Source organism: Dermacentor albipictus, chromosome 3 (genome assembly GCF_038994185.2).
Source record: "Dermacentor albipictus isolate Rhodes 1998 colony chromosome 3, USDA_Dalb.pri_finalv2, whole genome shotgun sequence".
NCBI classification, from domain to species: Eukaryota; Metazoa; Arthropoda; class Arachnida; order Ixodida; family Ixodidae; genus Dermacentor; species Dermacentor albipictus.
Window position 1 is genome coordinate 1216827 of NC_091823.1, and position 144179 is coordinate 1361005.

The following is a 144179-nucleotide window of genomic DNA, read 5'->3' on the forward strand; positions in this document are numbered from 1 at the left end:
TACTGCACAAACAAGCCCCACACATACCTATGATACACAGACGACATATTCATAATATGGGGACATGGTCAAGACAGTCTGGATAAATGTGTAACATTTCTAAATTCTTTTCACCCAACAATAAAGTTCACATCAGTATCTTCAACGGAGCATATAAACTTTCTGGACACAACAATATAGTATTGTCACGTAGTAGTGAAGGTAAAGAACACAGTAGCAATACTGTGAATGACGAAACTTGTATTGGGCGAACCTATGCCCACAGAAACAGGCTAGACTTAAAGCATGATAGCAGCGAACACAGTCGGCCATCATCGAAATCTGATCAGTGGGTCAAGTGCATCGGCTTATACACATGAGCCATCAAACGTTCCAGAGTAATTGCTGGTGCCCACGTGTCTTCCAGGAATTTCTACACCATTCGCATCGCGCATACATGCAATCAGATTACACAAGGTTCGGTGACAAGAGACAGCAGATAAAACCATCGATAACATTCCAGAAACTTCCAATACATGCAGGCGCGCCCTGTGCTGAGCGATAACGTTTGTTGGGCAATGAAACACGGTCACTCAATAAACAAGTACACAAGATCAGTACAATGGGACACTAAAGACAACGCTTTATAGGAAACCTTTTGACAAACAACACTACCTAGAATTTATGAGCTACCATCCCAGACATTGCAAACAAGGCATCTTTACTTAAAGGCCAAGCCACATGGCTACGTCGCATTTGTGTTGAAAACCAAGACTACATAGATAGACGCATCACCTTAAAGAAACAGGAACAGGAATCAAACAGGAATCAAACAGGAACCAACCGAAACAGTGCCCTTCAAAAAACCTACACCGATGCAACCAAACTTAATCAAGCCCAGGTTCTCAAGCCAAGGTCCTCAAACCCCGCCCTAGGATCACAAGAACAACGCCTCTTTTTACTACTAAATTCTCAAATGCACTCCCAAACATCAACATTCTTATTAAATACTACCCAATTCTAACCAGCAACCAGAAACTTAATAAGATTTTTCCTGACCCACCCAGAGTAGCCTACAGACGCAACACTAATTTTAAGGATATTCTTGTACATGCCAAACTAAGGACAAATACGAAGTTAGCATCCAGTCCATGTGGTCACTTCAGGTGCTCTACATGCAAACATATTAAATCTGCTACCACAGTAAAAAGTATGGCATTGGATTACTCACACAAGGTAACTTCTGCACATCAAGCAATGCAGTCCACAATCTAGAATACCCGCCGTGGTTGCTTAGTGGCTATGGTGTTGGGCTGCTAAGCACGAGGTTGTGGTATTGAATCTCAGCCATGGCAGCCGCATTTCGATGGAGGCAAAATGCGAAATCACCCGTGTACTTGGATTTAGGTGCACGTTAAAGAACCTCAGGTATTCCAAATTTCCGGAGTTCCCCACTACGGTGTACTTCATAATCAGAAAGTGGTTTTGGCACGTAAAACTCCATAATTTAATTGTAAATTTTATATTGGGGTTTTGGCACTTAAAACTCCATAATTTTTTACTTCTTTTTTACTCTCTAGAATGTGCCACTTATAGCAAACATACGTGAGACTGGACAAAAAATTCATACAAGACTCAACAGTCATCGTGCACATACAAAATTCAATTTAGCTGCAAGCCACTTCCATGAACATGGTCATATATTAGACAAAGCAAGTCTCTATATACTACAAACAAATTTCTGTTCACCTTGTGAGAGAAAGTATACGGAATCATACCTAATGCGCAAGTTTAAATGCCTATATCCAATGGGAATTAATTTGGCACGTGGCAACTTAGAATCGCTAAAAGCTGTAACTTAAACCTGAAATCCTCATATCACCAACCAAGGCATTAAACACATTATGCCACCAGCTAACCTTAATCTTAACCTCACCTATTCCTCTGTTTCCAATTTTTCCCTGCCTCTCCCCTACCACTCAATTTAATATACTGTTCCATGTTTTTATGCGTATATCAACTGTACTACCCCTTTTCCCACATAAACCTGCCCCCTCCCGCTTTTACTCGTGTCACCCTCCCATTTGTTATTCTGGTAGTGGTTGCACCCCCATTTTTGTCCTCCTTTTTTTTTTTAAGCGAAAGCTTTACTAACTGCGTTGAGCAGAGTTTCACCGTCGCCAGCAATTTGACCGCAGTTGCGCCGTAGCTAGCCATGGCAACGCAACATGTAACTCACTGCGTCGAACTCCACTGCCACCGGCTTGGCGCATGCGCTCTCCGCATCTGGGTAGCCACCTGACCACGTGACTCGCCACGTGCCTGGATAAGAAGAGCACCGAGCTCACTTAGTCAGCGTGAGCTTGGCCGTGGATGAGAGCGAGGCTGGGCCGTCTTCTCTGAGCATTGCGTGGGAGCGGGAGGCTTTGAGCCATCGTCGCCAAGCGGCGGCTGACCACCCTGCTGATATTGCCCGGCGAGCTGCTTCACTGGAGAGGGTCCGGAATGCAACAGGCATCGTACTGACGAGATCAATGTAGTGACTGCATTTGCACCCTGTCTGTTTGTGCTTCGACGCTGCGCATATTCGCAGCGTCTCTTTGCCTGTCTAGCACTTGTGCTTTCCCTGTGGCACAACAGGCATCGCACCATAGAACGACGCATGTCTACCAAGCTTAATCACAGTCATGGCTAGCCGCCGACATAGGCACAGCCATCATACCTAGCTTAATGATGATTGTATACCTAGGCATAATAATTACAGCTATATCAAAGGTTAACCAAGTGAAACCAAGACTTAACCAGGCTAAACCAAGCTTTCGCTTTGCATATCCAGTGTTAGCTGAGCTAAGTCGCAGCCAAATTTTTTTCGTACTGGTCAGACGGCACTTTGTGTTTACCTAAATGTTCTGAGCTAAAATTTCGGGCAAGCATCACTTTCAAATATTCGGTCTATGATTTTGAAACTCCTTTATTCTGTGGCTACTTCTGACTGCGATTATTTTTTATTCTTGAATGTCAGTGAGCGTGTGCATTGCAGTGAATGAAACTAAAGCAACAATTATTGGGATAGATTTTGAAAAAAGTGAATTCATTACTCAAGATTATAGCCACTTTGACAAGACCGACCAGGGGCATCTTCAGTCTTGTCTTTACTTGCAAGCACATTGTTTGCTGTACTGTGTAAACCACCTAACAAGAGGAGCGGATTTTCACTTGAGTTGGACCATTATCCAAAGCAAGTCTTTTGGTTCTTTCATTGCATGCTGTTTCGAAAGGCAACTCGAGTGGTTAATAAATATTGTCGCAATTAGTATGCCTCTTCTGCAAGACGTACTTGCCAGGCACTTGCTAGCACAATTCCATTGTGGCCAGCAGTCCACATCTTTGCAAGGAAAAGGCAGAAGTTTTTCTTGCAGACGTAGTCTGTTGGTTGAATTATGGCTTTTTTTTACAGCTGCAGTATTTTTTTTTGTTTTGGGGGCACAAGAAATCTGCACTCGTTTATCACAGGAAGCGTAGCCACTGTTGCACTGGGCATAAAGCACTTCTTTCACATATATACATGTGAAGTCGTCACAGACATACAATGTTTTGATGGGCATACTAGTCTGGAAGCATGTGGTCGTTTTCATCACTTTCTCAATGAAGGAAAAGCAATACTTTATTCCTTGCACAACACTAGTTCTCTCACAAGAAAATGAGTTGCATTGTTGTTCAAATCAGTGCAAGGAGAGAGGGGAAAAAGAAAATGCTTGGATTGCATACTAGACCACAATGCAAGGCACCTAAGCAATGTTTAGAGTGCAGTCAATGTCACAAAAGAATATTCCAGTTAAGAGTCGCTAGGCGACATGGACGCAAAATCTGCGAACATTTGTAGGCTTGTGTCGAGACAGGTTGCCGCTGCTGAAATACTGGCTGGCAATGGAGGAAAAAAAAAATTGCAGACTCGTGAGCACCATGCTCTATAAGAGCTCACAAATAATCATTATGAGGACTGAAGTTCGTAACATACAATTTACAGCTAATTATTGGCATGCAGGCTTCTGCAGACTTCCATAGAAACCCCAGCGAAACCAAAGAACCGACAGGCTACCAAAACAGGTGCTGTCCCCTAGCGGCAACAAACATTTGACATTCTCTTCCCATTGCAGCGGCGCACCATTGGAACACCTTCCTTCGTACACGGTGATCTTGACACCATCAGCCATGATAAGGTCACACTGAGCTTTTCAGTATGGCCAGTGAAGCATCACAATGTGTCTGGTTCATGTTCAGTTTACGAAGCTATCTTAGAGGTGAGGGTGCCTTTGTGATGTTGCCTGATGCAACCGAAAGCAATGGTGAAGTTCCTCACTTGCACATATGGTTTATGTGAGGGGTTGGCTCCCTCGTGTCTGTTGTTATACAAAAGAAAGTCAGTAAAGGTTGATCAGCAAGACTTTATTTAGTCTCATTTTTCTTTGCACTACAGTGCCAAACATGCTCACAACAATGCTCCATAGTTGGTGAGGGTGAAACAGTGATATAGCTGCTAGGTGAATGACAAAAACTTTCTTACAGTGATAAAGTGAACAGCAATCACTGACAAAATTGCGTTGTGTTTGGCACAGTCATTCACCCGAGTGAATGTGAGGATGCCTAAAGGCAATTTTTGTTTCTTCCTGCAGAACACTCAAGTTTGCTGCGTTTTACTGACTTAGTTTTGTTTTAAATTAAATTGTACAGAGAATGTTACTTGGGCATCTCTAAGAACAGGTGTGGATTTTTCTTCAAACAGAGAAAGAAGCAGCAGGTAGCTTGACATGATTTGTTTAATGGGGCTGCATTGCTATCAAGAACTTGATTAAATTGGTTGACCTGAAAGCAATTTCACCGTGACAAGGTACAATGCAAAGTCTGCAAGGTATGTGAGCGTTTTGTGACCCACTTACATGATTACTTGATGCTGAATAACTATCCTTGCAATGTGATGGCCTCAAGGTTTGATAAGAGAAAAAATTCAGCCTTGTTGGTACAACATACTGAAAGTAACGTGCAAGGAAGCACGCAAAAGGTGAGAGTACATGGCACATGTGCTATGTAGTACTTCGACTGTCTGTGTGCTTTTTTTTTTGCACTTTACTTTCAGTATGTCAAGGTTTGATGTTTTACATGATGTGCAAGAAAATTCTCAATTTTTCTGAGTTTTGCTCTGCAACATGCAGCCAAATACACTGGCTTTTGTGCAAGCTATGCAACCAATAAATTCTGGCAATCACAGGTCAGCGTGTAAGTGAACACTTGCTTATACTTACTCGCCATTACTTCTTCCAGGCTTCACACTCGCGTTCATACTCGCATCCGCTCACGATCGCAGGCACTTACTCATGAAAACTGTTTTAGTGCACGAAAGATGAAAACAAAGAGAGTTAACAAGACAAGTCGCTTTCTCACAACTGAAAAATTTTATTGAAAGGAAACAAATACTATATGCATGCACAAAGAAAGGGGTGGGGGAAGCCACACATGTGTGTCAAGGAACATGGGTTAAAGCATTCAGAGACAGAACTTAAAAATTAAAGATGGTCTAACTATCAAGAAACTTAAATTCCTTATCGTGTAGAGATACCGAAGGATGGCTGACACAGACATCCCCTCTTTTCCTTATGGGGTAGGTTTCTGCCATTTCACGGGTTAGCTGGTTGTTGCTCTTGAAGATAATCTCAGTTTCTTTCAAAACAGGACAACAGCTGCAATCCCTACAGTGGGCGGCTAGATTTGATGCTCCAGATGACTTGACTGACGCCACCTGCTGTTGTTGCTCAGTGGCTATGGTGTTGGGCTGCTGAGCACGAGGTCGCAGGATTGGATCCCAGCCACGACGGCCACATTTCGATGGGGGCGAATTGCGAAAACACCTGTGTACTTTGATTTAGGTGCAAATTAAAGAACCCCAGGAAGTCGAAATTTCCGGAGTCCTCCACTACGGCATGTCTCGTAATAAGAAAGTGGTTTTGGCACATAAAACCCCATAATTCAATTTAAATTTTTAACTTGACTGATACCAAGTGTTCTCTTAAACACATGTTGACACAGCACCCTAACTGGCCTACGTGCAGGGTTTGTCCAGAAAGTAGTAGAACTAAATCTTAAAAAAAAAAAAAAAATGTTCCCCATTTTGACATATGGACTTAGTAGTTTTCAAAATATGCCCCTTCTGCATAAACACAGGGTTTCCAGCAACTCTGCCAATTACTGAAGGCTCCCTGGAACGCAGAAACTGGAATGCTCTTCAGCTCCCTCATCATGGCCTCTTGAATGGGCTGGACCAAGCTGTGGTGCCGTCTTTCATGATCCTTTTCAGGCGGGGGGAAGAGTCTGAAGGAGTGACATCTGGGCTGTGGGGTAGCTGGGGAAGCTGTGTGATGCCATGTTTGGTCACGAAGTCCATGACAGCAAAGGCGCACTGTCGAGATGGAGCCTCCATGATCCGGTGATTGTCGAGCAGATGCGGGCGACATTTTCTGAGTCATTTAAGTACATCCACATAGAACGCAGCACTCACAGTCTGACCAGGCGGTATAAACTCTGTGTGAACCACTCCTTTGCAGTCAAAAAAGATGATTAACATCAATTTCATTTTCAACTTGCTCATGCGGGATTTTTTCAGGTGAGGTGAGACTGGGGTGTGTCATTCAGAGCTTTGTCACTTTGTTGCAGGGGTCGTGTTGCAGGGGTCAAATAGGCACGACTCGTCTCTGGTGACAACATTGTCGAGAAAATTTAAATCGTCACGTACACAATCAATAAATTAAGAAGTTCTTCATAAATCACAAGATGTATTTGTTTTTGTTCATTGGTTAACACATTTGGCACCATTTTTGCACAAACTTTCGTCAATCCGAAGTTTTCAATCACAATTTCGTGCACAATAGTTTTTGGCAAGTTTAATTGTTCTGATATCACCCGCGCACTCAATCTGCGGTCAGAGTTCAAAAGATTTCACACTTGCATCAAATTTTCATCATTTTTTTTGCCGTTGAAGAGTGTCCTAACCATTGCTCATTTTAAACATGCCCTTTTGCCTACCGAAACAATTTGCGCCACTCAAAAAGCTTGATCGACCCATGGCATCACTCCCATAAGCAGTCTTGATTATGTCATGGGTCTCACTCGCAGTTTTACCCAGTTTGATGCAAAACTTCACAGTGTAATGCTGCTCTAACAAACGATTCATTGTGTAGATGACAAAGCACTTTGAAAGGGGTTCACCTTAAACTCGATCTACACTCCATCAAGGCTTGCAGATGACTGGCGACTGGTGTGCTCATAGCTAAGACCCCCCGCCATCCAACCAGTGCAGTAACATCCCCCTTTTTCACCACATTTTGGCGGGAAAAAAATCAATCCTACTACTTCCCGGATAAACCCTATATACCTTGGCGCAACTAAACGGGATCATATACACTATGCCTATTGCACAATCTACACTTTGTGGTGTGCTTAATGTTACATTGTGATGGCATCTTGCGAATATGCGAACAAATTGTCTGAAGTTTGTGTTTAGCTGAAAAAATAAACTCTACCTTGTAGCTAGTGCCTATGTTTTAATTCACGTGATGTTTTATGCTCACACATTCACACTCATGCCTACTCAGGCGCACACTGCCGCCAACTCATACTCGCATTCATACTCACACTTGCACGTACTCACATTCTCACTAAAGTCTACTCACACTCAAAGGTACTCACTCACATTCATACTCAAGTCCGTTCCCACTCATGCGTTTGAAAATAGTGTGAGTGAGTGCACTCATGAGTGCACCAACCTATGCTATCAGCTGTCCTCGCTGCACTCTATCACACTTGACACCCCTCACCTTCTTTTTCTTCTTTCTAGGCGAATGTGCACCGACGCGTGCGTGTGTGCATAGCCTGATGAGAGTGTGCATGCTTGCTCTTTTCAGTCGTATTTCATTTAATTTATTTATTTTCTGAAAGTGCCCCAAAACAGGTTTATGCCCTAGTATTGGTGCACTAAGAGGGTGAGCTAAGGGTGAGCTAGTATTGAGCTAAGAGGGTGAAAGATAGGGCAAGTGACCGGCTGTTGGGCTAGTTAATCACCCATTCTTATTATGACAACTTACCTCAAAGTAGCAGAAAAACACACACACACATACACTGCTGCCACGTGAGTATAAAGTGCAGTATTAAAAGTGCAAGGGTGTTCGCTCCATTTTCTGCCATATGAAAATGTGCTGTCTTTTTTTTTTTCACTTATAACTTAGTTCTGCTAACAGATTCATGTGTCTTTATGTGTTTTCATCCATGTGTATTTAAGTGTTTTCCACTATCTTCTGATGCATGGAAGCTTCGCTCTGCTGCTGAGTGGTGCAATCATCGCATGTTCAGGGCCTCTATCACTATAGTGTAATGCTATGGCTTTTTCCATGGTAGTGTGTATAAGCGTGACTGTACGAGGACGTACGAAGAAACAGACACACAGACACAGCACTTGCTACGTATTGGCTTTTTCACTCGCTTATATGTTTATAAACTGCGTAATGTTGGCGGCATTGGGCATAGGCAGTGCTACAACACTAATAACACTGACATTCATATTGAATGAATAGGCAATGGTCGAGAGAGCAACTGCTAAGAACAGTTACTAAATTTCGCGTTCATCCTGCTTATTTAGGCTTTGCAGGCATATAAGGCAAAGGAAACATCTAGCAACATTTCCATGCATTGCAGAAGCCATGTACTGTCACCCGTGGGATGGTTGTACAGCATCGTGCGAGGACTGGTAAAGTGAGTGAAAGCCGAACTATACACACACACGTGTGACAAGCATATATGTCATGTATGATAGCATTTCACAATATACATAGAGATGAAGGGAGGGCACTGCTTCAGTGCAATGTCTGCTTGACAGAATTTTCGGAGTGACACGGGAAATTGCGAAAGCCGGCCATTGACTCCTCCTAATCTGTGTTAGGACTGCTGTTCCCAACCAAGCCTCCCGGCAGTCCCTTTAAGCTGAGTGGGAAGGGCCCTGCAAACAGCATTACAAATGACAATAGAATGGTAAGCTCTAGCTATTAGTGGTCACCCACTTCGCGGTCTCTAAACTTTTTCTAAATCCGAAGTGAGGCCACTTTCGTTTAAAACATGTCAAGGGCACTCTTCTTATTGAGAAGGAAACAGTCTTAAAGACGTACATTGTCTTTTGCATCTTGCATTCTATGCCTGCCTATCAACTCAGAAAATAAGCCTGTCTAAAATTCTGCTCCTTCATATTCTTCGTTCCTTGCTCATATTCGCATCTTCTAAAAAACAGGTGCTCATTAAAATTTCCGCTTGCACCTACTCACACTCGATGATAGTCGCTCACGTTCATGCTTGTGTCTATGCGACACTCGGATATAGTTACTCATTCGCGTTCATAGGCCCACTCATCGACACTCTCGTTTATACACACGTCTGCTCACATTCACAGGTTCATACCATGTCTACTAACACTAATCGATACTCACTCACATTCACACTCATGTCCACACACACTCACCAGCACTGACATTTACGCTCGCGCTTACTCACATGCTCCGGTACTCACTCATGTTCACACTCATGCCTATTCACACTCACAGGTAGTCACTAACGTTCACATTCACACTCAAGTTCACACTCACATCCATTCACACACACCGGCACTCATTCATGTTAACACTCATGCCTATTCAGACTCACAGGTACTCATCCACGTTCGCACTCAAGCCTACTCACACCCACAGGTACTCACTGATGTTCATACTCACGTCCACTCTCATTCACCGGCACTCACTCACATTCACACCTTTGAAAGGAGTGCAAGTGAGTGTGCCAACCTAATGCTGGCAATATACTTTTGTAGTATGCACACATGTTTGTTAAGTAATGTGATTAGGCCCTCAACTTTGATAGCACGTGTTGGATAGGGCTGGTTTGTAATCATGCTAACTAGCCCATACTGTCATGGATTATTATTATGCTGTTGGATATGCAACATGATAGGTGCAAAATGGTACAGCCAGTAGCTCGCACTTCAGTGCAAGAAATGTCATAAAATTGCTGGTGTTCATTTGGTTAGTACACAAGAAGGCAGTATTTATGCTTTGTTGGTAGGGCTTTCTGCAAACATGTACATCCACTGTGGTTTGTACTAATCTTTGGCCACCCCCTCCTGTCCTGCACAAGCTTAAAGCTAGCCATATCAGTCATCCAAGCCATGTGTCACTCATGTGATCATACTACAGCAGAGCCATCGAGATGCATGTATGCATACAAAGATCTCATAGCAGCCTCTATAAAATGCACTCAACTCCTGCAACATGCACATCAAGGCAACTGCTGTAAATACACAATGTTGGACTAGTTGGTGTGGCATTCGGATAGGGAAACAGCGCGTAAGACGAGGACGTTCAATAACACATGCACTGACTAACAACACTGTCTTATTGCAACAAGGCAATATTTTTTATCCTTGATGATACGTTTGACACATGTGGGGGGCTCTCCTGGTTCTATATATTGCCTTGTTGCAATAAAGACAATGTTGTTAGTCAGCGCATGTGTTGCTGATCTTGCACTATCCTTGTCTTATGCGCTGTTTTCCTGTCCAGCTGTAAATATCGAGAACAGAGTGATACACACTCATTATTGCCACAGAATATCTTACAAAATAGAACTGTATCAGAAGCAGTTCTATTCTAGTATCATTGTTGCAGTACACAGAGAAATGTTTCACTTACTCTGCTTTTTAATTAATGATGCGTAATTGTAAGAACAATATGCCCAATATCATGAGAGTTCATCATGTGTGCAGCATGTTTATTGCAAGGGACGCAATTGGCACATCCTCAACAGAATGCTGCTGAAAAAGCTGGATTGGTGCAGAATATACAGATGGCAGTGTGGAGCTAAGGATAATACTACATACATAATGCAGAGATTTGTGCAAAAATCATGCTTTGTACAATGGGTAAAGTTGCAGGAGCTAGCAACAGTGGCTGATGTCCACATGAAAGCAACAATAACATTTGTGTTGCCATCATGATATCTACATGATGATCACTCATGCAGAATGACTGTTCTTGCAACGAAATGACTTCAAGGTTTGAAGCCACAGACAAAGTGAAGCCACAAAGCTGCCTCACTGTGCTGCAGCTTTGGGAAACAGTTCCACCAGCTTGGATCTCCAGAAGCAGTGGCAATATCTGTAATCTTTCACTTGAGCCTTGAACCAGCCAAAAGGGTAAAGCGTGAAAATGAGTGCCAGAACAGCCCTGTCCAGGGTCATCAGAGGGTAAAACCAGAGAATGACACTCAGTGCCACAAAGCTGGGATGCCTCATGTGTTGCAGCAAGTGCTCCAATTGCCATGACTTTGAGCTGGTGTACCTGCTGCTTTCTGCACTGTACCAAACCTACAAAGAAGAGAGACATGAGCTGGATGCAGTTGTACAAGAACAAAGGGGCTGGAGTGCATCAAAGTATCAAGTGCCAGAGTTTATGATTCAGAGCAAGTATCAATAACTAAGGTTCAAAAAGTGCTTTCACATTTCGAATGTGACTAGCATTGTTTGGGAACTTGATCCAGTTTGCAGTATGCTGTCTTTCACATGCCCAGTGAGCCAAGTTGTCTACTACTATAGCGTAGGCCACGAGGTTTGTGCTGCCTTGCAGAGTGGACAGCACAGGCCAATGGGTGCCTGAAGAGACAAATTTCTGCCGGCTGGCCCAGTAGACAACTTGGTTCCACAGGGCATGTACCTGAGCAGACCACTTGGACACTGCGTATGTGACATTGGTACGAGCCCATCCTTGGTCGATACCCTAGATTGGACGCACAAGGTGACACAAGGGGGTATGTAGCCTTAAATGACACTAAAGTGAAACACAGAATTAGACTAGATTAATAAAGTATTCTTAGAAAACCACTTTCATTGTTTTTGTGGTAGTAGGTAGATAATTAGAAGAGAAAATGACACTCATAGTAGCCTTTTTGTATTTCGTACCGAAACCACAAGGCCAGTATGTCAGTGTAACGTCACGAATTACGAAGTATTTTTTCATATTTTGGCCATTCTGGTTCAGTAAATGTTCATGGCACTTCCGAAATATAGACTGACTTTTTTCAGAATACAATGCAGTCCACATTTACCTGTAAAAAATATAACTAAGCTTGAGAATGACATCAAGCATCCTATCCTGCTTCCCGGTGATCGCCGCACCACTGAACTCGTCACAACATGCTTGTACCAGAGGCTTTTCCACACTTGAGTTGCAATGACCATTGCAGAACTCCAAGAGCGCTCCTGGCTGACGAAGGTGAAGCAGTGTGTGGAAAGAGTGATCAGGCGGTGTACTTGGTGCGCACACTTAAGGGTCAAGCCTGCGATGGCTCCAATTCCATCACTACCTGCGGACTGAGTGAACGTGTCCAAAACATTTGACATTGTTAGTGTGGATTTTATTGGGCCAGCATACCTGAAAAGTGAGCCTACACAGAAATCCTACATTGTGCTGTTCACTTGCAGTGTAGCTCGCGCTATTCACCTAGAGCTTGCCTTGCGTTCAATGGCCGATAGTTTTTTAGAGGCATTCTGGCGTTTTGTTGCACGTCGTGGATTTTCTGTGGTGATTTACTCTGACAATGTTCTGTGCTTTCAGTGTGCTTCTCGTGAACTTCGCACTGTATGTGACACTGTTCTTTCTTTTCACTCACTTTTCTTTTACATTTCTCTTTTAGCTCCCACATAATATATGTATGTGACACTGTTCGGGAAAGTGAGCTACTTGACCACTGGCGTGCGCTACCCTTTAGTTGTCCGCAAGAGCCTCTGCATTCAAGTACGATGTGCTATGCACGACAATCCAAATTCAGGCCATCTTGGCTCTGCAAGAACATTCTACCGTGCTCAAGAGCGCTTTTACTGGCCCAAGATGCGTCACAGGTGGGGAGCACATGCGCCCATCTTCCCCCGCGTCGTCGCGTCGAGAGCCGGCATAGACACGGGAGAGGCCAACGTTACTAGACTAGCTTCGGAGAGGCTCACTACGCCCTCTCCCGCTTCTCCCTCGCTCTCGCGACGCGCGCGCACCCTTCCTCCTCGACTCGCGGGCAGGTGACGGGCGAGGAGGACATTCCCTTCGCCCAGGTAAAAAGGTACAAAACAGTGCCACCGGGTGAGACCCCCCTCTCTCTGACGCCGGACCCCTAACCTGCCGGACTGGAGTACCTGCTGCAACCCGTGAGTGACCTCCTTTGCCTGACTATCCCGGGCAACGAGGCCAGCCTATTTATTACTATTACAGAGAGAACGTCCCTCTGCCAGTGTTCTTTATTGCTGGTAGCAATAAACCTTATTACAGTTGACACCGCTGGTTGCCTTATTCGTTCAAACCCGACGTAGCCTAGATTCCCGCGCTACAGGTTGGGGAGTAACACAAAGTGACTGCGTCGGGCTAGATCCAGAGCTTGCCTTCAGCCCTAGCCGCACACACAATACTGAGCGATATGTTGCCAGCTGCACCAAATGCCGGCGTTACAAACGATCCACAAACACACAGCATGGTCGACTTCAGCTAGTTTCGCCTTCCAGCACCCCTTTCAAACAAGTTGGTATAGAGCTGCTGGGCCCCTTCCCGCAATCTTGCAGTGGCGATCGTTGGATTATTGTATGTGTAGACCACCTGACCGGCTATTGTGAGATGACAGCTCTGCCATCAGCAACAGCAACAGAAGTTTCTCTTTTCTTGCTATATTGCATCATTCTCTGACATGGGCCTCCTTGCATTATAATCAGCGATTGTGGGAGACAATTTACCGCAGGCGTTGTCGAAGAGACCCTTCGTCTGTGTTCATCTAGCTTCCGTCATTCGACGCCATACTATCCACAAACTAATGGTCTGGTTGAACACACAAACAGAACGCTTGCCAATATGCTATCCATGTATGTCGATTCCGCACATAAGGACTGGGACAGTATCCTGCCTTTTGTCATCTATGCATTCAACACCGCAAGACATGAGACCACCGGTTACTCACCGTTTTTCCTTCTTTATGCTCGTCCGCCTGACTACACGCTTGACATCACGTTTCCTTACTTCACTCATGACAGTGGCTCTATTACCAAGATCCCCTGTCGAGCAGAAGTGCGACGCCTTGCTCGGTTGCGCACTCTGGCTTCACAGGACTGGTAAAAAATCTGCTACGACAGCCGTTGCCTACATGTATATTTAGATCCTGGTGACCTTGTGTAGCTCTGGATGCTTTTACGGAAGCACGGCTTGTGCCAGAAGTTCTTGGCCCCCTATGTTGGGTCCTATGTCAATGCCTCAGCATGCTTCACAAACAGGAGACACTTAGCCAAAACCAAAGTCACGCACGTTGCCTGCCCGAAGCCCTACAATCCATTAGCAACTGACTGACTTGCCTGGCAGGCTTTGTCTGCCAACGGGAAAATGTCACAAGCTCTCATAACAGGGGGCAGAAAGAGTGTGAATGACCATGGAGAAGGGGAATAGATAAGGAAGATGACGTTCAGCTGGTTGCCTATATATATATATATATATATATATATATATATATATATATCTTGCCAGGAGGCAGGAGTCGGCTACAAGCGTTCCTGACTTAGCTTGGCCTAACTTGACTCATCTAGTGTAAGTTATACCCTTGTCAAGCGGGCTAGTTAAGTGCACTTACGAAGAGTGGACTCGGTTTTAAGTGCACTCTCTCAAATCTAAACGTTGCAAGTGGAGTGTACTCAGAAAAAAGTGCACTTTGGTCGGAGTGCATTCACGGAACGCACTTTGCTGGTCGAGTGCATAGCCTCGCTGCCAGCGATTTCAACAATACAAAATGTAATGCATAGAAAAAGGACACAGAGGTTCATTCTAGCAGTTGAACAGCTTTTAACAAAATAATCAGAACTCGCTGATATTCTGTTCTAGCACGATCAAATGCCACCTTGTCACATCACACACCACCATATTGTTCTGAATTGGCTAGGCATTCATCTTGGCCGGCCTTGACTTGTAATGCTCTTACGATAAAAATATTTTCGTTTTTTGTTGAGTAAATATAGATTAAGATTGTTTTTTTTATATAATACAAATAAAGCAATCACTTTCTATAAAGTTTTTTATTTTAATCTACATTTTCAAAAAACATTATTTTCGTCTGTCGCCATTTTTTTTTTTTCGGGCGAGTGTGCGCTGTTTTACTGTTTAGCACTGTGTAACCTAAAGTGTCACTCAAGGTCCTGAAGTGCACTCCCAGTAAGTGCACTTGCCTGCTTGACAGAGGTATTAAGCTCAAGATTAGATATCTTTTGTACAGCTTAGATTAAATGTCTTGAATACTTCTGTTGTAAGACCTGATGGAGACATACAGGCTCTAGTATGCATTTTGAAAGTCGATCTCCAAGTGTTACAAGCAAAATTTGTGCGCATTGTTTTTACCATCGGCTTGAAACAATTCCTTCGACAACGCCATCAGTGGAATGATAATATCGATATGTTATCGTCATATGACAGCACTACGCAAAATATAATAATCAACCAGTGTACTTCAATGTTTATGCGCGAGACGACTTCGCAAGGCTCACTGTAAGTTATACAGTGACAGCGCGCATTCCAATTTCTGCCAATTCAAATCACCGCGTCAGCCCAAACTGAAAGCCGGGCCATAGTTTCGTGTGCCCTTGATGGCAGTACAACAAAAGCTTCCAATAAAAATATGAGCAATTACTGTGTAATTAAAAAAAGTGTTAATAAAAACATTTTTAATAAATTTTCACAGGCTAATATAACATAGCGTGGTGCAACAGTTGGTGCGCAATTGTGGCTTGGCCGCTTGCATGCATTGCCTCTTGCCTCCGCCTGGCTTCTGTGCTTTATAACAAGTTCAACAGGTCAGTTTCATGCACGCGTCGCATGATCGCGTTGTTTGTGTGTTTCTGTGTTGAAGGTGCAGCTTCATTTGAGTAAGCAATGAAAGTTATTACCTCTTTTGAAAGCTCTGTTGCACAGTTTTAACACCATGACCAATTTGGTTAGTTGTTTCACATTAATTACTGCATGTCAGTTACTCTTTTGAATTTCCTCACAGCATGTCCGATGTCACGGACACAACTTAATAAACTCATATAGTTGAGATTACATTTTAGTTGGTGTAGGATTGTTGAATGCTGTTAGCAATGATTGTCTGTGCTAAAATTGTTACATCGGGAACCACTTCTCACTGAGTTGCCGCATAGTTTCCTCATAAGATTGCCAACTTTTTAAGCTGGTGCTGTAATTATATAAACGTGAGCTATACCATTTTTTTTCACATATATTACTTCATTCACGGTCCTAGGACTGCATCACGATGGGAATAACATATCTGCGTCCCTCCAACTGATTGCATCGAGACGCAAGCACATGCATTTGATATACGTCCACTGCGTTCATCTTGTGATGGAGAATAAAAAGAAGGTCCACCTCCATTCCACCCTGTGAAAGTGGATGTACAGCGAAGCTGGTGTGGACATTAGGCAAGTGTCACCAGCCCAACTGACATTAAATGACGTTACACAAGCACCACCACCACCAAAAGAGATGTATATCATGCGCACATGCATGCATGTGGAAGTGCAGCATAAATCTTTATTCTCCTAGGCCATTCGCCAAGTGTAATTGCCTTATTGAGCTAACTTAATGTTTAAAAGTAAATTGCATCAGAAAATGTGTAAAGTACGGCTTACACTCAAGCTGCAGACGTAATAGCTTCAGATTGTAATACGAATATACAAGAAAACATAATTTTGTTACCCGGAAACTTAAGCCCTTTTCCAGCTGCAGTTTGAGGTCCATCCTCATTCATCCTTACTCTCGTAGGCCCTTTGCCTGGCACAAATGCGTTATTGAACTAATTTAATTTGTCAAAGTAAAGTGTGTCAGAAAATTCGTAAAGTATGACTTACACACAACCTATAGACATGAGAGTATCAAATTGTCATTCGAATATATGATAAAACATAATTCTGTTACGTGGAAACTCAAATAGAAACCCCCTTTTCCAGCTGGCGTTGTGGGACTGTTGTTGGACAATGTTTTCCGTAATGTTGATTATGGCCGCAGCACATGCTGTGCGATAGATGTAACTGGCAGATTCGCACCACGGATAAAACACACTGTGGGCACACGTTCATCCATGGAGGAAGGAAACGGTATGAAAAGCCCCAGTCAGCACGGACATCTTGGAGAAAGTGTGGCGGGAGTCACATGCTGTTTTTTGCAAAGCAGCACTGGGACTGGTGCCCCAAACCTCAACATTGCTATAGCAACTGCACTCCTGAAGCTCTCACTGTTGCTCTAGGCCTCTGAAAAGTGAGATAAGTTTCTTTGGCCCGTGCCTTTCCCACAGCCCATTCTGTTCATGAGACAAGCTGACTTTGAAGGGTAGTGTGCAAATTTGAAAGCTGTGTTTAAAGATGAGTGTGAGTGTCAGCCAGCAGCAGAGACACTCAAGCAATCATGGTGGTTGTCTTCATCATCTTCAACGGAAAAGCACAGGCGCATGTCTGCTTCACTAAAGCTGTTACAGTGGTTTCGTAGGCTTTTCTCTGATGCAGATCAGCAGCGCATACTTCCAGCAGCTTGTAGCAATGCAAGTTCAAAGCTTGCACCTATCTGCTCCGGCAAGCTGATAGGAGGCGCAAAGGGAGATGGCACACCAACATGACAGCCGCCTGGTTGAAGAATTGCAGTTTTCGAGCGGGTTAGAGGTCAGCATGTTGCCTTAAGCTTAGTGTTCAGTTAGTTTTTACACAGAAAATTGAACTACACTGATGTTACTAAGTGAGCATCATTTAGTATGCTTACATCTCAATAATATCAAATGTTGGTTCCATATAAGAATTTAGTGCATGGTATGGGATTAATATTTTATCTTCGGATTCTAAACCCTACATACATCAGTTTTGACAATGGCCAGATAGCTTCCAAGGACCATCTACGCATGCTGTTGTGACATCATACTTTACTGTGGTCATAGGGAAACTTGTATACATTTTGATGGATTACACTTTAGACACAATAAATTTTGGAAACCTCAAGTAAAGCATGACATGCAGTCATTGCAGTTGTAATTGATGTTCAGGGCCATTTGCTTGCAAGATGCAAAGTAAAAGAAAGCTATAATAACTGTCTACTTCCATGTAGCAAAAGAACATAGGAGATGCTTTGCTTGAACGTGGAGAGGCATTTTAAATTATAGAATGAGTTATACTAGTCTTATGGTACTATGCTGCCTGCATTTGTTTATGCCTGCACTCCTATATTTTTGGTCTCTGAATGATGGTGCTTGTTTGTGTTGTATTTGTTTTCTATGCCATTGTACAGTCTTGCGGAGACAGCCAGCAAAAAGCCAGGCATAAAACAAGCAGCTATGCATCATGAGTGCTAACTGAGGTCCTAAAATATCATAATTTCATAACTGTAATTCAGAACTAGCATGGCATCAGTCCTATAATGCTTGAAAGTGGTGTGTGCTTTACAGAAACTATACAGTTATGCACCCTTGACAGCTGTGAATGGGGGAAAGTCTCTTTTTGCATAGTGTCTTCACTATTATTTTTAATATGTAGAGATTATTTCTTAGTCATGCTTATGTCAGCTCTTTTTTAGTGGTTTTGCACGAAATGTGTCTGCTCTTTTTTATCATATTTTTTTACTGGCAAGATTCTTCAAGAGCCACGGGGCCTGCCACCAGCTGACACACGCCTTTCTTCCTCCTTTGCCCTGTTATGATGTGGGGTTAGTTTTTTTAGACATGCTATTCATAACATATGTATTCTAGTCAATCTATGCAAAGCAGCATTATATATATATATATATATATATATATATATATATATATATATATATATATATATATATCGTCACAATCAATGCAAGGTAAGCACATGTTCATAATTTGCTAGAATAAAATTTTGTATTTTGCTGTTCTTACTGCCCTTAAACATTGTTATAAAATGCTGACTATGGAAGAGGCATTTTGCGGTATATTTACAAGATGTCTTTTTCTTGTGCTAGCAGTATACCCAAATTTCTAAAGTGCCATTCACTTGCAAGGTGTAATAACGCTGTTGCGAGACTAACCATTTTTGAAGAATTTCATTTCAGTGCAGAAATGACATGGCTGCCATATGTATACATGTTTGCATGTCATACACAGGCTCTCAATGTTATACCTTCGCAGATTTCATTACAAACTGCAGAATCCATGCAGCCGCTTTTAATAACATATGCTTTTGCAAAAGCATGCATTCAGCACATGATACAGAACCTTTTCCAGATTAGTAGCTTTTGGTATGTTTCAATTTTGAAATTAAGGCCACTCATATTCAATACATGTACTTTTCCTAGAAATCACGAATCACACCACTGGTTCCAAGAAAAGCAGACCAGTACCAGCAATCTGCCTTAGTGCACAATTACATATGCATTAGTTAACCCTTCTTTTTTCAGTGCAGGTTGCATATTTTCTCGGGTAAGCAAAGTAAGCCTTCATATGTAAGTTCTACACATAGTCTAATAAACAGCTTGCCAAGACTTCCTCAAGGTGAATGTGAAGGGAGAATTAACTTGACTTCAGATATGCTTGCGGAGTTCTAGAATGAGGGATACACTTCAGCCTTACCTGTTTGATGCCAGCCAGTTCACCAAGGTCTGTGATGACGCAGCCAGTGTAGATGACAGCCCAGCAGACACCATGGGTAGCAGGAAGTGTCCTCCAAAGAGGAGAACCCTCCTCGATGGCCCACAGAGTGTGACTGTCTACTGGCAGCCACAGCAGAATCAGGAGCTAAAACAGTGTTGTTCTGTACACCCGGCTGTGGACCACCACCGACATTGTTACCTTTAGTGACAGGCAGCTGGCAAGCAAGTAAACACTTCTTGAGAGAACTCCACAGAGGCTTTCAAATGCTCTGCATACTTTTGGCCAGCAAAGAACACTGTGCTGGAAGCAGAACTGCAGCGCAAGGCCAATGTCCCACAGCATGCACATCAGGGGGCCTGCATCAATCAGGAAGGGGCCACAAATGCACTCAAGAGTGCAAGAAACTGTGCAGTGGCAAATACAAGCAATAGTAACGAATCTATGTTAATCTGATAGTCTCCGACTTGTTGCTATTTTTGCATAGAGGATACTCACAATACACAATCCCAGCTCGTGATCAGCTCACCAGGCGAATCTGCATGAATGCGAGAGTGCAGCATGCCTCTACTGCTGGCTGCGAACTACAGACGTGACCAGTGGTATAGCCAGGCATGTGTTTCAGAGTGGTTTGACGCCGACAACCACCACTCCTTCCCCTCCTTCATCCCGCTCTCTCTCTATATATAGTATGTGTGTGTTTGTGCATGTGTGTGTGTGGGGGGGGGGGGTTTGTACACCAAGCAAAGACAAACCCTTACCATTTCCTGGAGAAGAATGCTTTAACAATGAGAATGCACATTCTTGTGTTGCCAAAACAACATTGCTCAACTTCTCATAAAAGTTCTTCATAGCTAAGATATACAGCACTTCGCATCAGATTATGCTATTCTTAGAAATGATATTAAAAAACAAATTTTTTTTTACATAATGTGTGTCGATGAACTAGCTTTTACATGACTTGGCAAAACAAACAGTACTGAAAACGGGTTCGAACAAAACCAAGACAGTGCAGTGTCATGTGCCTTCTTGTTTGCCAATGTAACAGTGAAGATAACTGTTGTCTTCCAGCCAGATCTTCTAGTGAGTGGTACAGCCTTGGCTACACAAGGAAGAGGGCAGGCACTAGTTTGCAAGTCGCCCATCACTCAATCACACTTCTAGCATTGCGGGCATGCTATATTATTCTAGATTAAAAATACAGGATTGAAGCTTTGTACTACAATTTCGATAGTATCATATGATGCAAGTTTCACTCAATTTCGGTGACCCTCTGTCCAAATTGTTTGAAGAGATGTTTGGAAGTAAATTGCGATCATGGTATTGTAGTCATCACATGACGCATATTGTTATTTGAGAAGAAAGGGGGTAAACCGAGGGGCCCGATACTTAGTCATATCATAAGAAGCCAACAAACACTGGCACCAAGGACAACATAGGGGAAATTACTTGTGCCTAATAAATGAAATAAAGAAACGATAAATTAATAGAAATGAAAGTGGATGAAAAAACAACTTGCCGCAGGTGAGGAACGATCCCACAACCTTCGCATTGCGAAGGTGTGGGATCCTAGCAAGCCATTGCGAAGGCTTGCTAGGACGGGGCTCAGCGTGTCGAGCACTTGTAGCCCACTTCAAGCACATGAGGTGTCAACGCTTGTCAGTATAGCCCTGATAACATTCACGATGGATCACAGCACCGGAATCATTTGGCAGTCCACTGTTGAAGCCTCACCAACAGAAGCAGGCTTCGATGGGAGTATCAGGTGTGGAGGCTCTTTAGAAGACTGAGAGCTTGCGGGTGCCGGCAGCTCTTCCACGGGGGCAGCCTTTTCTGTCTGAGGCCTCCTTGTGCTCTTGGAAGTTCTGTTTGAAGATAATGGTGTTGGCGCAAGCGGTGCACAAACTCCGTCCTGTCTTGAGCGTTTCTGTTGATGACGACGTCGACGCTGGATCTTTTGTGAGGCTTCTCTATGGATTGAGTTATCCCTGACCATTTGCTTCAGAACTTCGAACTCTTTTCTGATTCTTGGGAATTCTTTAGATGTCACTTCATGGATGCCTTCACAGTTGCCACACCTAAAGTTTGTTGCACGGCAGACATCTACCGTGTGCGACTCCGCGCACCGGAGGCACATTGTGGGGTTCGCGCAGACGCCCTTAACATGCTCGATCCTGAAGCACTTGTGTCATTGAAGCGGCTTTGGGACAAACCGCCGTACATGTCGGAAATGACCGACCTTTACGTGCAAAGGGATGGAATCCGCCTTGAACACTGTCTTCACACAACGGCTGTTTCCAAGTTGGCATATGTGCACGATGACCACTCCTTCGTTTGCCGGTTTTATCATAATTGGCAGGTCTGAGTTTAAAATTGCCAAGTGAATATCGTAGATCACACCTGCAGTGCAGGCCCCATCCATAGGTATGACTGGTCATACTTTTATCTTGCCCAAATCTATTATGTGTCGTAGCGTCTCTAGCGTCATTCCATGGGTTGTGTCCAGAGCTAGAACATTCTTTCGTGTGTTCAGCCGGACTTCCTTGATTTCGTTTGGCGCCTTTCCCCCAAGAAAAGCAGAGAGAGCTTGCCTGTTCAATACTGGAAGGCTGACAGAAGAACCCAGTGACATGAAGAGGATGGGGTGCGGCCGGCGTTCACTTCCTGCCTGCATGGTTGACGTATTCGCTGGTGACGACGCCTTGATAAGCCTCCTTTTAGCCCTTCGGCTCCTCACTGACACGAAGCTGTTATCAGATGAGTCATTGCCTGTAATTGAGTAGACCTCTGTGTCTTTGCTGGTGCTGGACCAGGTGCCTTGTTTCCTTGAAGAACTCGTCCACGTAGAGCTATGGCCAGACAGGCCGGCAATAGGCTTTGCATATCATCGCCATGAGAGTAGAAGCCTCTCTTGAGCCTTCACTGGTGGTTGACTAGGTGCCTTGAGTCATAGAAGAGCTTGCGGTCGCAGACTTCTGGCCGCACGAGCCTGCGGAATGTTCCATGTCCATCGCCTCAAGCCAGGACGCGAAAAACGCTCCAGAGACAGATAAAAATTTGACGAAAACTGGCTAGCTAGGACAGATGCGTTCTAGCATAATGCCAAAGCTTGTCACACAGCAAAAGCAAGGGAAATGCATTAACACGCTTCGCAGGAATGAAAATGTGTGCCACACAAACAGTTGTGCTTCACTGATCCCAGCTGCTTCAAAAGCATGTGGCATGGCACGTCGTAGCGCCCATGTACATACATTATGTCAGCGCCATCACGGTTTTGACAATGCGCACTTGTAGTAGTTAACAGTACTGGAACCACTATGGCTGACGCACAAGACAAAATGCCTTGTTTTTCACCAAAGGAAATGAAGCAGGAGGAGTGCATGCGCAGCAGCATCGCGGAAAAAAGGTAGCTTTAGTACGCAGCCTTTTTTCTTTAATATATAGCAGTTTCTAAGTTGAACACCTACAAACATATGTTGAGTATTAGGAAACGTAGCATGTGAATCGACAAATAAACAATAAACATATAGTGTTAAAAATAAAATTAGTGCAGCAACATAATTAAAGTGTCCTTGCTGATGTATGATTGACAACGTTCACCCATATTTTATAGAATGGGTGAAAGAAAACACATGGGGAAGTGTTGCTGTTAAGTCTATTTATAAATTTCTGCCTACAAAATAAATTATCTTTATCAAATTAATGCATTTGGATACAATGGTCGGAACATTTTTGTGACCCCTTGAAAAGTGAACACTGTGTTATAAGTTGGCCTCGGTTGCATTGTTGTGTATTTAAATAGAGATGTGACATACTGAGCAGTCATTTCCATCGTCGGGCCACATTTATGCCTGAAGCAAAGAGAACCTGCGATTGAACCTGTGCCCCGGCACCAACGTAGGAATGAGCTTTCTTCCTGGCAGTTTGTGTAGGGATTTGTGCGTCACATAGACTTCGAGAGTGGTAGCATCTGTGCATGGGTTTTGGAGTCCACAACAGGCAAGAGAGAAATAAAAGAAAGAGAGAAGGCACCAGTAAAGTGTCTGGTTGGCTACTCTACACTGGGGAGAAGGGAAAAGGCGAATACAAAGAAGAGAAAAAAATTCAAGGGGCAATTAGTTATCCCGACATGGGGGATTGCGAAAGCGTTGTGACCACCGTGTGATGCTTAGACATTATGCCACAATGCAAGGTCGATGGTTCGACTCCCACCAAAGGTGGTGGATTCAAGTGACTTAATTAACTGTGCCTTAATTAACACCAGAGGTCGGGGGTCCGACTCCTGCCAAAGGTTGTGGGTTCAAGTGCCTTAATTAAATATCTTAGTTAATTGTACCTTCATTAACTTCACCTTAATTAACACAAAGGGCATCAGTTTAACTCTCACCAAAGGTCATAGGTTTGAGTGCCTTAATTAAATACATCTTAATTAATGTAATCTTGACACCAGATATTGTGGGTTCAAGTACCTCAATTAACTATTTTAATTAATTGTACCTTCATTAACTTCACCTTAATTAACACCAAAGGTCGTCAGTTCGACTCTCACCAAAGGTTGAGGGTTCATAGCCTTTTTTGTACCATCATGTGGTCACACCGCCAACGCCGGATTTTAAACCTTATGAGCCATTTAATGCTTTTGCATTAATAACATTTGTCAGTTCCACAGGAACTAATGCCCCAGTCTGGGCCTCCTGGTAGGCATATGTCTACCAGAACTTATTTTGCAATCAGAAACTTAAAAATAGACTTTAAAGCAACGCCTACTTCTGCATTTTCTTCTGCCCATTCTACAAACAACGGGTGGGTGATGTCAACTGGACATCAGCAGGGATACATTCACATTTCTCACTATCGCTTGGTCAAGAACATTTTGTTCCAAGATATAGAAAGAGAGAGGGATGCAGTGAATGTATGCACGTACATGGACCACAACAGGGATAATACTGTAGCGAGCAAGGACGACACTGTGTGCATCACAAACACGATGTTCTTCGGGTATATGTATATTGCCTGTTATCAGTTAGATCTACTTTTAATACGATAGCAGAGTCCTTTGACAATGTTTTTTTTTTTTGGTCATGAAACTCCTATGAAAGAGCTTACTGGGCCCCCCAAGGCATCTGCGGCATGGCCTAGCATTGTGGGCTTAGTTGTCTGCTAGGGCAGGGCTACATATTTCCTGCAGTGAACCATGACATGGCCCAGCATCGTTGACTTAGTCATCTGCCGGGGCAGGGCATGCATATTCCATGCAGTGAGTAGCACAAGCTTTCCTGCTGCAGTGTTGCAGGACAGAGCACAAGAAGAAGCGCACTCAAATGAACATCACTAAGTGCTTCAATTCTTTAAATGAGAAACTGTTACAACTGCACCACATGAGGTTTCTGTCCAATTACTATTAACAGTGACGAAATATATGCGCGCAGTGACTTGCTCTTTAACAAAGTTACCAAGGGCAGTGAATTTTTCCCTAACACACTACTGATACAATAGAAGAAAGGGAGTTAACCGAGGGGTTAATCCAAGGACTTCCCCTATGTTGTCAATGGTGTCAGTGTTTGTTGGCTTCTTATGATAATACTGATACAATAGTTACTCAATAAATTAATTTTAGGATGTCATGCAGATCAAACACACATCTTCAAGTCTATATGAAACTAATGCTATCGTGAAGCAGTTACTAAAATGCTACCTATCTGTTTATCTTCTGCACAGCATTTTTCCATGCAGCAATTAGCTCGAAAAGACGAGGAGATTCCCACTACGTGAACCACGCAACATCAGAATACACTGTTTCTGGGTCAGCCCAATGTACTATCGCACTAGGTATCTCCAGGATAGGGTGAATTTATTCACAGCAGGAAACCATCTGAGCAGACATCCCAAACCATGGGAAAGAAGGCCTAGGAAGCTTTGCTTTAATAAAGAAATTATGCTGTTGAAGGGGTACATCTGTTGAAGTGAGGGCATATTTAAATGCCATCTGTTGTTTCACTGCGTAATTCCATAGAGAGCAGAGCTGGCAAGCAGCACATACGTAAGGGAGACAAGATGGGGCTACATTTAAGCGAACGCGTTACTTGACTATTATGTGCATTATGACGTTAATGCCTGTTCATATTTCCATATTTTAACCTGAACACAGGAAAAACACGGACAGCACAGAATCCACATGTTAATCCAAGGACTTGCACCATGTACCTTTCTTTAGCTACCTTCTGGTCGTGGTCGGTACACTGCGAACAGACACGGTAGAGGGTAATACCGGTGTCACACGTACACTTCTGACGACGATCGGGGCAGACCTAGATTGCATTTCTTGATCGTGATCGACAATAGTCACTGCTACGTGGTCCAATGATCCGGATCAAGTTATTATCGTCTGCTTATCATCAGCAACTCTCAGAACTACATAATGTAGTGGCTACAAATTGAGGTTTGCAAAACATAGTTAAATTTGGACAATATTTCAATTTTACAGCTTACTATTGGTGGTAAAAATATTTTTAAACGTTTTTTATTGAGCTGCCTCCACTTCTTGTATTTAGCATTTTCAGAAGACTGCGCTAACGTCAGCTTGCGATGGCGACCAAGGGGCGGGATCGCGATTCTCGGTCACCCATATCCCGATCCCACAGGATCACGATCGCAAATGACCGTGTAGCAACATCCGATCCGGATCGGCCCCAATCGTGATCAGAAGTGTGCGTGCGACACCGGTACAGCAGGAACGTGGAGAATAGTAAAGAGTGAAGTAGGAAGAGCAGAGAAGGAGGAGGTGAGGGGAAGGCGCCCAACTGGTTGGCCATGGTTTTAACACCATGTGGTTGGTGCAGGCGCTGCTATGTCGGGTACATAGGAGGTGAGAGTTGAGAAGGGCGACGCTCAGGTGACATCCTTTCCACTTGAGAAAGGCAGCATGTTCACTAGAAAGCTATCACTTCCTCGATGGTTTATTCTCCCGGAACGTTATAATAATCTGCATTTAATAAGTGCCGGTTCAGATAAAAAATTATGAATGTTATTTGCATATGCACTTTGTTCTTGTTGCTGACAATGAATGTGTAACGAACGGCGCTGATAACTGAGCCGACAGGATAACTAGAAATGTTTCCCTGCAGCAGAACAATCAATGTAGCAATTACTTAAATTGCCATTGCTTTAATATATACACACACACACACACACACATATATATATATAATCTGTGCTGGAAATACGATAGAGAGCGTAGCCGTATGTATAACTTTCAAGACGCTTTTGTATGGAAGCGGCGCGACAATGCACTGTGGCAGGCAGTACTTCTTTTTAATGCCTCTCCGCTCGTTGCAAAACATGGAGCTTGATACACAGTAATTAGCCATTGAATTTCCTGTTCAATATTAGTCATAATGATGTGTTTTGATACGTACGAATGTTTTACTGGCGTTGCTATGTGACTCTCATGTTAACGATTGCGTTAACACAATTTTCGTGAAGGAATCGGGGAATGCGTTGCTAAAGTTAGGAATTATCACCAAAATTATCTGAACCCGGTGGCAACGCTTTGGGATACGCGCAAGCGCTGGTGCGCTCTCCCTAACTCGTCAGGCGTCCACGGTGACGCGTATTCGCAGTGGCGTGCACTTTGCACTCCAACTTATTTACTGCTGCATTCCTCGTCGTCGAACGTTCTTTGTCCACTACATCGGACACGCGGCGTGCATTGTTAATCTACTGAGAACGCGCGCGCTACTCCTTGTCTCTGGCACTCCCGTGCATTTAGAGCCCTATGGCTTTCTTTCTCTTTTTTTTTTTTGCGCTCCAATTACACGTTACGTTCATTCTTCGCGTATGGATAATTTAGGGTGGCACGTGTATTAAAACGAGCATTACAATGTGCCCCGGCCAGCAAAATGCAACATAATATACTCACTGTGAGACATTTGGATCGCGGCACTGCGAGAACTGCCGTAACTCCAAGACAGAAAACTTGCAAGGTCGGCAGCAGTGTAAACAACGAAAACGAAAACGAATATTGATGCAGCGACGCTCACGACACGCCGAATAGCCATGGCCCTCGTTTTGCTTACTTTTATTTTACACATGCACGACAAATACCCGCGGCAACGGGTCCAGTTTCGTGCGGCCACAATCAGTAGAGGGATATGTCGAGTACACCATAGAATAGAGAAGTGTACTGTACACTCTTGTTCGAGTACACCATAGAGTTTCCTACAATTTTTGTAGGAAACTCTATGGAGTACACAGTTCGACGTTTTTGCACGAGACGTTCATTTGAGGGATCGCCAGTCGTTTGTGCGCAGGCGCGAGTAAGAGTAGGGAGAGAAAGAGAAAATTTGGGGGTTTTTTTTTTATAGTTTCTTAGCGCGTGTTGTAGGCGTCTGTCCCTAGGCGTCCCGGCATTGCGGGCTCTGCGGAGTGGGGTCGAGTACAGTGAACTAGATTCTAGTTCAGACTGTAGGGTCGAGTTACGAGCACATCCTAATTGGATTTCTCCGCTCTTTGTGCGCATGCGCGAGGAGCAGTAGTTGTGAGAGAAACGTGGGGACTTTCGGTAGATTTCTCTTCGCGTAGGTACTTCGCAGGCACGGACTCGCGCCTGTCGTCTGCTACAGTTCGGGCGTTGTCCGGGCGCTTTCTGCGGTGTTTTCGTTTGTTCGTCCTCGTTCACTCTGCTTGTATACTTATGGTGGTCGTCTCAAATATATTTTTACGACGTCTTCCTTTGCGAACATTCATTCAAAGAGCTAATTTCTTAGACAACAATGCAGCTCTCGAAGGCAACGCTACAGTGCCAGCCGAAATGACGCAGACCAGCCCATGGCGGGTTTTTCATACGCGGATAGACAATCGCAAAAGCATAGCCTATAGGAATCCAGTTATGATACCATACCTGCCGCGGTGCAACAAGTATGTCACAAAGCTGGCTATATATGACTTCTACAGCAGTTACGAAGATTTTATTCCGCTAAAACAGGTTTGCTCACGACGATCGAGTAGTTCATGGTATCCCAGATGAAAATGTTTTTACTTCCAGCTGGATTATGGAACTGGAAATTTCACCCAGCTGGATACTTTTCTAGCTGGGAAGGCAGCTGGAAAAAATCCAGCTGGGTGAAATTTCCGGTTCCATAATCCAGCTGGAATATGTCCCAACTGGAAGGCCTTCCAGCTGGATCCAGCTGCAAGAAATGCCAGCTGTAATTCAGCTGGAAGAAGTTCCAGCTAGAATCTCCAGCCCGGACTGTGGGTCTACAGACCCTCAGACCGGGCTGGCACACAGCACCGGTCGCCATGGTGTTGAGCCTTGGCGACAACACCATGGTGTTGAGCCATGCTTAGGTGAAATCCCAGGGTGTAAGCTCGCATCAAGCAGGATACAAACTGGCCAGAACTCGCGTGGATCTTAGCTTGCTGTCGCAAGTCACACTTAGTTCCTAATGTGACTGGCCGCAAGACCAACTGGTCCGGTGAAAATACATGCAGCCAAAACAGCACGGTGCTGAAACTTGCAACCATTTATTTGAACACTTGCAGCAAGGATTGCGGAAGCATATCTTGCATCTCCCTCAAGATGTGGAATACACTTGCACTCCTCCTTGTACCCCATCTGAAAAAAATATTTAGACATAGTGAGTGAACTTTAAAACAATCATCACTTTAATCCACTCAGTTCTAGTAAACAGTGACCTTTACCAAAATCACGCGGATTGTATCAACAGCCTTTGGACAGTACCACAGTTTACCTTCATCACAGACCCTTCTACAGTTTATGTGGCGCAAGGCCTCAACCTGAGCTCTCAAGAGGCTCTGAACTTGAGCTGCAGAAGCTATGCAATGATTGTTAAATTGTTTAGCGCCATTGACTGTGGCTTTAGTGCAAATAGAATTCAAATGAGCTCATTTGTATTTTGAACTAGGTGTGTGATGTAACTCAACAGCCTCCCAAGAAGCATTTCTCTGCTGAATAACAGGAGCTTGAGGGCCAATCTTTTTATGTTATTGTTGTTTTGCACCTATTCAAATGCCTGCCATTCATGCAACGTGTTTGCGAGCACGCACTTGCAGTGAAAGCACGCCATAAATGTGCTTGTATTGCGTTGGGCAGATTGACATATACGCACTAGTATTTAATAGACGTACGTATGTGCAACATTGGGCACAAACACTGCACGGCAATATATTCAAGTGGGCTATTGGAGACAAAAGGGGGCTTACGCAAACTGACAAGCACTTCACATATGCTGCGTGATAATTTTAAGTTTTATGCAATTTTTAACAAATCGCCTGTTGAAGATACCGTAATTCTAGTCCTTGAGCTGGATCCTTCAGAAGAGGAGATTGCACGAAAAGTCGGAACACATATTGAACTAATTTTAAAAAATTCAATAATGAACTTCCTAATTTATTACATTACGGCACATATCGCAATCTACGTATTGTAGCCATTGAGATTGCCAGGCGTATCCACTTGGACTTACTTTCCAGAATGACACCAGTTAAAAATATGTGTCATCAAACTCGCCGTAAAGGTGCACTGTTGGTCTACTTACTTTTTTAACAAAACGCTCTTTTATGTATTGGAGCACAAAAGTAACTGGAACGCCCACTTATTCGTCTCACACTTTAGAAAATAATATATCGAAACTGATGTAATTCTGGAAATTCATTTAAGGTGGATCCATCTTGCAAACTCACAGGCTACAATTCGTACATTGTAATATGTGCAGCAAGGTAATAAGTTAATTTGTCAATTTTTGCTAATTAATTGAAGATGTCTTTCGATTTCGCATGCTAATAATGTCCACCTCTTCGAATAATTCCGCTCAGCGACAAGAATTATGATATCTGCCACAAGCCATTTCTACCAAATTCCGCAAAACATAAAAATGATCAACCTGTATACGAACATCACGTACAGCAGGGACCTATGATATCATGCTCAAGCGTGCCAACATACAGGATAAAAATAAACGTTAACTTACGCTCAAAACATAAGCAAGTGAAATAATTACCTCCAAATTGTAGAATCAGGGCTGGAGAAAACGGTGCTCATCGATCCGCACTGGTGAATCACAACACCACAAAGTACAGCAATAACAACCGTTGATAGCCGCTTGCCTGTACTTGTAACACCGTCCAGAGAAGGAACTGTCCAAAAATAATTACTTCATGCGCAAGATCATGCAGGTTCCTCACAAAAACTTGATCACACGCACACCCGAGAGACTCTCGTTGTCTCGCAAAATTGCCTCGCCGTGACAGTTTCCGCCATGTGCTGTACGAAACTAGAGCCCCTGTGGCGTCGTCACATTTTTTATATTCGGCCTGCCTTTGTAATGCTGCTGCTGTGAATAAAAACCCGAGCTTTTCTGAGAAATACTGATATTGCAATAACACGCTATTATATTATTATTCGTGTCAAAAGAGCAGATCAAGACAAGATACGAGACTAAAGCTCCTAAGTATTCAACAAATATGGCGGCGATTGTATTGGCGTCGTGGAGACAGGAAAAAATAGGAGCAGCGGTCATTGCAGCCTGAACTGCTGAAGGTGCCACGTGTTAAGGCTCTTTTTTGTTAGAGAAGGAATTGCTATGCTGTAAACACTAGCCGTTTGCGCAACGGCTCATCATGGCCAATCGGGCAAGCTCCTCGCTAGTGTAACATCGACAGTGTAGCAAGATATACAGTGTCGATCAAGAGCGCGTCGCTTTTGTCTATTACAAGTAAGGTTCAATAAAAGTGGCAGTTTTCCTGTAGATATTTTTTTTTGGCAACTCGATCACACAGGACACTTTCGATTGCAATCGATCCCGATCGGGCCCGATCGCGATCAAAGGTACCCTGAGTGACGAGCATTTCCATGCAGTTCATGCAATTAATTACGATTGTTGTCACAACGCAGAGAAATAATTTTTTTTTTTGCTGCTGCTGCAAGAGTAAAAGCTCTTCGTTCTGCTACAAACACCACCTAGGGCTAAATATGGGCATGTTGCAGATACAAAAAATGTCTCAATGCAAGTGGGAAGCTCCACTTTCCAGTCGATAGATTCTACTTCCGGCTGGAAAATGCTCCATCCAGTTGTTTCCAGTTGGAAGCGCTGTTTCCAGCTAAAAAATGCTGTATCCAGCAGTTTCCAGCTGAAGCTGGAAAACTTCCAGCTGGTAGTGCTGCTTCTAGCTGGAAAACCAGCTGAGGTGGATTCCACTTCCAGCTGGAAAGTGCCATTCCCAGCTGAGGAGGATTCCACTTCAAGCTGGAAAGTGCCATTTCCAGCTGGCTCTGGAAAATTTCCATCTGGAAGGGCTGATTCCAGTTGGAAACCTGGCTGGGAAGACCATTTCCAGCTAGAAATTCAGAGCCCATTTTCATGTGGGATAATATCGAATTTTTGCATTTCCTCACAGAAACGCTCGGCAGTAGCACGGGGACTTAACTAATACTGGAGCTTAGATTCTACACGCCCCACTTGCTTCTTTAACTGCTTGTCAACATTAGGCGATTCTTCACGTGTTTTTTTTTTTTAAGCGGCGGAAATTTTAAGTAAAGTTAATGAAGGCTTACAGCTATTTACAGAGTACAAAAAGGAATGTACCAATATATATTCCCTTTTCCGTGCTACACGTTCAACTCGCCTCTTTAGAGCGCGTTTGTTAATGATTAATAATGTATATGTTATGTTCCTCTTTTTTGTCTATGTTACCAAGTGTATATCATTTATTTATTTCAATGCCGCAGTGTTTTTTGCATTGTTATTGTGGAAATACTTCACTGTTCTTTCATATATTGCATAACTGCAATGTTTTGTGGCCACTATATAAATGTAATTTATATGGCGCTTGATGTGTTACCCCGTGCAGCCATATTGTACCTAGGGGGTGAGGTTACCTCAAGCCGCGTATGTGCGGATTTTTTCCCTCATCCACCTCCATTTACCACTCCTCCGTACATGTGTGTGTGTAAATGGAAATTAATAAATCAAATCAAATCAAACTCACTTGAGAAATTTACTGGTGCTTGTTGCTTGAGGAATATACATGACGAATCTGTTTGGCGAACTGACACAGGCTGCTCGGCCCAATTATTTTAGTGAAGTATGCCTGCTAGACCGCATAGCTGCAGCCAGAAAGAAGTCGAAGCGTCAATGACTAATAATATGGGACATATTGAAGATATCGAAATTCCCCCGGTGGAGGGTCAGAAATCAAGTGAAAGTATATGCAAGGCTCGTGGTGCTTTCTTTATAAATGTTTGCGATTGGATTGGAGCAAACTTAATTTAGCCTGCAAGGTTCTCTTTTATGTACCGACGAAGCGAATAGTTATCCGTTTGTATAATTAAATAACGCTGGATCGAGACATCGTGAGACAGAAGGTGCTTGAATTTTCCTTTTGCAGGCAATCTAAGCTGCGGTGTAGTAGCTCGAGAATACTTTAGCCATTCCAGTTGGCGCTGTAAAAAAATGCTTTATGGTTTTAATTCGAAGTTGTAGTGAACTGATGGGTTTCGCGAACATAGCGTGCCTCGCCATACGGACAGTCGATTGCTACCATTACGTGATCAGGGGTGTGCCATATTGTCGATAAAGGCTACTGAGGGCCACTATGAAACATTTCATCACTCTCAATTGAGTGGCTCTCGATCCTAACAACGAAACTTTTCTCTCAGGTGATTGCTACTATGGTGTTTGTGAATTAACTATGTAAATACTCTACATGACGTGCCGTCGTGTTAGCAGCCATGAGCAATTCGTTTTTTGGAGGCCTGTTTCAGAGGCGGATGAATGTAGCAGCAAACTTTTTCATAAGAAATGCGCGCCTAACTATTTTTTTACGCATTAATGAATGGCCATATTTGAATAGAACAACACACCAGAGTAATAGGAATCATGATGACAGCTTCGCTGGGCAGTGTCTGATAACATGTTGACGCCAATTACCAAATTTTTCTTCCTCGTAAAATGCAATGCCTCTCATAGCTAAATACTAAAGGAATGTTAAGTGTTTAGCGAAGCATCATACACAACTTCGCGCGTTGAATTTGCAGATATTCTTTTTTTAGTCAAAATTTACCGATAGACACGGCGCATATATGCATTGCAAAACCTAGTAGACCCCTTTAACTCTACTTAGCTTGCGATATCCAAGCCGCAAAGTTTCTCGACTCACACGCTTTTGAAGAAGAAACTGTGGTTAAGGTATGGCAGCTAAAGAAGCCGACGTATTTTTCAATACGCACGGCTCGAGCCACCCATACCCCAAGCATGAAAGTGTCTGCGTTCACCCGGTGAACGCAGCGCAAGCGTTAGGTTCACCCAAACGTCACGTCCGGGACGCCACATCCGGTTTTTGTTTTTTCACGTCCGTGATGTCACATTCGGCCTTTTTGGCGGCATAATCGGGGTGGCACACTCTCAAGTTCAACAAATGGCCACAGAGGGCGAAAAAATCGACCGCGCGGCGCTGCTAAAGAAACAGGCATAGTACGCCAATGAAAAAGGTTCCCCGTTGAGCGCTATATCTCCCGCTAGAGGCGCCGTAGTAAGCGCAATTTTAACCTTCAAACTTTCTTCAACAGTAAACGAAGCGTTTTTATTGCATGATAAAGACTACAAAAGTATAATTCCTAATTTTACATTGTACTTTTCATTACCAACTTTGTTGTTTTTTGTCATTTTAAACGCAAAATAGCGTTCAGCATCATCGACCTCCCACGTGACCTCTGTCCTGGATTTAAAATTTTTACCGGTATATTCGCGTGCACGGCAGGTACGGATTCCTTAATTCGTACATTGGTTGGTTAATTTGTGCGAACACCAGTTTATTGCGCTTCGATATCTCGCGTTATTTAACTTGGAGTGTAAGCCTGAAAGCTAGGTTTCAGTCGTGAGCCATGTGGAACACGTCTGCATCGAAATGGGAGCCGGGTCCTGCTGCGACTGGGGACAGCAATACCGGTGAGTCGTTTAACATCACTGCTTCAATCGCTATGTAATTTATTCGTCTCGTTAACTTACAGGCGGAGGTAAGTTAACGAACTAGATGCTGCATTACATAAGGGCAGTCGGGACCCTCCGTTGCTGTTTCCGAAATAAACTTTCAGTTGCGAGGCCATCATTATGCATACATTCACGAAAGAGAAACGATATCGGAACGCGCGTCACATTTTTCATCTCGTTTTAGCCGTAGCCATAAGTGACTGAGTTGCCTTATCAATATATATATTTTTTTTCGAGTCCGCCGGCAACTTCTTTCGTTCACAGAACTGAATAACCTTTTGATAAACTGAAGCTTGAATTTAATGTATTAAACAGTTGCACACATGATAATTCACCCATATTTAGTACCTGTTGGTTCCAAATGTTCTTGCTGTTCAGTTTGGCTTACCTCAGGACATCTATTTTTGCAGTAGTGAAGCTGTCCATCACGTTCATGCACAAAAAGAATGCATCAATTCTAATAGCTTCACGTCTTTCATCTATTTGCTTGTGAAATCAGCAGTGTGATCTCTTCTAGTGTATAACCGAGCGCACAAATGTTCTTATTTGTGATCTTAATAATACTTAAGCTGTTGACATGCATTGTAGTTACGCAGACATCGATTTTACGGGGAGTAACCATATTTATTTACTATGCTGCTTAAGCGCCCTAGAACAAACAGTGTACATTTGCATGTGTTCTGTCGTCACAAACCATTGCAATGTATATGTCGCACCTTTTCGCATTTTATATTGCAAAATTGTGCTTATTCAATTTCTGATGCAGTCAAAATTTCTGTTCCAGACATGCAGTAATGAGGATGGCACCAGTATAAAGCAACACACTCCATGCACTAAACAGAAGCTGCTGCCTGCTACAACAAGGTCATTGTGTGGACTTTGGCTGCTACTACAAGGTAAACAACACCTGGTTCAGAAATAAATATGCCTGATATATGCTGTATTGGCTTGCTAGTCTTGAGATACATGTCATTTCTTTGTAGCAGACGATATGAACATTTGTTCATGTTTACAGTTCAGCATAATTAGTTCGAACATAAAAGAACATGAGTTTGGATAATCTTTGCTGTATCTCATGTGCCATTGTTCTGCCCCAACAGAGTCTGTGCCAAGTACATCTTGGTCATCACGGGAGCCCCCATCTACACCAACAGGAAGGGGCTGGAGCTGAATTCACAAGACCACGAACAAAGAAGCCATTCCAGAATTATTTGGATGAGATATCAAGTCTACGGACGACTGTTTCAAGAGTGAAAAGAGCCTACGCCATCATTCCACCAGCACGGATATTGGCCGAGTCATCCAGGTACCTCAACAACAAAAAGTATTTGTCTTCAGATGTACCTGCAACCTCTGAACAAGCACAGACGACGCTGGCTAAGAGTGTTCTGTCAGCTTGCCCTTCCTTAGGGAGCTCCCTGGCCTTGCCAGTTCTTGCCAAGTATAATTTTGTTTCAATGAATGCACGCTTCTTCATTCCACACTTTTGTTAGAGATCATTCCTATTCCTCATACAAACATTAAAGGTCAACCGATTCTTTGCTCATACTTAATGCCAGTCACTGTCTAGTAGCATAACATATGTGTAGCAGTTCTTTCTAGTGTATGTTGCCATGTCCAATTCCTCTCCTGAAATAGCTGATGTGGCATTGGCGTGTGTCTTGCATTAACCTTTACACTGTGTGCTATCTAGCATTTAACTTTTGTTAATGTTTTTGGCTTTCAATGCTTGCAAGGTAGAGTGGCTTCTTTCTTGAATGCAAGCTTTCTCATTCCCATATTGAATTCCTAGTCTCATTCAGGATTGCTATTCTTGCTCGACAGCCTGTGTTTTTGTGCAAGCTACATTGAAGAGATTGATTGCAGAATATGGTTTCGGCGCTGTGCGACTTGGTACTTGTCACCGTGTTACGTTTCTCATATGTGGGAGCCTGGTCAGTTGCATTGGGAAACAGTCTCTCGAGGCAAGCACCTGCTCCTACAGTCTGCACATTGACATAGACTGCGAATTTACACGCACCGTGGTTGGTGCTCCCCGTTCCGTCCTTTCCTGCTGCTGCCGTGTGCAAATTTTGCTTGTGGCCTTCCTCAGCCATGATTTGGCATCAACGGAGACTCTCGTACATAATTACATGGTTCTAAGTGTATGAAGTTGATATCCACATTTGTGGAAAGGCCTGCAAAATAGTTATGTCCACAAAACCGACCATGTCCATATATAGAGAATGTGGCGGACCAAGTGTGAGTTACACATTAGTGGCATGCAATAGAACAAAAAGAAACATGCAGGTTGGAAAGGCGGTAACGCTAATATGCCGGGCACTCCATGTCGCTGTTGGCTGTGGCAGCAGATGCTTGCGTCACCCGATTGTTTCGCGATGCAAGTTGCTCACATTCAACGCCGACTGTCGGTGCAAACACGTGGGACACACTGTCCAATCTGCTTGTGCTGCTGGTTGTTGCTTGTTACCAGACTGCAGTGGGCGACGAAGGCAAGCGCTATGCCTACAGTCGGACGGTTGAATGTGCCGCAAGCAGCCCATGTGCGTGTATGCTCACTGTTGTCATGTAGATCGCAGCCAATGCATAGTGCCAATGTATAGATTGAGCGTTATGTTAGAGTATGCTGAAGTGATTTGATTACATAATCTTGTTTCAATGTTGTCCCACTTGGTCATGGTTGCCGTGTTACATTTCTGGGATGTGGCAGCCTGTTTAGTTGTATTGGCCAACAGCCTCTCGAGGTAAGCACCTGCTCCTGCAGTCCACACAGTGACACGAACTCCTTGTTTACATGTACTGTGATTGGTGCTCCCTGTTTGTCCTTTCCTGCTGCAGCCATGGGTAAAGTGTGCTTGTGGCCTTATTTGTACATGATTTGGCGTGAACAGAGACTATCATACATGATTACATGGTTTGAAGTGTATGAAGTTGATATCCACATGGGTGGAAAGGCCTGCAAAAGTGGCTGCGAATTGGCGATTACCACAAAACAGACCACATCGATATTGAGAGCAGGTGGGGCACCAAGTGTGAGCGACACATTAGTGGCCACTGAAAGAACAAAAAGAAACGTGCATGTAGGAAAGGAGGTAACACTAGGATGCCAGGTAGTTCATGTCGCTGTGTTGGCTATGGCAGCAGGTGCCTGCGTCACCCGATTGATTCGCAGTGCAAGTTACGGTGACTGTCATTGCAAACAGGTGGGGCACTGTCCAATCTGCTTGTGCTACTGGTTGTCACTCGTTACTAAACGACCATGTGCGACGTAGGCAAGCACTGTGCCTGAAGTCGGATAGCTGAATGTGCTGTATGCAACTTGTAGTGCGTGAATGCCCACTGTTGTCATGTGGATCTTAGCCAATGTACAGTGTATTGCCTGAACCTTATGCGGTGATTGAATGCAGAGTCTAATTTGATAATGGTCGCCGTGTTATGTTTCTTCGATGTGGCGACCTGGTTAGCTGCATGGGCAACAGTCTCCCGAGGTAACCATCTGCTCCTGGAGTCCACACAGCGACAAAGACTCCCAATTTACATGCACCGTAATTGGTACTCTCCCCATTCGACATTTCTTGCTGCAGCCACCGGCCAAGTATGCTTGTGGGCCTTCATCGGCCGTGATGTGGCGTGAACGGAGACAGCACACGTTATTACATGGTCCGAAGTTGATAGCCACATGGGTGGAAAGGCCTGCAAAAGTGGCTGCAAAATGGTGATGCCCACATGGAGAATGTGGCGCACCAACTATGAGTTACACATTAGCGGCCCCCGGAAGAACAAAAAGAAACGTGCAGGTTGGAAAGGCGGGAACGCTAAAAAGCTGTTTAGTCCATGTCGCTGTGTTGGTTGCGGCAGCAGATGCCTTGCGTCACCGGATTGCTTCGCAATGCAAGTTACGGCGACTGTCAATGCAAACAGGTGGTGCACTGCCCAATTTGCTTGCGCTGCTGATTGTCGCTCGTTACCAGATCGCCATGTGCGGCAACGAAAGTGAGCAGTTTACGAGCTCGCGTTAATGGTTTCAGCGCATCTCGACATGCAAATTTTATTTCTGATCTTGTATGAGAAGGTGCACTGGTTTTATTCTGCCAATAAAGTCGCACGTCCTGTTCACTCACTTGTGGCTTGTTTGTATGGGCGTCAGTAGAGGCTCTTTAGTCTCCTGGCCATTAAAACGCGGCAGCTGAGGCATGCCGCAAAGCCAGCGAGGCGAACACGGCGCGTACCCAGCGTACGGCACCGGTGTAAAGCGGCCATATTGAATAGTGTACTAAAAAAAAAGCATTTCCGCTTCCTGTTTAAGTAGCGCCATCTGTCGGGTTCCCCACTAAGTTCCATGCGCTGCCGCTTCTTATTTTCGAACCACTGTGGAAGGTACAGTTTCCCTTCTCTAAAGTTGTTCTTTATTCTATGGCATAATATGGCCATATGGCATATGGCAGGCTCGGAGTGCACGAAGCGGTGGATCGCTTATTTTTCGGGCTTTTGCTTCTCGTAAGTATACTTCGTCTTTGCGTTTGATGTGCATCTACAACGCGTAGCTAATCTTTCGACTGCATGATGCCATATATAGGTGTTCTGTGATGATACTTTATAGCCAGGTTCCTCACGAGCTTTTGTGATGCATTGCAGGGACCGCCACACCGGCCAGCCAGTGCTACAGTGTCCTAATGCAGAGAACGTATATTACACGGAACTGCGCTCCTTCAGAGTTATTTAGAGTCTTTGTCAGAAGCACGTAACAGTAACATTACTTGGTTACGGTGCTGCTACATGGCAGAATATTTGAATGGCAGATGTCCCGAGTGCGGCATGTAAGTACGTACGTACGCGCGCTTGTTTAGCCTAAATAAGAGTTTCTATTGTTCCCCAAGGGAAATGCACATTCCTGATGCATGGTTCAGATCTGCCGGCTAAGGGCGGTAGTGAATAAAGTCACCAAATTGCGGCCTCGTTGCGGTCTCGCATTGCGGCCTCATTGCACGGTTGGGAAAAATTGCTTTAGAACCAAAATTTCGCTGCGCTGTCAGTAGCCATTCACCGATAAGCTTTCTCCGCAGCGTAATGCTCAGTGCAGATGTGATGGGGGTTGTGTGTGCGGTCGGTATGTGACCGATATTCCTGAACGCAGTGTCATTCAGCGATGTGCACAGCTGTGGCTGATTGTAGAATGTGGGCTGTGACAGGAGTGATGGGGACCATGCTCCTGCCTCGGCCAAGGTTGCAGCGATTTCAGAGCTGCAGGGAGCGCCCAGGCAGAACCTAATCTCGGCCCTATGCAGCAGCTCCAGCTTCTTGAGACGGGCACGTGGTAGTGCCACGAGTGGGAGGACGTACCGCAGGCGTGAGGTGGCTACTGCATGGTACAGCCGCAGAGCCCACCTAGTGGTGCAGCTCTGTCCTCGGGCAACAAGCTGGGAGACTGCCTTGTGGACCCGGAGGACCTGGACATGCAGGGTCTTGACAGCAGGCAGCCAGGTCAGCCGGTGATGAACGTGTAGCCCCGGGTACGTCACTGCCGGGCTTCAAGGTCGCCTTCCAGTTGCAGCTGTGCAGCGGGCGGTTGCTCTTGGGTGGAGCAGCATGGCCTCCGTCTTCCTTGCCGAGATGGCAAGGCCAATGCAGATCAGGTAAGCAGCGGCAGTGTCGAGGGCTCTTTGCAGAGCCGAGCGCGCACTGCTGCGGCTGTGTGGTGGATTTCGCACACATAGGGCGATGTGGTCCGCTTTGATGGAGGTATTCACGTGGTTGTGGGGGTCAGTCTGCAGGACAGCAGGCAGTCGGGCCAGGTTGAACAGGAAAGGGCTCACCACTGATCCTTGTGGGACGCCCTCTACCAAATAGGTCCAGGGCCTGCTGAACGACTGGATAGGGCAGGCCGTCAAAGGCCCCCTTCATGCCGATAAGCACCAGGAGCACGGCGTCACCGCAGGCCTTGGCCTCTTCCACGATGGAGTCCGCACTGCATCAGCTCCGCCGGAAGCCTATCTGCTCATCGGCCAGAAAGCAATGGCCTCCATCAGCTTGCAAGCAGCAGAGGTGAGTGAGACTGGCCGATAGGAGCTCACGTTTTTCAGCCGGCCTTCAGGATGGGGGCCACGTAGGCTGTGCGCCATGACTCAGGCACCTGCCCTGACTGCCAGATGTTCAAGCAGTCAAGCAGGTGCAGCTGCTCGCTGGCGGCCAGGTTGCGAAGCATTTGGGTTCCTGGTGCACTGGGCTCCTGGTGCACTGCGATGCTTGGAGCTCGTGCAGCGTCAGCGGGTCCTGGTAGATAGCCATAACCTGGCTCGATGGCCACCCTGGGTGGTGAGAGAGAAGGGAAGACGGAAAGGCAGGGAGGTTAACCAGGCTGAGTCCAGTTTGCTACCCTACACGTGGGGAGGGGAATGGGGAGTGAAAGAGGAAGAGAGAGAACTTAAGTGTAGGATGTCTATAGTCGGGCACTCAAGTCTGTTGCCCTCAGGCAGCGAAAAAGCGCTCGGACTGCTTTCTGGGCCAATGAACTGTGAGGCCAGGCTCCCAAGACTGGATGACAGGCCATTTACAGAAGCGAAGACCCTGTGTGGTGGTTGTGCAGGCAGCTAGGCAGGCTGACGGAAGGCTGCCCTACCTTCAGGATGGCTGCAGTGCGTGGTACAGCCAGCGCAAACTGGTTGGCGAGGAGCTCCGCAAGGGCCTCTTCGCTGATGCTCAGCGTGATGGCCACGGCGAGGACAGGTTGTAGGCTTCCTCTCCTGCTGTTGAGGGATTTGAGCAGTCTCCAAGCCAGGGGTCCCCTGGACCTGCCCTCGATGGCAGAGCAGAGGCTCCTCCTGCGCCGGGCTTGGCGTCTGCAGCGGGCATCTGCACGTCTGTACTCGGTCCAATGCTCTGCCTTGCCCGTCCGGATTGCTCCATGCTCCATATGGCGCCTGGAGGCACGAATGTTGAGCAGGTGGAGGTCCGGAGCGGGGGTATCTGGTTGGGTAGAGCACTGAACGGTGGCAGCCTGAGCACAATCCACGATGGCGCTCAGGAAGTCACGGCCATCGTCCAACTTGCTGCAGTGCTTCCGGAACAGGGACCAGTCTGTGACGTAAGTTCTTGACCTAGGCCTTCTCCCAGACCTGGGGCTGATCACAATAGGGAAGTGGTCAGACCCCCATTTGTCCGAAGTTGTGGCCCAGGAGTAGGAGCACTGCTCAGTGTTGAGGGAGAGGTCAATGGCCGTGCGAGCTCTGCGGTAGACGTAGGTGGGCTCCCTGGTGTTCCAAGGTCAGCAGGCCAGCTCAGCTGATGGCATCTGTGAGGCCTTTGCCTCAGCGGGTGCAGCTGCGGCTTCCCCAATCCGTGTGGTGTGCGTTGAAGTCACTGCACAGGACTGCATGCCCATTAAGGCGAACAGCCAGCTGGATAAGGCTGGAGGGATCCCACGGCTTTCCTGGACGGATGCAGATGCTCGCCACAGCCGTGTCCTGGCTGCCAAGGCGTACCACAACGGCGCATGACTCCAAGGGGCCACCGGCGATGTCAGCAACAGGTAGAAGAGCACGCGCCAGGGTGCTGCGGACATAGATTGCCGTGCGTGGCTTTCCTGGCTTATGGACTCCATCTAGGCAGGGTGCCGCAGTGCAACTGCGTGTGGCACAGGTGGTGGCACCCGAGTAGTCGGGAAGCCGTAGGTTCTCGACCACGGCATATGTCTCCAGCAGTGCGAGTACCGTATAGTGCGGAATATAGGTTGAGGTTTTTTCCCAAAAATATTACTAAAAGTTCACCCCTTGACTTACATACCGGCCCTTGGCACAGCATGAATAGTCGTCTGGCAGCATGTAGGAGCGCAGACCTTTCGGCATCCACATTGTTATCGCCCCCTTGGTGACCGACGCGGCCCAACTCGCGGGCGCTGCGCGGTTCTTTATTCTGACGAAGTTCTTTATTCTATGGCGCAGTGCACCCGGAGCTCAAAGACAGGGTGGCGGATTTTGTCCGCGAGCATCGTGCCAGATCTTTGCCAGTCGCAGCAGAACTCATCTGCATCAAAGCTATTGAGATCGCCCGAGAATCCGGACTGCCCAAGGGCTGCCCAAGGGGACTCCGGACTCCGGACTGCCCGGACTGCCCAAGGGGTTGCATTCAAGGGCTCCATTTATTGGGTTCGTCGCTTCATGCAACGCAAGGGATTCGCACTTCGACAGCGCAAATCAATCTGGCAGAAGCAGCCAGAGGCATACGAGGACAAGTTGGTCGAATTCCAGCGCTATGTTATCCGTCTCCGGCAGCAGCATGGCTACATGTTGGTACAGATCGGCAACGCTGATGAAATGCCGGTGTGGTTCGACATGCCGTCGCTCACCACAGTGTGCGAACGCGGCACAAAAGAAGTCGAGCTTCTTTCTACGGGGAACGAGCATTCACGGTGATGCTCGCGTGTACTGCAGATGGCAGAAAGCTGCCCCCATACATAATATTCAAGGGGAAGATGCTGCCGAAAGAGGCTTTCCCACAGGATGTCGTTCGCGTGAATGAAAAGGGCTATATGGACGAGGCCCTCATGCTCAATTGGATTAAGACCGCCTGGAATCGGCAACCAGGGGCACTCTTGCGGTGTCCGAGCATGCTCGTCTTGGATGCCTTTCGCGGGCACTTGACCGCAGGATTGAAGCTGGCACTCCGCGACGGGAGGACATAACTCGCCGTCATTCCGGGAGGCATGACGTCAACACTTCAGCCACTGGACGTCGTGCTCAACAAGCCTGTTAAAGACCGTGTCTGTGAACAATATAATCAGTGGATGGCCGGCGACAACCTGATGACCCCAACCGGCCAGCTGCGCAGGCCGCCTCTCGTCACTGTGGCCACATGGGTGTCATAGGTTGTGCTCGCTGCCCGACGAGTCCAAAGAACTTTGTCACCAGGAGAAAAAGTTACAGCACAGTGGGTCGAGTCGTAACGAAACTTGCGAGCGTCCTGGGAGACGTCGGTGTTAAGCGGGGCGAGGCGTCTGCACTCTGCGAGGCGAGACACAAACTGTTCCAAGAAAGGAACTGAAGGGGGTACAGGAGTCAAAAGGAATGATACATCAAGAATGAAACTTGGTGAACAGCCAGTGGTACGTTGCGTAGCCATGTTATAGGCGAATGTCATGAACGACAGGATTGCATCCCCGTTCGTGTGGCCAGGGTAGATGTACAGTCGCATGCAATATGACTTGCAACACTCTTGTTCGTTGTTGAAGGGGCTCCACGGCTGCGCAGCAGCTCTGACATTCGAAATAGCAGTTTAATAGACACCACTAATTGAAGCTGTGTTTCGGTCTGGAACTTACCATGTGTCTGCACAGCCGTACAGCCTTGGAACCCCTTCGACCACGGGCACCGGTGTTGCAATTCATATTGCACGTGACTGTACATCGCAATCATCAAGCTGTTGGTCTGCGGATGGTAACTGGAAGTCGTCTTGCGAATTGTGTTAGAGGCGCACAGAACTTCGGTAAGGATAGAAGAGAGAAAGACTGCTGCGGTCACTGAGGAGAACGCGCGGAGCGCTGCGGTGTAAGATAATGTTGTGTAGGAAGAAATCGGCGACTTCAGCAGCAGTCCAGGATGGTAGAGATGCTGTCTCCGCATAGCGTGTTGGATGGTCTATGGCCGTTGCAATCCAACGATTTCCATGTGAGATCATGGGAAGAGGACCGTACAAGTCTATTCCAACTACTTCAAAAGGCGAAGCGGGACAAGGCAGAGGTTGTAAAGAGCCAGAAGGAGCTGTTGGGCTTGCTTTGACAATGAACGCAGGGTGCAGCATACTTCGCAACGGCTGAAGATGGGCCAGGCCAGGAGCAGCAACTTCATATTCTGTTGTAAGTCTTGTGGTAGCCTAGAGGACCAGTCATCGCATGATCGTGAAAGGCTTCAAGCACCTCACATTGCAGAGAACATGGTATGACCGGGACCCATTTGTTGCCATCGATGTGATAAATGTTGCGATGTAAAACCCCATTGTGCAGCTTGAATTGATTAAGTTGTCGACGAAGTCAGGCGTTTGGAGGTGACGAAGAATCTTCCATGCGTTGGAGAATAGTTCAGCAGTATGGGTCGATGCGTTAGTGGGACACAAGGACAGATGGGCTGTTGTGTCTTAGCCATTCGAGGGCTACAATGGGTAAAGCCGATGAAGAGGACTCAGGACGTACACAATCGCGGAGAGGTTATGGTGAATCGTCATGATTCGGCAGAGGGTAGCAAGAGAGAGCATTGGTGTCTTGATGCTTCTTTGCAGCCCTGTAGGTGACATTGAAATCGTATTCCTGTAGGTGAAGCACACAGCAACCCAGGTGACCTGATAAATTCTTTAGCGATGAAAGCCAGCACAGTGTGTTATGGTCGGTAACAACTGTGAAATGGCGGCCATGAAGACATGGGTGAAATTTTAGCACGGCCCAACAGCAAAGCACTCCTGCTTGGTTATGGTGTAGTAATTTTCTGCACTGGTTAGTGCACGACTAGCCTAAGCAATTACTCGTTCGTGGAATGTGTTGTCGCATTGTAGTAGAATGGCATCGAGACTGACTGCTAGCGTCGGTGTGAAAGATGGTGGGCGCGGTTGGATCAAAGTGGCGCAGTACTGGGTCTGACGTCAAGGCATGTTGCAAAAGCAGGAAAGCATGTTCACATTCGTCGGACGAAACAAAGGGTGCATTACTGGGGAGGAGTTGATGGAGCGGAGACGTAAGTGTAGCGAAGTTGCATATGAAGTGCCGGAAGAAGCAAGTCCAAGAAAACTGTGCATGTCTTTTTGACGCAGTGGACACAAAATTCGAGGATGGCAGTAAGCTTCTCGGGGTCCGGACGAATACCTTCTTTGCAGACTATGTGCCCCAGAACTTTGATGGCCTTGCTGGCCAAACTGCATTTGTGTGTGTGTGTGTGTGTGTGTGTGTGTGTGTGCGCGCACGCGCGTGTGCGTGTGTTGAGCTGCAAACCAGCATTTGCAAGACAGGCAAGGACTTCATCAAGCTGTTGCAAATGTTGTGAGAACATGGTTGAAAACACAATGTCGTCGAGATAGCACAGACAGGTTTTCCATTTCAAGCCACACAAGACTTATCGATCATGCGTTCGAATGTGGCAGGCACATTGCAGAGTCCAAAAGGCATCGCACTGAACTCGTAGAGCCCATCAGGGGTAGCAAATGTCGTTTTTGCTTTGTCGGATTTGGACATCGGTATTTGCCAGTAGCCTGGTCTAAAGTCAAGGCTATAAAAATACTCAGCACCGTGGAGTGAGTCTAGTGCATCATCCATCCGTGACACGGGGTGAACATCTTTGCGCACGATTTTGTTCAGCGCACGGTAACAGACGCAAGAACACACTGAGCTGTCTTCGTGACAATTGCAACGACATGAGTGTCAACAGCTCAAGTGACAGTTGATCCACGAGGCAACAGTTGGGGTTCGATTTGGTTTATTGCAGTAAGCAATGCAGACCCCTCAGAGAAGCGAATAAGGCCAGGGGTAATCAGAATTGCTCGAGATAGGGTATGGTCATAGGGTGGAATGAATACACCGCCATCCACAATGTTACAGGAGTTGACGCCTATAATCTTTTCTCTAGGTGGCCAAAGAACGTAATCGGAAGAGGTGACGAGACGAATGCATTCTTCGTGGTTAGGAAGAGAATTGCCAGTGGCATCATCCAGTTGTGTGAGGTGCTGACGACAAGAGATAGAAGCAAACGCCAAAGATAAGAAGTCCCACCCCAAGATGAGTTCATGGGTCACTCACGAAATACCGCAAAAACAATGTGGTGAAGAATTTAGTCTATGGACACACGAACAGGACACTGTGCGATTGGATGAATAATAACCTTGGCCGCTGCACAAAGAGAAAGGCCGGAGTAAGGCAATTCTTGTGTTTTATAGAGTCCCAAACAGTCACATGGCAATAATCGCCAAGCGTCTTGTAACATGGAGCCACCTCAGAATTGCGCCAAACAAAGATGATGGATGCAGCCAGTCTTGCCAGATAACTACATTTTGAGTATTCTGTATTGTTTGCATTTTTTGTGTAAAAGGAATTGTCGCAGAGAGTTTTATCTTCAGTGGCTTTCAGTTGACGTCATCTGCTACAACTAGCACATAAGTTAACTCCATAGCACCACTAGGATGGAGACATTGTGTCGTGGGGTGCTTCCTTAAAAGTGGACAAGAAGATTCTAAAGGAAAAGTGTGAGATGGTCACAGTAATAACCAAGGCATTTGGCATGGGAATGACCCAGCTATGAAAGTATTATCAGATGTGGACAAGCATATAATACTAAATGGCGCCTTGCACGAGTCCCAAGTGTCAAATGTAATGAGTATTGTGCATTGAAAGGGCCAAAAATGTTTCGTACATGCAAGGGAACACTATGGGCATTTGATAACAGTTGCTTAGATGTACTACATTAACAGGAACCAAACGAACTCCCTTAGACATAAGCATGCAGCAAATTCAAGGACTAGATGAAGCTTCAAAGAAGTAACTGCGTTTCATGTAGGATAGGTGTGAATGACCTTTGTGCACGAGATCAGTGATAAAAACACTAAATGAATGCAGTACAGTGTCTGTATCATATCTTGTGCAGACCAAACTAGCCTGGAGTTTCAGCGTTCCTTGTCAGTTCATTTAAATAGGCACTACATTGTTCAAAGTGCAATATTGTTCTACAAAACATAATACGCAAGATGTAGCATGCTAACCCTCGTGGCTCAACAACTACTGAACCGAAACCTCAATGAGCAGTGAAGCTTCCTTGTAATTTTCATCGTAACCATACTTTCGCTCTTGAAAGTGAACCTCTTTAGTGAATTTGCTTGTGTATTAATTTTTCTTTAGGCAAGTATTTTTTATACATGTTAATGTCTCAATCCTGCTTTTTCTTTCCGGGGCTAAAACAAAATGCCTCTTATTTCACTTTGATCTTTTGACCTAGGAAGCCATCATCTGGTGCTGTGTACAGCAAGCACATGCTTCGGGCAAGGAGGGAGCCAGCACCATATCTACATCAGCAAGAACCTCGGTGCTCAAAATAAACATTTTCTGTGCAAATACCTGTCTTTTTATACTTCCAGCATGAATTAATAAGTTTCTTTTGCCTTCACATGCAGGAAGGTTTATAGGAATAAATAGTGACTGTTGAATGCCCAGGAAAAGCCTTGAAGCCATTCTACTTGTACAGTGATAAAGTACATGTGTACTTGAACTTGATAGTACAGAAACGAAAGGCAAAGTAACAGGCAAAATGCTCGGGGCAGCAGTCGTATAAATGGTAGATGAATACAGCTAATTGTGCTGTCCAGTTTCATTCAGTTTGACCAAATGTTGCAAGAATTGCCTTCAATATGAATCATTCAGTTTAGCCAGCTAAAGTCGAACTCGTACAAACTTTGGAATGTCTGCTGGGAATTTTAGCATAAATGGTATGTGTGCATCCTTCAGCAGCACCACAAGCCCAGTAAGGTTTTTGCGTTACTGTTCCCCCTCCCTTGGGGTTATTGCAGTGTTTACTTCAAGTGCTTGAGGGTATAATGGAAAATGACTCCATTCTCCAATAAGAAGGCTATATAAATATGCAGGACAAGAGCTTGTAGGCCTGGTTATAAGCATGAATTAGATATGTATAGACCAAAGGCAATATGAATACAATATGTTAAATTGCATCCATATGGGAACTGCCTACATCAAAGGAAAGAAAGTGCAATACTTGCAACCTACCAACATAAACATCAGTCTAGGGAAGGATTCTGTAAGGATCCACTAAGTGGACTGTTTCAGCACACATTGATTAGGTAGAGCTATAAGCTGGTAGAGCAAGTGGCAATCATCACCATGGGCTCTCGTGCTCTATTCATTCAGCGTGTACTGGAATGGACAGTCCACTTAGTCAACACTTACAGACTAGCCCCCTAGGGCTGTGGAAGCACGCAGTATATTAAGCTTAAGTCTGGAGTGCTACCTTCTGCTTATGTGGCAAGTCCTCCTGTTTACCTGTTCCTTTCAACTGAGAGCTGAGCACTGCCTAGGTTAAGTCAGAAAAAGCAACCAGCGTCCATAGTATTCAAACTATTACTATTTGCCCTATATAAGGGGACAGTGAAACCTAAAATGACACTTGACTTGGGCCATATTTTTCGCGATATGCCCGAGAATATTGGGATTTCCCATCAATTTTACCCTTCCTACATCACATAGTGAACAACCTGAAAACTTAACACTGTTGCGCAGAGCGATGAAGGGTCAGGATTTGAGCGAGAAAACAACACATGACACCTGAGCGCAAACTATGAACTGGTTTATTTTTCTGCAAGTGAAGCATACATAAAGCCTACACGCATGCACAGGAGTCCTCTTCCCGGTCTACCTACACCCTCTATTGTCAGTGATTATGCTAATCTCTTTATTGCTGAGTGAAATAGATGGTGGACTGACACATGAGCCCTGTGGGTCCACCTTGAGGTTGTATGCTTCCACGACTTGTCTTTTCCTTTGGTTCCTACTTTTCAGCAGAATCATTGCCTTGTGATAATCACCAGTTGATAGTTTGTGCTCAGGTGTCTATTGTTTTCTCACTCAAGTCCTGTCCCTTCGTCACTCCGCACAACAGTGTTAAGTATGTTGAACCAACTAGCACACTGCACAATTTTCCTGATCTTGAAAACAATTGTAAACTAAAGTCCGTGAGAAACGAAGTGTTCTGTCATGACTTACAGATTTATGCATGATCACTTTGCTATATAAAAATACAATTTTAGCCAATGTTAACGAAGAGCTTCACTTCTGGAGTTCACTTAAATAATGTCTGTGATGCATTGTGACAGTACGAGGTCCTGGAGATCCTACTGTGGAGATATGTCAACATTGAGCCTATTCCTGTTTAATGTATGGATAGATGCCTTCACGAAGAGTTGGAGAAACTGCACAATACAATGTTTTATATCACATGTAATAATTATGCTGTGATAAAGTGTACACGCTGAGCTTAATGTTTTAGAAAAGCTCAAGAAAAGACTCCAGAATAGGTATGATGGATAGGCAACCTTTTATTTGGCTCTCTTCATAGTGAAATCTAGACGCATCACCTCAGCCACACTTAGCAAAATCTGTGGGCTCGTACTGCCCATGCCTTTACTGCACAAGTTGCCTTGGTGCTCCCAGTCTTGACAGGTAACACTTAAGCACACTCTCATGCACGTGTTTGTTCCAAAGCTACAGCTGCTAACTAAAGTAACTCCCACATGCGATTCTGTAACTCTAGACCTAACTGCAAAAACGCATGCAGTACTACGAGTTTGGCATGGAGTCCACATGACATGTGCACAACTTCAAATTTCGTATAGGCAACAGATAACTGGTAACCTGTTAGAGTAACAAAATGGATGCCAAGGAAAATTCACCCAAAGCCTTAGGCAGGAAAATGAGGTGTTGTGATGAGATAAATAGCAATCACATTTGATCGACTGACTAAAAGCTGGCAGGGGTATTGCATTTGACATGATTGAAATGAGCTGCAGCATGGCATGGTAACTGTGGCAGCCTTTACAATGCCGCGCTCTCTGAATTACACTTATGTGCATCCATATGCTGCAGCGACCAACTGTTTTTATTCAAGAAAGCCAGGTTTGTGGTTCAGCACACATCATACGCTGGCAAACTCACTGATGAGTCAACTCCCTGAGATCATCCCATGAGTCTGAGTGAGCCCAGCTGAGCAGTATTTTGGCGAGTTTGAGCCTGAGTGAGCTCGGCTGAGTAGTATATTCTTATGAGTTCAAGTGAGCAGCTAATTATAATTTTGGCGAGTCTAAATAGTGAGTTCCGATTATTTTTCCAACATATATATGGTCCGTGTACTTTCGAAATTCAGCTACGACACTTGCGCATAGGTTGGAAATTAAGCTTCTCGCCAAGTGACTACTGCATAAATGATCATAGAGCTAGCGAAGAACGATACGCCTTAATGATGCAGCGTGCCGCGCGGGATCCATGTGTGCAGCGTGCCAGTGGATGGGTGCGTGTTTGGGAAATTAGGGGGTTTCGACCCATCCACAGATAATTTACATAATACCTTTCTCCATAGTGTATTATTGCGATAGAAATGTTTGGACACCCTAAGCGAATTTTCGCCATCGCTCTGATGTTTGGTTTAAAGTCCAAGTGTGACAAAAATTATAGTGCTCCGTTGCATCCCACATGTTGTGGTTAATTGCGAATGAAAGGGTGCGATTGTGAGCCGAAAAGGATGGCAGCTTTATGCGCGCTGTCCACGTCCCGTGATCAAGTGCGCGCTAGGGTCAGAGAGCGCGCGACGTCTCTTGCCTGGCCGTGCCCGTGCATATGGCTGTCCGCGCGCAGCAGAGTGCATATACACGGCCCGCGCGTGCCACATTTTTTAAAAGTAATTTGCGGCCGGTGTAAAGGCGGCAAGCCAACGTGGCTGCTGGTTTCACGAGTGTCAATTGGAAGTAGCGATATCTAAGTTTCGGGCGAAACTTAGAGAACAGTGACTTCCTTAGAGGGGCCAAAATTTTGGGGCGCATGAGCGGCACGTATAGTAGAATGCAGTGTTCCATTGTAAAAAAAAAAAAAAATTGATGTAACAAAATAGAGTGCTGAGTGTTACGTCTTTGTTACATCAAGGTTCAACAAAAATTAAGCGCTGGAAATCAGCGCTGGACGCACATGCAACTCCTTACTCCACACTGAAAACATTTGAGAAAACATTTTTTTTAAATACTTTGTACATTTGTATAAATACCTGCGGATATTCCTCTGGTTTAGCCTAATTATGTGCTGCCTACTTAACTTACTGACGCAGCATACGTATCATTGCGAAATTTATAATTTTTTGCTTTTAGAAAAAACATCGAGTTATTGAATTTTGCGAACAGAAAAAAAATTGCAACTTCCAATATAGCGCGCTTCCTAGGCTATTAAATAGCTACAATGTTCAAGGAACGTACTGTTTCCATGAGTGGTTTACTCATGCAGTAAGATGTACTGCTCCTACACCTTGTAATAAAAAGCATATGCATCGACACATAGCAGCTGATATTCTTGCTTATTTTCTCATCACAGAGGTAGATGGGGCACATGAACCAATATGCTCACACAAATCAACGTGACCAACTACTGCGGAGACATGGCAACGAATTCTTTGTTTACCTTGTACACCACAAGTGCGAGGTTTGCGCATTAATTTGACTTCATGAAACCCTATTTATACTACAGGCTTTACGGCAATGCTTGCATGCAGTGCGGTGAAGCGCTCGACGAAACTGCACATATTATATGATTTGTTTGATATTAACTCGAGATGCAAACGTTTGTGCAGGCAGGCAAGCAATGTTTCCATTCACGCAGCGCCCCAAAATAGCGAGGTATATGCATTGATCTGGTTTCATGACATCGTACTTTTGCCACTAGCTTTACGGCAGTGCTTGTGTATAGTGCTGCGAAGCACGACGGAACTGCACGTTATTATACGGTGTGCTTGAAATCCACTCGAGATGCAAATGTTTGTGCAGGCAGGGAACGAATGATTTAATTCACGTAGCACAACACGAGAGCGCGCTCTATGCAGTCATTTGATTGAATAAAACTCTATTTCTGCCACAGGCTTCACAGCAATGCTTGTGTAGAGGGCTGTGAAGCTCGACGCAGCTGTAACAACATCCCACAGTACACCCGATTTTTACCGAGTTTGTTTTAAAGGGCCCCTCACAGGCTACATAACAAATTTTGGTTATACACTGAAAGTTGTTACGTGCCCTCTAAGAAGTGTTCTACCGCAAGCATTTTTCAAATTGGTTCATTAACAGCAGATAGAGAATGATTGAAGTGCCGCGAACGCATGATTTCAGGAGGCGAGCGTCGCCGCCTATATAAACACTCTCTCGACATTCCCCGTTTCGCCTGTGTAAGCAAATTTCCTTCACTGCGTTCCCCCATACCGGAGCCGAGGGGTCGCGGCGGGTATACCCTGCCGTCTTCTTTGTTTCACCGTCACCGGCACACTTCCGGTGACGGTGTCGCGCGAGCTGTTGCGCTTGTCTCGTTTCCTGTAGCGGACGATAGTGCGCGCTCTACACGAGAACACGTGATTAGCGGTATAAGTCAGTGCCCCAGCACTGAGGCAAACGCGAGAGGATAAAAGAGCATTCATGATCGCAATGCTGGAACACATGTAGACAATGACGTATAGTTTCGTTCTCTGCGCGCGTGCAAACGTCGGGAAAAGGAGACGAAACGGAAATTCATCTCTCTTGCTACAGTGCGAAGTAAAACAAAAGCACCCAGACATTCGGGTTGTATTTTTCATTATTTCTCTAAACTTTAATTAGTTCACTGCAGCAACAGATTCAACAAATAACTGATGCTGCCTTGAATCTAAGTCACGTGTCACTCTGAGTGCCATCACAGCACAGCCTGTGCTCCTATGCAGCAGCAAAGTTACGGGCATTCATCTGCTTGCTGCTGCGATAACATTATGACACTTTAACTCAGAGGTACGATTTTTGTTGTGTGAGATTATAGATAGCCAGTAGACTGATGTTAAATGCTATGAACCACTGGCAATCCACGATGCACTCAACGAAAACGTTTTTATGCTGTGTGTGGCGTGACTCACCAGTGACCCACACGCAAGAATTCTTGCTCTTGTGTTGCCATCTGAGGTTTGAAATTGCAACTAATATATATTTTTATTGCATTGGACATGGGGTGGCATGTTTGTTTCGGAGAGTGGAGTGGCGGCGCATTTCTCAGTTGGGTTTCTTGCAAACTTTCGCAGCAGTCTTTGAAATACGTGCCATTGGAATAAGTACCTGCATTTTTCTTGCTACTCCCAAGCTTTTCAGCGTGTCTAATAGATAGATCCTCATGCCCCTTACGGATGAAAAAAAAAAGCACAATGCAGAGGAAACAAATAAACTTAGTTTTGGGCCAGAAGAATGCACCAGCAACTTCGCGATCACCAGCGGATGAGTCAAGTGCGTCAGTGTCAGATGTTCAGCAGTGGACAGTGAAATCAGTGACAAAGATAGTGTTTACGAACCATCACAGACCTCAGCCAGCATGTCGAATGGAGAGTCAGACCTGACTGATGATTCTGAGGTGAATGATTCAGGACACAATGCTCTCATTTCTCTCAGCCCATCTCTAGAGAAATGGACACCGGCAACAACCACTTCGCCTAGTGTGACACCACACGTACTCTAGGCCGCCCACTATCATTCAGTTGCCATCTAGCCGTTATGCCCCATCTTTATGTTCACTGTTTATTACGGATGACATTTGGCAAATGATGGTCAATGAAACAAACAGGTTCACACAAGTGTTGAAGTCAACTACTCCTAAATCTAAATCACGCTTGAAAAATTGGACGGAAACCAATGCCAAAGAAATTAAAGCATTTATTCGAATACTGATTTGTATTGGTCTCCTCCGTCTTCCTACTCCCAAATCTAAATCAAAGTTGAAAAATTAGATGGAAACGAATCTCCAACAAACGAAAGCATTTGTTGGAATACCAATTTGTATTAATCTCGTCCATCTTCCTATCCGAGTCACTACTGGGCAAAAAGTAACCTGTATGGTGTTGAACTCATTCATCAAAATATGAGCCGTGACCGCCTTCTCCCTACTTTTGAGGTTCCGGCATTTTGCGGACAATTAACTGGTTGCAGAGTTGCAGGATCATGTCTTTAAGATCCATCCTCTGGTAGATAAATTGAACCAAAATTTTTGCCACTGTGCTTGAGCCAGGAAAGGAGGTTGTGATAGATGAAACAATAGTGCCATGGTGTGGCAGACTTTCGTTCTTACAGAGTCAGGCTGTTCAAGGCATGTACCAAAGACGGTTACAGGCTAAAGGTTGATGTATATGCCGGAAAGTGTGACTGAACAATTGGCATCGGACATGCCAAAGATGTATGCTTGAAACTCCTGCAAAATTACAAGGAAGTTGTGTGCCCGCTGTCCGTAGACAACTTCTACATGAGCTTGCCGCTCACTTTTCGCCTTCTAAAGGAAGACACTTTCATTCGTGGCACAGTTCGCTCAGTGAGGAAATGGCTGCCAAAAGATCTCACTGAAGTAAAGGTTGCAAATGGCAGTGTTACCGAACTTCAGTCCAAAAATGGAGTGAAGGCACTGAAGTGGATGGACAAGAGGCCTGTTCTGATACTCACATCTGTCGCCAAATATGAAGCAACTTTGGTGGACAGTGGGAAGAAAACAAGGGACGGTGCACCAATCATGAAACATCAGGCCGGTCTCGATTACAATGCAGCAAAAAAGGGCGTCGACTATAGTGACCAAATGACGTTATACCACAACTGCCTTAGAAAAGGACTCAAGTGGTACAGAAAAGTAGCTGTTGAGTTGCTTGTTGGATGTGTCATCATAAATGCAAGGAACATTCGTGGCATGCTTGAAGGAAACTCTACGCCAATTATAAAATTTCAAGATGAACTGGCTCATTCACTGTTCGGCCCTCGTCAAGACAACATCGAAGAAACTCGTGGGAGAAGTGTCCACATGCTAAGAAAAACTGGCACATCGGCACACGACACTCAGTGGCTCTGCACTGGCTGCTATGCGGCCAACAGTACCAGCAGTAGCCCAAACTCTATGGGGAGAGTGAGAAAAGTGACCACTTTCTGTGAATAACGCCCCGGCAAGCCATTCATCTGTTTGTTGTGCTTTAATTCTAAGCACAAGTAACCTGAGAAGCAAGCTAGCTTCAACTGTAAAATGAGTAGGATGAAAACTTCAAGACATGGCTAATGTTCATACTAAATTTTAGCCTTTCTCTAACTAATAAATATTTCTAACACAGGAACTGACTTCTTGTCTTTTTTAATGGCAAGCACTTTGTAGTTCAACATAGGTTTCTAGCATCTTGAATCCATTGAGGGGCTACAGAATGTATTAAAGAAAGCTAAAAATGCATAATGTTGTGCTGAATGTGATCAAGACACATGTACAAGAAACTATAGTCATTAGTTCGATGAGGACAGTAATGTGCTTTAACAAGTTAGAACTTTGTTACCAACTTGCCCACATTCACATCTTAACAGATTTAACAATGTTTCCATTACGTGGAGAACCTTGATCTACAGTGCTTTTATCATACTGAAGAAGGTTGGTGTTCCTATTATAACACGTGTACTTAAGAAGCTCAATCTCTCAGGATTTCATGTTGTTTTACTTGACATAAGCTTACGAGGCTTACAGATTACGTGCTCGTATCTCAACGTAAACACTTACTTCCTTTTCAATGATTTTCATTTCTGTAAAAGCACAGTAAATTTCGTCAGACGAGAAGTGCAAATGTGTTTTTTATTCTTTCATACTTGGTGCTTGCTATTATACAACTTACTTATATCAACTTGCTTGTTTAGAAAACTCATAAAAAACACTCCCCCCACCTTCTTCTTTCTTCTTTTACTTTCCGTTGACTCTGACTTTCATTATGCTAATAAACTTCAGAAGAGCTTGCTCTCAGGCTAGTTTGTACACACTGCCAAGAATGAAAAAATGGAGAGAAAACGGGACAAGAAAGAAAGGCCTACAGAATGCTGATTTGCGCGCGGCAATCTATATCAAGGACGAGGTGCTGGACCAGGGAAGCTAAGAAGCCGCCACAACTATGGGAGCTAGGTGAATGGCTTCGATGTCCACACAGAAACATAAATATAGGAATGTTATAGAATGCTGTGTCATTCAACAACCCCGTGAATATTGAAAAGTGGGACAGTGATTAGCTGAAAAGAGTTTCAGAGAGCTCCAGGGAGTGGGGAGGATGATACAGTAAGGGGGCTAGGGTGGTGACACGCATTAAGGGCATCAAGAATGAAGTGAAAAATTATGGAACATAGGGGGATTGTCTCATCACTGCTCGATCGCTCAACACCAGATAGCTGTGGCCAGTTGCCTTAGCCGAGATTCACCTACCCTGTCATAGCATATGCTGTGCTTGCTGCTTTGCAGTCTTTAGAATAGGCAGGTGTCAGGGAAGCATGCCCATAATGCCTGCAATTAAGTAATAGGCGACTTGCAAAATAGTGCCCACTCTCTTCCATACACAGCCATGGCTGAACCACTCACTAGCAGATCTGGTAAGAAAATAACGCTGACCTTCACTGTTACTTGGGCTGCAACAAGTCTGGGCTGCAAACAAGAAGACACAAGACAGAGCGCTGTCATGTTTTTAGCACAGTTCACTTTCCTAAGTAATGTAACAACAAGGTCATAATATACATTATATGAATACATCAATTTGTAAACAAAATGTTATTTTTAATATGGTAATATAGTCATTTTTAAAAACAGCACAAGGATGATAGCATAATTTTAGGCATAGTCTTAGCAATGAAAAACTTTTGTCAGAAGTTAAGCAAAGTTTTGGCAATGTAAAAATGTGCATCCTCATTGCTAAAGCATTCCTGTCCGGGGAGTGCTAGAGTTTGTCTTGGTGTGATGTAAAACCCTCCACACATTTATGTAGTGCTAGAGAGAGAAGTGATGGGGGAGTGGTAGTGACCAGTGGAGAATCCTTCCCTGAAATGAATTTCTGGCTACGTCACTGAATGTCTGCAATGCCTTGTAATAGCAATAGGTCTTGGATGGAAACACTATAGATGATACCAGTGAACCTATTGAGCCTATTCCTGTTTAGTGAGGTGATGTATGTTTTCGCAAAGAATTATAGAAACTGTACAATGGAATGTTTTATACCACCTGTAATAACCATGCTGTAAGAAAACAGAAAGGCTGAGCTTAGATGTTGTAGGAAATCTCTTAAGAGGCTCAAGGATCGGTAAAGGTGACTAACTTCTGTATTCTCCACTCAACCCTCCACCTGGATTCAAATGCACAGCAGCCCCACTCCTTGACACAGGCGGTTGCTTAGCTTTAATTAAACTTCATGTCAATTACTGTGAAACACAGCGTCGTCTTCAGTCAAGGGGTGGCACTGCGCTCATCTCAGTGGAATGAAGCTTCCAGTCATAGATGGTTTCAGAATACAGCGTGTGTGACCTCACATTTTACTCTCTTCGTCGTGAAATCTAGACACCAAAGCCTCGGTTTGAACAAGTAATGCTTTAAGCGCTCTCTCATGCATATGTTTGCTTTAAGGCAGAGTCAGCTTTTTATTTCCTGCTTCTGCCACATGCAAATGACACAAAAATATCTGAATAAAATGATTGTGATTTAAGTGGTACACACTCTCTGCAATGTGATTAAATGTTTGTAATAAAAGAAGCACTACTCATGTGCTGGTCAGCATCTGCAGCATTATGTTCACCAAGATAGCTTTTCTGTCTCAATATATTCAATATTGTTGCAAATTTAAGAGGTTTTGCAGCTAACATGTAGCTGTCAACTTGTGTCTCGAGAACATACAGCTTTAGTTGAGAGGAGCGCTATATTGCATGAGACAAAGGAGCATTTTTAGACTGCTTGTTTTATTTATGTGTGAAAAACAATTGTGAAGGTTTTAATAGCAAAGTAATACAGTAGGTGTTGGCAACGCGAACAAGCCATGCAAAGTGTATGCATTAGAAATGAACTATGCAGATGAGGACCCCCCACCCCACTGATATATGTCAATGCTATAATATCAAATGCTGTGACATTTAACACATATGGTGACTAAAAAAAAAGGATAACTAAAGCAAGAGCAGCATTAATAAAAGAACAATATCAACTGCAAAATTTATACAATTTTTCTCAAAACTTTTATCTTCGCATAAACTGTGGCCTCACACACTGTGGGCACTTTTGCTAACAACCTTCACATTTCACTAGTGCTAATTCTAGCTTCCCTTTAGCTTCTAGCTTGATTCTAGCTTCCAGCTCAACTGCAATGTTTTGAACGTCAGGGCATGTGCAAGTGAAAATTAGTTTGTGATGGCCATGTGGATCTGTTTCTCTGCCTGAATAATAGGGAGAGGAGGGCAATATAGTTGCCTTGAGAACTATTAAGCAGAAGCAGCATGGTGGATGAGGAGCAGTGGCCGGAATAAAACATTTCAGGAGTTCAATGTAGTAAGGATACAGGAGTCATATGATTAACTTCGCAAGAATATGAGGCCATTATAACACTAAGGGAAACAGACTGGCCCATCACACTGAATTTTCAAATATCCTAAGTGGTCTAGAACACCTTGCACAGCTGCTGTAATTAGGAAAAAAAAATGTAGCATTGTCTGAAAAAGACAGCTTTTTTGTTTGTTTACTCTGCTATGCCACTGTACACATTATTACTATTACTTTTTTTCTTTTGGAACAGAAAGTCACCATATGCCTGGAGGTTTTAGATCACCTTCTTGGTGTGCTCCCGATATATGAACAGTTCGAAAACATTAACATTGTTGCTTTGTTTATTGCTCAAGTAGAGCGGCACGTAACAACTGACTACGGAACCAGGCGTGTGAATATGCACACCCTGTATCCAATCAACCCCTATATCAATCAATTTTGTACAATTAGACCTCCATATATTGAACTTTAATGTAACAAACCGTTTTACTTTGCAGAACTTATTTGGTGTGCATATAGAAATCTTCAATTTATTGAATTCTGTTTATCTGCAATTTCAATTTACGGAAACTATAAATTCTTCTAAAATTTAAATGAGGATATGTGTTGCATTTGAACTGTAAATTCTATGGACGTACAAGCGCTTTCCGGGAGTAAAGCTTCACGATTTCCTTCCAAAGTTTATTCGACTTAAGGACAAAATTCTGCAGCAAAGTTATAAACGACCACAGGTGACAAGCAGCTGAATGCGAGGTATCTGGTACAGACCCACGGGGGAAAACTTAAAAACCACAATAGCACACATTCAGGCGAGTATGTAAACAGGCGAACTAAGCAGGGAACAAAAACAACACAGCACTGCTTTCATAGGTCCCGAATGATCAGAGTTTCGTCAGAGTTGGTGCAAGCACGCATCCGCAGATAAAACGGGCTCCCACCGTGCATTGACCAATACTTCGAGAGCTGACGCCTACACAATAACCGGGGTAGGTTACAGCACTTGTTTCTGCTCTGATCGTATAGTGTTCGAATGATGTCGCGACAACGCAAGTACTTGCAATAGGGGCGACGACCTTCCACAACTCCAGAACATCACAAAAGACCGTTTGCACATGTACTAACCAGCCAAACTAACTAACCACGGCAGCGAAGACCACTTAAATCGAACATACAACGCAGAAACACCTCGTAAAGTTTTCACCACAGAGAAAGGTTACACCTTATTGCACAGACGCTCACAAGAAATTCAAGAAATGTCTAAAGCGCACTACCGCCGCCTTTTAAAAATCCAACGGGAGCCAAGCCAAATCAGTAATAAGTTGGCTATTTGGGTGAACGCAACGTACCCGTTAGAACCACCGGGTACGCTCAACGCCGGCCCCCAAGCATACACGACGGGAACGAGCGCGCGCGGCAGCCGAGCGAGCCGGAGCACATGGCCGGAGCGAGCGGCGTCCTGGCCCTGACGTCACTCGCGAGAGGGCGCCACTCCTAATTCTCGCAGCTAATAGAGCTGGCAGAGGCAGACAGAATGCGTGGCCGGCAAGACGGAGAAGCCGTGTCCGAGGTGAGTTTGTTGCTATTTTGTTACGACGGTAACATATAAAATTTTTACAGTCGCAGGGGAATACGTTTGGAAGTGAGGTGTCTTCTCGGATGACTTTAGTGACAAAGCATTACATCGTGCCGATGCATTGTTCATTAGTGTCGCTGAGCAAGGTCAGCCTAGCTACCGCACTTCAGAATGAATGAATGAACTTTATTTTGAGATTCGCGGGAACGGAAACAGTTTATGAATTCGACTGCCGCGCCGATGCGAGGTTGGTTTTTTTTTTTTTTGCAGCGGTAGCATATTAAATTCTGATGGTCGCAGGGGGATACGTTTGGACGTGAGGCGTTTCCTTGGATGACTTTAATGGCAAAGCATTACGTCGTGCCGATGCATTGTTCATTAGTGTCGTTGAGCATACCACACAATTCAAGGGAATCGCGGCAACGAAAACAGTTTATGAATTCAACTGCCCGTGTCGATGCATTAGTTCATAATGGAAGTGAGCATACAACACACTTGGAGATTCGTGGGAATGGAACATTTAGTACTCTGTATGTGAAAATACTAAAACTTGCGTCGCCATGAATTCCGAGCCTTATCATTGTGAAAGCTGGCAAAACACTACGCCCTGCGGATGAATACGGAACAAATTTATGCTAAAGAAAAATGGTCGTCATGCAATTTCATAGCAGTGGACCTTTGCAAAAGCTGGACAGTAACACTGATATTGGCTACGTGGCGCAGATTCGTAGCGATTCTGAGGTGCTTATTGTGCGCAAGGGTAATTAATGAAGGAGTGCGTATTACTAATCCCGGCTGTTACGATGTGTAGCTCATATACGGGCCTGGTAACCTATGTGCAGTCAGTCAAAAACACTATTTATGCAGGTAGCCACGCTCGTGTAAAAAAAAAAAAATCAATTCAGTGATGATTGACCCTCTGGAGGTGAATCCGCACCTATGTAAGCACAGCCGGCTCATCAGTCACAAAGTAGGAGCCGAAGATAACTTTTTAATGCTCATTGTACGACATTGATAGCGGTTAATTTGTGGTCAGCCAGTGACAAACGCATTGCACTAAACAGTGAGACTTCGTCTTAATACGCAATGTTTATGTGGCGAACAGGAGAGCAAAAGGTGAAAACAACGTTTTCACACTAGGCAAGTCATCCATGTAGTGGAAAGCTCTCTTCGGCTCCTACTTTGTGACTGATGAGCCGACTGTACTTACATAGGTGCGGATTCATCTCCAGAGGGTCATCACTGAATTGCATTTTTTTTACAGGAGCGTGGGCGCCTGTATAACTAGTGTTTTTTGACTGACTGCACATAGGTTACCAGGATTTTTATCATTTTTAAGTCACCCACACAGGCGTACGTTATCCTCTTCATTTAGTAAAGAGGGGTAAACACCGACAAAATGATGCAGCTCAAATAGCTTGAACATGTATGCGTTTTTTATCCGCAGTGACGGACAAAATGACTCAAGCGTTGCAGAATGCCGTTTGTCTAAAGTCAGCTTCGCCGTAAGGCACCAGTGTCGCGCAATCAAACATGCGCAGTGTATTGCGGCGAAGTATAGCAAGAGTGAAAAGCGGCCACTTTCAGAGGATATAGACGTGATATACGTGCGCACCTGCCGTCACGTCTCCTGTCGCAGTACAAGCACGGAAACGCCGAACAAGTGTACTGGCAGGCCTTCAGAGCTATTTCGCACGCGGTTGTAGCGATCTGAGCCCTTGTTTCGCCCACATAGAGCTCCACGTATATGAGCTAGACATCGTAACAGCCGGGATTAGTAATACGCACTCCTTCATTAATTACCCTTCCGCAAAAGCACCTCAGAATCGCTACTAATCTGCACCACGTAGCCCATGTCAGTATTACTGTTCAGCTTTCACAACGGTCTACTGCTATGAAGCATGACGACCATTCTTCTTAAGCGAGCATTTAATTGTTCCGTATTCATCAGCAGGGCGCAGTGTTTTGCCAGTGTGGCTGTACAGCGCTCACAACGATCTGCGGCTCAGATTGCATGGCGACGCAAGTTTTGGTACTTTGTACATACAGAGTACAAAATGTTTCATTCCCACGAATCTCCAAGTGTGTTGTATGCTCAGTTGCATTAAGAACTAATGCATCGGCCCGGCAGTTGAATTCACAAACTGTTTCCGTTGCCGCGATTCCCCTGAATTGTGTGGTATGCTCAACGACACTAATGAACAATGCATCGGCACGACGTAATGCTTTGCCATTAAAGTCCAAGGAAACGCCTCACGTCCAAACGTATCCCCCTGCGACCATCAGAATTTAATATGCTACCACCACACACACAAAAAAAAGGCAACAATTTCGCATCGGCACGACAGTCGAATTCATAAACTGTTTCCGTTCCCCCGAATCTCCTGAAGTGTGCGGTATGCTGACTTTGCTCAACGACACTAATGAACAATGCATCGGCACGATGTAATGCTTTGCCAGTAAAGTGATCCGAGAAGACACCTCACTTCCAAACGTATCCCCCTGGGATTATAAAACTGTAATATGCTACCGTGGCAACAAAATAGCAACAAACTCGCCTCGGACACGGCGTCTTCGCCTTGCCGGCCACGCATTCTGTCTGCCAGCTCGATATATGGACAAATGGAGCTAAGAACTTTCTTCCGCGTAGTACTTAGGCGAAGAGAAATCTCAAGGGCCGAAAGTCCCCACATTTCTCCCTCGCAACCACTGCTCCCCGCGCATGCGCACAAAGAGCGGAGAAATCCAATTGCCTCACGTCTAATGACCATCGGCAATCGACTTAGGCCCGGCCCCTGTAGCCGACGTGGCCGAGTGCACACTGCACGCGGGCCGACTACGACCCAACAGTTCGTAAGCACCGGTTTGCCGTTGGCCATCGGCTGGGTGCGGACGTTTTTTTCTTTATTTCTTATTATATTAAAAAACACATCAGGTTTTTCTTTTCTTTTTTTGCTGCGTGTTACGTTTTCAGGTCAACGATATAGAGCTTATTAAAGGCGTTGAACTCGCGCTGACAATTAATATAAGCGACATGCGCGCATAATTTACATGTAAAACATAATTAAACGCCACTAATTATTCTCTGTACTCGTTAGTATAAATACGTAACACACAACAAAAGAAACACGGGAACGCAATGTTTTCTCCTTTAGGGGTTTATTTTGCAATCATAAAATACATTATTTTTTTCGTGCTGCAGTGTTAACAATTTGCAAGTAGTCTTTGTTCCCTGAAATAGTACGACACAGCTAAAGGACAGTGCTGAGAGTTCTGCATACTGCCTGGGAGTCTCTTTTTCATCCGTACCATGTTCTTGGCTCTGAATGGCACAGCATCCAGTATTTCTCTGTCCCCGTCGAGAGTGAAGCTTGGATAGTTACAGTGCTCGTACAAACTGGAACAAACGAACAAACAAATAGTATAATAATGAATAACTCTGTGAACCATGCAGATGATTTAGTGGGCTTTTTCACATTTGTGTGCAAGGAATCCTGATCCTGGCACAGCCACAGACAAAATTATTTCGTCGTTGCACATGTATGTATAGACACATACTGTGCACTTCCAGTGAAAATTAGCGCGTTCAAATTCTGCGACGTGATTCACGCTTTAAAACCGCCCAAGCAAACATGATGGCAGGAAGGATCGATTTACTGACTTGGCTCGGAATATAGCTGCAAAAGATATACATCCAGGCAATGCGATCAATGAATACCACAACACATGGTTGCACAAACAAAGTAGCTCGCAAAGAGCCACGAGATCAAATTATATAGGTTTACGCAACGTCGAGACTGCAGTGACAAAGTTTCACACGTAAACTACGAAAATGTGACAACAGAACAATTGAGCAACAACTTACATATCGGTGTGCACAGTGTTTCACGTACATGCCTTTTTGTCTGATGTTCCTAGATCTATATACTCAAGTCCGTATGCGGAGAAGTGCCACACACAATCCATTCTTAGCTGCAACGCACCGGACGTATATCGTACAGTACTGGGTACTTACAGTTTTCTTTTTCATCTGTGGGAACAAAAGCGACTTCGAAATAATTATGAATTTTCCGCAGTTACAACCAGACAAGCGTCTTACCTGGTTTCTTCCCGAAGGGTGATAACAGTTTCGAGCGTAGCAGGACATTCGCACACCATGCTTCAATTTAATCAGTGTCGTTCCAATGTTTCCTAGAAAAAAAATAAAGGAAAATACGCCACGCTTACAAGACGAAAAAATAATATTAAAAATATATACATGAAAGTACCTCTCACATTTCCTTGTCCCAACTCTCGAACGCTTGATCAGTTTTCATATAAAGCTCTTCTTTTTTTCTTCCTGCCAGAAAAAAACAACAACAGCAACACAGAAACAAGGAGTTCATCATACATTGCAAAACCATTTGCGCAATACAAAGCGAGTTTTGTTCACTTGACAAAGGCGGTCATGTACTACACAACGTAAAATTAAAATGCAACTTACGAGTATGCATATCCTGAATGGCGAGTCAAGGCGGCTCCACTCCATGGAAAGGGCTTGCGCTCTTCTTGCCCACTTGTTACCTTGTGTAGTTTGCGTTTATATGCGCAGTCCATGATAACAGAAATGCATCAGCTAGTCCACTAAACTGTCGAGACGCGAAACGAGCTGGCATCCAACAAGCTTCCATCCAGCATTTAGCGGGAACTCGCGCCCTTGCCCTGCGGTCCCGCGAGCGGGCGGCGTTGCGAGTAGCAAAGCCCCGCTTCCCGTCTTCGCTGCTAATGCTGACGGAGACAATCGCCCGTCAGAACCTCTTCATTTCTTCTGGGAGAGGGAGATGCGACGGTGCAAGACGGACGCGGTTCCCCATACTTTTCCTTTCTTCTTCTTTTTTCGCTGTTTCCTTCTTTATTTATTTACTTACATACCTGCAGCGCCCAATGTTGGGCATTAGAGTAGAGGGAAGGAATATAAAAATAATGGAAATATAGATGATTGATGGTACAAAAGGATACATATAATACATAATAATACACAACATTAGTATTGAAAAATACAGTACTTAATGCAACATTACACCTAAGGTCTTTATGAAATACAATATAAATACAGTTTATTACATAGTACAACGCAATAATAATAATAATAATAATAATAATAATAATAATAATAATAATAATAATAATAATAATAATAATAATAATAATAATAATAATAATAATAATGTAATGAGAAAAATGGCTGTGGCTTAGCTAAGGTTAAGCCCAGGATGCGAAGCATACTAGCCTTTATTTTAGTTGTTGAACCGTTGTTTAGCCTGGTGAACTGCTGTTGCTTGGCTATATTTGGTTCGGCTAGACGAAGAAACAACTCATGCGTTACTCTGCTTCGCCTTCAAGAGTGGAACGCGACAGCGTTCCCGTCGATCCGCCAAGGGGTGTAAGACAATGGGCTACGGCGCAGCGACTACGCGCCCCGCATTGGACGCGGTGAGCGTCGAGCAACGCAGCGTTCGGCGCGGCAACGAAATGTGCGCCTGAGCAAGCGACGCACGCCTGAGCCTTAGAAACAGCTCGTTTCTAAGGCAACACCGCATTCACTAGAGGCGCTTTTGTACCGCTTTGAAGCATCGTACTCGTGGCTCAGTGGTAGCGTCTCCGTCTCACACTCCGGAGACCCTGGTTCGATTCCCACCCAGCCCATCTTGCAAGAGTTGAGCCAAAGCCACCTAGAAAATCAGGCTCTGTAACACGCCGCAACCTTTGCTTCTCATTCCAACGAGCAGCTCTGCCTCTAGAAGGCATCTCACCTCGTGAGTGTCTAGCGGAGGCAAGCGCAGCTGCTTATATACCGCCGCGACGCCGCGAGCGACGGCTCTAGTTGGAGCCCCGTTTCTCCTCTGTCGTGACGTCACGGTGTCACGTGGTATTGAAGGCGACACCGCCGCGCCTGAGGAGCTGGGTTGAGCTCTAGTAATATGCTTCGCATAAAACTGCAATTAAGGCAAGAAGCCGTGGACGGGAAAGGTTAATCTCCTATTCTGTCTGAAGCAAAACACATTTTGGAACTAAACATATAAATGTTTCGACAACAAATTTTCAAACACAGATGGCGTTGCTGTGACAATTTCAGGCGGCTGTTTATTCCAATCATGTACAGTTTTTGGAAAGAAGGAATGCCTATATAGATTGATACGGCATTTGTACTCTTGTACTTTGAGCGGATGATCTGTTCTGGGTGATATGTAACTTGGGTTCTTCATGTATGTGTCCCTGCACAAACCAGTCTTGCCTGTGTAAATATTGAACAAAAGTTTAACTCGCAAATATTTCCGTAGGTTCTCGAGAAGGGGCCATCCCAAGTTAACACGTATTTGTGATGAGCTCTGAGTAAAATCATAGTTGGCGGCAACGAACCGGGCGGCGCGTTTTTGTATCCGTTCCAGTTGATTAATGGCTGTGTTTGTCTCTGGGTCCCAGGCAGAGCTGCCGTACTCTAACATCGAAGGAACGTTTGTTTAATAAAGCGTTTCCTTTACCTCATGGGGGCTCGGTATGCGTGTGTGATGTGCGTGTACGTGCGTGCGTGTGTAATGAAAACCAGCGATCTAGATTTTGCACGGATTGGTAGCTCTATACGGATATGTAATAGCTAATATATATAATAATTTTGACATCTTAAATGCGTCAAACAGTAGTTTGGGTGCTATGTTTGTTACCATGTAGGTTCTGTTTTCCTTTTTGTGAATATTGTTTAAATATTGTATAATCTTGTTTTGTTTCCTTTTGTTCTTGCTCATTGTTGTATAACTGTTGTTACACTGTGCAATGATCTTTGTTTTAAAAGTATTGCTACGAAGACGCTGCCAAGCGAAAGGGGGCTGCGGCTTTGTCAAGCTGTATCTGACAGCTTTTTGTGCGCCTTCGCTGTCTGTACCTTTACAAGGCAGAAATAAATAATTTGAATTTTAATAAATATTCGTCGTCAAAGCATCACGTCTATACGTGCACGAAGTTCGATATGTGCGTGCATGCATTCATCGTCAGTACGCGTTCCAGGGAGCTTTGCACGAAAATGGTAGATATATATGCCTCACAGGTGACGGCGCATAAGAAAACACTCATGATCTACCATGAATTTATTAATTCTTAACTGCTTGATTGTTGAATGTCATTAGTTCATTGAGCAAACGTTGGAAGAATTTGATCTAACTCTAGTTCTTCCCAGTCAAATGACACGTCGACAGAAGAAATGCTTCATTTGTAGATTGACATCGATGGACTGCAGCCTTAATTATTCTTAGACGAATTGACAATAGCTGCAAAAATGGCAGATTTTGACATCTCTTCACAATTCGGCTTCGTATAATCGCTTCTTTCACACTCCCCAGGGAAAACATCCAATGTTTTCCTGAACTGTGCAGTCCGCGAGTCGCCTAGCTGCGCTTATATCGTTTTGGCGATTTTTGATGTGATACGACAGAGCCGTTTACAATTAACACGCCGTTCACGAACAATTTTGCTTGACTCTTTCTGCAGCGCAGATATGACTATTACGAGAACTGTCTAATGCAATATCCACTTTATTAAATCTTGTTCCCCGTTAAATAGAATATTTTCTCGATAATTTACCTACAAAAAAAAGAAAGCAATAATGAACGATCCAATAGTGTTACAAACATATCCGTTCTTGAAGTATTGAAATCTTGTGCTTTTTGGTAAAGGAAATGTAATACTTACGCGATAGGTCTTCTTCTTGCGACTTGCACACTGGTCTCCACGTACTCTTGCTCTCATAATAGTGGTCGTTGCATGCGCACCCGCATATATGTCGCAAATCAATTTGATTCTGATTTCATAATTCGCCCTAATTACTAGAGTTCGATCAGTCCAGAACAAAACACAGAACCATCCTTTAGCCGGAAGCTGATCTAACTGCCAGATGAACTGTCACTAACGTCTGTATGTGATGGTTGCTGTTTTTCCCCGTGTGATGAATCGCCGTCATCGCTTTTGTATAGCTGGTCTATATTCCGTCATTATGTATATTCGTCCGTCAACACTTGTTACGCAAAAGCAATAAAAACAAAAAAAAAATTGCTGCCTCACACTTCTTCAAAGCACTGCGCAGCCTGTCGGAACGCACTGGCGCGTGTGAACGCGTGGCCTAAAGGCTCAATTTCAAGGTGTTGTTCAATTGCTGCCTTAACCACTCGTGAAGACTTTCCGCAACACGTTACATTATTATGCTCGCTTTTCTTGTGACCGATGACAAGACATTAAATTTGGCGGCCTCTGCGAGACAAAGCTGCACCTACGCAGCTTCTTAAATATAAGTATCGGCTCAGCAGCTGTCGGGCTGCGTGCATGGTCCCGTGTGACACGTCACTCAGAAACCAATTAACCACATACCGTATATGCACGTGTATGACGCGAACACGAATATAACGTGAGAAGGGACTTTCGGTATCAGAAAAAAACTGTGTGTCAGAAGAAGTGCAGGGTAATATTCTACGGGACGTCTTTCATATATAAACTATCCACAATGAGACTTCCGACGGATGCGGTTTCGTATACTGAGGCAGTACATGCATTAGTCGGATATTCTAATGACGAAGCTTTCTTTCACATGGGAGCTATAGGTTGCGTGGGAGCTAGGTTACGTAGGCGCCTACATGCTGTGCGCAGTCTGTCATTTGGGAAGAGGTGTCATTCCTTCGTCTTGTGCAAGAGCGATGTATGAAAGCGCTAAACGTGAAAGCATATAAAGTTGACAGCAGCTTTGGTGGACAAGAAAAAGAAACCTATATAATATTGCCTATTGTAAGCCGTTCCATGGTTTCAGACAAATTTATAACTATATTAGGTGAAGCTGTATAGGTAAAACCATACTGAATAAAGCAAGATATTTCAAATCGTCTGTACATAAATTTATTGCGACGCACTACAGCGTATGCCTCCATGTTAATTTTTCCGCGTGCAGGTGCTTTTGTGGTGCTGCCTTGGGCGTGTTTCTGAATTTCTCATCTTGGGCTCAGAAGAACGCACCGTTTATTCAAAATTTACTGACGACAGACACCGCTGGCTTCCCTGCCGCAAGCGCAGTGTACAACTCCAGGCCATGTCACCCAGCTGCAGAGACTAGTCGAAAACATGGAGGGAAAAGAAAAACGGTAGAAAAGAAAAGTTTCCCGCGCTTCTCCGCCTGCCTTCCCTGCATGGTGGCGCACATCGTTTTTTTCCCCCTCCTAGCTCCATACTGCGGTTACCCGGCCACGCTACCCGGCCTTGGGCTCAGTTCTCCCCTCTTGCCCGCATTCTTCTCCGCCGCTGGACTGTTTTACTTCACTTTCTTTTTTTTTTTTCGCTTAGCCCGAGTCACCAGAGGGTATATCAGCTTGTCGTTGTAAGTAGGCATGCGCGTTTGCTATGGCAAGCTTTAAAAGAATCTTTTGCACTGCTTGTTCGCTCGCACTCAAATTTCGGAATGAGGTCGTATTCTTTCTTCTTGCGTTTTTCACAGAGTGTTCAACTAGTATTTCTGCTTGCCATGGTTCATGCGAAAAGGCACCTCCTACCCAGTCAAACCGGACCATTTGCGAACGAACTAGTTTAACAGCAATGCAAAGCGGTTTACCAATGCGGACAAATAAAAAAATGCGGCCTTTTAGCGAAAGGTGAGTTGAAACCAAGCAGCAGTACGAGCAAAGTCATTAAAAAAGAATTTAAAGAAGTCCACATTCGCAGTCTGGTGCTTCTGCAGTGTGCATCAGCTGTGGCAGCATGCAAAATGCTTGTTATTATTGTAGTTAGTACTTAGTGCAATATATTTTATGCTGTCTAACAAAAAACACGAGGACCCAAAGTTCTGTCGGCAACTAAAGCTGGCCCGATGCATTGCCGGTTTGTCGCACCGACGAGCGTTTGGCGCACTCGGCGTCCAGTCGTGCTCTGGCGGAGGCCCAGCCCGTGTGGCCGGCCGCGTGCCGATGTAGCTGGCAGTAGACGTCGGGACAACTGTTTCCGGAAGTCGGGTGGCCAGTGAAGTTGGCTTCTGACCATTTCTCAACAATCGGCCAAGCATCGGCAGTCGGCTAGGGTTCCTTGGGGGGTTCTAGCTTTGGTATCCCCGTTGCCGCTTTGGTGTCCTGGAGGTGCCACCAATAATGCGAAATAATGACACGTTGTTACAATTAGTAAAAAAAAAACACGATTCATTAAATATAATTGCATCCAGCCGCCAACTACTGACGATAAGTTCAGCACTGCCGCGCCTCGCGACTTCTGCAACACCAGTCAGTTCTTCGCCTCTGAATACGTCGCACAGACTTTCTCGGGGCTGCGGCGCTGGTGCTGAGTCAGTCATCGCCACCGGCGGCCTGTCACTCACTTGCGTTCGCGGTTGCCAAGGCGCTCTGCCTTCTAGATTTTCAGTATATGCGGCTCGGGCTCTACTACGGTCGCAAGCTATGATCCGCCACGACTGACTTAGCACGAGCGCCGCAGGTGCGAGACACCCTGTCGGACACAACGGTCGCCACATCGGCGTCCGTGCCTGCTGCTGCAGGTTTTACCGCGCTGGCAGCCAGGGTCCGAGCGTAAACAAACTCGACCCCACTCCGCAATGCCGGCATGCATAGGGACAAACGCCTACAACACGCGCTAACGCGCAAAGAAACCTCCTCCGTAGTACATGGGCGTCTAATTGCGCTGGAGTTTGGGGCTTTAGAGTTTGAGGTATAGTAGCGGCGCCTGGTGGCGGCGTGGGAAACGACATCTGGGTCGTACCAGCTTGGGTCGTATTGAACCCTGGCTGTGGCGAAGCACGTTTCTAGGTCGAGTTTTCCGTCGATTCGCACTTTTTTCTGCCCTGTTGCGAGTGCGAAAAGGCTCGTCACTTTTCACAGACCACGCCGACCACGCTGCGAGCACGCCGCAGCCTATAGTTTAACGAAAACGGACTCTCCGTGTGCCGTGGGACGTAATGCTGGGAGCAGAAGGAATCGGTGATGCCGATCCGGAGAGACCTAGCCCAGCCTCGAAAAGGCGTCACCGTCATTACTTCTGCGTCGTGGGCTGCCATGAACAAGAAGGCCTGAATGTCAACATTAGATTCTACCGTTTTCCTTCAAGGCCTCACGAAGTGGAGCGTCGGGCGCGCTGCATAGCTGCAGTTCTTCGCGCTGAGTAAGCGAAACTTCGCGCCATGCTGACTGCTTCGCCTGTCTTCAAGCTTGCTTGATTATCTGCGTTCTAAAGTTCGGTTTTTTGCACCTACAGTCCCGACAGCAGACCGACATAGCAGCAGGCATGGCTGGTAATTAATTCACGATTCGAGACCCGGCCTCAGCGACAATTAACAATTCGACCGATGCGAAGTGGTGAAGTGACCAGGTGTGTGCAAATGAGCACAAATGGTCGGGCTCATTCGATGACGATTCACTACTCCACTACGAGCAGCACAGGTTAAAAGAGTTAAATGCGCTCATCCTTGATCTCAAGCCAGCACGTTGAGGCAGCGCAGAAAGGTAGTATTGATTGCAGCACATCGATGTTCAAGCGCTGTCATTAAAACCTACATCAAGCGAGCAGCGCACGAGCTCGCGCTGCAGCGCGATTCGCACGTACGTGCGAGCTCATATGCATTGCATCAGTTATTACCAGTTACTAAAAGGGACAGATGGCCGCTACTACAACGCAGGCATAACTAGTTTAGCGTCATGCAGTCAACAAAGGTTGCAGGAGGCCCGCCGTTTGGCGGCATGTCGAAAGACCGCTGCCGTCGCGGCGCGTACGGTCGTGCAGTCGAGCAGTTCGTACATCGCGGCGCGTACCGTCGTGTGCTCGAGCAGTTCCGTACACATGATGCCTGCTTATCGCTGCTGTGGATTCAATCATAGCAAGCATTTCCTCGCGTTTGTGCGCCTGAATCTAGCAGCTAGCGCGCAAAAAAATAACCTTACCTGAAGTTCCACTTCGCACGCGACTCGCGTCACTTGCGATTGACACGGTGCTAAAACTTCGCCGCCTAATTCTTGAACGGCGTACACGTATTCGGCACTGCATAATTTCTTGCCTTTACGCAGCGTGCCACCCCTGAAAAAATCTTCGGCGCCCGATATTCGCTGCAGGCCGCGAAACAACACAACCGAAAGTGGCGGGTCCATATTGTAAACGTGCTTTCCGAAGCAGACGACCGAGCTTGGTACGACCCATTTTAGCACAGAGGGCGCTTTTTAGCACCTTTTTCGCAGCGCCCCCTGGGCAATGCAAGAGCCCCATAGGCAGAATCATATTCGAAGAGCCACGGCCGCCTCGATCACGCGCGCACGGCGGGCGTGATCCGCGTGATCGAGGCGGCCGTGGAAAAGCAAAAGCTCCCAGATTTTCTCTCTCGCACGCGCTCTTACTCGCGTCTGCGCAAGAACGGCTGGCGATCCCTCAAATGAACGTCTCGTCGTGAGACGAGAAACTGGTTCCGGCCCGTCCCCTCTTTCCTCCTCTCCACCAGGGGCGGCTGCGAGCGCTACTGGCAGCGGCTGCTCCAAACTGGAATCACGTTCCGAGATTTTAGCGGCGTCTGTAGCGATCCTGGAGGCAGGACTCGCGGTGTCTCATCAAACCATTGGTTGAGCGCTCGCCAGCACAGTAATCGTTACCATAGAGTTTCTCACCCTATTACCGAGAGGGAAATCTGGCGCTGCTGCGCTGTGGTATGCATGGAAATACCGGTATGTTGTGACCTCTGATTGGCATCGTTCTCGGAGAGCCAGGCAAGCGCCGTTGCGTGTCAGAACGACTAATTTTCTACTAAAACAGCACGTAAGAAGCTGTTTTAGCTTAATTATTACACAAAAACATGTTTTGTTTAACTATGATAACTTGTTGTTGCAAGTATAATTATATGAAACGTAAGAAGCATCAGCGAGCCGCTAAAGTTAGAGGACAGAAGATAAGATTCGTATACTCACTTTGGAACAGTTTGTCGCCTGTTCTTCCTTTCCTTCCTTTGGTTATGCATTCTAGGTGAGTAAACTTCACTGGAAAATGTAACATGGGTGAATGGAGGCATTTTATGAAGATTTTACTTTAAGAACGGCCGGCGTTGGGCGTACCCGGTGGTTCGAACCATAGAGTTACTATACTGACTCTAGAGGACAAGCTACCCATAGGGCCCATGCATTAAAATCGGGAACCTCAAGAGCGCCGCCATGTTGCTACGCGCCGAGGTTGCCAGCTCCTGAGACGCTTGCTAGACTTGGTGATAGTAGTCAGTTTTAATCCGGCAACAGTAGCAGCGTAGCAGCATGGCGTCTCGCTTGTGATGTTGTGATGTGTGCGTGCAGCCGTGTGTTTGGGCTTTATAAGTCGGTTCTTTATTCTATGTTGCGGGATGGTGTGGGTGTGGTCCATGTTGGCCGTACAGCTGGCAGTTATGCAACCGAGGGATGATCCTGTTCAAGTTTCTGGCGGTATGCGGTTTTCAGCGGTCACGCCTGTTGCAGGAGTGTCACTCGACGACGTTACGAGCTCGAAGCTGTGGTCAGATTCCTCGTTGGCGTTCCGTAATTATCTTCGCACGGGCGCGGTATGTTGCAAAAGCCGCTTTCGCGATCTATCGTCGTGACGATAGATCGGGTTTTTTATTATTATAAGTAATGATCCAGCTGTAGGGCACATGTAACCGACAAACGGAAGTCTCAGGAGAGCACCTGAGATGATAGTAGAGCAGGCGGCGCAGGAACTCCAGGGCACCCGAGGGACAGTGGGGGCATAGAGAAAGAAATTCAACGTGGGGGGATCAAAGCTCGAAGCAGAACGGTACGTAGGTTGGGGCCGCCGAGGCAGGTGTGTGCCAGGGAGTGTTCGCACGGACAGCTCCCCAGGCACGCGCAGCCGTGCCTCGCAAGGTCGAGATACTTTAAAGGCACCTGCGCCCATTGTCTTTCTTTTGCCTCGGCGCAGTGAGCACGATTAACGAGAATAATGTGGAGGGCATCCGGTGCAGTCGCGAATGCATCATGACAAATGTAGCTCGCGTCGCCTGGCGTCTGTAGTAATATCAGAGTTGGTTGTATGAACTTTATGCATAATACGCTTTGTTACGGTACCTTAACGGAATGGGTCTAGAGGACGGTGTTGGTACATTTTTTCGTACCGCCCTAATCCTATACCCCCACTACGAACACACACATACCCCCTGTTTTATGTATACATACAATTCCTTGCCATGACGGATCATAGCCTCCTTTATTTTTGAAAAATAGAGGCGGCTATGGACCGATTGACCAGTTCAAGTTGTCAACTTCTCAGTAACTGTCGTAGGAATCACTGTAATAAACATAATTCCACGATCGGATTGTTTACTTTCATTTTTTGTTGTAACACTGAGGACTACATAGAACTTTATTTTGTATATGTGAGAGAAGTATGTGGATATCACGAGCTTAAGCCAATGTGCGATACACAGACAAAGCAGCTGCTACAACATGAACTGCATTGAGGGCCACACAACACATACGTAATTAAAGGTGCAAAATATAGGGGGAAGCTTCAAAATACGCTCTGTAGCACTGCAAAGTATAACATGTATTGTATGTGTACAATAAATGTTCAAAAATACAATGCATCAATGTCCCATTTGCCTTCAAGTTTATTATGAAGTTCAGGTTTACTGAAGTTTATTATGAGCATATGTACAACAGGAATCTACTGACACAGCCGCAGTCAAGGTGGCTGTTCGAGGTGTGCTGGCTGCCTCAGTGCAAGAAAAAGAAATTGGGTAAATGTCGACACCAGTGCCACTGCTTCTTTCCTCTGACCTGCACGTGCCTCTGCGGCATCTTTGTGCACAAGTGTGCTGGCGTGGTGAGGCGTAGGAGTCATCCGAGAGAAAGAGTATTGTTTACATGGAGAAGTGGCTGTTCACATTGCCTGTCACTTTCCCTCAAATGTTTCCTTGGCGACTAGGGTGACACACCCGCAGTCAAGGTGGCTGTTCGAGGTGTGCTGGCTGCCTAAATGAAATAAAAAGAAATTAGATGAATGTCGATACCAGTGCTATTGCTTATTGTCTCTTACCTGCATTTGCCTCCACGGCCTCTTGGTTTGTGGAGTCTGTATGAGGGAGCTGCTGTGGCTAGGCGTAGGCATTGTCTAAGCAAAAAGAAAAGGCCATTTAAATGGGGAATTATGGAATTAAATGCAGTTATGTCTGCTTCTTGCACTCTTCTTGCCTAAAAGTTTTCAAACATAGTGTCCAGAACACACCAGCACTTTGACTGCTTCTGCTTTTTACCTGCAGGTGTTGTTGCGAGATCCTTAGTATGGCTGCATGCAGCATTGTAACACTTGGTGGATGCATTTGAAGTGGTAGCCAAAAATATAAAGAATCATCCTTGTCTGCACGAATGCTTTCAATTTGTAAATGCAGTGGTAACTATCACTATTGGTGCAAGGCCACCCCACATCTATGCGGCAAGTGCCATAGCTCGAAACTGAATTGTTCCTTTAGTGTTTCACAAGGCATCTGATATGTCCACATTAGATGTGATGTGTTTGTTTTTATTTATCCCAGTGTGGAGAGAGCATCATTAAATGGCTGAAGTACTATAGTGCCAAACAGACGACACACGGACGAGCGCTTATGTTCGTGCCTCTTCTTGTGTCGTCTGTATGGCGCTATAGTACTTCAGTAATATGCACCAACTAGCCCAACAAAAAGTTCTGCTGGAATATCATTAAATGGTTTTTTTTATTTTTGGGTGTCTTGTTTTTTGGTTTATTTCTGAATTTATCATGATGCTAAAGTGACTTATGCAATGGCAATCAGCTTTTGTTTTGCAGAAAAACAATGCATTTCCTGACCCATTGTTCGAAATCCCCTCACTCGCATAATTTTGCAGAGTATTCTACCTATATTGACTTGCTTGACCTCCACTAAAGAGTCTTGCATTTTCAAATACGACTCTTTCCTTAAAATCATTCGACACTTCTCATCATTTCTGTACCTTGGGCTTCTGATACTCTGCAGTCACCATTTTTGCTTGTTTCTGACTAGAAATATCTTATTTAATTTAGAGCTTAAATTTTACTTTTGGAACACATGGAAGGGCTTGCCATTGCATATCTGCATAAAAGGGAAACATGTTTCATTAAACATTTGCAAAATCCAATCGAAGATTGATGAATGCAGCTTGCAGTGTGATATGACTGAATGAGCCATAAAAGTAACTCATCTCACTTGGTAAATGAAAGCACATATTAGTGTGATGCACAAGATACGTTACACTAACGTGGTGGGTTCTCTTGCTTATACAGCAAAATAATCGGTTCGCAAGAAAAAAATTATTTTTGCATAACCCTTGTATACACTGACTTAAGGAAAATGAGCTGGAGCTGTCCACATGATGTACTTATTTTACCTGCGAGTATGGTCAACAAAAATGTGTCCCAGCTGCTTAGTGGTATTTGAGATTATGTCAGTATTGCATATGTGCCTGTTGTCTATAATAACTGAATTTTGAAAATGCTCGCAGGGATCTGGGGTGCGATCTTGTACGCGTTCCGAACTCGAACGGAGGCGGTCCGTTCTTTCCGTCGCGAAATTGGCAGTCCGTTCCGTTGCGTTTGTCCGGTAGCAGACAACACGGAATGATTGACAGCAGATATCACTTCGCAATTGACGTCCTGGCGTTCTTCACCTTTCAAACTGACCAACCATGTGCGGCTCGGTGGAACGGACCGCCTCCGTTCTATTTTGGAACGCGTACAAGATCGCACCCCCAGATGTGCACATCTGCAGTTTATGGATACATGTAAAAGACTCAGCATCAAGTGCAAGTGAACGGTCCAACAGGCCCGGAGTCGATCATGCAAATAGATTCGCTGCACAAATTTGTGACCAGAAAAGATATTCCACATGAAATGGCATGCAAGGAAGTGTTGAAAATATTGCACAGTTAACAAAATGCCTACGCTATTAATATGTGGGTTGATGCACTCGTTATGCAAAACGGAGGTGAGGCGTGCAGACAGGACACAAGAGTAGAGTATTTAGTAAACAACACGAGCGCCGCCCACTTCTCTACTCTTGTGTCCTGTCTGCACGCCTCACCTCTGTTTTGCATAATGAATCCTTACCAACTAGCTCAGCTTTCTGTCGTTCTAAGTCTCGATGCACTCGATTTCGTCCGCATTAGGCACTCGCCTCATGATTACTTCGTGGCACAGAAATACTCGGCATCAGGCTGTTGATCTGCTGTGGCCTTTGTAGAAGCATGATTGTTCAAAGTGCAACAATTAAACAGATTCTTTGAGTTGCTTGTGGCTTCGCCAGTACAATTCCGGTGCGCTGGTCCGCCTGTCCAGCAATTTCCTACTGAAGGGAAACCTGCAAATAAAAACACCGCTCCGGATGCAGAAAAATGCTCTACTGTGACGCTTCTCAAACGATTGTGATGTACCACAAGAGCTGCCTACTCGCGTGATATTCTCAACAAGGAGATACATTCGTTTACTTACATGTGAAGGTATATGCCAGACCACTTCGGGGCTTCGGTGGCACATAAGGCACGAGTGTGCCATAGCGTCCGATGTCGACGCGCGATCGCATGTCAAACGAAACTACTACGCATCCAAAAAACAGATTCGAAACCGAAATTCGCGTCATCTTTTATTGCATGAATGCGTACATCGTGATTTTCATAAGTCACGGACTTAGCGATCGCTTTCTGTAAACTTAATATTAACGTACCGCCTTCATAAAGCCATCAGGTATGCGTTTTTAGATGACAAAGCATAAGGTGAACTGTACTTGTTCTCAGCTTTTTCAATAGTAATTGCGCTGGCCACATTGACCAGTAGCAACAGGGCGGCGCCCTAGAGGTTCCCACTTTTCCGGCCCAGCTTTTCCTCTAGAGTTGTTCTACTAACTCTATGGTTCGAACGGGTGCGTTGAGCGTACCCGGTGGTTCTAACGGGTACGTTGCGTTCACCCAAATAGCCAACTTATTACTGATTTGGCTTGGCTCCCGTTGGATTTTTAAAAAGGCGGCGGTAGTGCGCTTTGGACATTTCTTGAATTTCTTGTGAGCGTCTGTGCAGCAAGGTGTAACCTTTCTCTATGGTGAAAACTTTACGAGGTGCTTCTTCGTTGTATGTTCGATTTAAGTGGTCTTCGCTGCCGTGGTTAGTTTGTTTGGCTGGTTAGTACATGTGCAAACGGTCTTTTGTGATGTTCTGGAGTTGTGGAAGGTCGTCGCCCCTATTGCAAGTACTTGCGTTGTCGCAAACAAGTGCTGTAACCTACCCCGGTTATTGTGTAGGCGTCAGCTCTCGAAGTATTGGTCAATGCACGGTGGGAGCCCGTTTTATCTGCGGATGCGTGCTTGCACCAACTCTGACGAAACTCTGATCATTCGGGACCTATGAAAGCAGTGCTGTGTTGTTTTTGTTCCCTGCTTAGTTCGCCTGTTTACATACTCGCCTGAATGTGTGCTATTGTGGTTTTTAAGTTTTCCCCCGTGGGTCTGTACCAGATACCTCGCATTCAGCTGCTTGTCACCTGTGGTCGTTTATAACTTTGCTGCAGAATTTTGTCCTTAAGTCGAATAAACTTTGGAAGGAAATCGTGAAGCTTTACTCCCGGAAAGCGCTTGTACGTCCATAGAATTTACAGTTCAAATGCAACACATATCCTCATTTAAATTTTAGAAGAATTTATAGTTTCCGTAAATTGAAATTGCAGATAAACAGAATTCAATAAATTGAAGATTCTGCAAAGTAAAACGGTTTGTTACATTAAAGTTCAATATATGGAGGTCTAATTGTACAAAATTGATTGATATAGGGGTTGATTGGATACAGGGTATGCATATTCACACGCCTGGTTCCGTAGTCAGTCGTTACGTGCCGCTCTACTTGGGCAATAAACCAAGCAACAATGTTAATGTTTTCGAACTGTTCATATATCGAGAGCACACCAAGAAGGTGATCTAAAACCTCCAGGCATATGGTGACTTTCTGTTCCAAAAGAAAAAAAAGTAATAGTAATAATGTGTACAGTAACATAGCAGAGTAAACAAACAAAAAAGCTGTCTTTTTACGACAATGCTACATTTTTTTTTCCTAATTACAGCAGCTGTGCAAGGTGTTCTAGACCAGTTAGGATATTTGAAAATTCAGTGTGATGGGCCAGTCTGTTTCCCTCAGTGTTATAATGGCCTCATATTCTTGCGAAGTTAATCATATGACTCCTTTATCCTTACTACATTGAACTCCTGAAATGTTTTATTCTGGCCACTGCTCCTCATACACCATGCCGCTTCTGCTTAATAGTTCTCAAGGCAATTATATTGCCCTCCTCTCCCTATTATTCAGGCAGAGAAACAGATCCACATGGCCATCACAAACTAATTTTCACTTGCACATGCCCTGACGTTCAAACATTGCAGTTGAGCTGGAAGCTAGAATCAAGCTAGAAGCTAAGGGGAAGCTAGAATTAGCACTAGTGAAATGTGAAGGTTGTTAGCAAAAGTGCCCACAGTGTGTGAGGCCACAGTTTATGCGAAGATAAAAGTTTTGAGAAAAATTGTATAAATTTTGCAGTTGATATTGTTGTTTTATTAATGCTGCTCTTGCTTTAGTTATCCTTTTTTTTAGTCACCATATGTGTTAAATGTCACAGCATTTGATATTATAGCATTGACATATATCAGTGGGGTGGGGGGTCCTCATCTGGATAGTTCATTTCTAATGCATACACTTTGCATGGCTTGTTCGCGTTGCCAACACCTACTGTATTACTTTGCTATTAAAACCTTCACAATTGTTTTTCACACATAAATAAAACAAGCAGTCTAAAAATGCTCCTTTGTCTCATGCAATATAGCGCTCCTCTCAACTAAAGCTGTATGTTCTCGAGACACAAGTTGACAGCTACATGTTAGCTGCAAAACCTCTTAAATTTGCAACAATATTGAATATATTGAGACAAAAAAGCTATCTTGGTGAACATAATGCTGCAGATGCTGACCAGCACATGAGTAGTGCTTCTTTTATTACAAACATTTAATCACATTGCAGAGAGTGTGTACCACTTAAATCACAATCATTTTATTGAGATATTTTTGTGTCATTTGCATGTGGCAGAAGCAGGAAATAGTAAGCTGACTCTGCCTTAAAGCAAACATATGCATGAGAGAGCGCTTAAAGCATTACTCGTTCAAACCGAGGCTTTGGTGTCTAGATTTCACAACGAAGAGAGTAAAATGTAAGGTCACTTACCCTGTATTCTGAAACCATCTATGACTGGAAGCTTCATTCCACTGAGATGAGCGCAGTGCCACCCCTTGACTGAAGACGACGCTGTGTTTCACAATAATTGACATGAAGTTTAATTAAAGCTAAGCAACCGCCTGTGTCAAGGAGTGGGGCTGCTGTGCATTTGAATCCAGGTGGAGGGTTGAGTGGAGAATACAGAAGTTAGTCATCTTTACCGATCCTTGAGCCTCTTAAGAGATTTCCTACAACATCTAAGCTCAGCCTTTCTGTTTTCTTACAGCATGGTTATTACAGGTGGTACAAAACATTCCATTGTACAGTTTCTATAATTCTTTGGGAAAACATACATCACCTCACTAAACAGGAATAGGCTCAATAGGTTCACTGGTATCATCTATAGTGTTTCCATCCAAGACCTATTGCTATTACAAGGCATTGCAGACATTCAGTGACGCAGCCAGAAATTCATTTCAGGGAAGGATTCTCCACTGGTCACTACCACTCCCCCATCACCTCTCTCTCTAGCACTATATAAATGTGTGGAGGGTTTTACATCACACCAAGACAAACTCCTAGCACTCCCCGGACAGGAATGCTTTAGCAATGAGGATGCACATTTTTACGTTGCCAAAACTTTGCTTAACTTCTGACAAAAGTTTTTCATTGCTAAGACTACGCCTAAAATTATGCTATCATCCTTGTGCTGTTTTTAAAAATGACTATATTAAAAATAACATTTTGTTTACAAATTGATGTATTTATATAATGTATATTATGACCTTGTTGGTGCATTACTTAGGAAAGTGAACTGTGCTAAAAACATGACAGCGCTCTGTCTTGTGTCTTCTTGTTTGCAGCCCAGACTTGTTGCAGCCCAAGTAACAGTGAAGGTCAGCGTTATTTTCTTACCAGATTTGCTAGTGAGCGGTTCAGCCATGGCTGTGTATGGAAGAGAGCGGGCACTATTTTGCAAGTCGCCTATTACTTAATTGCAGGCATTATGGGCATGCTTCCCTGACACCTGCCTATTCTAAAGACTGAAAAGCAGCAAGCACAGCACATGCTATGACAGGGTAGGTGAATCTCAGCTAAGGCAACTGGCCACAGCTATCTGGTGTTGAGCGATCGAGCAGTGATGAGACAATCCCCCTATGTTCCATAATTTTTCACTTAATTCTTGATGCCCTTAATGCGTGTCACCACCCTAGCCCCCTTACTGTATCATCCTCCCCACTCCCTGGAGCTCTCTGAAACTCTTTTCAGCTAATCACTGTCCCACTTTTCAACATTCACGGGGTTGTTGAATGACACGTACAGCATTCTATAACATTCCTATATTTGTGTTTCTGTGTGGACATCGAAGCCATTCACCTAGCTCCCATAGTTTGTTGTGGCGGCTTCTTAGCTTCCCTGGTCCAGCACCCCGTCCTTGATATAGATTGCCGCGCGCAAATCAGCATTCTGTAGGCCTTTCTTTCTTGTCCCGTTTTCTCTCCATTTTTTCATTCTTAGCAGTGTGTACAAACTAGCCTGAGAGCAAGCTCTTCTGAAGTTTATTAGCATAATGAAAGTCAGAGTCAATGGAAAGTAAAAGAAGAAAGAAGAAGGTGGGAGGAGTGTTTTTTATGAGTTTTCTAAACAAGCAAGTTGATATAAGTAAGTTGTGTAATAGCAAGCACCAAGTATGAAAGAATAAAAAACACATTTGCACTTCTCGTCTGACGAAATTTACTGTGCTTTTACAGAAATGAAAATCATTGAAAAGGAAGTAAGTGTTTACGTTGAGATACGAGCACGTAATCTGTAAGCCTCGTAAGCTTATGTCAAGTAAAACAACATGAAATCCTGAGAGATTGAGCTTCTTAAGTACACGTGTTATAATAGGAACACCAACCTTCTTCAGTATGATAAAAGCACTGTAGATCAAGGTTCTCCACGTAGTGGAAACATTGTTAAATCTGTTAAGATGTGAATGTGGGCAAGTTGGTAACAAAGTTCTAACTTGCTAAAGCACATTACTGTCCTCATCGAACTAATGACTATAGTTTCTTGTACATGTGTCTTGATCACATTCAGCACAACATTATGCATTTTTAGCTTTCTTTAATACATTCTGTAGCCCCTCAATGGATTCAAGATGCTAGAAACCTATGTTGAACTACAAAGTGCTTGCCATTAAAAAAGACAAGAAGTCAGTTCCTGTGTTAGAAATATTTATTAGTTAGAGAAAGGCTAAAATTTAGTATGAACATTAGCCATGTCTTGAAGTTTTCATCCTACTCATTTTACAGTTGAAGCTAGCTTGCTTCTCAGGTTACTTGTGCTTAGAATTAAAGCACAACAAACAGATGAATGGCTTGCCGGGGCGTTATTCACAGAAAGTGGTCACTTTTCTCACTCTCTCCATAGAGTTTGGGCTACTGCTGGTACTGTTGGCCGCATAGCAGCCAGTGCAGTGCCACTGAGTGTCGTGTGCCGATGTGCCAGTTTTTCTTAGCATGTGGACACTTCTCCCACGAGTTTCTTAGATGTTGTCTTGACGAGGGCCAAACAGTTAATGAGCCAGTTCATCTTGAAATTTTATAATTGGCGTAGAGTTTCCTTCAAGCATGCCACCAATGTTCCACGCATTTATGATGACACATCCAACAAGCAACTCAACAGCTACCTTTCTGTACCACTTGAGTCCTTTTCTAAGGCAGTTGTGGTATAACGTCATTTGGTCACTATAGTCGACGCCCTTTTTTGCTGCATTGTAATCGAGACCGGCCTGATGTTTCATGATTGGTGCACCGTCCCTTGTTTTCTTCCCACTGTCCACCAAAGTTGCTTCATATTTGGCGACAGATGTGAGTATCAGAACAGGCCTCTTGTCCATCCACTTCAGTGCCTTCACTCCATTTTTGGACTGAAGTTCGGTAACACTGCCATTTGCAACCTTTACTTCAGTGAGATCTTTTGGCAGCCCTTTCCTCACTGAGCGAACTGTGCCACGAATGAAAGTGTCTTCCTTTAGAAGGCGAAAAGTGAGTGGCAAGCTCATGTAGAAGTTGTCTACGGACAGCGGGCACACAACTTCCTTGTAATTTTGCAGGAATTTCAAGCATACATCTTCGGCATGTCCGATGCCAATTGTTCAGTCACACTTTCCGGCATATACATCAACCTTTAGCCTGTAACCGTCTTTGGTACATGCCTTGAACAGCCTGACTCTGTAAGAACGAAAGTCTGCCACACCATGGCACTATTGTTTCATCTATCACAACCTCCTTTCCTGGCTCAAGCACAGTGGCAAAAATTTTGGTTCAATTTCTCTACCAGAGGATGGATCTTAAAGACATGATCCTGCAACTCTGCAACCAGTTAATTGTCCGCAAAATGCCGGAACCTCAAAAGTAGGGAGAAGGCGGTCACGGCTCATATTTTGATTAATGAGTTCAACACCATACAGGTTACTTTTTGCCCAGTAGTGACTCGGATAGGAAGATGGACGAGATTAATACAAATTGGTATTCCAACAAATGCTTTCGTTTGTTGGAGATTGGTTTCCATCTAATTTTTCAACTTTGATTTAGATTTGGGAGTAGGAAGACGGAGGAGACCAATACAAATCAGTATTCGAATAAATGCTTTAATTTCTTTGGCATTGGTTTCCGTCCAATTTTTCAAGCGTGATTTAGATTTAGGAGTAGTTGACTTCAACACTTGTGTGAACCTGTTTGTTTCATTGACCATCATTTGCCAAATGTCATCCGTAATAAACAGTGAACATAAAGATGGGGCATAACGGCTAGATGGCAACTGAATGATAGTGGGCGGCCTAGAGTACGTGTGGTGTCACACTAGGCGAAGTGGTTGTTGCCGGTGTCCATTTCTCTAGAGATGGGCTGAGAGAAATGAGAGCATTGTATCCTGAATCATTCACCTCAGAATCATCAGTCAGGTCTGACTCTCCATTCGACATGCTGGCTGAGGTCTGTGATGGTTCGTAAACACTATCTTTGTCACTGATTTCACTGTCCACTGCTGAACATCTGACACTGACGCACTTGACTCATCCGCTGGTGATCGCGAAGTTGCTGGTGCATTCTTCTGGCCCAAAACTAAGTTTATTTGTTTCCTCTGCATTGTGCTTTTTTTTTTTCATCCGTAAGGGGCATGAGGATCTATCTATTAGACACGCTGAAAAGTTTGGGAGTAGCAAGAAAAATGCAGGTACTTATTCCAATGGCACGTATTTCAAAGACTGCTGCGAAAGTTTGCAAGAAACCCAACTGAGAAATGCGCCGCCACTCCACTCTCCAAAACAAACATGCCACCCCATGTCCAATGCAATATAAATATATATTAGTTGCAATTTCAAACCTCAGATGGCAATACAAGAGCAAGAATTCTTGCGTGTGGGTCACTGGTGAGTCACGCCACACACAGCATAAAAACGTTTTCGTTGAGTGCATCGTGGATTGCCAGTGGTTCATAGCATTTAACATCAGTCTACTGGCTATCTATAATCTCACACAACAAAAATCGTACCTCTGAGTTAAAGTGTCATAATGTTATCGCAGCAGCAAGCAGATGAATGCCCGTAACTTTGCTGCTGCATAGGAGCACAGGCTGTGCTGTGATGGCACTCAGAGTGACACGTGACTTAGATTCAAGGCAGCATCAGTTATTTGTTGAATCTGTTGCTGCAGTGAACTAATTAAAGTTTAGAGAAATAATGAAAAATACAACCCGAATGTCTGGGTGCTTTTGTTTTACTTCGCACTGTAGCAAGAGAGATGAATTTCCGTTTCGTCTCCTTTTCCCGACGTTTGCACGCGCGCAGAGAACGAAACTATACGTCATTGTCTACATGTGTTCCAGCATTGCGATCATGAATGCTCTTTTATCCTCTCGCGTTTGCCTCAGTGCTGGGGCACTGACTTATACCGCTAATCACGTGTTCTCGTGTAGAGCGCGCACTATCGTCCGCTACAGGAAACGAGACAAGCGCAACAGCTCGCGCGACACCGTCACCGGAAGTGTGCCGGTGACGGTGAAAAAAAGAAGACGGCAGGGTATACCCGCCGCGACCCCTCGGCTCCGGTATGGGAGAACGCAGTGAAGGAAATTTGCTTACACAGGCGAAACGGGGAATGTCGAGAGAGTGTTTATATAGGCGGCGACGCTCGCCTCCTGAAATCATGCGTTCGCGGCACTTCAATCATTCTCTATCTGCTGTTAATGAACCAATTTGAAAAATGCTTGCGGTAGAACACTTCTTAGAGGGCACGTAACAAGTTTCAGTGTATAACCAAAATTTGTTATGTAGCCTGTGAGGGGCCCTTTAAAACAAACTCGGTAAAAATCGGGTGTACTGTGGGATGTTGTTACAGCTGCGTCGAGCTTCACAGCCCTCTACACAAGCATTGCTGTGAAGCCTGTGGCAGAAATAGAGTTTTGTTCAATCAAAGGACTGCATAGAGCGCGCTCTCGTGTTGTGCTACGTGAATTAAATCATTCGTTTCCTGCCTGCACAAACGTTTGCATCTCGAGTGGATTTCAAGCACACCGTATAATAACGTTGAGTTCCGTCGTGCTTCGCAGCACTATACACAAGCACTGCCGTAAAGCTAGTGGAAAAACTACGATGTCATGAAACCAGATCAATGCTCGCTATTTTGGTGCGATGCGTGAATGGAAACATTGCTTGCCTGCCTGCACAAACGTTTGCATCTCGAGTTAATATCAAACAAATCATATAATATGTGCAGTTTCGTCGAGCGCTTCACCGCACTGCATGCAAGCATTGCCGTAAAGCCTGTAGTATAAATAGGGTTTCATGAAGTCAAATTAATGCGCAAACCTCGCACTTGTGGTGTACAAGGTAAACAAAGAATTCGTTGCCATGTCTCCGCAGTAGTTGGTCACGTTGATTTGTGTGAGCATATTGGTTCATGTGCCCCATCTACCTCTGTGATGAGAAAATAAGCAAGAATATCAGCTGCTATGTGTCGATGCATATGCTTTTTATTACAAGGTGTAGGAGCAGTACATCTTACTGCATGAGTAAACCACTCATGGAAACAGTACGTTCCTTGAACATTGTAGCTATTTAATAGCCTAGGAAGCGCGCTATATTGGAAGTTGCAATTTTTTTTCTGTTCGCAAAATTCAATAACTCGATGTTTTTTCTAAAAGCAAAAAATTATAAATTTCGCAATGATACGTATGCTGCGTCAGTAAGTTAAGTAGGCAGCACATAATTAGGCTAAACCAGAGGAATATCCGCAGGTATTTATACAAATGTACAAAGTATTTAAAAAAAATGTTTTCTCAAATGTTTTCAGTGTGGAGTAAGGAGTTGCATGTGCGTCCAGCGCTGATTTCCAGCGCTTAATTTTTGTTGAACCTTGATGTAACAAAGACGTAACACTCAGCACTCTATTTTGTTACATCAATTTTTTTTTTTTTTACAATGGAACACTGCATTCTACTATACGTGCCGCTCATGCGCCCCAAAATTTTGGCCCCTCTAAGGAAGTCACTGTTCTCTAAGTTTCGCCCGAAACTTAGATATCGCTACTTCCAATTGACACTCGTGAAACCAGCAGCCACGTTGGCTTGCCGCCTTTACACCGGCCGCAAATTACTTTTAAAAAATGTGGCACGCGCGGGCCGTGTATATGCACTCTGCTGCGCGCGGACAGCCATATGCACGGGCACGGCCAGGCAAGAGACGTCGCGCGCTCTCTGACCCTAGCGCGCACTTGATCACGGGACGTGGACAGCGCGCATAAAGCTGCCATCCTTTTCGGCTCACAATCGCACCCTTTCATTCGCAATTAACCACAACATGTGGGATGCAACGGAGCACTATAATTTTTGTCACACTTGGACTTTAAACCAAACATCAGAGCGATGGCGAAAATTCGCTTAGGGTGTCCAAACATTTCTATCGCAATAATACACTATGGAGAAAGGTATTATGTAAATTATCTGTGGATGGGTCGAAACCCCCTAATTTCCCAAACACGCACCCATCCACTGGCACGCTGCACACATGGATCCCGCGCGGCACGCTGCATCATTAAGGCGTATCGTTCTTCGCTAGCTCTATGATCATTTATGCAGTAGTCACTTGGCGAGAAGCTTAATTTCCAACCTATGCGCAAGTGTCGTAGCTGAATTTCGAAAGTACACGGACCATATATATGTTGGAAAAATAATCGGAACTCACTATTTAGACTCGCCAAAATTATAATTAGCTGCTCACTTGAACTCATAAGAATATACTACTCAGCCGAGCTCACTCAGGCTCAAACTCGCCAAAATACTGCTCAGCTGGGCTCACTCAGACTCATGGGATGATCTCAGGGAGTTGACTCATCAGTGAGTTTGCCAGCGTATGATGTGTGCTGAACCACAAACCTGGCTTTCTTGAATAAAAACAGTTGGTCGCTGCAGCATATGGATGCACATAAGTGTAATTCAGAGAGCGCGGCATTGTAAAGGCTGCCACAGTTACCATGCCATGCTGCAGCTCATTTCAATCATGTCAAATGCAATACCCCTGCCAGCTTTTAGTCAGTCGATCAAATGTGATTGCTATTTATCTCATCACAACACCTCATTTTCCTGCCTAAGGCTTTGGGTGAATTTTCCTTGGCATCCATTTTGTTACTCTAACAGGTTACCAGTTATCTGTTGCCTATACGAAATTTGAAGTTGTGCACATGTCATGTGGACTCCATGCCAAACTCGTAGTACTGCATGCGTTTTTGCAGTTAGGTCTAGAGTTACAGAATCGCATGTGGGAGTTACTTTAGTTAGCAGCTGTAGCTTTGGAACAAACACGTGCATGAGAGTGTGCTTAAGTGTTACCTGTCAAGACTGGGAGCACCAAGGCAACTTGTGCAGTAAAGGCATGGGCAGTACGAGCCCACAGATTTTGCTAAGTGTGGCTGAGGTGATGCGTCTAGATTTCACTATGAAGAGAGCCAAATAAAAGGTTGCCTATCCATCATACCTATTCTGGAGTCTTTTCTTGAGCTTTTCTAAAACATTAAGCTCAGCGTGTACACTTTATCACAGCATAATTATTACATGTGATATAAAACATTGTATTGTGCAGTTTCTCCAACTCTTCGTGAAGGCATCTATCCATACATTAAACAGGAATAGGCTCAATGTTGACATATCTCCACAGTAGGATCTCCAGGACCTCGTACTGTCACAATGCATCACAGACATTATTTAAGTGAACTCCAGAAGTGAAGCTCTTCGTTAACATTGGCTAAAATTGTATTTTTATATAGCAAAGTGATCATGCATAAATCTGTAAGTCATGACAGAACACTTCGTTTCTCACGGACTTTAGTTTACAATTGTTTTCAAGATCAGGAAAATTGTGCAGTGTGCTAGTTGGTTCAACATACTTAACACTGTTGTGCGGAGTGACGAAGGGACAGGACTTGAGTGAGAAAACAATAGACACCTGAGCACAAACTATCAACTGGTGATTATCACAAGGCAATGATTCTGCTGAAAAGTAGGAACCAAAGGAAAAGACAAGTCGTGGAAGCATACAACCTCAAGGTGGACCCACAGGGCTCATGTGTCAGTCCACCATCTATTTCACTCAGCAATAAAGAGATTAGCATAATCACTGACAATAGAGGGTGTAGGTAGACCGGGAAGAGGACTCCTGTGCATGCGTGTAGGCTTTATGTATGCTTCACTTGCAGAAAAATAAACCAGTTCATAGTTTGCGCTCAGGTGTCATGTGTTGTTTTCTCGCTCAAATCCTGACCCTTTATCGCTCTGCGCAACAGTGTTAAGTTTTCAGGTTGTTCACTATGTGATGTAGGAAGGGTAAAATTGATGGGAAATCCCAATATTCTCGGGCATATCGCGAAAAATATGGCCCAAGTCAAGTGTCATTTTAGGCTTCACTGTCCCCTTATATAGGGCAAATAGTAATAGTTTGAATTCTATGGACGCTGGTTGCTTTTTCTGACTTAACCTAGGCAGTGCTCAGCTCTCAGTTGAAAGGAACAGGTAAACAGGAGGACTTGCCACATAAGCAGAAGGTAGCACTCCAGACTTAAGCTTAATATACTGCGTGCTTCCACAGCCCTACGGGGCGTCTGTAAGTGTTGACTAAGTGGACTGTCCATTCCAGTACACGCTGAATGAATAGAGCACGAGAGCCCATGGTGATCATTGCCACTTGCTCTACCAGCTTATAGCTCTACCTAATCAGTGTGTGCTGAAACAGTCCACTTAGTGGATTCTTACAGAATCCTTCCCTAGACTGATGTTTATGTTGGTAGGTTGCAAGTATTGCACTTTCTTTCCTTTGATGTGGGCAGTTCCCACATATGGATGCAATTTAACATATTGTATTCATATTGCCTTTGGTCTATACATATCTAATTCATGCTTATAACCAGGCCTACAAGCTCTTGTCCTGCATATTTATATAGCCTTCTCATTGGAGAATGGAGTCATTTTCCATTATACCCTCAAGCACTTGAAGTAGACACTGCAATAACCCCAAGGGAGGGGGGACAGTAACGCAAAAACCTTACTGGGCTTGTGGTGCTTCTGAAGGATGCACACATACCATTTATGCTAAAATTCCCAGCAGACATTCCAAAGTTTGTACGAGTTCGACTTTAGCTGGCTAAACTGAATGATTCATATTGAAGGCAATTCTTGCAACATTTGGTCAAACTGAATGAAACTGGACAGCACAATTAGCTGTGTTCATCTACCATTTATACGACTGCTGCCCCGAGCATTTTGCCTGTTACTTTGCCTTTCGTTTCTGTACTATCAAGTTCAAGTACACATGTACTTTATCACTGTGCAAGTAGAATGGCTTCAAGGCTTTTCCTGGGCATTCAACAGTCACTATTTATTCCTATAAACCTTCCTGCATGTGAAGGCAAAAGAAACTTATTAATTCATGCTGGAAGTATAAAAAGACAGGTATTTGCACAGAAAATGTTTATTTTGAGCACCGAGGTTCTTGCTGATGTAGATATGGTGCTGGCTCCCTCCCTGCCCGAAGCATGTGCTTGCTGTACACAGCACCAGATGATGGCTTCCTAGGTCAAAAGATCAAAGTGAAATAAGAGGCATTTTGTTTTAGCCCCGGAAAGAAAAAGCAGGATTGAGACATTAACATGTATAAAAAATACTTGCCTAAAGAAAAATTAATACACAAGCAAATTCACTAAAGAGGTTCACTTTCAAGAGCGAAAGTATGGTTACGATGAAAATTACAAGGAAGCTTCACTGCTCATTGAGGTTTCGGTTCAGTAGTTGTTGAGCCACGAGGGTTAGCATGCTACATCTTGCGTATTATGTTTTGTAGAACAATATTGCACTTTGAACAATGTAGTGCCTATTTAAATGAACTGACAAGGAACGCTGAAACTCCAGGCTAGTTTGGTCTGCACAAGATATGATACAGACACTGTACTGCATTAATTTAGTGTTTTTGTCACTGATCTCGTGCACAAAGGTCATTCACACCTATCCTACATGAAATGCAGTTACTTCTTTGAAGCTTCATCTAGTCCTTGAATTTGCTGCATGCTTATGTCTAAGGGAGTTCGTTTGGTTCCTGTTAATGTAGTACATCTAAGCAACTGTTATCAAATGCCCATAGTGTTCCCTTGCATGTACGAAACATTTTTGGCCCTTTCAATGCACAATACTCATTACATTTGACACTTGGGACTCGTGCAAGGCGCCATTTAGTATTATATGCTTGTCCACATCTGATAATACTTTCATAGCTGGGTCATTCCCATGCCAAATGCCTTGGTTATTACTGTGACCATCTCACACTTTTCCTTTAGAATCTTCTTGTCCACTTTTAAGGAAGCACCCCACGACACAATGTCTCCATCCTAGTGGTGCTATGGAGTTAACTTATGTGCTAGTTGTAGCAGATGACGTCAAATGAAGGCCACTGAAGATAAAACTCTCTGCGACAATTCCTTTTACACAAAAAATGCAAACAATACAGAATAGTCAAAATGTAGTTATCTGGCAAGACTGGCTGCATCCATCATCTTTGTTTGGCGCAATTCTGAGGTGGCTCCATGTTACAAGACGCTTGGCCATTATTGCCATGTGACTGTTTGGGACTCTATAAAACACAAGAATTGCCTTACTCCGGCCTTTCTCTTTGTGCAGCGGCCAAGGTTATTATTCGTCCAATCGCACCGTGTCCTGTTCGTGTGTCCATAGACTAAATTCTTCACCACATTGTTTTTGCGGTATTTCGTGAGTGACCCATGAACTCATCTTGGGGTGGGACTTCTTATCTTTGGCGTTTGCTTCTATCTCTTGTCGTCAGCACCTCACACAACTGGATGATGCCACTGGCAATTCTCTTCCTAACCACGAAGAATGCATTCGTCTCGTCAACTCTTCCGATTACGTTCTTTGGCCACCTAGAGAAAAGATTATAGGTGTCAACTCCTGTAACATTGTGGATGGCGGCGTATTCATTCTACCCTATGACCATACCCTATCTCGAGCAATTCTGATTACCCCTGGCCTTATTCGCTTCTCTGAGGGGTCTGCATTGCTTACTGCAATAAACCAAATCGAACCCCAACTGTTGCCTCGTGGATCAACTGTCACTTGAGCTGTTGACACTCATGTCGTTGCAATTGTCACGAAGACAGCTCAGTGTGTTCTTGCGTCTGTTACCGTGCGCTGAACAAAATCGTGCGCAAAGATGTTCACCCCGTGTCACGGATGGATGATGCACTAGATTCGCTCAATGGTGCTGAGTATTTTTCTAGCCTTGACTTTAGACCAGGCTACTGGCAAATACCGATGTCCAAATCCGACAAAGCAAAAACGACATTTGCCACCCCTGATGGGCTCTACGAGTTCAGTGCGATGCCTTTTGGACTCTGCAATGTGCCTGCCACATTCGAACGCATGATCGATAAGTCTTGTGTGGCTTGAAATGGAAAACCTGTCTGTGCTATCTCGACGACATTGTGTTTTCAACCATGTTCTCACAACATTTGCAACAGCTTGATGAAGTCCTTGCCTGTCTTGCAAATGCTGGTTTGCAGCTCAACACACGCACACGCGCGTGCGCGCACACACACACACACACACACACACACACACAAATGCAGTTTGGCCAGCAAGGCCATCAAAGTTCTGGGGCACATAGTCTGCAAAGAAGGTATTCGTCCGGACCCCGAGAAGCTTACTGCCATCCTCGAATTTTGTGTCCACTGCGTCAAAAAGACATGCACAGTTTTCTTGGACTTGCTTCTTCCGGCACTTCATATGCAACTTCGCTACACTTACGTCTCCGCTCCATCAACTCCTCCCCAGTAATGCACCCTTTGTTTCGTCCGACGAATGTGAACATGCTTTCCTGCTTTTGCAACATGCCTTGACGTCAGACCCAGTACTGCGCCACTTTGATCCAACCGCGCCCACCATCTTTCACACCGACGCTAGCAGTCAGTCTCGATGCCATTCTACTACAATGCGACAACACATTCCACGAACGAGTAATTGCTTAGGCTAGTCGTGCACTAACCAGTGCAGAAAATTACTACACCATAACCAAGCAGGAGTGCTTTGCTGTTGGGCCGTGCTAAAATTTCACCCATGTCTTCATGGCCGCCATTTCACAGTTGTTACCGACCATAACACACTGTGCTGGCTTTCATCGCTAAAGAATTTATCAGGTCACCTGGGTTGCTGTGTGCTTCACCTACAGGAATACGATTTCAATGTCACCTACAGGGCTGCAAAGAAGCATCAAGACACCAATGCTCTCTCTTGCTACCCTCTGCCGAATCATGACGATTCACCATAACCTCTCCGCGATTGTGTACGTCCTGAGTCCTCTTCATCGGCTTTACCCATTGTAGCCCTCGAATGGCTAAGACACAACAGCCCATCTGTCCTTGTGTCCCACTAACGCATCGACCCATACTGCTGAACTATTCTCCAACGCATGGAAGATTCTTCGTCACCTCCAAACGCCTGACTTCGTCGACAACTTAATCAATTCAAGCTGCACAATGGAGTTTTACATCGCAACATTTATCACATCGATGGCAACAAATGGGTCCCGGTCATACCATGTTCTCTGCAATGTGAGGTGCTTGAAGCCTTTCACGATCATGCGACGACTGGTCCTCTAGGCTACCACAAGACTTACAACAGAATATGAAGTTGCTGCTCCTGGCCTGGCCCATCTTCAGCCGTTGCGAAGTATGTTGCACCCTGCGTTCATTGTCAAAGCAAACCCAACAGCTCCTTCTGGCTCTTTACAACCTCTGCCTTGTCCCGCTTCGCCTTTTGAAGTAGTTGGAATAGACTTGTACGGTCCTCTTCCCATGACCTCACATGGAAATCGTTGGATTGCAACGGCCATAGACCATCCAACACGCTATGCGGAGACAGCATCTCTACCATCCTGGACTGCTGCTGAAGTCGCCGATTTCTTTCTACACAACATTATCTTACACCGCAGCGCTCCGCGCGTTCTCCTCAGTGACCGCAGCAGTCTTCCTCTCTTCTATCCTTACCGAAGTTCTGTGCGCCTCTAACACAATTCGCAAGACGACTTCCAGTTACCATCCGCAGACCAACAGCTTGATGATTGCGATGTACAGTCACGTGCAATATGAATTGCAACACCGGTGCCCGTGGTCGAAGGGGTTCCAAGGCTGTACGGCTATGCAGACACATGGTAAGTTCCAGACCGAAACACAGCTTCAATTAGTGGTGTCTATTAAACCGCTATTTCGAATGTCAGAGCTGCTGCGCAGCCGTGGAGCCCCTTCAACAACGAACAAGAGTGTTGCAAGTCATATTGCATGCGACTGTACATCTACTCTGGCCACACGAACGGGGATGCAATCCTGTCGTGCATGACATTCGCCTATAACATGGCTACGCAACGTACCACTGGATTTTAACATTTTTCTTCATCTATGGCTGTTCACCAAGTTTCATTCTTGATGTATCATTCCTTTCGACTCCTGTACCCCCATCAGTTCCTTTCTTGGAACAGTTTGTGTCTCGCCTCGCAGAGTGCAGACGCCTCGCCCCGCTTAACACCGACGTCTCCCAGGACGCTCGCAAGTTTCGTTACGACTCGACCCACTGTGCTGTAACTTTTTCTCCTGGTGACAAAGTTCTTTGGACTCCTGTGTGCGTTCCTGGCTTATGCAAAAAATTTTGCAACACTTCTTGCTTATGCAACACTTCTTGAATGCCCACACCACCGTATCGTCGGGCAGCGAGCACAACCTGCGACACCCATGTGGCCACAGTGACGAGAGGTGGCCTGCGCAGCTGGCCGGTTGGGGTCATCAGGTTGTCGCCGGCCATCCACTGATTATATTGTTCACGGACACGTTCTTTAACAGGCTTGTTGAGCACGACGTCCAGTGGCTGAAGTGTTGACGTCATGCCTCCCGGAATGACGGCGAGTTCCGTCCTCCCGTCGCGGAGTGCCAGCTTCAATCCTGCGGTCAAGTGCCCGCGAAAGGCATCCAGGACGAGCATGCTCGGACACCGCAAGAGTGCCCCTGGTTGCCGATTCCAGACGGTCTTAATCCAATTGAGCATGAGGGCCTCGTCCATATAGCCCTTTTCATTCACGCGAACGACATCCCGTGGGAAAGCCTCTTTCGGCAGCGTCTTCCTCTTGAATATTATGTATGGGGGCAGCTTTCTGCCATCTGCAGTACACGCGAGCATCACCGTGAATGCTCGTTCCCCGTAGAAAGAAGCTCGACTTCTTTTGTGCCGCGTTCGCACACTGTGGTGAGCGACGGCATGTCGAACCACACCGGCATTTCATCAGCGTTGCCGATCTGTACCAACATGTAGCCATGCTGCTGCCGGAGACGGATAACATAGCGCTGGAATTCGACCAACTTGTCCTCGTATGCCTCTGGCTGCTTCTGCCAGATTGATTTGCGCTGTCGAAGTGCGAATCCCTTGCGTTGCATGAAGCGACGAACCCAATAAATGGAGCCCTTGAATTGTTCCTTGGGCAGTCCGGATTCTCGGGCGATCTCAATAGCTTTGATGCAGATGAGTTCTGCTGTGACTGGCAAAGATCTGGCACGATGCTCGCGGACAAAATCCGCCACCCTGTCTTTGAGCTCCGGGTGCACTGCGCCATAGAATAAAGAACTTCGTCAGAATAAAGAAGCGCGCAGCGCCCGCGAGTTGGGCCGCGTCCGTCACCAAGGGGGCGATAACAATGTGGATGCCGAAAGGTTTGCGCTCCAGACATGCTGCCAGACGACTATTCATGCTGTGCCAAGGGCCGGTATGTAAGTCAAGGGGTGAACTTTTAGTAATATTTTTGGGAAAAAACCTCAACCTATATTCTGCACTATACGGTACTCGCACTGTTGGAGACATATGCCGTGGCCGAGAACCTACGGCTTCCCGACTAGTCGGGTGCCACCACCTGTGCCACACGCAGTTGCACTGCGGCACCCTGCCTAGATGGAGTCCATAAGCCAGGAAAGCCACGCACGGCAATCTATGTCCGCAGCACCCTGGCGCGTGCTGTTCTACCTGTTGCTGACATCGCCGGTGGCCCCTTGGAGTCATGCGCCGTTGTGGTACGCCTTGGCAGCCAGGACACGGCTGTGGCGAGCATCTGCATCCGTCCAGGAAAGCCGTGGGATCCCTCCAGCCTCATCCAGCTGGCTGTTCGCCTTGGTGGGCATGCAGTCCTGTGCAGTGACTTCAACGCACACCACACGGATTGGGGAAGCGGCAGCTGCACCCGCTGAGGCAAAGCCCTCACAGATGCCATCAGCTGAGCTGGCCTGCTGACCTTGGAACACCAGGGAGCCCACCTACGTCTACCGCAGAGCTCGCACGGCCATTGACCTCTCCCTCAACACTGAGCAGTGCTCCTACTCCTGGGCCACAACTTCGGACAAATGGGGGTCTGACCACTTCCCTATTGTGATCAGCCCCAGGTCTGGGAGAAGGCCTAGGTCAAGAACTTACGTCACAGACTGGTCCCTGTTCCGGAAGCACTGCAGCAAGTTGGACGATGGCCGTGACTTCCTGAGCGCCATCGTGGATTGTGCTCAGGCTGCCACCGTTCAGTGCTCTACCCAACCAGATACCCCCGCTCCGGACCTCCACCTGCTCAACATTCGTGCCTCCAGGCGCCGTATGGAGCGTGGAGCAATCCGGACGGGCAAGGCAGAGCATTGGACCGAGTACAGACGTGCAGATGCCCGCTGCAGACGCCAAGCCCAGCGCAGGAGGAGCCTCTGCTCTGCCATCGAGGGCAGGTCCAGGGGACCCCTGGCTTGGAGACTGCTCAAATCCCTCACCAGCAGGAGAGGAAGCCTACAACCTGTCCTCGCCGTGGCCATCACGCTGAGCATCAGCGAAGAGGCCCTTGCGGAGCTCCTCGCCAACCAGTTTGCGCTGGCTGTACCACGCATTGCAGCCATCCTGAAGGTAGGGCAGCCTTCCGTCAGCCTGCCTAGCTGCCTGCACAACCACCACACAGGGTCTTCGCTTCTGTAAATGGCCTGTCATCCAGTCTTGGGAGCCTGGCCTCACAGTTCATTGGCCCAGAAAGCAGTCCAAGCGCTTTTTCGCTGCCTGAGGGCAACAGACTTGAGTGCCCGACTATAGACATCCTACACTTAAGTTCTCTCTCTTCCTCTTTCACTCCCCATTCCCCTCCCCACGTGTAGGGTAGCAAACTGGACTCAGCCTGGTTAACCTCCCTGCCTTTCCGTCTTCCCTTCTCTCTCACCACCCAGGGTGGCCATCGAGCCAGGTTATGGCTATCTACCAGGACCCGCTGAGGCTGCACGAGCTCCAAGCATCGCAGTGCACCAGGAGCCCAGTGCACCAGGAACCCAAATGCTTCGCAACCTGGCCGCCAGCGAGCAGCTGCACCTGCTTGACTGCTTAAACATCTGGCAGTCAGGGCAGGTGCCGGAGTCGTGGCGCACAGCCTACGTGGCCCCCATCCTGAAGGCCGGCTGAAAAACGTGAGCTCCTATTGGCCAGTCTCACTCACCTCTGCTGCTTGCAAGCTGATGGAGGCCATTGCTTTCTGGCCGATGAGCAGATAGGCTTCCGGCGGAGCTGATGCAGTGCGGACTCCATCGTGGACGTGGTCTCCACGCTGGAAGAGGCCAAGGCCTGCGGTGACGCCGTGCTCCTGGTGCTTATCGGCATGAAGGGGGCCTTTGACGCCCTGCCCTATCCAGTCGTTCAGCAGGCCCTTACCTATTTGGTAGAGGGCGTCCCACAAGGATCAGTGGTGAGCCCTTTCCTGTTCAACCTGGCCCGACTGCCTGCTGTCCTGCAGAGTGACCCCCACAACCACGTGAATACCTCCATCAACGCGGACCACATCGCCCTATGTGTGCGAAATCCACCACACAGCCACAGCAGTGCGCGCTCGGCTCTGCAAAGAGCCCTCGACACCGCCGCTGCTTACCTGAGCTGCATTGGCCTTGCCATCTCGGCAAGGAAGACGGAGGCCATGCTGCTCCACCCAAGAGCAACCGCCCGCTGCACAGCTGCAACTGGAAGGCGACCTTGAAACCCGGCAGTGACGTACCCGGGGCTACACGTTCATCACCGGCTGACCTGGCTGCCTGCTGTCAAGACCCTGCATGTCCAGGTCCTCCGGGTCCACAAGGCAGTCTCCCAGCTTGTTGCCCGAGGACAGAGCTGCATCACTAGGTGGGCTCTGCGGCTGTACCATGCAGTAGCCACCTCACGCCTGCGGTACGTCCTCCCACTCGTGGCACTACCACGTGCCCGTCTCAAGAAGCTGGAGCTGCAGCATAGGGCCGAGATTAGGTTCTGCCTGGGCGCTCCCTGCAGCTCTGAAATCGCTGCAACCTTGGCCGAGGCAGGAGCATGGTCCCCATCACTCCTGTCACAGCCCACATTCTACAATCAGCCACAGCTGTGCACATCGCTGAATGACACTGCGTTCAGGTATATCGGTCACATTCCGACCGCACACACAACCCCCATCACATCTGCACTGAGCATTACGCTGCGGAGAAAGCTTATCAGTGAATGGCTGCTGACAGCGCAGCGAAATTTTGGTTATAAAGCAATTTTTCCCGACCGTGCAATGAGGCCGCAATGCGAGACCGCAACGAGGCCGCAATTTGGTGACTTTATTCACTACCGCCCTTAGCCGGCAGATCTGAACCATGCATCAGGAATGTGCATTTCCCTTGGGGAACAATAGAAACTCTTATTTAGGCTAAACAAGCGCGCGTACGTACGTACTTACATGCCGCACTCGGGACATCTGCCATTCAAATATTCTGCCATGTAGCAGCACCGTAACCAAGTAATGTTACTGTTACGTGCTTCTGACAAAGACTCTAAATAACTCTGAAGGAGCGCAGTTCCGTGTAATATACGTTCTCTGCGTTAGGGCACTGTAGCACTGGCTGGCCGGTGTGGCGGTCCCTGCAATGCATCACAAAAGCTCGTGAGGAACCTGGCTATAAAGTATCATCACAGAACACCTATATATGGCATCATGCAGTCGAAAGATTAGCTACGCGTAGTAGATGCACATGAAACGCAAAGACTAAGTATACTTACGAGAAGCAAAAGCCCGAAAAATAAGCGATCCACCGCTTCGTGCACTCCGAGCCTGCCATATGCCATATTATGCCGCCAAAAAGGCCGAATGCGACATCACGGACGTAAAAAAACAAAGACCGGATGTGGCGTCCCGGACGTGACGTTTGGGTGAACCTAACGCTTGCGCTGCGTTCACCGGGTGAACGCAGACACTTTCTAAGAACGCGTTATTTGTGTAGCCATATCCACGTTTTAGACGAAGCATCGTACAACGCCAGCCAATACAAGCCTCGCAGACAGATATTGGCGGCGAGGAGTTACGGAGTCGCCATCTATCGGAAGCGCCTCGCTGGCGTAGTATGAGGGATCACGTGGCGCGCTCCTCATCGGTTTTGCTGTCAGCGCTCACTGAAAACACCACGCGCGAGCTCTCCCGGATATTTCTGTAAGTACTTTTGAAACGAGAGAAGTTTTTTACTGTCTAAATAATAATCTTGGGCAAACTGAAAGCACAGAATCGTTTATAGACGCTATGTCTCTTTACCGAATACGTACAGTGAACGCCACTGCGCGCGGTCGATCGCCGCGATGGAGTATCCCGAACCGGCTTCTTGCGTGAAAGGTAGGCAAACGCTGAGAGCAGAGTATGTGAAATATGTCCTTATAGTGTTTGTATAACTAAATGGAGCTTAATAGAATGAAGCCTCAATGCAGCGATCGCACAGATTCGCAGCGACCGACTGCGCGCGTCTGGATGCTTGTCCGCGTACTGTTTCGCTTTCACCGCGTGCGCGTTTGCGCACCGTGCCATGAGCTTTAGGCCGCAGAATATGAGCGTTTGACAGTTTACAAGCAACCATTGTTGTGTGGGCGCTATCAGAGCTGTTCAAAAATAATTTCATTGTAGAGACTTCGACGCCTACGGGGACTGTGATGTGCCGTCGCAACGATTCAATCTTTTTTTTTTCTTCTAAATTATTTCACCTTTCAATACTATTTCTCGAGTTGCGTCGTACTGTGTGTTTATCGGTGTTCTCGGCGTGCAATTTCCCGCTGCTCCTTTTTTGTAATCCAGTGCATTAATTCATAACACAAGCATGACCATATGCCATGCTTTTTTTAAATGTGCTTCTTACCACTGCCTTTCCACTTCACTGAACTTGCCAGTACCTATAGCATCGACAAGTTCTTAGACCAAACCGTCATGACATTAGTCGGGCAGCGGCCTCGGGCGAGCGTCTCAGTGCGCGTTTTCAGAACATCGCAGACCGGGCGCCATAGCAGAAATCTTCCTCGCGTCGGTGCTTGCTGCATACCCGAGTTGTAGCCGATGACTGTTTGCCGGTTTTATGTTTCGCGAGCCAAGCTTCACGCAGCTTCTGGTCCTGCGGCTACGTGTGAATAAGGCTGACACCGGCCTCCATTACGTGCGTCCGGCCCTGCGGCACCAAGCAGTAGCCTACCAAGTTGCGCGCCTTCAAAGGCAGCCACTACCTATTGTAGTGCTTTCAAGCGTTGTAAAGGAGACGCCAGAAGCGGGAAAATTTCGCCACAATGAGGACCGCAGCGTACGAGGGAATTTAAACTCGTTTTCAGCTCGCTTCGGCGCGCCCGAAGCAGCCGACGCGGCCGCTATGTCCACGTGATCCCTCCTAGCACGTCACGCCGACGGTGGCGCCAGCTTTTCCAGTGGTGGAGCTCAAGGCCAATAGGGGGCGCTATTCTCGACACAAGCCTAGAGTTACTGTATATGCTCCCAAAGGTATTTGGTAGCATATACAGTAACTCTACGCATGCCTAGGGTGCCTCGATGCGCGCGCTCCCCTCCGCCGCCGTGCAGGGTGAAGACAACCGCGTCGTCTGTTACGGCGTGCGCCATTAAGATGCCCGCTCCGTAGGCAGTCGACGGACATCGCGCAGTTGCATGCACAGTTCGTCGAGAACACGAAATTTTCGCATCAGGAGTGTGAAGGTACCAATTTAATATTCTGTCATTTTTATTTTATGCGAAGCATATTACTAGAGCTCAACCGAGCTCCTCAGGCGCGGCAGTGTCACCTTCAATACCACGTGACACCGTGACGTCACGACAGAGGAGAAACGGGGCTCCAACTCGCGCCGTCGTTCGCGGCGTCGCGGCGGTATATAAGCAGCTGCGCTTGCCTCTGCTAGACATTCACGAGGTGAGATGCCTCCTGGAGACAGAGCTGCTCGTTGGAATGAGAAGCGAAGGTTGCGGCTTGCTACAGAGACTGTTTCTAGGTGGCTTTGCTACGGCGCAGCGACTACGCGCCCCGCATCGGACGCGGTGAGCGTCGAGCAACGCAGTGTTCGGCGCGACAACGAAATGTGCGCCCGAGCAAGCGCCGCACGCCTGAGCCGACGCCGGACGACACCGGCTTTTCTGCGACACGAGCTCCTTAACGCTGTCGCGTTAAAATAAAGGCTAGTATGCTTCGTATCCTGGGCTTAACCTTAGCTAAGCCACAGCCAGTTTTTTTAAAACGGAATTTCCAACTGGACTTGCTGGCAGCAAAAAACTGCCGTCCACGCCAGCCGCGCAGACCTTAAAAGAATGTCTTGTTGGGCTAGCTGGTGACTGTTCACCTTGGTTAAAGGTGCGAAACATACGCAGGCACGAGACTCGCCGTCTTTCGCTGTGTCTGTGTGAAGTGAAATTTAGGGGCTCGCTAAAATATAATCAGGAAGAAGCCAAAGACTGTCGGCTTTCTCTGAACAAACAGGGATAGTGTGAGGAAATTCTACAATATGAACTGAAGGCGTGTGCGCTTTCCAAATCAATATATTAAAACTTCTTGCCTATACTGATAGGTGGAACAATGGTAGTGAGCTAAGAAATCATTTTAAATATAAAAAGTGGCACCCTGTTATATTATATGCATGCTCAAAAGGGCAATGTTGTAGGTCAACACTGGCGTCACGCTGTCCACAAAGTTCGCGGAGCCCGAACACAACAGCTCTCTTTTTCGTCTAATTCTGTCACCACCCAAAATAAATTTCTGTCGTTAAACGGACACGTAGCCTTGAAATCATCATAAATAATGTCTTATCCGGTATTCAAATAATTCGCCGATCATCGGGTGGGGAAAAATAGCGAACGCACAGACAATGCATGATCAAATGACTCATGCCCAATGCACAACTACGTGGCTTGTATACATAGTAGTAACCACCAATTGTCACTAAATCAGTCATGATGAGTCGTGACATGACATGTTTGTCATGACCATACATGCGTCGTGCCTGGTCATTGGTTTCATCCCCACACACAAAAACACACGCATGAACACATATACGCACGGACAGCAAGTACCGCCCGAGTTGGACAACGGCACAAGAATAACGCCGCGAAAACACGTCAACACTATCCGTAAGTCATTACATGAAAGGCAAGCTTAAAGCTCACCTTACCTTCTACTGCGCCATGCGTATGCTCTTCCAGCTAAGTACAATATCAAATTGTACGAGACGGCGGTCACAAAGTGCGCTCAACGTATGCGTAATGTATGCGTAATGCGCACAACGTATGCACAACGTGTGCGTAATGCGCACGCTCTTGCAGCCGGTGTGCAACACGCGATTAAAAACAAAGCATTTTGTGTTATCCAGAAATAAGCGAGTTACACACGCATGCATATGTGACAGATATCAAGAATACAAGACGAACACGCTACGGGAAAAAGCACAAAAATGAACGAATATCTACGAATGCAGAAATGGCATAACTTACGCTGCACACACACGACCGGTCCGTGGGCTGCCACTTGTCGCGCTTGACCGTAAGCAGCCAGAGGAGTCGTCTTTTCGTTTCCTTAGGAAATAAGAACATCTTGCAGTCACTCCGTGAGTGGTTCGTGCACTGGGGCACGCAACACCCGGGTATTCCGGACCAGAAAACGCCGTGCACGTGTCTCTCTAGACCGACCGTAAATAAATGTGGGGAGCGCAATGGCGGCCGGCGGGAGAAGCGGGTGGCACTGCAGGCGAAAGTCGATGATTTGGTCAAGGTGGAAGCGGTCAAGGACGCGCAATCCCTTTATTAATTACGTTTCTCCACCTTGCGGGTTTCCACATAACTATAACGCCAAATTCTTGCGAAATTTTTTGAAGTAGTTGATGAATTTGACTTTGCCCTGCCATCTGCTAGCCACCTGCCTAGCTCAGATGGTAGAGCGGCTGCCCCAGAAAGGCGGTGGGACCGGGTGCCGAGTTCAAGTTCCGGATGAGGACGAATTTTTCTTCAACTGCGAGGATTTCTTTCGAGGAACCCGTACTTGTTTCCTTTGTAGCAGTTGCTAGAATTGGGTGGATGTCTCATTTTTCTTTTATTAATTACGTTTCTCCACTTGGCAGGTTTCCACATAACTATTATGCAAATTCTTGTCAAATTTTTTCGAGTAGTTGGTGAATTCTACTTCGGCCTGCCATCTGCTAGCCACCTGTTTAGCTGAGATGGAAGAGCGGCTGCCCAAGGAAAGGCAGTGGGACTGGGTGCCGAGTTCGAGTTCCGGATGAGGACGAATTTTTCTTCAACTGCGAGACTTTCTTTCGAGGAACCCGTACGGGTTTCCTTTCTAGCAATTGCTACCAATGGGTGGATTTTTCATTTTCCATTTAATAACGACGTTTCCCCACCATGCGGGTGTCCACAGAACTATTATGCCAAATTCCTGCTAAATTTTTTCGAGTAGTTGATGAATTTGACTTTGCCCTGCCATCTGCTAGCCACCTGCTTAGCTCAGATGGTAGAGCGGCTGCCCCGGAAAGGCGTGGGACCGGGTGCCGAGTTCGAGTTCCGGATGAGGACGAATTTTTCTTCAACTGCGAGTCTTTCTTTCGAGGAACCGCAACGGGGTTCCTCTGTAGCAATTGCTACGATTGGGTGGATGTCTCATTTTCCCTTTATTATTACGTTTCTCCACATTGCGCGTTTACCCCGAACTATTACGCCAAGTGCTTACCGTTATTGTCTTGTAGAGAAACCTAAAGCTAAGCCGAATGAATTGTGGAAGTACGGTAAAAAAAAACGAGCAATCTAACGTTGTCATTTCAAATGTAATTGAATATATATGTAATCGTGAAGATGAGCAAGGTAAATCAGAAAGGTTTAGATGTTTAATCAGCGTTCAACAGAGTCGAAGGTTTGAAGAGCACCATAAAACTGGCACAAATAAATGTTATCGAAACTTGTGAAATATTTATCATGTCTTTACTACAAGTAAGTAAGTAAGTAAGTAAGGGTAATAATGACTGCTGATTTTAACTTGCCACATATCGATTGGGAACTTATTTCGCCTGGAAATACAGAAATTTCTAGTGCCGAAAAATTATTGGATATCACATTTTTTCATAACTTAAGGCAAATAGTGAAGGAAAACACACGTATAACGTCCCAATCGCAGTCATTGCTTGACTTGGTGTTCCTTTCCCATAAAGTAGGCGATTATGAAATGGCAGTCACCGATGGTACATACGATCACAAAATCATTTTGCTGAATGTGCTTACTTGTACACCACAACCTACAAAACCTACTGTACGTGTTGAAATCAAAGACTATGCTAAGGCCGATGATAAGTCTATTCTAGATTATTTAGAAAAGTGTTTCAACGAATTTGAAAATGTCTCCGAGGTCGAAACAGTTGAAGATTTGTGGCAGCGCTTTCAAGCTATTATTAAAGTCTGCATAGATCAGTTTGTTCCGACTCGACTCAAGAAAACGAAGCGGAGTAACCCATGGATAACTAGGGATATTGTTCACGCGAAACGGAAATTAAAAAGGCTGCGCAAAGGAAAAGCAGATCCTAAGGAAATACACGCAGTACGTCAGAGAATAAAGACTTTGTTACTCAGCTCGAGGAGGAGGAGGAAAGAACTTTATTGTGTGCCCTGCGAGTTGGTTGGGAGGGCCAAAGGGCCCGCCTAGGTGACGGCCAGGAGTTCTTGGGTCCTGGCGGCATCCTCGGCCCGCTGGACGGCCCATAATTGATCTTCGAGGGCGGGGCTGAGCAGCGCGGCTTCCCAGCGCGTGCGAAGGCTGCTGCTAGAGACCGCGTTTTCTTTATTGCTATTTAGCCCTCGGCATTCCCATAATATATGCTCCAGAGTGGCTCTGGATTCACATGTTCTGCATTTGTCCGTAGGATATACACCCGGATATATGATGTGCGAGAGCGCAGGATTCGGGTACGTCCTAGTTTGTATCTGCCGCCATGCGACAGACTGCTTTTTTGTCAATTTTGCGTGAGGTCGCGGGAATATGCACCTCTGTAACCTATAATGTTTCGTAATGTCATTATATGTTGTCATTCTGTCCTCCCACTCCCACTCATTTACCGCACCGTCACGTCCGGAGGGTGTCGGGGCGTCACTTGCGACTGCGGCTCGGTCCGTAAGCCCTCGAGCCGCGTCATGTGCCGCCTCGTTGTTGCCGTCCTCCGCGAGGGTGTGAGCGGGTGTCCAGGTGATATATATCTTTCTTTTGTAATTTTGCCCTCCTGCAAGAAGAATTCGTAGTGCCTCCGGGGAGATTCGGCCGTTGGCAAAGTTTCTTATTGCCGTCTGAGAGTCGCTGACTATCACGGTTGCGTTAGTCTGAGCTGCTGCGAGCGCTATGGCTACTTCTTCAGCTATCTCGTTACTTGTGGTGCGTATCGTCGCGCATGTCTTGCACCGTTTATCCCTATCGATTACGGCTGCCGTAAATCCCCGTCTGCGACTGTATCGAGCCGCGTCTACGAACACTGCGTCCTTGTCGCTGCCGAATTTCTTCTGTATTTGCATCGCTCTGTTCGTTCTTCTGTCCTCATTGTGTTCTGGGTGCATGTTCTTTGGTAAGGGAGGTATTACCAATCTTTCCTTTGTATCTCTCGGGATGTCCACCTTGACACCATGCTGTGTGTGGTAACCTATGTCTAATCTCTCTAGGATGTGTCTGCCTGCTCTAGTCTTAGAGAGGCGTTCATATTGTGCCGTACATTGCGCTTCAATGAGCTCGTCTATAGTGTTGTGTAGGCCTAATTGCAGCAACTTGTCCGTGCTGGTGCTGATCGGTAGTCCTGTGGCTAGTTTGTATATTTTCCGAATGAGGCATTCTAGTTTGATCTTTTCCGCGACCTGCCATTTTAAGTACGGCGCTACGTACACTATTCTACTTATTACGAAGGCCTGTATTAACCTGATCGTGTTTTCCTCTTTCATCCCGCTATGTTTATTTGTTATCCTTCTGATTAGCCTCATGATTTGCGCTACAGTTCCCTCCAGTCTTCTGAGGGTTTCTCCGTTGTTGCCCTTGGCTTCAATGAGGAGCCCCAATACCCTGATCCTATCGACCTTGGGTATGGGTTTCCCATCGGCCGTCTTTAACTGTATCTCCTCTCTATGAGTGAGCTCTTCCCTGTAGTTGCCTGGTTTGCGACCTCTGCGAGTCGGTCTGTACAGTAACAGCTCCGATTTCTCTGCCGAGCATGTTAGCCCTGTCCCCTCTAGATATTTTTCGATTGTTTCGACCGCTGTTTGAAGCGTTTGTTCCATCTGCCCGTCACTTCCGTTTCTCACCCATAGGGTAATATCGCCTGCGTATAAGGTATGATTTAGACCCTCGATTTCTTGAAGCTTGGCTGGCAGCCCGATAAGCGCCAGATTGAATAGCATCGGTGATAAGACCGAGCCCTGTGGCGTACCTGCGCTGCCTATCTCGATATCCTCCGAAACTAGGTCCGCTATCGTGATCTTTGCCTTTCTGCCCGTTAGAAAATTGCGTACATAATCGTACGTGCGTTTTCCCAGTCCTAGTTCGCCTACTCTATCCAGTATCGTTGCATGTGTTACGTTATCGAAGGCCTTTTTTAGGTCCAACCCGAGAATTGCCTTTGTCGATCTGCCCGAATCGTCTATGATCTGATGTTTTAGTTGTAACAGAGCGTCCTGCGCTGAGAGGTTTCTCCTGAATCCTATCATCGTGGGCGGGAGCGCGTCGCAGTCTTCGAGGTAGGTGGTCATCCTAGCTAGGACCACGTGCTCCATGAGTTTCCCCACGCAAGAAGTGAGAGATATGGGTCTCAAGTTCTCAATTTGCAGTCGCTTGCCCGGTTTAGGTATTAACACGATTTGTGCAGTCTTCCATTGCTGCGGAATCTGCCCTGCCTCCCAGCATTCGTTAATATATTCGGTTAACTTAGCTATAGACTCATCGTCCAAGTTCCTTAGCGTTTTATTCGTTACACCGTCTAGTCCGGGTGCCGACTTGGTATTGAGTTTCTGCAGGGCTGCCCTGACCTCTGACTCGCCGATTTTGCTGTCTAATTCGTCATTTACCTGCCCTGTGTAGTCAGGGTGTACGACGGGCAGCACTTGCGAGATGTATCTTTTCTCGATTTCCTTGAGGAAGTCCTGCTCTGTCCCTCGGTACGTTTGTATTAGCCGATTTATATTTTGCCTATGTGCCGACTTTGTCCCGTCCGGGTCTAATAAATATCGAAGGATGTTCCACGTTTTTGCCATTCCTATCTGACTGTCCATGTCGTTGCATTTTTCCTCCCACTGTTGTTTGCATAGCTGCTGGGCGTACTTTTCTATGTCCCTGTTCAATTTGGCTATCTTTCTACGAAGCGTCCGGTTGTGTTTTTGTTTTTTCCATCTCCGTTGCAACCCTGCCTTAGCTTCCCACATGTGTAGAAGCTTACTGTCTACGTTCTCTAGATGCGCCTCCGGCGGGACCATTTTCGTAGCTGTTCGAAGCAAAAATTTTTTAATCGCACTCTAAGTGATTTTCTTAAGACTTCCCCAGAAAAATTTTGGCGTTATTTAGACCGCAGAAAGGAAAAAATAAAGTAAATTACGGTAGGAAATGTTCTAGTAGAAGAAAAAGCTATAGGTGTTATCGCTGATGGATTAAATAAATATTTCCAATCAGTATTCACGCGCAGTGATCGACCATTTCCAGTAGATGATGGGGCATCTTTCAGCGAAAGTTCCATGGACGCTATCAACTTTACTCAGAGGGGCGTATTCCAGCAGTTGCTACAGTTAGATGACAAGAAGGCTTCTGGGCCAGACGGAATACCTACTGGCTTTTTGAAAAGGTATGCTGAGTGGATATCATTTTATTTGGTAATTATTTTTCAGAAATTACTAAGCACCCATTCCGTGCCACAGGACTGGCATTGTGCTGTAGTTATCCCCATATTTAAAAGTGGCAATCGTACTCTAATGAATAACTACCGTCCTCCCTTACGTCAGTTTGCTGCAAGGTTATGGAACACGTCATAGCAAAACATATAATTATCTTCCTAGAATCAAATGGCCTCCTTTGCGCATGCCAGCATGGGTTCCGACGGGGACTTTCCACAGTGACACAGCTCATTGAGACCTTACACGATTTTTCCAGAGCTATGGACAACTGTGAACAAATGGATGTCATATGCGTTGATTTTGCCAAAGCCTTTGATAAGGTTCCCCATCGTAAATTACTTTTTAAACTATACAAAGCAGTTATAAATGGCGACGTTCTAAAATGGATTGAAGATTATTTAACTAAGCGCAAGCAGGCAGTTCGCGTTGATGGTTCCGAGTCTGGTTTTGTAGATGTATACTCAGGAGTACCAGAGCGGTCCGTGTTAGGGCCAACACATTTTCTGCTTTACATCAATGATGTAGCAACCGCTTTAGATAGTTCTGCTAAGATAAAACTCTTTGCAGATGACTGCTTCATTTTTGCGCCGGTATATTGTTTAGAGGATCAGATTAAGCTCAACCGAAACCTTCAGGCGTTTGGGAGTTGGTGTGACAAGTGGGAAATGCGAATTAATTTTCATAAGACCGCATACACGCATATCCTGCAAAAAGAATATTTTTGCTTTTCAGTACGATATTCAAGGCTACAATCTAGTTAATGTTCCCTGTTTCAAATATCTTGGTGTCTCTATTTCGCATGATTTAAAATGGCACAATCAATTGAGAGAGTGTGTGCTCTGCGGCACAGAATAAATTGGGTTTTTAAGAGCAAGACTGGGGAGGGCAACAAAAGATGTTAAACTGCTGGCTTACAGATCTCTTATTCGACCATCCCTAGAATATGCGTTAGTAGCATGGGCGCCCCATCAAAAGGTAATGTGGGCCAAAATAGAGAAGGTGCAACATTTGTTCGAAATATAGAAGGACAGACTCAGTTTCGGCGATGTTAAAGTCTTGCGGTCTTGAATTATTGGAAGATCGGTGCAAGAAGCAGAGAGTAAAAACGTTATTTCAAATAATTCACGGCGAAATAAAAATTAATAAAGATTTGTATTTAAAACCTCCAGGCAGACTGAGCTCCCGCTTAAATCATAGTGAAGCTATTCAACCGTACTTGTCCCGAACCAATGCCTTTCGTTGTTCGTTCTTCCCAGAGTCACTAGAGCTGTGGAACAAGCTGCCTGCAGAAATTGTTCGCAGTTCTGATACTGCATTGTTTACAAATGCAATCAAGGTTCTTTACTAAAACTGTACCATGTGGATATTGTAAAGTGTTTTCTTTTCTTTTTTTTCTCTTTTTCCTTTTTTTTTCTGTTTGTGTGCGTGCGGAAGCTGGTTGAACATTTGAATACATGTCTTACAGTCTGTATATCGTATTTTGTATTGTATCCGCAGGACACTGTAGTGCATGTGCATATTTCTTTTGTATCTGGCTGTCTTGTATGAACGTATATGTAACATCCCTCCCTGTTATGACCTTCAACTGAGGGTTGACAGCATTTCTAAATAAATAAATAAATAAGCACTGAGCTGCTAGACCTGATATATATCAAACTTGATCATGAATATGCGTTATTGATCGCCCTGACACCCTCCCCGTTTTTTGTGCTTCTGTATGAAATATATCTGTATAAAAGGGATCTGCGGTGTTATTTGTAAAAGGTAAATATGCACAAGGGTGGTGACAAAACAGTAACTGAACTACCTGTCGATATTCTTAATGAATGTAGCCTGCAAAACATTTAAAATTATTTTACACTTTTATTGAACCCCTTTTTATGTCCCACCTGCAGCATCGCTTCAGGATAGGCTTTACGTGTGAGACACAGCTGAAGTTCACTCACGATATTAGTGAATCAATTAGAGGCAGCAGTCAGATCGATCGTTTCTTTACAAATTTGATGAAGGGCTTAGACTTCGTAACTCGTATTTTTATTACTGCAAGAATTATCGCTTCTTATGTGAAAATAAACTTGCCCTTCATCACGACAGCAAGAAATAAGTGTAAGACGAGTCATCGCTTAGTCTCGTCACACGAGGAGGTTGCTGAGATATATCGTTCAGGTATTGAAAAAAGAAATGAGCATTAAGTGAACGACTCTCTCGTAACTATTTGGATAAAGCCAATAGAAGGCGTGTAGTTTAGAGTCACGACAACTGTTTTTATTGCGATGTTACTGAGTATTCAGGTTGATGCCTTAAGTTTCACGCCGAAAGTTCCTAGGCTTAAATGCATGTGAATTGAAACCGGTCCCAGTCATCTGGCGCTTGGCGGCACACTGTGCATGCGCGCAGAAGCCACCGGTACAGAGAGTCTGAAAAATGAAATTTATTCTTCTAAAAGCGTAACAAAAACAGAACGCTTCTTTCAACAGGTACCACCACCGTTGCTCGCAGCCGTGGAAACGGAAGGCACAGCGATACATGATGCAGCACAGAATGCGCCGCCGAATGGGCCGGCGCGCCACCGCCCTGCCTGGACGGATAGACTACGCTACGGAGGCTACGCAGAGGCTTCTACGGGTGGCCACACAGGACTTTGAGCAGACCCCGCGGTTGACTAGTGGTGTCCCCCCAAACCCCTGGAATGTCGAAGTAATAATGCCCTAAAGAGATTCTTCTCGGCGAGATTCCTACAGTCGGCTGGCCCAGCCAGCTAATGCCCAACAGAGGTATAAATAAAGGCTCTCTCTAACCAGTGATAAATAAGCGCGCTCTCAACAATGCACGTAGCTGGCGGCGGCAGCAGCAACAACAACAATAAAGGGTTAAAACATGCAGCGCTGTGATATGGGCCTCGTTAAGTAAGAGCCGTTCTCAGCTCTGGTGGTGCGTCTTGGCGTGGGCGTTGAGGTTGCCGCGGTTGGCGAAGCCCTTGCCGCACACGGGGCAGCCGAAGGGCTTCTCGCCCGTGTGGACGCTCATGTGCCGCTTGACGGTGGACTTTTGTGAGAAGGCCTTGCCGCACACGTGACAGCCGAACGGTTTCTCGCCCGTGTGCGTGCGCATGTGGATCTTGATGCGCTCCTTGTCGGCGAACCGCTTGCCGCACACCTCGCACGGGAAGGGCCGCTCGCCCGTGTGCGAGCGCATGTGGCGCGTCAGCGACGTCTTCTGCGAGAAGCGGTGGCCGCACAGCCCGCACCCGAACGGCTTCTCGCCCGAGTGCGAGCGCATGTGCAGCTGGTGCACGTTGCGCGAGGCCAGCTGCTTGCCGCACACCGCGCACGGGAAGAAGGGCCGCGCCGCACTGGGCGCCGGGCTGGGCGCGGCGCTCGTGGACGACTCCTCGGAGGACAGCAGCAGCAGCTCGGGCTGCGGCGGCGGCGTGGCCCAGTCCTTGGCCTGCATGAGCGTCGAGACCGGCGGCAGCCGCAGCGGCTCGCCGTTGGTGGGCGGCGGCAGCCAGGGCTCTGGCAGGTCCCCGCCGGCCGCCTCGCTCATGGCCGCATGCTGGACTCAGTGGCGCCCGCACCCTGCGGTGCAGAACAAGGGACAATGAGTCATGCAGCCGCTTTCGTGCGCCGGAGTGCATGCCGAGTGTCAATCAACCAGTGTACTCTTTTCACTGGCACCACCGTTGACCTAATCAAAATGTTCGCCATTTTTATGGCGCGCCCCCTTGCACGCGATGGAAGACGGCGCGCTTCCTCCTCTGCGAGATCGAGCCACCGTCCTCGGCTCACACACAGCATACGGCGCACTGCCACGATGTTTGCGCTCTTTGCACGCAACATCACGGTCACGCAGGAAATGCGCCTGCAGTGTCCATACAAAACCTGGGATATTACGGGGCAAAACCGCGATTTTATTATGAGCGACGACGTAGTGAGGGACGCCGTATTAATTTTGACCACTTGGAGTTCTTTAACGTGCAGCCTATGCACGGTACGTTTTTGGATTTCCATGAAAATGCGGCCGGTCCCGCGCTCTCGAGCTTAGTAGCACAACGCCTTAGCCACTACGCCACCACGGGGAGTTGGAGTGTCCAAGCAATTGCTACCGGAATGAAATAACCACAGTGAGCATCAGCACATGTTTTGGTGATAAAAAACTGCAGGCTTCGTCGTTTTCCTCTCAGCGCATGGTCATATGCTCGCCACTGTCAAAATTGCTTCCTTTGTTCAAGCAAGTTCGTAATTTTATCTGCTTAAAGTTGTTGTGCCTCAAGAACGCACATTTAATTTGTAAAAATGTTTTAAAACATTTGCCACTTTGACAGTATCGATCTGGCCGCCTACGTCTTGGTGCTCTCACGGTCGTTTCGGTAACTCAATGGACATGTACCAAAATCGGCACATGTATGAAAAGAGTGCATGAAAAACATAAATAATCGGTCATGACATGTGTGTCATGAAACAGCCGTCTACGTCTTGGTGCTCGCATGCTCTCCGGCAGGCGCGAGTAGCCAGTGCCTGATCGATCAGTGGGCAGTCATCTTATTCCTTTCGGAACGGGGCAGTTTCCGGCTATTCAGAAAAAAAAACATTAACGCGTGCACGTAACTTTGACGCGGTGAGTTCCGTGGTTTTGTGACGTGGCCTTACAGATAGGCGAAACCGGCGCAGCCCGAGATCTTTTGACCAATAGCAGAGTGCCAATGGCGAAAAGGCGTCGAATCAGAAGTAATCATTTCTCTTTTGTTCGGTGTAATCATGCATAATCAGTGTGCCCATGTCATATAACATGGGGAGCTATCGCGGTTTTCGTGACGTCGCGTGACAGACAGGCGAAGCGGGGGAGGCTCGAACATTTTTTGACCAATCATGGAGGGCTGATTGGAGAATTGAAATAGAAAAGTTCAGAATAGCTTTAGGTTATAGCGCGCCAGAAGTCTGAGGACCAAGTACTGCAGGCTTTGTATGTTGGTGAAAATTACCTTCAGGTATGTCGACAGTTTAGGTGAGTTGTTGACCAATCATTTGGGCAGCGGTTGTCTTGTCCCATCTTCCGGCTGGTTTGTTTCGTGGTTTTGTTTTGGGCTTCATGCGCTAACAAGAAAACGACACTGCCGAATGTGCAGAGCAATTACAATCACATTACAACACTGCCTTGAATTTTTTTCTTTCGGCATGTGTCACTTCTAAAGTTGTCTGTCCTTTTTTTTTAGGCTGTTTCAAGATAACAGTTACATTAGCACACTTTCCCTCCAGTAGCTAAAAAAGTTGAGATTTCGTATTTTGAGGAAATGGGGGCCACTTTCTTGGTGATCATGTATATACAAGACGTAGGGTATGGCGCACGACCCGAAGGTATAACTTTAAAGGAAGGAAAGAAAAAAAAGACGGTCGTCATGGCATATGTTTTTCTGACGTTTCGGCCGGAGGACGGGCCTTCGTCGAAGTGAATTCCAGTGTAGTCGCATCACAGTTATATATCTGGACACCAGACACTTATCACTTTGTCCGACACGAACATGCACATAATCAAGCCCTAGTCAAACAAATGCAAAGCGAGCACATCGTGAAAAAAAGTAAATGTAGCTGGGCAGTTCTAGAAAACACAGCAGATAGGAAACGTCACTACATGTAATCACATAATCATGCGGTGCCAAAAAAGCAGAAGCTGCACACGAGAAAAAGAATATGGCTAGCGCCGTATAACGCACTGCAGCAGAATGAAGAATTTAAAAACGCACACGTGGACAAAAACCAGTATAACATGCATTATATAATCAAAGCTTTCTATCGTCTTAAAATGTAGCATCAGTAATTCTGCGACCCGTGCAGCTTATGCCATAATTGTAGCTGCCAGCCGCCGGGCACAAATCTAAACTTTTCCAACATAGGAAAACCTCGTACAAATGGCCACCGTGACCACGGGCACAAGTAAGATATATATAAACTGTTCAATCTAAATTAGTGATGCAGGTTTGTTTTCCGATGTTTTTGTTAATACCACAAGAGAGAGCGTTGAACTTGTATATCAAATGATTTGAGGACTAAACGATCATGGTGGGAAGGAAAACCAGATTCCAGTATGGTCACTGTAATACCGTCGGAAAAGTGTCCAGTTGCACATAGGTGTTTTCACAGCGGAAGGTGTAGGAAACGCTTTGCATGAGAACGATGATTATTAAATCGAATTCTAAACGGCATTTCTGTTCGACCAATATCTTATAGGTGGCACGTACCACACTCAAGCAAATGGCGTTCGACGTGTCGCAGTTGAAGCTGCCTTTGATGCGGAGCGCGAAGTTTGAAGCCGAGCTTTTCGCCGTTATTGTAGTTAGCATATGTGGGCATACTTCACAGCGTCACTTGCTGCATGGACTACAAACTACAGGTACGCGGGCGCCGATTTTGGAAGAGGTTATCAAATCGCGAACGTTTCTTGGGCGTTGGTACACTACTCGCGGTGCCTCTGGAAAAAAAAATTGTTGTCTTTCACTATGGTCTAGAATATCTTGATGCAGTTTGAGAATGGCGGAAACATTCTGAATTGACGCTGCGTGCGTCAACATAAGGTTAGTTGCAGGAGTGGTCGCCGCCGGCTCTGACTTCACGAGAATATCTTTCCTTTTCAAGTTACTGGCTCGTTTTATTGTCATCAATAATTTTCTTATGTTACTCGCGGTCCACGAGTGTGCGCTCTAGCTCTGCGCAGTTAGCATCGGAATCTTTTACAGCAAAGCTGTATACCTCTACCATCCAAGGAAATCTTCGCGCCGTTGTTGGCATGGTAAGGAAAGATCTACCCATAGGCTAAGCACTCCCCGTACGTGAGCCAATCCTGAAGATAGTGAAATGCCGGCCGACCCGCGGCGGAGGTGAAGCAGGCGTTAAGCACTTCCCATACGCGGGCTGATCCCGAAGATAGTACAATGCCGGGCCGACCGGCGGCGGAGGTGGATCAGACGTTAAGCACTCCCCATACGTGGGCCGATCCCGAAGATAGTACGATGCCGGGCCGACCGGCGGCGGAGGTGAAGCAGGCGTTAAGCACTCCCCATACGTGGGCCGATCCCGAAGATAGTGCGATGCCGGGCCGACCGGCGGCGGAGGTGAATCAGACGTTAAGCACTCCCCATACGTGGGCCGATCCCGAAGATAGTACGATGCCGGGCCGACCGGCGGCGGAGGTGAAGCAGGCGTTAAGCACTCCCCATACGTGGGCCGATCCCGAAGATAGTGCGATGCCGGGCCGACCGGCGGCGGAGGTGAAGCAGGCGTTAAGCACTCCCCATACGTGGGCCGATACCGAAGATAGTGCAATGCCGGGCCGACTCGCGGCGGAGGTACAGTTCGCCATTAAGGGGCCCACATACACAGCTTCGCTGGTCATCGTTCTTCACAGAGTGGAAAGGCACTGAGTTTTTTATTCAGAGAATATACGCCTAAAACGCTGTGCCTGGTTATAGGGGACAGCTGTTTTACAATGTCGAACGTGGCTGCTTTGGAAATGCAGATATTGGCGCCTGTCCATTGGCTTTTTGTAAAATTTGGTTGACAGATTATTTCCGGTTATTGACACTGTAACATCGAGGAAGTCAATCTGTGAAGTTGAATGGTTTTGTGAAAACTGAATGCTCGGGTGAACCCTATTGAAAGCAGCAATAAAGCTAACCAGTGTCGATTCGCCACGAGGCCACGGGGCCACACCAGAAACACGTCGTCAATGAAACGCCTATAGTAAAATGTTTTAGGGTGCAGTTCTCAAGACATTCACTTTTCAGTATGCCCATAAAAATCTTGGCATAATTTGGCCCAATCCTTGTTCCCATAGAAGTACCACTGACCTTTACATAATGGCTACCATTAAATTCAAAATTATTCATTTCCAGTATGAGTTTTAATATGGAGCTGAGTGCGAGGACGCTAATGGGCTTGCCAATTGTAGCTTGTTCATAGGCAAGGGACAAAGCGCGAATGCCGTCTGAATGCGGAATATTCGTATAAAGGGATATGACATACATTGTCACAAGCAGTGAACCAGAGGGAATAGGTAGGTCTAGTATTTCGCTTAAGAAATGGTTAATGTCTTTTATATAAAAGGGAAGGTTGGGGACATTAGTTTAATTAGCTGGTTTACATACCGAGAAAGAGTCTCGGTAACAGTGTGTACGCCTGAAACAATTGGACGTCCCGGGTTCCCTGGCTTTTGAATTTTGGGTAAAAGAAGCGACCTGCTATTAGACTGAGTGGCATTAGAGACTGGAACGTGTTTTCGTCTCCGACAAGCGCTTCTTTAACCTTGACGTCCCTGGTGGGATCATTGGGAAGAGCTTGATAAAACACACTGTTAGATAACTGTCTATTCACTTCATCGACATTGTCTTGGCGGTTCATTACTACGATCGCTCCTTCTTTATAGGCTGGTTTGATAACAATGTCTTGGCGTGAGCTTAACTGATCCAAGGCGCTGGTTTCAAATCGAGATGGGTAGTGACGAAAGGGCGCATGCCCTTTATAGGCGTTAAGAATATCCCTCTGAACCGTTCGGATATATAAATCTAAACATTTGTCTCGCTGTGGCGGGGGAATCCAATGTTTATGAGAGGGAAGTATATTACGAATACCATTTTCACATGATCGTCTACGAAAGAATTTCCGTAACCTCTAAATTCGCGCAGAATTATCCAAGTCCTTGAATAGCTGGAATTCCCTGAAACCACCAGTCGTTGGACAAAAACTTAATGCTTTTGAAAGTACAGCAATTTCTACTCACGACAAAGACGCGTTCGGATGCCAGATAAATAATGTTTAGAAAATCGTACGGCGAAGTTTTAGGAGCACGAAAGCTAGCAAAGCGCGTTTCCTCCGAGCTTCGCAGTGATCTGGATTCGGATGTAAGCTGGTGCGGCCCACCGCGCGACACATGGAGAGACCTCTGAGTGTTGTCGCCTGAGTGATAGCTTAATAGAGTTCAAGGCTAGACACACAGTAATAACCCGTTACATGTGTACGTTACGTATCGACGATGTCCAGACTTGACTCGTTTATTTCCATCGTGGGCAGAGCTGCGGGAGCGCCTCTAGGTTCGGCACCGTTCCATATTGCGGCTATATCGAAGCTAAAAGCTTAGTGACGACACGCTGTTTCCCAATCAAAACAACTTGTTGACATCTCTCGGGAAAACACGAAAACTTGCCACGAGTCAACAGCACGTTCACCTGCACCCTTCAGCACGTACCCACATATCAGCATGACGCTGGACGATAGACGGCGCTGGGATCGCGAAATGGCGGCGCCCATAATAAAACAGTCTATAGAGAGTTTTAGTATAGCTTAAATGCTTGCGTTAGCGTGATCCGCGGGAAACTATTCGATAGGCCTTTAGTACAGCGTAAAGCCACGAAGCGCCGCAAAGCGCAAAACTTCACCGCGCCATCTAGGTGCGAGTAGTCTTCTTCAGTTGATTGGCTCGCCATCTAGTCAAGAGTAGTCAAAGGAGCATTTTTTGATAGCAGACCCTTTTAGAATAGCGTTTGTCGCCTTACGTACGTTAAACTCAAGCACCTTCGCGGGACGTTACGTTAAAAGACAGGACGCCGTCTCGCACCTCGTGAGAAACGTATGCAAGCCAAGACAATCAATTAGCAACCATTCTGTTGTTGCTATGCGGATGCGTCTCGTCAGGCCTACGGACGCCAGAATCGCGAACGATCTCAGAAATTGTATGCGCTATGCGCGCTCATAACTAGCGTTTCAGGTCAGTTTAGAAGAAGTAAAAGCTCATTTCTACAGTTACGGGCGATCAACGAGAGTGAGAGCGTAGTCATCACGAGAATTCACGGTGAAGCGAGAGCCATGGGTGGCGCCATGTTTGACAGCGCTATTTCTTAGCGTCCGTACGGCTTTGCGAGCGTTAGCGTCTCTCGCTAAATTCCGAAAATAGTGGAGGCACCGCATGTGCCAAGCTCATATAGCGTTCTGCGCGTGCGCAGTATGACCCCGTTATATTTTAGCATGTATCTTGGTGTCACTTAATTACGGTATACTAAAACTATAGCGTACTAGAATAATGTCCTAGTGATCTGACCAGGAAGGAGCGCGCGTGCCTCTTTCTGTTGACGCCACCAGGCGTCGCCACTGCGACTTTTTCTAACAGATTGGCTGCTCTCATAATCGCCGTACTTGAGGCGGTCCGTGTTTCTAAGCGTTTCTTAGGGACATGGTTCTTTCATTACAACAGAAAAGGATTGTATTTAACAAAGTATTGTGTAAAGGAAGATTTTGAAGGGCACATCGATATTATAGTATCGACAACGTCGTCTTCAAACGAAGTCTTATACAGTCCGGCACTTTGATTGCGCTTGTGGCATCGCCTGTGCCTGCTGGAAATTCGCCGAGCTTCTTGTTGCTCATCTAATGCTTGAAAGCCAGTATATCTGGGCCAAGCAAGGGTGCAGACGCGGCTAACTTGGCTCGTCTTTTTCGCGCAGATTTTTGCTGCATGCAACGAACCGGTGCCCCTTCAACAACGCAACATCGGCAAGACCACGACCACTAGCGCGGGCTCCACTCGCAAGTGGAAATTGTGCCGCTTGACAACGTTGATATCTTGCGGACTGAAAGAATTGCCTTGAATGTCGTACGTTTTCCTGTTCTGCAAGGAAACACCGGAGCAACATTTTCATCGCCCGATCCGACCGGCACGGCCCCACAAGCTGTCGGGTCAAATTCAAGGCTTTGTCGACCTTGGTGACTTCACAAAGCCACAAGAGAGGTATCAGCAATGCGACCACTGAATGATCGATAATTATGTTTGTGCCTTTTGTGGGGAAGTGGAGCCTGATCATCGGCGTCTTCGCAACCAAAGGGAATGTCAAAGGAGACATTTTATTAAAGATAATGATTGAGGCCGTCATTATTGTGGAGAAAGCTGGCATCTTCGTAGACCATATCACATGTGATGGAGCCACGTGGAATAGGCGGATGTGGAGGCTGGCCGGGGTGTCTGCATCATCAAAAAATGGCTGTGGCTTAGCTAAGATTAAGCCCAGGATGCGAAGCATACTAGCCTTTATTTTAACGCGACAGCGTTAAGGAGCTCGTGACGCAGAAAAGCCGGTGTCGTCGGCGTCGGCTCAAGCGTGCGGCGCTTGCTCAGGCGCACATTTCGTTGTCGCGCCGAACGCTGCGTTGCTCGACGCTCACCGCGTCCGATGCGGGGCGCGTAGTCGCTGCGCCGTAGGAAAGCCACCTAGAAACAGTCTCTGTAGCACGCCGCAACCTTCGCTTCTCATTCCAACGAGCAGCTCTGTCTCCAGGAGGCATCTCACCTCGTGAGTGTCTAGCAGAGGCAAGCGCAGCTGCTTATATACCGCCGCGACGCCGCGAGCGACGGCGCGAGTTGGAGCCCCGTTTCTCCTCTGTCGTGACGTCACGGTGTCACGTGGCCAGCCTTGAAGGCGACGGCGCGAGTTGGAGCCCCGTTTCTCCTCTGTCGTGACGTCACGGTGTCACGTGGTATTGAAGGCGACACCGCCGCGCCTGAGGAGCTGGGTTGAGCTCTAGTAATATGCTTCGCATAAAATATTACCTGCAAATTTGATCACCCAGTTGATGCTGAGAGAAAATTGCACTTCGTATCTGATTTTCCTCATATCATAATGTGTCTGAGGAACGGCCTTCTGAAGACTGGATTCATCACTTCGGAAGGAAAGGCATGTAGATGACACTGTGATTTAAAAAAAAGCCTTAGCATAACTTGCTGTACTTGCATTACTAACTTACTTGCATTACTGTAGGCTACGGTTAGGCCACTTATGAGGTGTTGAATCTTAGATAATCACACATGCAGTTCTATTGCTCTCTTAGGTGACAATGGAACCCGTTCGAGAAGCATTTCTTCTGAACTCCCCGAGGATTTACCGAAGCGCACCTGAGCCGCAACTCATTTGAAAAGATGAGAGTATCTTATGCCTTTCAACTTTTCGGAACGAGTGTCCTGAGAGCTATGTCTTTCTACAAGAAAGAGGTTGAAAGAAAATGCGGCAGAATAGTGGCCACGGAAAAGTTCTACGAGTAAGTTGTATTTATGATGTGATTGTACACCAGTGAACCTATTCCAGTTAACTTGAGTATTTTGTTTCTGTTTTATTTTATTTTAGCTTTGAGGTCTGATTCGACTACTTCAGCCGCTTTAGATGAATTTCTCGTTTATCTCAACAAATGGGAAGCTGGTACCATTAACAAGGGTGGGCTTCAGTGATTCTACGGCGACAGGACTGAGAGTCACTATTGCTAGCACATTGTCTCTCATGAAGTACGTGACAGAGAATGTAGGGTTCAAGCACTTGATGACCGCTCGCCTCAGCACCGACCCTGTAGATCCTATGTTCGGCATTTCGCCAATCCAGCGGCTGTAATGCCCACCCCTCACCAGACCAGTTTCTAATCACAGTAAACTGTTTGTCATTTTACAACATGGCAAGGAGTGTGGACGGTGCAAATGGCAACCCTAATATCATAAATGCACTTCTCAGTGTGAACGACAAAACTCCCAACATTACTCCAAACAGCGTTGATGAGCTGCTCTCTCAAGGGAGGTTAGAAGAAGCTGAAAACTCTCTAGCCACAGTAGAAGCTCCTCGCGCCAGCCACTCATCATTAGTAGTAGAGAGGAGTGACCAGAGGCTAATATACTATGTAGCAGGCTACGTAGCAAGAAAATGCGTCCTGAAACTTTACTGCTGCTCATGTTAGCAGCTCCTTCTCGTCAGACGAACAGAAGCCAGAGCACACCTGCTATCCTCAAAATACACTGAGCACTGTGACTGGGGCGGACTTTGGTATCCGTCACAACACTTGTACTCCTTCATTGAAGCTCTCGAGAATATATTCACAGAATGTTTCAGCGTTTCAGAACTGCACACGAACAGCATCTGCGATGTTGTGGCTCTTGTAAAAAGTTATTTTCTTTGCTCCAATCGTGTTGGATGCGACCTTCACAAGAAAGAAGTAAGCGTGAGAATTGTTTCCTTCTATGTCCTCACGCGTCTCCACTATTTAGTGAAGGGTATAAACTACTCGAGAAGCGCAAAGCGTTAGAGAGCTAAACACATCAAGCTGAGCAGGATGACCTAGGTGCCTAGATTTGCAAAAGGATAGACAGTTGGGCGAGTTGGTACGGTAACATGATTTTGGCTTCTAGCGCGAAGTGAAACACGGACACAGAAAGGAGCAGACAGGACGAGCGCTAACTCTCAACTAAATTTTTATTGAAACGAAGAACATATATATAGGTGATTGCAAAAACCGTAGCATAAGAACATGACAAGGTAAAAAGCATCAGTTAAACATGTCAGTGGGTATGGAAGTCAAAGAACAAAAAATTATTTCAGATTAGTACACGTATTGCGAAGGTAGTGAAATTCGCAATCTAACAGAGACAACGAAGCATGACTGACGCAAGTGTCTCCTAATCTCTTTATGTGGAAAGCCTCGATAATTTCCCGCGTGGTTTGGCATCTGTGTCTAGACAGAATTTTCGTGTCTTCAAAGAAAGGTTTGCAACCACAATCGAAACAATGTGCAGCTAAATGTGATGCATTAGGGTTGTTTAGTGAATGTTTGTGTTCTTTTAGTCTAATGTTAATGCATCTACCACTCTGTCCAATGTAAGCTTTCCCACACTCGAGTGGAATCTGATAAACTATGCCCGTGTTGCAAGGCACTAAAGGGGACACATGTTTAACTCCGCAATCATCTTTTCTTTTTTTGCCTTCCTGTTCAAGTCTCCTATTTATCAAAGGGCACATGTTAGCCAACTTGCGTGGGGCCGAGAAAACGGTACTGACGTCATACCTATTGGCCACATTCCTTAAACCATGGGATAATCTATGTATGTAGGGTACTACAGCAAACTTTGTTTCTTTTTTCTGTTTTTCTTGTTTCTTACCAGGGCTACTACTTACATAGATTATCCCATGGTTTAAGGAATGTGGCCAATAGGTATGACGTCAGTACCGTTTTCTCGGCCCCACGCAAGTTGGCTAACATGTGCCCTTTGATAAATAGGAGACTTGAACAGGAAGGCAAAAAAAAGAAAAGATGATTGCGGAGTTAAACATGTGTCCCCTTTAGTGCCTTGCAACACGGGCATAGTTTATGAGATTCCACTCGAGTGTGGGAAAGCTTACATTGGACAGAGTGGTAGGTGCATTAACGTTAGACTAAAAGAACACAAACATTCACTAAACAACCCTAATGCATCACATTTAGCTGCACATTGTTTCGATTGTGGTTGCAAACCTTTCTTTGAAGACACGAAAATTCTGTCTAGACACAGATGCCAAACCACGCGGGAAATTATCGAGGCTTTCCACATAAAGAGATTAGGAGACACTTGCGTCAGTCATGCTTCGTTGTCTCTGTTAGATTGCGAATTTCACTACCTTCGCAATACGTGTACTAATCTGAAATAATTTTTTGTTCTTTGACTTCCATACCCACTGACATGTTTAACTGATGCTTTTTACCTTGTCATGTTCTTATGCTACGGTTTTTGCAATCACCTATATATATGTTCTTCGTTTCAATAAAAATTTAGTTGAGAGTTAGCGCTCGTCCTGTCTGCTCCTTTCTGTGTCCGTGTTTCACTTCGCGCTAGAAGCCAAAATCATGCCTAGATTTGCACTACCGCTTGTTTGGTAGCAATGCTTTGTCCCGAATAAAATGTTTTCATACATTCTTTCAGAAATATTTCTTTGCAATCGCGGCCTCGGCGGACGCATTTTGATGTATACCCGTTCATACCGAGCACATCCATGTAGTTCCTTCAAGTTTCGTGTAGCCAGCTTTGTAGCTAAAATCTCACTGCTCAGAGCTTCCGAGACAAATTTATTCACTATAGACAAAACTATTTATTCTTTTTTTTGTTAACGTTGTGAGGAATGTAAGCATTCAGGAGCCAAGCATGCGCTTCGGACCTATCGTACTCTTCCGATGAGCGCGCCGAACCAGCGCCAACAGCGGTTCAGGACGGATGGATGGATGGATGGATGGATGGATGTTATGAGCGTCCCATTTGGAACGGGGCGGTGGGTTGCGCCACCAAGCTCTTGCTATTATACTGCCTAATGTCCTACCTAGGTTAAACAATGAAAAAATAAAAAAAATACCATGAACTACCACGCCCGAATTTTCTGAGCCCCTATTGCGAACTGTGCTTTGTACGTCTCCGTCTTTTGTCGTTTCCCTACTTTCCTTCCACCAGTCCTCCAATCGCCTCTTACTAATCCCTATTGCGGTGAAAGGATCAGCAGCGACATCTGGCGGCTTTCCGTGCAAACGGCCTCGGCGCACAGATCGCCCTCGTGCAACTACCCCTATCTAGGTCACTATAATTGCACCTTCAGAGGCGAAGTCCTGACTGTTGTTTCAGAAGTCGCGGGGCGCGGTAGTGCTGAACTTAGCGGCACAAGTTGGCGGCTGGACGTATCTATATTTATTCAATCGTGTTTTTTACTAATTGTAACAGCGCGTCATTATTTGGCATTATTGACAGCGCCTCCAGGAAACCAAAGCGCCAACGGGGACTTATTGGCGGCGCCTCCAGGACACCAAAGCGGCAATGGGGACACCAAAGCTGGAAGCAAGGCGGCTCGTGGGCTCGGGCTCGCCGAAGCATATCAGGGGGTGTTCGCATAAATAATTGGCTGTCCGTGTGGGGATCGAGGTACCTTCCCACGCCTCGTCCCCCAGATCGGGCGTTGTGCTTTGCTCGATCTCCAGGAACCACCGCGATAACGGCAACATGGTGGACACGGCTAGCGCGCCGGAGCTAGTTTCCCCAGGCCCCGCACACTCTCAAGTTCAACAAATGGCCACAGAGGGCGAAAAATCAATTGAGGCGCGTTTCAGCGTAAGCGCGCAAGTGGAGCTACTGTAATTTTGTCGCATACTTTAATTTGTGCTTTTTCTGCAAGGGGCGCTGAACATGCTGAATTTTTTACTTTACACAAACCATTGACATAAACAATCGAGGTGTCTAAGGATGTTTTTTTTACCTCAGGCAAATAGACAGTTGATTCTTTTAAAATTTGATTGTTGAAGCTGCTTTTTAGTCATAGCGTCAAGGTTTTTGTACTTGATTAACCACCGACAGCCTATCGGTATCGATGTGTTTCCTGGCCGTTGGCGTTCGAATACTACGGCGGTAAAACGTTTTCGAAAAGCATGCTGGTTTCGTCTGTGAGTCATTACATAGACTTGCTATGAAGAGATCTACTCTTGCAAAAAATAGTGCCTCATTTCGTTTAGGCGTTGATTATCATAATGAATGCGGCGGAGGTTGAGGGAGTACGCTTGAAGGTACGTTTATATGTCTTTGATCTTAATAATACCGTAAGTACGCAAACCGTAGTCGCAGAACAGCCGATGCATCATTATGTGTTCTCCGTCATCGCTTGTTTGCTGTACGCCTAATAAATATTTCTTCATTTCTTCTTCAAGTGTTGTATCCTCCTTTTGTCCTTGTTCTCCTGTGCTTCACTTACAGTATGTCGTTCCGTCAGCTGTGATGCGCATTTGCAAAACCAATACATGTTCGATAAAACGCAGTGGTTATCATAATTTCACTACACATGTATTAAGCTGGCGCATATGGTTCAGATACAGATACCTGTATGCGGAGTTGCACGACGTTGATGCACAGATTAGGATAATTATGACACCCGTAAAGAAGAGGCAGCTGACGGCCGTAAGCTGTTGCGTTCTTTCCGCCAAACTACCCGGCCTGGTAGTGCTGTAAGGATGCTGTATAAAAGTGACACGCGGTGACAGGGAAATTATTATACTTAGCAGCCGACCGTACGTTTTGTAGCTTAGGTCTTCTTTCTTGTGTGTTTGTGCTACCCTTGTTAATGAGCCATTTCTTGACTATATTTTTGACTATATAACCGCGTTTGTGTGGATGCGTAGACGTGTGCTTTTTGTTGTATTTGTAAAATGCAAATAAAATATTTGCAGGCTTACTCAATCTTTGGTGTCGTGTGCGTTTATTCCAGTCGAGGCCATCGTGGCACCTGGAAACCGCATTCTGTCAGTAGCCCTACACGAAATGCAACAGCTGGAGCGCGGCGGCACAACTCGGGGTAATGGCGGCGTAATAAACGAAAAACCGCTCGGGATGCACTTAAAAGTCAGTTAAGAGTGTGCCTTAACTCGATATGACTCACCGATACACATATTTATATATGTAGGCGCTACGTTTGCCACACAGCAACCAAGCTGGCGGGAGCAGGATCGAGGCGCAGCAGCCAGAAACCCAGTAAAGCCACAGATAGGGTGGCTTTACTGCCACTGCCATTCTAGCCACCCTACCACAGAACACCTGGTAAAGCGGCCATACTGTGCAAAACCCCGTTTCCGTTTCCTGTTGTACAGCGCCATCTGTGGTCGCATACGACGCCACCGCTACGCGACGTCACGACGCCACCGCTACGCTTATTTCCGTTGCACTGTGGAAGGCATAGTTTCCCTTTTCTAAGTTTGTATAGGTGTTCTGTGGTGTGCCGCGCAAACCGTGCTTCTTTTCTCCCCGGCTTGATTCACCGCTTGAGCAAGTGTTACCGAGAGGCGTCCTGATTGGCCTCCTGAGTGGCGGCCCCCGGGCGTCCTCTCCACCCGATCTCTCTTTCACTGAGCGCTTCATCGCCGCGGCAGATGCTCACAGGCCCAGGCCCCTAACGCTCTCAAGTTCAACAAATGGCCACAGAGGGCTAAAAAATCGACCGCGTGGCGCTGCTAAAGAAACAGGCATAGTAGACCAATTAAAAAGGTTCCCCACTGAGCGCATTATTTCCCGCTAGACGCGCCGTAGTAAGCGCAATTTTGACCTACAAACTTTCTTTAACAATAAACGAAGCGTTTTTATTACATGACAAAGAGTACAAAATTATCATTCCTAATTTTAAATTGTACTCTTTATTACCAACTTTGTTGTTTTTTGCCATTTTAAACGCAAAATAGCGTTCAGCGTCATCGACCTCCCACGTGACCTCTGGCCTAAATTTAAGATTTTTACTGGTGTGTTCGCGTGCACGGCAGATACGGATTCTTTCGTTCGTACATCGGTTGGTTATTTTGTGCTAAAACCAGTTTATTGCGCTTTGATATCTTGCGTTATTTAACTTGGGGTGTAAGCCCGAAAGCTAGGTTTCAGTCGTGAGCTATGTGGAACACGTCTGCATTGAAATGGGAGCCAGGTCCTGCTGCGACTGGGGACAGCAATACCGGTGAGTCACTTTACATCAATCGTTTAACTTCAATCGCTATGTAATATATTCGTCTCGTTAACTTACAGGCGGAGGCAAGTTAGCGAACTAGATGCTGCATTACGTATGGGCAGTCAGGACCCTCCGTAGCTGTTTCCGAAATAAACTTTCAGTTATGAGGCCTTCATTATACACACATTCACGAAAGAGATATCGGAACGCGCGTCACATTTTTCATCTCGTTGTAGCCGTAGCCATGGGTGACTGAGTAGCCTTATCAATGTATTTTTTTTTTCAAGTCCGCCGGTAACTTCTTTCGTTCACAGAACTGAATAACCCTTTGATAAATTATAAAGCTAATGTACTGAATTAAATGTATTAAACAGTTGCACACATGATAATTCACTCATATTTCGTACCTTTTGGTTCCAAATGTTCTTGCTTTTCAGTTTGGGTTACCTCAGGACATTTTTGCAGTAGTGAAGCGGTGCATCCCGTTCATGCACGAAAAGAATGCATCATTACTTATAGCTTCATGTTTTTCATCTATTTGCTTGTGAAACCAGCAGTCTGATTCCTTCTAGTGTATAAACAAGCGCACAAATGTTCTCATTTGTGATCTTAATGATACTTAAGCTATTGACATGCATTGTAGTTACGCAGACATCAATTTTACGGAGAGTAACAATATTTATTTACAATGCTGCTTAAGAACCGTGTACATTTGCATGTGTTCTGTAGTCACAAACCATTACAGTGTATATGTCGCACCTCTCGCATTTTATCTTGCAAAATTGTGCTTGTTCAATTTCTGATGCAGTCAAAATTTCTGTTCCAGACATGCAGTAATGACATGCACTACTATGACATGCACTATTATGCTTCAGAACACACCGTAAAGCTCTGCTAGCCGACATTCAAAAAGCATTCCTTGAAATCTCAATAGCAGAGAAGGATAGAGATGCCTTTCGATTCCTCTGGTTTGTAAAAAAAGAAAAGCACTGCGTTTCTCCGAAGAGGAGATTAAAGAGTGGAGGATGACGCGAGTGCCATTCGGAGCCCCATGTAGCCCATTCCTACTGACGGCAACTATACTCCATCACCTAAAGAGTATGCCTTCAAGCAAAGCCAGTACCGCGATACTTCTCAGCGAGTCATTCTACGTAATGATTAATTGGTTGGAGCAGAGTCAGATGAAGAAGCATTTCACATCTGCCGCGAAGCCAAAGAGATTATGCAGGAGGCAGGAATGATGCTAAGAAAATGGGCGACCAACTCAGATGGTCTGATTACCGCACTGGAGCATGAGGAACAGTAGGGAGGCAAAGAACTGGCTGTCCTCCAAGAGACAAGCGTGAAGGTACTTGGAATCACATGGAAACCGTACAGGGATACTTTCACTTTTTCTTTGAGGGGCCTTCTCGAATTTATGAAAAAAAAAGATGACACCAAGCGGTTCGTTCTTCAAGCTGCTTCACGGATATTCGACCCAATCGGATTTGTTGCGCCGTTCACCATTGCCATCAAGATCTTCCAGAAATTGTGGACACGTGGAATAAATAGGCTGAGATGAACAGCTACCTCAGGATCTGCAAGAATGGCATGAATGGGTGAGCCAGTCTTGCAGAATATTTCCATACCAGGTTATCTTGGCAGCGGAACCAAATCGCCCCGAGTGATGCAGGCTCTGGTATTTTGCGACTCAAGCCCTTCGGCATATGGTGCAGCGCTCTACATCGTACCGAGCTGCTCAGCGAGGCTCGAGTTGATCGCAAAAGCACGTGTGGCACCTATCAAGACAATGACACTGCCAAGGCTGGAGTTTCTAGGAGCCTTGATCGGAGCAAGGCTACTTAATTACGTCTCAAGTGCCTTCACTGACTTTGAGATCCACTGGACAATGTGGTCGCATTCCACAATTACCTTGTCATGAATAAAAGGTGACGCAACGAAGTGGAAGCAATTCGTGTCGAACAGAGTGAAACAGATCAGGAAGAAAAACGATCCTTCTATGTGGAAGTATTGTCCAGGACAGCCGAATCCTGCTGACCAACTGACACGTCGAGTTTCAATGGACAAATTATTGTATAACCGTACGTGGCTACATAGACGAGACTCGCTAGGCGAGTCAGAAGACAGATGGCCACTACAATCCCCAGAACGTATCAGCACCGACGATAGAATAATCTGTGAAATGACTGTCGTTCACGTTGCGATCTCCAGTGCGACAAAGTCGACATCGATTCTGGGCATTGACAGCTACAGCAGAATCGAAAAGCTGCTCAGGGTCACGGCAAAATTTATCAAACACTGGCAATTCAAAAACAGAGCACACACTGGTTTTCTAGTAGCCGAAGAGATCACTGAAGCAGAAAAATATTGGATCAGACATGTACAGCAGCAAGCCTTCAGCGAAGATATAAGTTCGATTTCAACAGGTACATCAGCAAAGACAACCTCTCGCATCAAAGACCTCAACCCGTTCTTGGATGCCGACAGCATCCTCCGGGTGGGCGGGTGCCTGTTGCACGTTGATGCATCTGAGGAGGTAAAACACCCAGTCATCCTCCCGCACGATCATCACTTTTCTACGTTACTGACAATGCGAGCACACTGCGAAATACTACACGGAAGCGTAAGAGACACCCTGTCACAGTTGCGAGAGCACTATTGTGTCTGCCGGGCAAGAACATTAGTGAAGAAAATCATACACGGCTGCTGTACGTGCAGACATTTCAGAATTGGTCCTGGTGAAGCTCCAGCTGCTCCTATAGCACGCCATTGTGTAAGGCCGGCGAACCCATTGGAAGTCACTGGAGTTGACTTCGCAGGACCACTATTTGTTGTGACTCAAGCCGGAGAAACAAAACGTTACATGGCGCTCTTCGTGTGTGCCACATCATGAGCAGTGCACCTGGAACTGGCTTCCAGCATGACCTCAGAGACATTCCTCATGCCTTTACGACGTTTTGTAACGCGAAGGGGTCTACATCGCGTGATTATTCAGGCAACGCAAGAACATTTAAGAAGACGTTAAAAGACTTAGGGAAGCTTTACAAATTGCTTTTCCAAGAGAACGTAACGGCATACTTGAACCAGAAGAGTATCACTTGGAGGATTATTCTTCCCAGCGCACCATGGTGGAGCGGCTGGTGGGAGCGTCTGGTCAGGACGATCAAGCTTCAGCTGAGAAAGGTTCTCGGCAAAGCTCGACTTAACTTTGAAGAACTGACGTCTGTGCTTACGGAAGTCGAAGCGGTCGTGAACTGGAGGCCTCTCACCTACGTTGAGTCGGACAGCGAAGAACGTGGTGCATTAACACCAGCAGATCTCCCCATAGGACGGAGACTAATGACGCTACCACAGGGCAGCAACGACGTGTCAGTGGATTTTACGCACACGGAAGCTGTCTGACGACACGCCTACAGGAAACGCTTAGCTGAGAACTATGGAAGAGGTGGACGAAATAATATCTGCTGCAACTTCGATCAGCGCACTTTTCTCATGGGAGACCCACCAACGAAATAAAGACGAGACATCATCATGATCATAGTCCACGCCGAGAAATTATCTCGACAAATGTGGAAACTCGCAAGGGCTCTTGAAGACTACAAGGGTGTTGATGGCCATGTCCGCTCTTGCAAGATTCAACAACAGCAAGGAGTTATTACCACCAGACCAATACAAAAACTTTATTCGCTCGAGGTGAACGAGTGATTTGGCGGCCGGGAGTGTGTTGAATCTCAGCACAGTCCCCGATCGAAGAAGAACGAGCGCCTCCTTCCTGGAGGGAGCGCGTGCTCACGAGCACGTGCAGCCAGGGGCTACCTGAATGGAAAAGAATAAAAAAAGAATGCCTTATGCTTTGAACTTCGCTTCTTGTCAGTAAACCGTACGTCATCTTAAACATCGGTCTTCTCGGCGTGCGATTTTCCGCTGCTTTTTTTTCGTAATCCAGTACATTAATTCATAACACAAACATGACCATGTGCCATGCATTCTTTAAATGTGCTTCTTACCGCTCCCTGTCCATTCCAGTGTACTTGCGAGAATCTATCATCAAAAAGCTCATAGACCAAAGAAAGCGTCATGACATTAGCGGGGGTGGGCGAGCGTCTCGGTGCACGTTTTCTGCTACTCACCGAGCATAGCTGTCCCGATGCCGTAGCAGAAATCTTCCTCGCGTCTGTGCTGGCTGCATACCCGTGTTGTAGCCGACAGCTGTTTGCCGGTTCTAAGTTTCGCTAGCCAAGCTTCACGCACCTTCATGTCCTCCGGCTACGTGTGAATAAGGCCGACACCAGGCTCCGTTGCGTACATCCGGCACTGCGGCACCGAGCAGTAGCCTATCCTGCTGCACGCCTCCAAAAGCAGCCACTGCCTATTATAGTGATTTCAAATGCTGTCAAGCAGATGCGAAATGCGGGAAAACCTCCCCATAATCAGAACGGCAGTGCAAGCAGCCGACGCGGCCACTGTGTCCACGTGATCCCTCATGCCACGTCACGCCGACGGTGGCGCCAGCTTTTCGAGAGCTGGAGCCCACTTCCAATATTCAAGGAGCAAAAAAAAAAGGCCCACAGATTTTTTTTCTCTCGCGCCCGCTCTTACTCGCGCCTGCGCACAAACGGCTGGCGATCCCTCCAATGAACCTCTCGTCGCGCCGCCAACAGCGGAGAGACGCGGTGCATTCTAGGTGCCGGCGCATAATGCAGCATGTCGCATCTCGCGCTGGCTGCAGCCGCGGATCGCCGACGGACGCCGCATACGCCGTCCGCGTCTCGCATCGGCGACTATCGACCTTTTTCGCGGAGCAGATTGTTCTAGAGAAACGAGATGGCGCTTTCGGCGACAGCGCACGAATACGAAAATATTACCGCTTCTACCTCACTTTTGTGCGATCAGCTGTCGGAAGTGGAACTGTGCAGCAGTCATGACGGACTGAATCATGTGGACTGAATAGATGTGCAGTAGTTCACTGCAAAAATAGTGACTGGCATATGGGCGTCTTGCGCTGGAGCAACGCCTCCTCTAGAAAGATGCCTGCGGCGTCGCTCGCTTACCCATTGTAGCCGTCGCGCCTTGAGTTGCGGTCAGTTGTCAAGAGATGGCGCCACTTACGTCCCTATCTCCGCCAAGGGGACTGGGGCGGTGTGGTGTCGCGGCGGTAGCGGCGGCCGCGCCGGCCGCGCTGCTATGCGCCGATGTGCGCATGCGCGCATGTGTTGCAAGCGACCACCGCAAGGATCGCTCGCTACCGCCTCACGCGGAACGGAGGAAGGAGGGAAAGGTAAGGGCAGCAGGTTTTCAGCGCACGCGGCAGGCATCTTTTTAAAGGAGGCGTTGGCTGGAGTTTGAGGTATAGCAGCGGCGCCTGGTGGCGGCGCGCGAAACGTTATCTGGGTAGTACCAGCTTGGGTAGTATTGAGCCCTGGCCGTGGCGAAGCACGTTTCTAGCCCGAGTTTTGCGTCGATTCGCACTTTTTTCTACCGTCTTGCGAGTGCTAAAAAGCGCGTCACTTCTCACAGACCACGCCATGGAGCCTAGTAAAGATCGTTCGCAATCAATGTTACTTAACTATAACACGATTTCGCACGAAGACCGCGCGCGGTTGAGCTGTAGAAGAAAAAAAGACGTAAACCAGCGCAGCCGGCGTGACGCGTACCAACTACAGTGAAAGCTCGTTAATTCGAACTTCATTAATTCGAATTTATGGATAATTCGAACTGTACGATTTGGTCCGGCCAAGCTCCACAGAAGTCTATGTATAAAAAAGTTCGTTAATTCGAACGCGAGAAGGTTCCCTCACGGATAATTCGAACTACGCTCGCCTGGCACACGGCCAGAGAAACACGCCTACTGCCTACACACAAGGCTGTATTGCCTTCGAAACGGAGAGAACGGCGAGAGAAGGCAAAATCGGAAAAAAATCTAACCTGTGCGGGGTCAACCAGAAGCCAGCGGCGGCTGCCGCCTCTCCGTTCTACGTAACCTCCGAGACTACTTGCCCGTTGCGAATCTCGGAGGCTTAACAAATCTTGTACAGCTGCTAATGTTGTGCGGAGATGGCACGGCAAGCGCCAAAACACAGCGAATCAAGAACGTCGCAGCTGCGCTTGCAATCAAGAACCAAAGAATCAGGGCCTTCGCCACCTTCACATGTTCAGCGTCTTTGTCTCGGCAGTCTTCATCGGTTGTGCACCTCTGTTTTCAGATTAGGAGGTATCGGCCATCGCGATTCATTGTGACGGTGTTAAGCCTCGGCTAACGTTCGTTTCGGTGGATATCGGTGGTGGAGCACGGTCGGACCCAGAGCTTCGACTTGGAGTTGGCGTGTGCCCGCAGCAAACGCCATCACTTTCTTACATGCCCTACTGCTTCCAAATCGCAGTGTACTGTTGCTCTCCTTCACTTTCGTTAGTTCGAACTTTCGTTAATTCGAACTCAAGCGGCTTCCCCTTGCGGTTCGAATTAACGAGCTTTTACTGTAGTATACAAAACGCGCGTGCACAAAACCGAAACCGGAAGTGTGGTTCAGGTATTAAAGCAGACGGCTTGGTGCCCTGCAGTCAATTCGGCCACTGGGCTCTAGGGAGTGCTCGCTCTTGTTTTATTTCTTTCTCTATGCTGTTACTTCGGTCGGGGTGCGGCAGATAACGCACTAGCTCGATCGCGATGTTTTTCTTTATTTCCTTTATTTCGTTCTGGATAATGCAGATGGAGACTGTTCGAGGGCGCCGTTTTATGATCCGGGTGGGAAAGCAGGGAGCAGACTGTGTTGGTACATCGTCAGTTGACCTTTCTGACAAGGAAATTGCGTTCCTGGACAGTAATGGCGTGCGCATGCGAAGAGTGTGATTTATCTTACGTATTTTTGTATCTTTCGTACGTTTCATAAGTTTTATCAGATAATTCCGCCAAGCGCCTGACTGCCACGTCTGTAGACGTAAAAGATCTGTATTATTCGCTCCCTCATGACCAGTTGCTTGCTTGTGTGGAAGACAGCATCGATTGCTTTGGGTCTGTCGCGTTTCAACATGGTGCTGGTGTATCAGTGGCAGGGTTCATGGAACTATTACATTTTATCTAAACTCGACCTATGCGGGATGGAATTATGGTGTATATTTACAGAAAGGCGGTGTTTGCATAGGGTCTTGCCTAGCGCCGGCTCTTAGCGATTTCTTTTTGGCTCACCATGACAAGACGGTAGCCACCCATCTACAATATTTTAAAGTTTTAAAGGTATTCAGATTTATTGATGATTTTTAAAATTTTAACAGACAACACCATAGCTAGCGTTAGACAGGACATCACATTCTTTTTAAGACTTTTTAGGCACTGTTTTAAGCCACATGATTTGACCTATGAACTACCAGCTGATAAAAAATTGCAATTTTTAGATTTAAAGTTAATTTTCGCAGAAACCCACATAAGCTGGTACTACTACCTTAGGGCTAACAAACCACTCCTTTCGTATTCATCCTCCCACTCGAAGCTTGTTAAACGGGCAATCGTGAACATGTGCTTCACCAATGCCATGAAAAAATAATTTCCTGTCATGTTACACTCTAAAACAAAATTACACCCTTTGGGTTGTATCTTACCAAACAACGATAAAGGTAATCTGTCTTGTCCGCATTTCCTTTCTTTAACGCTCCGAGCCCGGTACTTCGCAGTAACGAACGGCAAGCCCGTTGTCAGCATGACATAGGATTCCGGACAGGAAAGTAGCGGGCGCGGCGTTTTCAAGAAAGGAAACGCAAGCAAGGCAGAGGACGATTATTGTTGTGTTGCAGATATACACCCCAAATGGTGTACTTTTGTTTGAAAGTGTACCCATCAGCCTGAGCGAGCAAGCCAGTCGGCTTTCTGTGGCTAGTTATACCAAAGATGTGCTTGTTTCCGTGGCGGAAGGCTTGGTGAATCGCAAGAAGAGCCGCGGCGAACACTCCACGGGAAGGGAAAAGACGGCGGTGGGTCCCTACATGCACGGTATCTTCCATAGGCTGAAGGGGGTTGCCAATAAGGCAAATGTGAAGTTGACATTCTCTACCCCAGGCAAGCTATCAGAATTGTGTAAGCTGACGGACCCTTTACTCAAACAATCAAGGGGATGTAAAGTGAAGCATAGAAATAAGTTTATGGAGTGCTCGCAAGGGGTGGTTTACCGTATTTCACTAACATGTGGTCGGGTATATATAGGGCGAACTTGCAGATGCCTCGATGAAAGGCTTGCAGAACGTAAGCGAAATGTTGCAAAACCGAGGGACGGGAACGTTTCTGAACATTGCATGATTGTCCCAGCAAAACGTGCAAGCCAATGTTCGGCGCATGCAAAGTGGAGGCCAGAAGCAAAAACCACTGCATGCGTGAAATAATCGAAGCCGGGCTGATTTGAAAACAAAAACGGAGCAGACTGTGTTAGTACATCATCAGTTAATCTTTCTGAGAAGGAAATAGCGTTCCTGGACGGTAATGGCGTGCGTGTGCATAGGGTGTGATTTTGTATTTTTGTATATTTTGTATCTTTCATACCTGCTTCGCTATATATCTGCCTCTGTTGTTCTATAAACGTCAGTTGAAAGTTAGCGCTGTCCTGTGTCTCTGTCACGTACCTGTGTTTTTGAAGTGCGCTAAATGCTTTGCCATTATGAGTAAGACGATGGGTGCTTCACGCACGGCGGAAGACAGCGCGCTTCTGCCGCACTGCCATCCATTTCGCGCGGGCGAGATTGAGATCATCAACATCATCAGCCTATATTGTGTCCACTGCAGGACGAAGGCCTGTCCCTGCGATCTCCAATTACCCTTGGCCTGCGCCAACCGATTCCAACTAGCACCCGCGAATTTGCCAATTTTATCGCCCCATCGAGTGTTCTGCCGTCCTCGACTACGCTTCGCTTCTCTTGGCACCCAATCTGTAACCCTAATGGCCCAACGGTTATCCAACCCACGTATAACATGACTAGCGCAACTCCACTTTTTCTCTTAATCTAAATTATAATATCTGCTATAGCAGTTTGCTCTGTGATCCAAAACGCTCTCTTTCTGTCTCTTAACGTTATGCCTAGCATCCTTCGTTCCATTGCCCTTTGTGCGGTCTTTAAGTTGTTCTTGCAAGCTTCTTTGTCAGTTTCTGCCCCAAATGTCAGCACCGTTAAAATGCACTGATTGCACACCTTCAATTTCAATGATAATGGCAAGCTTCCAGTCACGAGCTGACAATGTCTGCCGTATGCGCTCCAACCCATTTTCATTCTTCTGAATATTTCCTTCTTATGATCACGGTTCTGTGTGAGTAATTGACCTAGGTAAACGTGCTCCTTCACAGACTCTAGAGGCTGACTGGCGATACTGAACTCTCGTTACCTTACCCGGCTATTCATCATTATCTTTGGCTTCTGCATATTAATCTTCAACCACACCTTTACGCTCTCTCTGTTAAGGTTCTCAATCGTTTGTTGTAACTCGTCTCCAGTGCTACTGAACAGGACAATGTCATCTGCCAACCGAAGGAAGCTGAGATAGTCGCCGTCAATCCTTACTCCTAAGCCTTCCCATGCAGTTTAATGGCTTGAATACTTCTTCCAAGCACGTAGTGAATAGCATTGGAGAGATTGTGTCGCCTTGTCTGATCCCTTTCTTTATAGGCTCTTCTTACTTTTCTTGTGGAGAATTATGGTAGCTGTGGAATCTCTGTAGATATCTTCCAATATATCTACATAAGCGGCCTGTGCTCCTTAATTTCATAACGTGATGCCTCTATGACTGCTGGTATCTCTACTGAATCAAATGCTTTTTCGTAATCTATGAAAGCCATATAGAGAGGATTATTGTACTCCGCGGATTTCTCGATAACCTGATTAATGACATCGATGTGATCCATTGCAGAGTGTCCCTTCCTGAAGCCAGCCTGTTCTCTTGGTTGACTAAAGTCGAGTGCTGCCCTTATTCTATTAGAAATTGGCGAATATTTTATATAATACTGGGAGTAGGCTAATGGGCCTATAATTTCATTTATTTCAGACTTTAACGTCTCCCTTTTTGTGGATTAGTATAATGTTTGTATTCTTCCAGTTCTCTGCGACCCTTGAAGTCGATAGACACTTCGTATAGAGAGCCGCCAGTTTTTCAAGCAATATGTGTCCTCCAAAATTAAATCGACTGTTACTCCATCTTCTCCTGTCGCTTTTCCCCGTTTCATGTCTCGCAAAGCCCTTCTAACCTCATCGCTAGTTAAAGAAGGAGTCCCTGCAACCGGTTCATTACTACTTCGAATGAAGTTATCCTGGCTCCCCTGGGTACTGTACAGGTCAGTGCAGAAAGTTTCATAAGCTAGTTGCGTGAAAGATGCGGGACAGAAAGAAAGGGTCGCTTGATGTAGCGACGTCACTTGTTGGTATCAGCGGTGTGTCGTCGAATATCAGCAGCCCACGACAGATCTATTGAGATGATGATGCCAAGCTATCGGCGTGACTAGAAGAAAGGAGTGTCGAGCTCAGAGGCTATAAGAAAACTAATGGTTAGAGTGCTTGTGCGACAAATTTAGACTCGGTTACTTTAATCAGCTATCGGGGTCGCTCTATTTTTGTAGGTCGGCCTGCAGAATGTGCTGGTCGTTACTGGAAATGCGGCGGTAAAGAATAGTAATAATCAAATGGGCGTTTGGATAATGAAATCGTTTCGGAAATGTCGTTGGTGAAAATTAAGAATAACAGAGGGGCGAGAACGAAGCACCGTGGATCTCCTGATGGTATATCGCTGGCTGCTGAATTATGGTTCCCGATGGCGGTGAACTGAAGGCGATTGGTTAGGAAACAATCAATCCAGGAAAATACGAAGAGGTTAAGGAAAGTGCATGATACTTCAACCATTAGGCGTTGGTGGGGAACGAATACTTTTGACACGTCGAGATAGACGATATTGGTTAAAAAAAAGGAAAAGTAAATTCATACAGTTGTGTCTCGCACGAAAGGGAACGCCTGAAGCCATGTTGAGTAAGAGAGAAAAGGTAGTCAAGACGTAAAGCTACCTGTGAGCTACATGCATGTGCTCTATAGTAGTTTACACCTTATACTCGTTGAGAATATATGGGGCGGTAGTTTGATTGATAGCCTGGTTGGTTCACCGGGACGTGTTTGCTTATCTTCCAGATATTTGGAATAGTAGTAGTTCCTAGGGACTGATTAAAAAAGAAAAGACGCAGTTTCGCCCGAAAGGCGAAGCATCGTTTGCGATAGCTAATTAGCAGACAGCCATACGAAGTAAGGATAGTACTTTTAACGGCCGTATCAAATTGCAAACGTTCACTTGCTAACTAAATTAATAAGCATGATGTCTGTAGAGCAGATAGGTGAAGATGATTATCGCAATAGGATTGACGGTGATAGCTGTGAATGCCGCGTGCGATGGGCGGAGATTTGCCGGTACCGGAAACTGACCGTGCCGTCGTTTTCACGTGAGACGGGCGGCCATACACTGTTTTCGACCTTGTTCACACGGGATCTAGCAGCCGGAAAACTTATAACACAATTGCAGTCTGCAGCAGGGAAGGGCGTCGCGTTTCGGTTACCGCATATTAAAAGCGTGCGCTACGCTTCCGACGGCAGCACGCGCTGTGAAACGGGTAGGCGAAGATCGCAATAGAATTGACGGTCATAGCTGTGAATGCCGCGTGCGATGGACGGAGATTTACCGGTACCGAAATGAGCAACTGAGTGCGCGCAGGCGTTTATACGTGAGACGGGTGGGCGAGTATGGCGGTGAAGCTGCTGCCGCGGCGGGTAGTCTTATACTGTTCTCGATCGCGCATTTTCTTGTTTACATTGGATCTAGTGGACGGGAAGCGTATCATACGGTCTCAGTTTGGCGACGTGCTGAACATTCGTGCCGAAAAATCGTGTTTTCGTGTTTTCCGGGAACCTATGAACCGGTAAAAGATGAGCATAAGTCTATTCGGTCATTTGTTTGTGTTCTCAATTGCGAACGTTGGCGCTGGGAAAACGTACGTAACGGGAACATATATATATATATATATATATATATATATATAGTGTTACGCTAAAGCTACACGAAGAACGCAGGAAGAGGAGAACGAAGTGGGCGCTGCGGCTCGGTGTCGGCGGCAGAGCTGCCACGGCCCTGTAGCCTTGTGCACGAAGATCTCGTCCTCCGCACAACGGCACACACGCACCACCACCACGCCAGCCAGCGCCGCAGCCGCAAGCTTCGCCCCGAGTACCAACCTACCCCTCCGGAAAATCGCGTCAGCGGCAAGCCCGTTGAGCCGCACGGACAGCTGTCTCTTGAAAGGCGACGCCTGGCTCAGGCTGCCCCGGAAGGAACCCTGCCTCTGCAGCAGCGTCACTGTCGCGTGCGGCCACTCGACCGCGCCGACGCCGAGCCGCTGCAAAGACAAGCGCACTTCGTTCTCCTCCTCCTCCGGTCTTCCTGTAGCTTTAGCGTAACAACATATAGTCATATCATAAGAAGCCAACACTCACACCAAGGTCAACGTTGGGGAAATTACTGGTGCTTAATAAATGGAATAAAGAAACGATAAATTAGTGGAAATTAAAGTGGACGAAGAAACAACTTGCCGCAGGTGGGGAACGATCCCACAGATTTCGCAGAACTAACCCCGCGAGTTAACCCTTCACCCAGAAAAGTCCCGTACTCGTGACGCCTGCGGGAGAAAGACGTTCCACATCCGCCGCCAAGGTTCGTGAGTGGTGGCGCTGGTTAACACGCCCAGGGTTAGTTCTATTGGTAACACATACATACCCCAGAATGTAGCTCAATTGTAGCTCAATGTAGCCCCGGCGGTAGCTCAATTAGTAGAGCATCGCACGCGTAATGCGAAGACGTGGGATCGTTCCCCACCTGCGGCAAGTTCTTTCTTCATCCACTTTCACTTACATTAATTTATAATTTCTTTATTTCAATGAGTACAAGTAATCTCCCTTGTGTTGTCTTTGGTGTCTTTGTTCGCTTCTTACGATTTATTTAATAAAAATCGGGCCCCTCGGTTAACGCCCTTTCTTCTCGTTCATATATACAGGTATATATAAAACTAAAAACAAAAAGGCGCACAACCCTACATCTTCAATGCATAATATATATATACAGCGCTTCTTATTCCAAAGAAGGGAACGCCCCAGCTCACGCGCGAAGTAGAACAGGGAAGATGATGATCGCTATGTACAAATGAAACGACGAAGTACGTTAATAGTGCTTACACCAACTGCCCCCCATCATGGAAGCAGCCAGCCTGGCCGCAGATTAGAGATTACCTAAACGGGGAGTGAAGGGCTTCATCCATGAGACGCGAACAATTTAGGCATTCCGGCGGCGCCGGTCAGTCACGGTGTGTCTGGGCGGACGAGATAGTTCATTGCAGATGTTTGCTGCACAACGGTGTATGGGTAGCGTTGAAGGAACTTCTCACAGAGGCCTGCAGTGCGGACTGGAGTCCAAAGCAGGACTTGGTCTCCATGGTGAAAACGGAGGTCCCGGCGTTTGTTGTCCCAGCGACATTTGTGCTCAGCTTGGGTAGCTTCTGCCCTTTGCCGGGCGATTTGACGGCAATGTGCAACTCGGGCAGCAAAATCTTCTGGAAGGGACGCGTTAGGCGAAGAACGCGCTAAAAGGAATTCTCTGTCGAATATGGTGGAAAGAGATCGTCCATACACAAGGAAGAAAGGGCTGTACCCGGTACACTGTAAAATAATTTACACCCTGAAAAGTGAAAAAGGGTGTAAATGTGTCTATAACTCACACCCATCGGGTGTCCGTTATATAGATAACACCCTAAGGGGGTCAGTTATAGACACATTTACACCCTTTTTCACCTTTCAGGGTGTAAATTATATTACAGTGTAGTCCGTTGAATAGCAGTATTATATGCAAATGTCACAAAAGGAAAAATTTTATCCCAGACAGTCTGGTCAGGACGGATCTAGATGGAAATAATTTGAGACAGCGTACGGTGGAAGCGCTCAGTAAGGCCATTGGTTTGCGGATGATAGGTTGAAGTAGATTTGTGAACGGTATCAGCGGCCCGAAGAACTTCCTCGAGAACTTGGGAAATGAACGCCTCGCCACGGTCACTGAGAAGAACGCGAGGAGCCCCGTGGCGCAAGACGATGGAGCGCAAGAAAAAGTCGGCGACCTCAGAAGCGGTACCGGATCGCAGAGGGGCAGTCTCGGCATATTTTGGTAAATGGTCGACCGAAGTGAAAATCCAACGGTGACCGGAGGGTGTCAACGGCAAGGGACCATATAAATCAATACCAACAAATTCAAAAGGTACGTCCGGTCAAGGGAGAGGTTGTAGTAAACTGGCAGGAGGGGATGTCGAGCGTTTGCGGTGCTGACATGACGCACAAGAGGCAATGTATTTGGCCACCGTTGTGGATAGGCCAGGCCAGAGCAGCGGGTCTTGATGCGGTCGTAAGCCTTGTGGAAGCCTAAGTGGCCAGCCGATATATCGTCGTAAGGTGCCTCTCATACTCGCAGGCGAAGGCAGCGAGGTAGAACTGGTACCCACCGGTGACCTGTTGGGTGGCAAACGTAGCGGTGCAGCACGCCACCTTGAAGGCGGAATTGTCGAAGTTGGCGTCACAAGCGGCTGTTGGGTGGTTCGGCGAACCCACTAAGGCGATCCATGAGTTCGAAAGTAGGAGTCGGCCCACTGAAGCAAGACGAAATCATAGCGTGATGGAAGCGTAAGTTGGTCCAGGGGCGTTATCGAGAGCTGGTGTGAGGCAGGCGTAGCATCGGAACGACGTGGTGGGGAAGGCGACGGCGCGTTACCGGTAGAGAGCGAGAGCGAGAAGGGGCAGCGAGACAATGCGTCTGCATCATGATGATTTTTTCCAGACTTGTACGTTACTGTAACGTTATATTCATGTAAGCGGAGTATCCAACGTCCTAAGCGTCCTGACATGTTTTTCATTGACGACAGCCAACACAGAGCATGATGGTCGGCGACGATGGTGAAGTGGCGGCCGTAAAGGTATGGGCGAAATTTCTGAATCGGCCTAACGATAACCAGGCACTCTTGCTCTGTAATGGTGTAGTTCCGCTCAGCTGGAGAAAGTGTTCGGCTGGCACATGCTTTGACTTTCTCTTTAGAGGCTGCATTACGTAGCAGAAGTACTGCGCCAATACCTTGCACGCTTGCGTCAGTATGAAGTATGGTGGGGGCTCGATTATCGAAGTGGCGAAGCACTGGTCCCGAAGTAAGATGTTGCTTAAGAGCTTGAAAAGCCGACTCGCAGTCGTTAGTCCATGTGGAAGAGGCACCCGTAACCAGTAGCTTGTGTTGAGGAGCTGCTATTGCAGCGAAGTTGCGTATAAATCGACGAAAATATGACGCCAAGCCGAGGAAACTGGAGAACAGCACGAATCCTTTAGGGGTCTGGCTGGATGCCATCTTTTGAGACGACGTGGTGCAATACGTTTATTGTCTTGCTTGCAAATTTGCATGTTTTTGTAATGATCTGGAGACCAGCATTTTCAAGGAACTTGAGAACTTCGTCTAATCGATCAAGATGTTGGCTGAAGTCAGACGAAAAGATGACAATATCGTCCAGATAACAGGGGCAGATCTGCCATTTTAGACCACGAAGTACGTTGTCTATCATACGCTCAAATATGGCGGGAGCGTTACAAAGGCCTGAAGGCACCACGTTAATTTCATAAAATCCGTCTGGTGTAGCGAATGCGGTCTTCTCTTTGTTCATCTCGTTCATCGGAATTTGCCAATATCCTGATCGAAGATCAAGGCTGGAGAAATACTCCGCCCCTTGTAGTGTGTCCAAAGCGTCGTCAATTCGAGGTATTGGATATACGTCCTTGCATGTGTTGTTATTGAGCGCTCGATTATCGACGCAGAAGCGAACGGAGCCATCTTTTTTCTTTACCAGAAACACGGGAGAAGCCAATGGGCTAGATGAAGGTCGTATTATCTTCCGCGCAAACATGTCAGCAACCTGTTGTTCAATGACCTTTCGTTCGGACGGCGATACACGATAGAGGCGTCGTCGTATTATAGCGGAACCATCGGTTTCGATGCGGTGTGTAGCCGCAGAAGTTTGGCTCAACACAGAAGAACAGCCATCGAAACCGGCTTTGTGCTTCGCCAAGACCACCAGTAAGGCTTCGGACTGAGCAGCTGTTAGGTCAGAACCAAGAACTGCTGAAGGAAGGGAAGAATCATCCAAACCTGAGGTTGGTGCTGGCGATGAAGAAAAGAAAAGCGTGACTATAGAGATAGGTTGAGTGTCGGCGAGGGTTACTACAGTCATCGCTTTGGGCAGCATCACAGCATCTGGGGTGGTGTTGCAAGCAGACAGAAGGGCGCGGCCACGTGAAAACCGGACGAGACAGGTGGCAAAGAGAATTCCACGAGAAGTACCGCGGGAAGAAGGGGCGACTAGGGCGTCTCCGTCGGCGATCTGAGTGGATGTTACGGCTACAACGCCTTTGTGACCAGGACGCAGGACGTAGTCAACACGTCTCATACATCATCACATACCCCAATGCCGCTCACAAGAGCTTCTACTGCTTTAACTTGACTGGCGGAAGGTCGGCCAACACGGAAGGATGGCCTTCCGCGCACATTTGCCCTCTTCGAATCGCCCAAACTACTCAAAAAGACGTATACGGTTCAGTGCCTCTTCAATAAACGTAGTTTGAAGCATCTTAATTGTTTATTGGTCGTTTTTTTTCAGCAGGAATAAAAATTCCAAGGAAGTTTGTAGTCCGGTACGAACAGACGCCGCGATTTTGTACGAGTAGCGCGACAACAGTTGGCACAACTTTCACGACAGACCCGTCAGACATATTACAGGGATGTCGGTTTGGGTACCGACTTGTGAAGTGTCTACCTACACGCACCTAGCGGGAGAACACCGCAATAGAATTCCGGAGACCACAATTAAGCTAGTCGATCGTCCATATAAACATACATAAACTTGCGGCACAGGCCGCGCCTGCGCTGTGGGGTCCGAAGACACACTAAATCACTTTGTTCAAAAGAAACTGAATGATCAATGCTGTCCTACCGCTGCTTTGAGCGGTTTTGCGATGCCACCGTGCAAGGACGCGCTATTCGTCGGGATTCTTCGACAAGGCAGAGTGTCCTGGCGATTGAACTTACACAGAGAAAACGGTATAGAATGGTGTCAAGGAAGGTCCGTGGCGATCGGGCATAAAGAAGGTAGGAAGGGCTGTAGTCAGTTGTTTCATGCTTCGCTGTTATATACGCATACGTGATGAATGGCATGGCGCCTTCCCTGTTCTTGTGGCCAGCATGTTCAAACAGCGTCCGGTTCATCCGTTAAACAAGGCCGCTGGTCTGTGGACGATGCGGTGTTGAGTGTCGGAAATGTACATAGCACAGACGAAGCAGCTCTTCTACAGCGTGGACGACGAACTGCCTACTGGGGTCTCTTACGACCACGCGAGGTGGGCCATGACGTAGAATAACGAAACGCAGCAAGAAAGC

The 144179-nt window shown here is 46.0% G+C and overlaps 2 protein-coding genes and 6 long non-coding RNA genes across 15 annotated transcripts in view; 1 reads left to right on the forward strand and 7 right to left on the reverse strand.

Annotated features, from left to right (window-relative positions):
• Positions 1-6783: 6783 nt before the first annotated feature.
• On the reverse strand, positions 6784-28008 carry LOC135919937 (nurim homolog). The gene is made up of 4 exons (XM_065453958.2): positions 27632-28008; positions 19915-20072; positions 19696-19860; positions 6784-11428 (listed from the first exon to the last, which is right to left on the reverse strand). Exons 1-4 carry the CDS (start codon positions 27801-27803, stop codon positions 11156-11158), a joined length of 768 nt encoding a protein of 255 aa, XP_065310030.2. The 5' UTR covers positions 27804-28008; the 3' UTR covers positions 6784-11155.
• A 1212-nt stretch (positions 28009-29220) lies between these two features.
• LOC139057800 (uncharacterized) lies at positions 29221-32104 on the reverse strand. Its single transcript, XR_011513000.1, has 2 exons — positions 30735-32104; positions 29221-29329 (listed from the first exon to the last, which is right to left on the reverse strand). It is a non-coding gene; the product is annotated as an uncharacterized lncRNA (long non-coding RNA).
• Positions 32105-34392: 2288 nt separating this feature from the next.
• On the forward strand, positions 34393-47829 carry LOC139057153 (uncharacterized). Of its 3 annotated transcripts, XR_011512593.1 has the most exons (7): positions 34393-34679; positions 35506-35617; positions 35822-39218; positions 39357-39538; positions 40010-40354; positions 40486-40763; positions 47681-47829. It is a non-coding gene; the product is annotated as an uncharacterized lncRNA (long non-coding RNA). The 3 variants fall into 3 exon arrangements; XR_011512592.1 differs by lacking the exon at positions 39357-39538 and having other exon boundaries at positions 34439-34679; XR_011512591.1 differs by lacking the exons at positions 34393-34679; positions 35506-35617; positions 35822-39218; positions 39357-39538 and having other exon boundaries at positions 39558-40354; positions 47681-47828.
• Positions 40774-60148, reverse strand: LOC139057154 (uncharacterized). Its single transcript, XR_011512594.1, has 3 exons — positions 59917-60148; positions 56887-56919; positions 40774-41026 (listed from the first exon to the last, which is right to left on the reverse strand). It is a non-coding gene; the product is annotated as an uncharacterized lncRNA (long non-coding RNA).
• Positions 60149-63656: 3508 nt separating this feature from the next.
• Positions 63657-64558, reverse strand: LOC135919936 (uncharacterized). The gene is made up of 3 exons (XR_010570110.1): positions 64467-64558; positions 64383-64397; positions 63657-63764 (listed from the first exon to the last, which is right to left on the reverse strand). It is a non-coding gene; the product is annotated as an uncharacterized lncRNA (long non-coding RNA).
• Positions 64559-74984: 10426 nt separating this feature from the next.
• Positions 74985-78273, reverse strand: LOC139057155 (uncharacterized). Its single transcript, XR_011512595.1, has 3 exons — positions 77492-78273; positions 75431-75505; positions 74985-75366 (listed from the first exon to the last, which is right to left on the reverse strand). It is a non-coding gene; the product is annotated as an uncharacterized lncRNA (long non-coding RNA).
• Positions 78274-90620: 12347 nt separating this feature from the next.
• Positions 90621-98942, reverse strand: LOC139057156 (uncharacterized). The gene is made up of 3 exons (XR_011512596.1): positions 98133-98942; positions 97707-97994; positions 90621-90729 (listed from the first exon to the last, which is right to left on the reverse strand). It is a non-coding gene; the product is annotated as an uncharacterized lncRNA (long non-coding RNA).
• Positions 98943-110812: 11870 nt separating this feature from the next.
• The window catches only part of LOC135919922 (gastrula zinc finger protein XlCGF49.1-like), a 53902-nt gene continuing 20535 nt past the window's right edge, over positions 110813-144179 (reverse strand). For 2 of the 6 annotated variants that reach the window (XM_065453937.2, XM_070534937.1), the window contains exon 2: positions 110813-111979. In XM_065453937.2, the coding sequence (XP_065310009.1) occupies positions 111321-111947 (627 nt within the window). In that variant the 5' untranslated portion in view covers positions 111948-111979 and the 3' untranslated portion in view covers positions 110813-111320. Of the gene's footprint in view, positions 111980-130330; positions 130495-138912; positions 139074-144179 lie in introns of those variants that run through there. The other 4 variants (XM_070534935.1, XM_070534936.1, XR_011512598.1 and 1 more) reach the window with 4 other exon arrangements.

Coding starts and splice junctions, on each gene's coding strand:
- LOC135919937 (XM_065453958.2), bottom strand. CDS start 27,803: ATGTGTAAAATAAAAGTAAGCAAAACGAGGGCCATGGCTATTCGGCGT. Junction 19,861..19,914: donor CCAGCTGCCTGTCACTAAAG/GTAACAATGTCG, acceptor ACACTGTTTTAG/CTCCTGATTCTGCTGTGGCT. Junction 11,429..19,695: donor AACTGGCTGGCATCAAACAG/GTAAGGCTGAAG, acceptor TCTTCTTTGTAG/GTTTGGTACAGTGCAGAAAG.